At 41.6% G+C, this 144,179-nt stretch overlaps 5 protein-coding genes and 1 long non-coding RNA gene across 25 annotated transcripts in view; 3 read left to right on the top strand and 3 right to left on the bottom strand.

Moving 5' to 3' along the window:
* The window catches only part of apbb2b (amyloid beta (A4) precursor protein-binding, family B, member 2b), a 49,563-nt gene extending 36,742 nt beyond the window's left edge, over positions 1–12,821 (bottom strand). For 7 of the 12 annotated variants that reach the window (XM_031285718.2, XM_031285722.2, XM_035999942.1 and 4 more), the window contains exon 1: positions 12,695–12,820. The gene's annotated coding sequence lies outside the window, so the exon portion shown is untranslated. The other 5 variants (XM_031285717.2, XM_031285721.2, XM_031285719.2 and 2 more) reach the window with 2 other exon arrangements.
* Positions 12,822–16,606: 3,785 nt separating this feature from the next.
* Positions 16,607–32,447, top strand: haspin (histone H3 associated protein kinase). Of its 2 annotated transcripts, XM_035999940.1 has the most exons (17): positions 16,607–16,872; positions 16,914–17,114; positions 18,274–18,426; positions 18,860–19,003; positions 19,827–21,355; positions 21,389–21,795; positions 24,634–24,778; positions 25,674–25,822; positions 25,962–26,150; positions 26,794–26,879; positions 27,027–27,089; positions 27,177–27,268; positions 27,405–27,484; positions 28,360–28,448; positions 30,500–30,642; positions 30,751–30,853; positions 32,085–32,447. In XM_035999940.1, exons 2-17 carry the CDS (start codon positions 16,954–16,956, stop codon positions 32,284–32,286), a joined length of 3,735 nt encoding a protein of 1,244 aa, XP_035855833.1. In that variant the 5' UTR covers positions 16,607–16,872; positions 16,914–16,953; the 3' UTR covers positions 32,287–32,447. The 2 variants fall into 2 exon arrangements, with proteins under 2 accessions (XP_035855833.1, XP_031141727.1); XM_031285867.2 differs by having other exon boundaries at positions 16,607–17,114.
* Positions 32,448–34,108: 1,661 nt separating this feature from the next.
* Positions 34,109–60,458, bottom strand: fam184b (family with sequence similarity 184 member B). 3 transcript variants are annotated; one of them, XM_035999939.1, is made up of 18 exons: positions 59,879–60,458; positions 54,088–54,276; positions 51,318–51,989; positions 50,519–50,654; positions 49,947–50,098; positions 49,281–49,814; positions 47,629–47,736; positions 47,212–47,510; positions 46,124–46,277; positions 42,503–42,616; positions 42,183–42,315; positions 41,729–41,859; positions 41,462–41,577; positions 39,836–40,195; positions 39,620–39,746; positions 38,294–38,401; positions 36,307–36,704; positions 34,109–34,755 (listed from the first exon to the last, which is right to left on the bottom strand). In XM_035999939.1, the coding sequence occupies exons 1-18, from the start codon at positions 60,026–60,028 to the stop codon at positions 34,683–34,685; spliced, it is 3,954 nt and encodes a 1,317-aa protein (XP_035855832.1). In that variant the 5' UTR covers positions 60,029–60,458; the 3' UTR covers positions 34,109–34,682. The 3 variants fall into 3 exon arrangements, with proteins under 3 accessions (XP_035855832.1, XP_031141724.1, XP_031141725.1); XM_031285864.2 differs by having other exon boundaries at positions 42,503–42,619; positions 46,127–46,277; XM_031285865.2 differs by having other exon boundaries at positions 39,620–39,734; positions 42,503–42,619; positions 46,127–46,277.
* Positions 60,459–66,463: 6,005 nt separating this feature from the next.
* On the top strand, positions 66,464–79,333 carry ncapg (non-SMC condensin I complex, subunit G). 4 transcript variants are annotated; one of them, XR_004102707.1, is made up of 23 exons: positions 66,464–66,562; positions 66,875–66,987; positions 67,409–67,636; positions 68,059–68,287; positions 68,680–68,825; positions 68,987–69,071; positions 69,366–69,558; positions 69,650–69,799; positions 71,768–71,908; positions 72,421–72,544; positions 72,779–72,868; positions 74,463–74,651; positions 74,790–74,900; positions 75,674–75,793; positions 76,122–76,358; positions 76,473–76,654; positions 76,820–76,985; positions 77,304–77,471; positions 78,152–78,275; positions 78,529–78,576; positions 78,712–78,781; positions 78,931–79,111; positions 79,145–79,333. XR_004102707.1 is itself a non-coding variant. In XM_031285999.1 (22 exons), the coding sequence occupies exons 2-22, from the start codon at positions 66,880–66,882 to the stop codon at positions 79,055–79,057; spliced, it is 3,036 nt and encodes a 1,011-aa protein (XP_031141859.1). In that variant the 5' UTR covers positions 66,464–66,562; positions 66,875–66,879; the 3' UTR covers positions 79,058–79,333. The 4 variants fall into 4 exon arrangements, 3 of the variants coding, with proteins under 3 accessions (XP_031141859.1, XP_031141860.1, XP_035855831.1); XM_031285999.1 differs by having other exon boundaries at positions 78,931–79,333; XM_031286000.2 differs by having other exon boundaries at positions 66,486–66,562; positions 66,880–66,987; positions 78,931–79,333.
* A 636-nt stretch (positions 79,334–79,969) lies between these two features.
* Positions 79,970–100,314, bottom strand: lcorl (ligand dependent nuclear receptor corepressor-like). 3 transcript variants are annotated; one of them, XM_035999937.1, is made up of 9 exons: positions 100,015–100,314; positions 98,951–99,016; positions 96,335–96,426; positions 96,008–96,134; positions 94,452–94,676; positions 94,239–94,317; positions 84,665–87,529; positions 81,912–84,562; positions 79,970–81,814 (listed from the first exon to the last, which is right to left on the bottom strand). In XM_035999937.1, the coding sequence occupies exons 1-9, from the start codon at positions 100,106–100,108 to the stop codon at positions 81,807–81,809; spliced, it is 6,207 nt and encodes a 2,068-aa protein (XP_035855830.1). In that variant the 5' UTR covers positions 100,109–100,314; the 3' UTR covers positions 79,970–81,806. The 3 variants fall into 3 exon arrangements, with proteins under 3 accessions (XP_035855830.1, XP_031141626.1, XP_031141627.1); XM_031285766.2 differs by having other exon boundaries at positions 81,912–87,529; XM_031285767.2 differs by lacking the exons at positions 79,970–81,814; positions 81,912–84,562; positions 84,665–87,529 and adding an exon at positions 89,667–92,555 and having other exon boundaries at positions 100,015–100,292.
* Positions 100,315–106,469: 6,155 nt separating this feature from the next.
* On the top strand, positions 106,470–125,148 carry LOC116040527. The gene is made up of 3 exons (XR_004102704.2): positions 106,470–106,623; positions 119,353–119,356; positions 125,138–125,148. It is a non-coding gene; the product is annotated as an uncharacterized LOC116040527 (long non-coding RNA).
* The last annotated feature ends 19,031 nt before the right edge of the window (positions 125,149–144,179 follow it).

Raw genomic sequence — 144,179 nt, 5'->3', positions numbered from 1 at the left:
CTGATTGGCTGGTAGTTTTGACTTATTAACCAAATGGCAATGTCAAAGAGAGGAAGACAGTTAGAAGAAGAGACACTCCGAAAATGAGAGGGGAGGGGAAAAGGGGAGCATAAGAGATCTGAGGAAAGAAAACATATCAGAAAGAGAGAGTGACTCATCAGAAAAGGAATGTCCCGTCTCTGCCAAAGGAACCACAGACACCACTGCAATGATCGCTCCCTCTCCAATACTTTAAGTCATCCCCTCCCTCGCTCTTGTCGTCTCTTCCCCTCATGCAATGTCTCTTTCTCCCTCCGTCTCTCTCTTTCAACCAATGGAAGTTATCGTTGTTGTTTCCCAACATTAGCAGAGCATTCTTCTCTGACAGGGCATTGGTCTTGGACAGGGATGATACAGCTAGCTGACCACGGCTGCGGTACCAGCACTGTACCGCCAAAATGTTTGGGGCAAACACACACCGGGCCAAGACGGCCTCTCCACTTGTGTTGCCAAGGGAGTGCAAAGCCAAGAGGCAAATTCCTGCACTGTGTGGATTATCAAAGTTACACTGTTGAATCAATTCCAGTTCTTGTCTACAAAACTAATGTTACTAAATAACATTCTGATGTTGTTGCAGTTGTATGAATCACTGCATCACATCCTCACCACAGACGTTAGCTTATTATTACTCCCAACACAGGATATGATGTAAATGCAAGGCACGCATCTGGTCGTGGACCCTAATCACCACAATGACTGGGAACGTGATTCAACATTCCTATCACCTGTCATCCTGTGCATTCATCACACAGGACTGACTTTCATACAATTCACAGACTCTCACCTACAAAGGTTAATTGTTACAACAGAAGGGAGAGTGGGGAAGTTGTTAGTCTGTGTAAGCTAAGAATAGTGAGCAAGGCTTGCTGTAGTGTTTTATAGAGGATGGCTACCCCACCAGAATAAAAGACTATTTAACACAGCATATGCCATATATGTCATGGCTGTCTCTATTGCTTAGGTCGTGATCTACGGGCTTAATTGATCACAAGACGAGATGCGTCAAGATCTGGGGGGTTTAGCACCTCTGTTGGGGGAAACCCTGGTCAGTTTTACCATGCCGGGAAATGTTAACGCAGCGCTTGAACATACTGTATGTATATAGTGCTGCAACTAACAATTACTTTCATTCAATGAATCTGCCGATTATATTCTAGATTAATCACTTTATCCTTAAATGTACACAATGTCAAAATGTTGGGGAAAAAAAAAAAAATCGGCCACCAAAATTAAAACCACAGATAACAAATATCAAGTTTGTTTTGTCTGACCAACAGTTCAAACCCAAAGATTTCAGATATTCAGTATACAATGATAAAAAACAGAGAGGTTTTCTGAAAAATTAAAAGTTGTACTAAAACGATTAATCAATTATCAAAGTAGTTGCAGATTCATTTTCTGTCAAACGGTTAATAGTAGAGTTGTGATGAGACACTCGGCTCATGAGACGAGGCCATACAGGATATTGGACAGCACTCCAATTGATACTTTTTTATTGCCACATGGACGTTTCAGGCAGCGCCCTTCCACAGCGTGTTACACAGGTAATGACAAACAAACAATACTCCACAGGTGGGGTTAATTATACACAACCTACACTATTTTAAAAAGGTCCCATGGCATGAAAATGTCACTTTATGAGTTTTTTTAACATTAATATGTGTTCCCCCAGCCTGCCTATGGTCCCCCAGTGGTTAGAAATGGCGATAGGTGTAAACCGAGCCCTGGGTTTCCTGCTCTGCCTTTGAGAAAATGAAAGCTCAGATGGGCCGATCTGGAATCTCCTCCTTATGAGCTCATAAGGAACAAGGTTACCTCCCCTTTCTCTGCTTTTCCCGCCCAGAGAATTTGGCCCACCCATGAGAGAGAGAGAGACATCATGGCTTTCAAAGAGCAAAGTGGCAGTTGGTCAAGGCCACACCCCCACCCTCCACCTTGCCCCCCCCCTCGCCTCCTCAATAGCATTTAAAGCTACAGACACAGAAATGGCACATACTAAGGAAAGCTCATTGTGGGACTGGCTCTAGTGGCTGTAATTCTGCACCAAAGCTGAATTTCGGGAAAGAGACTTCAGATACAGTATTAGGGGACCACTAAGGCCTATATAAAAGCATCCAAAGAGCACCATGTCATGGGACCTTTAAAGGAAACTTCAATGACAAAATATGACTGGAAATGTCTGGTCTTTTATTCAATCAAAAGTCACAAAATGAAAAACAAGCACTGTGAAAGGTTTTGCCGCAAACTCAAATTGCTTCTCTCCTGTATAACTAACTCTTCAGAGCCCATAACTGCGGCGTTTCCACCAGGGAATCCAAAATGCTGCCACACAAACAATTTAAAAGTGGCGGGTAGGGTTGGGTACCGTTCACATTTCTACCGGTGCCGGTACCCAACTGTATCTTTTTCCGGCACTTTCCCTCTGTAAAAACTAAAAAAATATTTCAGTTGTAAAAAATTATTCCAAACCTATTTATCCTTTTTTACTTAGAACATTTTTTTATTTATTTAGAACGTTTTACACACCACACAAAATAAAAATGTATTTCATACACTGCACTCTTAACTTTCATTCTTGTATTTGTATCTTATTCTATTTTAGCCTGTTTTATTTTCATGACCGTTTTTAACTGCTCTTTAATGTTTAATGTAAAGCACTTTAAATTGCCTTGTTGCTGAAATGTGCTATAGAAATAAAGTTGACTTGCCCTACAACATCCGCCTGTCAGTCTGTCACCAGGGCATAGAGAGAGCTGTGGTGCCTGTCTGTCTCGGAAGTAAAACGTTAACTGCACCGCGATCTCGCCATTATATTATATTGCAGCAAACGCTGTCTGCGTGAAGTTTTCAAAACTGTAACCACACTTTCGACCACTTTACCGGCATTGCCATGATTCACTGTGACTTGAACAAGCTGCAGAGGCGACGTAGTCTCGCTCCGTCTGCACCGCAGCTCCACTCTCTGTGAAACATGCTGAGAGGACAAAGAAGCTTGCACTTATGCGCTCTCAGGTAACGACATTTGGCACCGATTGATTTAACGTGAATCGGTCCTCGGTGGTACCAATGTAATTCTGCGCTTGTGTACTGATATCACAAGACTTTTTACCTTGATGAGAAATATCGCAACGTTTTAAAGTGCTCATATTATGCTCATTTTCAGGTTCATAATTGTATTTTGAGGTTGTACCAGAATAGGTTTACATGGTTTAATTTTCAAAAAACACCATATTTGTGTTGTACTGCACATTGCTGCAGCTCCTCTTTTCACCCTGTGTGTTAAGCTCTCTGTTTTAGCTACAGAGTGAGGCATCACGCTTCTATCCCATCTTTGTTGGGAGTCGCACATGCGCAGTAGCTAGGTAAGGACTACTAGCTAGAAGCTAGCTACTAGCTAGCTAGTAGCGGTTAGCCACCTCGTTCTCAATGGCAAAACACTACTACAACACACACAAGTTCACCCTAATCTACAAAATAAATTGTACAGAACTACTTACATGTCCCTCGTCTGCAGGTATTCCACGCAAAGTTGGAAGTGCGCCCTCGTTTAGAAGAAGTCTCCCGGCTAATCCTGCCTTGTACTGACCGAAGTTGGAGAAACAGCTAGCTGATGTGTATTAGCTAAAGTGGTTAGCACACACCAAATGTTTCGGCCGATGACGTAGATGGCCCTGCCGATTTTGACCAGTTCACCCAGAGACTGAAGGCAGGATACATTCAGAAACCCGTATCTAACTCAAAACAGCATGGATGTTCATTTCTTCCAAGTTTATATGCATGTGGAAGCACCAGAGACACAAAATAACACCCCAAATCCCAGAAAGTGATTTTTTCATAATATGGGCACTTTAATATCGCGAGATCTCTTCTCACCTCAAGTTAATAGATCTAATGTAATAGATCTAAGTAAGTAGTAATCTAAACCAGGGCTCCAGACTGACTTTTTTTGTACTGGGTGCACTGTAGCCCCTAACTAAAAAAATGTTAGGGCCAGAAAATTTAGGGGCGCACGCCTTAAATCGACCTGCAACGCAATTTTTCACATTTCCCCGTATTGTAACTGTTTTACTGATAAATACTTTTGGAATAAATACAGAAACTACAACGTGCTGTTTTAAGTTATTTCACAGTCACATTTTAATTGAATGGTGCGTAACAAATGCATATTCAGAAAAAGTATTATTACTGTCAATATACTGTATTATTGCCTCTGCCTCATACAGGCTCTCCCTCCCTCCTCTCTGTCTCTTTTTTGTTTACACTGAAACAACGATCATATCAAAGGTGATTTTTCCTTCCATGGAAAGGGAAGTATCTAAGTATCTAACACCCTGTGTGGAAAAGATGGAGTGATGAGGGAGCCAGAGAGAGAGGAGTCATGACACTCACACAAACACTATTTGTTTTCATGAGGTAAACAGTTATATATTTAGCAGCCTAAATATGGATTTTTTTTTTTTTATTTATTTCAAAAAAAGCGGTCTCCGCTCTCTGCCGTCTCTACCTCTCTCACCCAGGGAGCGGTACCGCAGCATGTGACAAATGTCGGAGCTGACATTAGTGAATTAGTGAATAAATCAGTGAAAGCACGGGAGTTTAAGTGATATCCCACAGTTGTGGTGTTGAAATAAAATCTCGTCCTTTTGGTCTGAGACCGAGACAACACGGAGTAAAAATGCGGTCGATTTTGTGACGAGATCGAATACAACACTGTCGAGGTCTATCAACACAGCTCCGCCGACCGGACCAAAGCGCACACAAGCCGGGTTAAGACCATAGACTATAACGGTCTATAAGACCGTGAGCAAAGTGGGATGAAGAGAGGATGGCTAACGTTAGGCTAAGGCTAACTCCTTATTGGCTATTACTTCGCAGCATTTTCCTCGCCAATTTACGGTCTTTAGCAAACAAAAAGTATGATCTTCGGCTGCGGATCACCACTCGTAAATGTATTATGGACTGCAACATCATGATTTTCACGGAAACATGGTAACAACAGCGCTGTGCAACCGCACGTGCGGACGATGAGTGGGACCAGAGAATGTCTAATAAAGAGGAGAACTTCCACTCTCTAGAAACTTCCGGCTTCTGAACGTGTTGCAGTTCCACTCTGATTCCATATGAGGGCGCTCAGGGGCGATTGCAGAATGAATGGTGGTCTATGGAGCTATACCCCTCAAAATCCACTTTTCTCAGGATATAATTTTTTGTCTAGTAATTTGAATGTTGCATTCGAAAGGGGAGGCAAAGAAAATACACACTGCTGGGTGTTAGTTTTTTTGTTTTTTTTTAGCTTTTTTGTCCTAAAAAGCCTTTTAAATACACATACACATACTGCTATACGGCAAGCTCTGAGTCACTTCCTTTTTTCTCTCGAGGCATCGACAACACAGCTGACAGGTTAGGCTCTCACTGTCAGTACATGTGCTAGAAAGAGTTTTGGTTTGCTAATGTTTTAAAGACCATGCCGAAATATTCACACACACACACACACACACACACACACACACACACACACACACACACACACACACACACACACACACACACACACACACACACACACACACACACACACACACACGGGATGCTATCAAGCGGGATCTCTGGTTGTAATCAGCCCTTCACTGACCATTTAGCATTCATTAGCAGAATGCTAGCGTGTTATGGGCAACAACGACTCCACCTGTAAGAAATCAAAAGGACATAAGTACTCGTTCATTCAACTTTTGACCTATAATCCATGTTGAACTTGCAAAAACTACAATCAAATCTGAGATTTCTCAACGACAATCAGGTAAAAGAGACACATTTAGCCGTCTAGCTCCATAGACTGCCATTCATTTTGCACTGGACCGTGATCACCCCCAGTGGAGCTCTGGTGGAACTGCAACCAATGTCAGTACAATGGGGCTGAATAGGGAGTGAACGGGCTCTCCGTAGACGGGCTCTGGTGTGACACTACGAAGGCGATTTATTGTTATTCATCAGCAGAATACGCAAAAAACATTACATCGTATCGCATCACACCGGTCATTAAACCTTGACAGCATTACAGTAATGTGAGGTGTTTTGAATAGCATATGACATGCTTTCTAGTTGCTGCAAATGTTTCACTTGCATACCCTGCTATTGTTAGCGTTTCCTCTAGAATTTTTTTCAGCAGCGGCGGGGGGGATAAGTACGGGCTTATCTGCTAACAGCCTCTTTCCGACCAAGTAGTTACAGGAACGAACGTAGTTATAGGAACAGTCCACTTCTAAACAGTTCTACTAACTACTCTCCCCCAAAACCAGTTTTGCCATTTGCATTCGTACTGGCCAAATGGCTATAGGAACCGGTAGGAGGAGTAAGGGAGTGACGCAATCACGGCAACGGTCTTTATAGCGTCGTCACTTGACATTAGTGCCACATAGAACAACAAACCAGCATGGACGAGGCCATCGGAATGTTCCTGTTGTGCCTTGCCAGGATCCTCATAACGGAGTTCGAACAGTGGTGTTTAAATACTGGGCTGGAGTACAGAGAAACACAGAAGATGAAGGCTCCAGCGTAATATGATCCTAATTAATATGATGGAAGAAGATAGAAGAGCAAACGAAACAACGGGTAAGTTTAACTAGCAATAACAATTAGCTGGTTGAATGCGTGATGTTTGTCTTATGAGTTAGCATACGTAGGCGAATTGCAACAGACAGTGAAGAATATGTACTGTTTGTGTTTCAGACGTTGCTAGGTCTCTAACACGTAATGTATATTAGCCGCATCGAAGGTGGCGCGCGCCATTGTGACGTCAAAATGACGTAATATCCCACCGGCGCGCCGGATTTATGGCGCACGAGCAGAGGTCGTGCACGGCTCTTTTTTTTTCAGCGGCACGCGACAAAGCGGAAACGGGAGGCCTGAACGAGTTCGCCGACAATCGGATGCCAGGACTCTCACAGTGACTGCAAGTCTCTCTTGTAAACTTACTAGGTTAAGATGAGTTCTTTTATGGTGAATGAAAGGCTTGATCCGACGAAGTAGGTCATCGAATTGAAGCATTGACGGCAATGCTGCTGCCAGTTTTGCCGTTGTTGACCTTTTTCTTCTTCTTCTAGTACGTAGAAAGAGCAACGTCGGTAGCCTTTGCTCATTAGCGCCACCTCTGTTCAGGAGAAGACTGCAACTAGTGTCGCGAGCACCAGCGCGGGTATAAATAGTCACGGCGATCCCATGACGTCACATTCGCACGCGCCAGCTGGGCTGCGTCTAGTATATAAGAGCCTTAAGGGTTCCTATGCGGAAAAGGGAAAAGGAAAAAGACCCTGCCCTGAAGTAGGAGCTGAAAGAGTTACAGGAACTGCAGTCAGAGGAACTTAATAATCCCCAAATTGGTCCAGTCGGAACACGAGAAAAAAAGGGTTCTAGGAACTGCAAAAATTCCTCCAGTTGGAAAGGGACTTGTGTTAGCTACCGACCATTACCTTGAAACCATCCAGCAAATAGACGGTACCGTAGGGTGATTTAACGTCACCGCTCATTTTACACACAGTTTAACAACAAAACACTGAGTTAACATTACTAGCTACATTTTTCATGTTGGTTTTGAGCGGTATGCACCCCCACTAACCTGGAAAACGGTTTTAAAACAGTAACATTACTACAGCGTGTCGGAGGAATACAGCGTCTCCTGCAGCGGGGAGTCAGAGGCAGAGGGACCGTCACCGCAGCGTTCGCTAACGTTAGCTTCTTGTTTCATCTGGGGTCTGATAAACCGTAAATTCATCAAATTCAGTGTCCACAATGTTATTTTCCAGTAAACTGTAGCTGTCATATTTCACGGGACCCGCGTGAGTGCGGATTTCATGTTGTGGCTTTCGTCGCTGTTTGTCACTTTGCCTGAGATTGAGTGACAAGTGTACTCGCCCTGTTGTTTATTTGGTTGCCATGACTTCGCAAGTGATGACGTCCTGTCACTGTTCCAGTTGCTCACCCTAAAGGGGAGAGAGAGCGGATGACAGTTTGCTTGAGTTCAGTAGAGCACACGGCTCTGCAGAGTCGTGTAATTACGACTTTTCATAAACAGCTGAAGGAGCGGCAGACGCAGGAGAGTACAGTACAGGAGAAGCTCACAGACAGTTTCGACTTATATTAGCTGTTTAAGTTTAATTACTAATGTTAACTAGCATTTTAGTTAGCAATAATTAGCCTGTGTCCATGTTATCTCCTTACATATACCTACGCTCTCCTTCTCTGCAAGATTGGGAATGATTGAGATTTCTCTTGGCACAGCTACCAGAAGACTTCCAACTTTCAGACAGGTTGCTCACGTCACATTTACGATGTCTCTCTCAGTTGGAGGCTGCTCAGTAACGCTCAGCCATCACCGGAAAAGTGCTTCTAATGTCCTTCACTGGTCTCCGTCCAGAGCAACAGGATCTGTTGGTCCATTCTATATACTGTCTATGGTATCAACATAGAGGAAACACTGTACTGTAGCTTCTTGTTCCTGCATATTCCTTATGCATTAGAGTTGCCTGCTAAGAGTTGAACATCTGTCTATGAACTTAAGTGTTCCTGTTGAATGCAGCAAATATGGAAGCAATCCTTGGTTTGAGACAGCGCAGCAGAAATTGTTTAACTCAATTTACAGAGGCTCCTGGGGCTCTGGCCTAGTGTGGTGAGGTGTTTGAAAGTCAGAGAGAGTAAGAGAGGTCGGTCAGAGAGAGAGAGAGAGAGAGAGAGAGAGAGAGAGAGAGAGAGAGAGAGAGAGAGAGAGAGAGAGAGAGAGAGAGAGAGAGAACCCTTATAGAGCTGAACTGGGAGTGATGGGGGTATACTGTGAAAAGTGCAGCGATGTGGGAAAGACAACATCAGAAACAGAAACATGAAAACAAAAGAGTGGGAAAGTGTGTGTATGTGGGAGCGTGTGTAGTTCCCTTTAAAAGTGTAAAACTTGTCTGTCCTCGCCTGCTTACACAGGTAATTTGTAGGCAGAATAACATGCATACTGAAGATCCAATCACAAGGCAGACTTGACAGCGAGAAGACAGCCAATCAGTGAGGGCTGCCAGGAGCTGACACATTACACGGCAACACACACACACACACACACACGCAAAGAAAGAAAACAATGTAAAACTGAGCGAAAGGAAGGCGATAAGCAGCGAGCATGTGGGTGAAAACTGTCAAAAAAGGGAGAGAAGAGAGTGAGACAGACAGATAGACAGAGCGACAGATGGAAAAAGAGAAAGGGGGCCCAGTCATTCAGTTTTACACCCTACAGGATGAACAGGGCCTCTGTGCTCCTTCTCTGTTCAAACACACCTCATGGCTGTCTGCTCCCTGCAACAACAATACACACACACACACACACACACACACACAAAGACACAGACACACACACAGCAGCCAGCCTGACAGTGGGCGCAATAATCCTATTGAGAGGCATCGATAGGGGGCTGAAAGTAAAGAGAGTGAGAGAGAGAAAAAGATTGGCAAAACACACATACACCGCAAAATACATACAAACAGCAGTCTGGCTATCTTGCCAACTTGACAGCCTGGGATGAGTCTACTCTCTTCTGTCCTTAATTCATCATTCATCTGTCCAATCTGGTCAGACTCTACACTCAAATATGCACATGCCTACACACACAAACACACTAGTTTGGTCAAGGGCGGACCAGTGGTATTGTTTCACAGGGGAAGCAGGGTGGTGATAACGGATCTCCATGCTTATCTGATTGCTCACACACACCCACGCAGAAACACACAGTCAAACAAGCATGTACGCACATGCACACTTTCACCATCCTTTCCCATCAGCTGTTACGCATGACCTCGACCACACACAGACTAACAGGTTGGTGTTGCAAGGCAAGGAAGTCCCAACACCACACAAACACATTTATAATCTGGCCAACATAATTACATCCAATCTGCAGAGCACTTTGGGGCTAGCTGAGATATCATGGGGTATTTTTGGGTGTGTGACATGCTCACAGCTTCACAAGGTGACAGCTTACATTACTGAATTGATATTTCTGTCCATGTGCACTGTGTACAGTATGGGTAAATGCGTATGTGTATACTTTATTTTGCCTCTGTGGTAGGAGCTACCTCATAAGAGGGGCCATCTTGAAACTGAGGCGCTTTTATAACACCAAAGCTAAACAAACACACACACACACACACACACACGCATACTAGAACAGTCTGCAGTGCTTGGCCAAAAACTGGGCCCATAAATGTCCAAGTCACTTTTTCCATACTCAGCAACTCCTGTATAGAAATGCTACAGAGGGAGGGCGAGTAAATAACCATGGAAAGAGTATTGATGTGAAAAAAGAGCAGAAAGGAAGAAAAGGGACAGAATATAAACCTTAACTTAAAAGCCCAGGAGCCTTAAGCAATTAGCAATGACATCATGTTTACACGCGCGCGCACACACACACACACACACACACACACACACACACACACACCAGAGCGATGCTAGGTCTGGATGAAGAGCAAGTCAGCAGGGCGAGGGAGGGATGCAGGCAGTGACAGAGAAGGAGAGGATGACTGTGCACCATTTCAACTCTGGTGGGTACAATCAGTGACATGTTCATTCTTGTGGTTCACACTTATACTATTAACAAACCAATGCCACAGTGTAAACCACAGCCAACGCTTAAAATATTGAGCACTGAATGGCTGTTTACCATCAGAGTTTGTACACAAAATAGTAAAATGACAAGACCCTAGGTTTCGTTCATTATGCTATATTTTTTGACAAGTATGCTTTATGAACACACCTCCTAATTGTACACATAAGAAAGCACATGTGTCAGTGCAAATGTGATGCAAAAACAAATGCACGATATCTAGCGTCACCAGGAGGGAAAGGCAGAGAGACAGGGAGGGAGAGAAGCCTCAGTGGTGCACTCCAAAAACAGCAGACAGGTCCTTTGCTAATTCATGTTATTGTCAACAACTTCGGTGTTCCTTCTCCCTCCACAGAAACCCACGTAGTATACTACATAAACTGTTTCACAACTTCTTATACTCCTACTACACAACAGCATATCCAGTCCTTGTGAAAGTTAATCAGTTAATCACCAAAAGTGAATGGTTTTGAAAGGAAAAGTCAACAATAATTCTTCCTTTACCTCTTCATGCACAATCAGAACATATCTGAACATGATCTCTGCCCTCCCTACCTCCAACAGGAAAGTTATTCACATCATTCTCTCGATTCCTTAAATCACATCACATAAACAAGCCATTAAGTGGCTCCATGTTTTTATAAGACAAACAAGTGTATTATTTCAAGGGCCTGGCAGAAACTACCCGAGCAAGGCATGGAAACGATTAGCTAGCCGCGTCCAGCCAGCACTATGCACCAACACAAGCCCCGGGAGGGTGGGGGGGGGGGGGTGGGGGGCTGCACGGCCTATAGCCCCGGACGATTCCACGAAATGTACGCAAGTCAATACGCAAGTCAAGAGAATACCCTCCTTTATGGTTGTTTGTGCTACAATGAACCTCTTTATTACTTAAATTGTTGCTCAGCAGAGACCTACATGGGACAAGACACAGGATACAGCCATGAGTCGGGACAGAGCATCTCTGAATGGGAACCAAAGGATAGGATCAACTGACCTGTCAGGCCTCTGGTGCTGAAACAATTAGTCAACTTATCAGTGAAGACAGCGAATGAACGGAAAACTATTTTGTTAATTGATTAAAGGTTGAAGTTATTGATGAAGCAAAGCAGCCAAACATTTTCTTATTCTAGCTTGTCATATTTTAAGGGATTTGGAGTTTTTTTTTACTGTTTTATATACGTACAATTGAAGTATCTTTGAGTGTTGGTCTGTTAACCAATTTTACTATTTTCTGACACTAAATTTCAACTTACTGCTGGAGATGGAATGGTAAGGTCATATCAGTTTATCTTTTTAGAAATGTAGACATATATTAATTCTTATATTTCTTCACCTTATAGCCTTGTAAGAAGTACCAAACTAATGAGTTACTGTTTGTGAAGGTGTTTAGGATTGTGAGGCATAGCTAGCTAATTAAACGCTTTCTTTTTTTGTCTGGTGATTGGTTAACTTCTGATAAATGGCCGATTAGTTAGTCGGTTTACCAACCACTTACCTGCTGATAGGCCCTCTAGCTATACAATGAGAGCACAAGTTTAAGAATCGTGATGTTTCACAACTCTACAGCTCTGTTGTACATGTTCAAGCGTTTCCCCCATTAAAGCCCCAACATAGCAGTCGAGTTGTAGTAAGCTAACCTTGTACTAGCGGTGGTCAACGGCTGGTTGCTCGCAACAACGTTCTGTCTGTTCTCATAAACAAACGTTCTATTCCCTGTACTGACGCTACGTGAGAACTCATTCAACGGGCATCACAGCCACATAAACCCAAAGGAACACACGCGGGGTCCCATAAATGCCCCCATCTGACGCCGCAGCCTCCCGGGTCTCCTCTCCCCCACCATCCCGACTTGTTCGCAGCACAGCAGCGGGCCCCTCAGATGCCAAAGCAATGTGTCGCATCGAAGAATTATGGAAAGTTAACTTACGTTACCACTCAAATTCACGGCTGAAGAAAACTGAAACGGCTACAACTCCCCGTATTCAAGCGAAAAATCACGGCGTACAACAATCACTCACCTCCTCTCCAGTGTGTTCGCGTCCTCCTCGCTGGGCTCCTGTCTATTTTCTCCTCCCCTCTGTTTTCTCTCAGCTTGTTCCTTTCCTCCTCCCTCCCAGATGCCGCTGTTCTCCAACAGGGGGAACCGGGGGACGCTGCTCCGGAAGCAAACGCTCCTCTTTACTGCCTGCTGCCTAACCATGCTAGTAGCCTATCCTAGTGTAGTGGCGCTGCTAGTATGACTACTTTAATATAACTAACTAAAGAAAAGCTCATTGTAGCCTACTGAAGGACATTTGAAAACTTGAATGTGTTTTATATGCTTTGGGAAGTTTTTTCCCCCAAGAAAATTAAGACCATAGTCTAGAACAATGATTCTAAAAGTGGGGTCCAGGAAAGTTAATAAAAACATTGTTAAAAAAGAAAAAGTGGGTAGTAGGCAACAATAAGACATAATCAAGTAGAAACGTAGTAGGCCTGTGTGCTATTACACATGAGGGTATGGTAGTAATTGCGCAGTTACTATCAGCTGCCATAAGATGAGCTGGATAATGTCGTTGTAGTATATTGTAGTGTTAACAAAATATGGTTCACTCAATAACTGCATTATTTGAAAAATCAAAAACAATCAACATATCATCTGTTCTGTGCACTGCCTGACATTACCTGGCACGTATTGTGGAATGTATTCTGTATGCATGTATGATAAATGGTGCTAAAAAATAATAAAAAAATTGATCCCAAAAAAAACAATCAACATAGTCAAATGGCTGAATTGAAATGTCTTCCAAAACATTTTTTTTATTTAAATTTTACCCTGGGTGTTTATAAAAACAACATCACACCATCAATATAATAATGCCATCACTTTAAACTCAGTGCTTCTATCAAATAGCAAAATATCAGCCTACAAATAAACATTATCAGTTTGTAATTATTGTTATGAACCAATGTCCTACCTATTAATACAAATGTAAAGAGCAGTCAGCATTGGTAATACATTTACAGATAATAAAGCAACATTCATATTAGATTTTTCCAGATAACCACAAAATGAACAATACGAAGCCACCACACTGGCAGCATTGGGTAGAATTCAATAGCTTCAGAAATGTACTGACTAGGAACAACTCAAATAGCTTTTAGTCTGAAATGGATTTTCCTTAAAAAAAAAAAAGACGTGTAGGGCCTAAAGGAATTACTGTGTATATTGTATCTCCCTTGCATAAAGAGGCACCTAGAACCATCTTAAACTTTCTAAACTTTACACTTGTTTTGGTCTAACTTGGCAGTAGGTCTCAAGGTTCGTTGTGTGCATGTATGGTAAATATTGTTTGTGAAAGAAGAAAAATGCATTTGTCCTGTCCTCTCCTTGCTGAAAACAGACTTGCATCAAATATCATCAGGCCACAGTCCCAGAACACTTTAGTGGTGAATAGCATTTTATTATTGTCCATTCTGGAGTTGTATATGAGGTAAGTAATTTGATTACCTTTGAGCTACTTTCAAGTCAGAATGGATGGGAGGCAATTTGGCCTGGCAGGTAGGAAAGGGATTAAACAAATTGTAAGCCACTTTGCTTAGAAAAAAATAATTGGCAATGTGGTATACATGATTTGTAGTTTATGGTCTAGAAGTGCAAAACCCCTACAGTTTAATTTGTTGAAATCTGAATTAGCAGAGGACTTCGGGCAGTGAGATCTAGTTGGGTGTATGTGCAAGGTGGAGCATTAACAAGACACAAGCAGCCACCATGTGCATAAAAAACACATGACAGATTACATGTTTTAGTCAAAACATTAAGTGAAATATCATAGAATTGGGTAGAGACGTGTGCCTTCCTTACGATGAATCCTATTGACTTTGGTGACCTCCTGACTGTTCCTATAGCACTATCAAGCGGTTCAAATTGACACTTGTCGATCATTTCAGCTTATGACATGGATACCTCTGAAACGACCACATTTCTCTGAGCTGTACTTTAATTATTGCTTAACCATGCCAATTGCCAATATAGTTTTACATTACAGCCCCATGGGGCCAATAACATTCATGAAGACTGTGTTAGACTTATTTTATTTCTGATGCAAATAGTTGCTCACTGACCATGAATACCGATTTATACTCACACAGTATAGGGTAGTACAGTACAGTCTAATAAAATGATTACACCTAGTTAGACTTATTATTACTGATGTCTATAAACAAGTCAAGTGTTCTAGGTTGTAAACTATACAAATAGTGCAAATAAATAAAGAATGTGGATATACATGGACGACTTTGTACAGTTTGTGCATGTATACATGTCTATATACTGTATATACAGCATATGTACATAGAAAAACATTGGTCCATTAAAAACTATAATTATAATCTAAAATGGGAGCAGTGGATGTTACAGGGGTATTGACAGTGTATGACCGATTTAACTGTTCATCAGAGTGAGGGAAAAAAACTGTTCTTGTGTCTGTGTTTTGGCATACAGTGCTCTGTAGCGCCTACCAGAGGGGAGACGTTTGAACAGGTTTTGTCCCAGGGTGTGAAGGGTCTGCAGTGATGTTACCTGCTCATTTCCTGACTCTGGAGATGTATAAGTCCTGAATGGAGGGCAGGCTCTGCAGTCCTGACCTGTCTGTTCCTGTCCTGTTTGGTGGCTGATCCAAACCACACAATGATGGACATGCAGAGAACAGACGGGGTTATTGCAGTGTAGAAGAATCAGCAGCTCATGAGGCAGGTTGAACTTCCTGAGCTGGCGCAGGAAGTACATTCTCTTAGAGCTGCAAAGATAAATCGATTAGTTTAACTATTAAATTAATCGCCAACTATTTTGATAATCAGAGTGAATCATTTTTTTAATGACAAAAGTAAAAAATTATCTGATTCCAGCTTCTTAAATGGGAATATTTTATAGTTTCTTCACTCCTCCGTGACAGTAAACGGAATATCTTTGAGTTTTGGACAAAACAAGACATTTGAGGACGTCATCTTGGGCTTTGGAAAACACTGATCGACATTTTTCACCATTCCTGACATTTTATAGACCAAACAACTAATCGATTAATTGAGAAAATAATCAACTGATTAATGGACTATGAAAATAACCGTTAGTTGCAGATCTACAATCACTGCTGGGCCTTTTTCCTGATGGTGTCAATATTTGTACGTTAGGTCCTGGGAGATTGAGGATCCCAGAAACCTCAAGGAATCCACAGTGTTGTCCACTGTCATCTCCACAGTTTCAGCTTTTAAATGTGTAGCTTTTCTTTACTACTAAAATCTCCTTTGTCAGTGTGAGTAGTATAGAGGCCTATGTGCAAGCCTATAAGTTTAATTATCAAAATGTTTAACTTCACAACGAATACCTACATCTCCATAAATATATTATGTAATACTGAATATTGCAACTTTATACACGTGGTGGAAATGTGTGTACATTCATGTACAGTGTAGGCCACTGTTTCGCAAATGGGGGTACGTGTACCCCTATGGGTACTTTGGAGGACTGCAGGGCGTACGTGAGATATTTAACAAAATGCTTAATAGTTACAAGGCTGTTGTTTTTCATCTTTTTCCAAGTTTTTGTCTTTTTTACAGTTTTTGTCTCAATTTCTCATTAGCCTTTAAATGTTTTTTTTTCAGTTGCAAGGCTGTTGTTTAGTAAATCTATCGCTGACAGCGCTGTACTGTTCCTGTTTATTCACACTTTTTTTTCTACCGAAAATGATTAGCGCTGGTCAGGGGGTACTTGGCTTAAAGAAACAATTCAAAAGGGGTACATTACTGAAAAAAGTTTGAGAACCACTTGTGTAGGGTACACATAAAAAGAGATGCCGTTTCCTCCTCTCTCCTTCATCTCAAAGTTGTAACTACTCCAATCCGCCAGGCGGCGCTGTGCTGCCATCGTCACCGGTTGTTAACCAATCATCGACCAGTAACCAGCAGTTTGAAAAGGAAGCGGGTCCAGCCATCAGCGGAGCGGGTTCATTCGGGAAAATAATCAACGAGATACAAACAAGATAATAGACCATCATGGAAATGGGCTAAAACAGCTAATTAAATGGAGTTACAATAAGTTTCGTGGATCACTGTTGATGAGCTGTAAGGGCGTTAATATAATTAGCACAGTTTGCAAAAGGTCGAGCTAGGCTAACTTGACTGGCGGATGTTAATGCTGGTGGTGTATTTAATTTGTAACGTTAACGTTAGATGCTTTTAAACAAGCCTTTACCCGTTGCTATAAAATCCGTTTGGCACGGTTATATCTGTGATTTTAAACATGAAGCCATTAAAGCCGTTATTTTTGAAGACCTACGGTAAGGAGAGGCGAAAGCTGTCCGCCTGGATCTCACCGGAAAACCGCAAGCAGGCCTTCGACAGCACACCCTCAACAGACGGTGATATGTCTGTCTTTGAACCCGCAAAACCTCCGATGATAAGGTATGTCAAGGCGAGAGTCACTTTAGTCGTCTGGCTCAACGGATGCACATTGCTGGGATGAAGCCTGACATAATGGAGCCTGGCGCCCAGGGGCGATTCTAGGATGAGACCTTTAGGGGGGCTCAGCCCCTAATGAGACTGTGACACGGATACAGTGCCTTGCAAAAGTGTTAACCCCCCCAGCTAAATCATTAATTTCACTGGATAACAATGAATATATGTATTTCTAACAGAGAATACATGCAAAATATTGAACATATGAAAAAACTACAAAAGTCCCTTTATGGACTACCAGAATCAAATGAAATGATAATGAGGTGTAAACAATAACAAAATAAAAAATAAAACTTTCCTTGACTGGGTTACAGGTGCATAGCATCGGCGACTGCGACACAGGATATTAAACCTGTTTCTTTGAGCCTGTAACTGTTTGCCCTCTGTCACTAATGGACAAGTTCGCAAACTCTAACTTGAAGCACTAAAATTGATTTAAGTTTTTTATTATTATAATTTTTAGGGGGGCTGAGATTAAGTTTAAGGGGGCTTGAATCTAAAATCGCCACTGCGTGGCTCCTATCTAAGAGTGTATGGCTGCAGCCCCGCCCCATACGGTTGTGATTGTTGGGAAGACACTCTAGGTGATAAGGGAAATATTAGAACTAATAGATCTCACCATGAAACTTCCCCACTTGATTACTTACATTAAAAGAAGTGTTATATCTTTATGTTTAAATAATGTCATGCAAATGAGGCGTTATCTAATGCTAGCTGTTGGTGAATTTAGGAGAAATCTACAGGCACAAAGTGTAGTAAAATAAAAACCTGAATGTGTATTTTGGATGTTTTTTTTTTCTCCCACTAGTCTGAATGAAGACATGTTATGGAAGCAAAATAGGCCAAAATTATTTTTTGAAAAATTATTTCCATTATTGGTCTGGCTCTTCTTCAAGTACACAAAGCCCTGGCAGTGTAAAGCTATCTGAATTAGGCTACCCTGTAGAATTGGCATACAAAAATACTCAAGATTACCCATTCTAGGCCAATTATCGTTTAAATCTTTTCCCTACCTATGCCTACTTGCTCTCACATTCAATATTGTATCCTTGCTGCCCCTAATGTGTTTTTTTTTTTTTTTCTTTTCATTTTTCATTTTGTGCAGAGAGAGGAAGACTAGTGTTGCTAGTCGTAGAGCAGGCCGTCCTGCCAAGAAAAAGGCCATGCTATGTCTGGCTGAGAAGAGCAGCAGCAGTGATGAGGAGACTCCCCCTCCTCCTTCCTGTCCTCGGCCTGCCCAGCAGAGCAAGACAACCAGGTCTGTGAATAAAAATGCAGCTGGCAAATTTGATGAGATGTTATTATTTCATTAATATGCCTTTTGTAATAAGTAAACCGTTAATAACGTTAACCAATTAAATATTATTAACATTTATGGATTGCATTCCCAGTCAGATTACATTACACTACAAGGTTTTATAATATTGTGTGATAAACCTTTTGTCCTCCACAGCAGAGACCAAATATCCTTGAGGGTCTTTATTTTTCATTTAATGTCTTAACATTTTTTCCCCTAACCTACTTGCTAATGCCCCATGTTCTACCTTGCTCATTGGTTGGTTTTATTTATTTTCTTGATCATAATAGCGAAGAAGACAAGTGATAAAGCAGTCCACCGTGCCAAGAGAAAAGCCATGTTGATATTGTATCCTTACTGCCCTTAACATGTTCATCCGTTTTTCATGTTGCAGAGAGAGGAGGACTGGTGTTGCTAGGCGTAGAGCGGGGCATCCTGCCAAGAAAAAGGCCATCTTATGTCTGACAGACACCAGCATTGATGAGGAGAACATCTCTCCCTTCTGTCCTCAGCCTGCTCAGCAGAGCAAGACATCCAGGTCTGTGCACAAATGGGCATGAGCAGAACACACTGTGAATGATTGTCAGCATGTACAGACTTTTATGGTTCTTTTTTTGTTGTTGTTAGGACAGCAGTGTCTGCAAGGATACATTTGACAATACTGGCATTAACAGAGGACTTGTGCATTCAAGCAGATCCAACTGTTTTCAACAGTTCCTAAAATACCCACCACTCATTGTGAACGCTGCACTTTGAAATCTCAGATCTACGGCTGCTTGTTAAAGCAACACTATGTAACTTTTAGCTGCAGCTGTAGTTCCAATGAGACAACCTGTAGGGGGACTGAAGCGTTGCTTTAAAATTAATATCAAAAGTCAAAAATAACAAATACCCGTCAGCGGTTACCAGAGCCCAACATGATATCTTCAAATCCATTTTGTCACCTTATTAATAAGCTGAAGTCTGTCTGAGGAAGTGTTCAGACCGACTTTGGCTCTACATACATGCAACACAGCCTTCCTATTCATTTGAGCCAGTCTGGCAGCACAGCAGGGGTTGCCGACGCAGAGCTCAGATGCAAAAAAACGCAGGCTCGACCTGCGAAAAGATTTAACTGTCTAACAATGCAACATCATCAGGCAGGGTGCTGCAATGGCCAATTAGGTATGTGTAAGTGCACATTCCTGGTGGATTGCTTTGGAACTTGAACCATATTTCTACTGTTTACCTTGCAGTCATTGCAACAAAAGATAAAACTGTTGCCGCTGTGATAACTTTCCAGTTTTCCTTTCAGTCTGAACACCCACTAGATGTCCTCAGTGATAGCTGTATTCGTTAGCTTTCTTTCTTCTCTTTCTCAGTGATCATCTTCCTTCTGCGGGCCGTTTTGTAACCCGCCGCAGACATGCTGCTGCCACCAAACCCCAACTCCCTAAATCAACGTTCAGTATGCTGGACTCTTCAGATGACTTTACTTCTGGATCCTTGGCTTCCAGGAGGATTCTTCGGGCAAGGAGGGTCCCCCCAACATATGTGATATCGAGTGCAGAGAACTCAATGAATGCTGCAGGGACTGCCGGCTTTGCCAGCAACCCCTTCCAAGAGATATCCCTCAATGAGTTGACGGATCACAGCCTCGGACCCTGCCCCAGGAAACCCATCTTTTGCTCCACGCCCTCAGCAGGCTCCTTCAGCAAACGGCCACGCCTTAAACCCTTATCTATAAATGATCAATCTTCCAACCCGCCATCCGTGTCAGTGAGTTGTATAGGCGTCTTGAGCACATTCCAAGAAGACGTGGATTCACCAGGGCAGCGCGTCTCCGCACCACGTTTTGCACCACCCAATTCTGGGGAGAAGCTGCAGTCGAGCCTTGGTGAGCAAGAACCAGACCTGCATCACAACGAAGAACCTTCTGGTGTTTTGGAGCCCAGGAGCACTAACAAGAGAAGAAGCTGTAGTGTGGAAGCCAAAAGCTATAGTGAAGACACAAAAACCAAGAATGCTGGGGAATTACAAAGTCTGAATCTGCTCTCTACTGATGACAGCGAAAGCAGAAGTCATTTTGTGTCAGCAGCCGGTGGATCAGGGTGGCTGATAGAGGCTCTAAAGGAGAAATGTTTGACCAAGCACTGCTCCGTGCAGCTAGGAAGATTGGACAGCATCACTGTTTCTCAGCTATGCAGTCAAACAACCTACTCATCCTGTTTGGGATATTCAAGCTCAGCCCACAGCCGGCAAACAAGTGAACATCCAGTGTCTGTGGACAGCCGTCAAACTTTTGACCTTTTACATTCTTTAGGATCATCATTTGATCTTAATTTATCTGTGACAAACGTTAAAACCAGTGATTATATACAGTCAGTAAATAGTTTTGAATCTTCTGAACATGCAGCTTCAGTGACTGGCAGTCAAAGCGTTAACAATTCACTGTCAGCTGAACACTCATCCACACAGGAATCCATGGCGCAGCCAGAATCATTACTCTATGCTGAATCTACCTACCACAAAGACAGCCGCGTTGAGTTTATCATGGGCACACAACTACCAGCCAACAGCTCTGTGCAAACACCGTTTGCTGTTGCATTAAAGGACAAAAGTCTAACTAAGAAATGCACAGTTCAGCTCAAAAAGATGTCTTTGTCACCACAGAATTCAGACCCAAACAAGTCTGACAATGACCACACACATATCATTGAGGACCCAGAAAATCTCACATCTCACAGTCCGGTAGCTCAGACGCAGTCTAAAGACCCAGAAACGGAAGAAAAGGCAGCGTTGCTCACGACGACGCTAAAGGAAAAATGTATAACTTACAAAGTCATTGTTGGGGTAAAGAGAGTAACATTGTCACAAGTAAAAGAAATTCTGCAGCTCAAAGACACAACATTTGAATTACCCACAGATGTGTCAGACTCGGCCAGTGATAACCAGACAAAGACTAACCATCAGTGTGAGAGGTCCACCTATCCCTGTAATGAAGAAACTTCTGCCATGAAAGTCAACATGAAAAAGAGAGGCTCAACTAGCTCTAAAGACAAGATTGCTTCAGACAAAGAAGAAGTTGTGAAGAACTCTTCCAACACTTCCCAGAAAGGAAAAAAGACATATCTGGCTCCTAAAGAAAAGAAAAGGAAGAGCGCGTCCACGGACCGGCCTGGGACAACCAGGAAGGCATGCATAAGTGGTCTGAGCGTGAGTCGCTGGAAAAACAAAGGCAGTGCCAGCACACAAGTGTTCAGGAGCAGGACTGCACAGACTGGCGGTAACAAGGCTGTGGACTGCAGCATCGACGAGCTGATCTCCACACAACACAAACCACAGCCACGGGTGAGAACAATATGCACACACACACACAGCACAGTACTGCTGAAACATTGTTTATTCGCTGAATGTCTATCGACTGATATCGTAATTGACAGTATTGATTATTGGTTAGCCCTTGTCAGACAAAACAAGCAGTGTAAAGACCTTATTTTGGGCTGTCAGAACTAGCGATGAACCTTTCAACTAAATTATTAGTTAAAAAGTGAAAAGTATTGGTCAGCTGTAGCCCTTTTCAATCAATTCAGGTCAATTCAATTTTATTTATAGTATCAAATCATTCATCATTATCTCAAGACACTTTACAGATAGAGTAGGTAGGTCTAGACCACACTATAATTTACAAAGACCCAACAATTCCAGTAATTCACCCAAGAGCAAGCATTTAGTGCGACAGTGGCGAGGAAAAACTCCCTTTTAGGGAGAAACCTCGGACAGACCCAGGCTCTTGTTAGGCGGTGTCTGACGGTGCCGGTTGGGGGTGTGATGAACAGTGGCAATTATAGTCACAATAAAGATAATGGAACTATTACTAGAAATAGTAGTCGTAGTAGTTCATGGCTAGCAGGGCGTTACAGGGCATAGCAGGACGTAGCAGGGCATGGCGCGGCGCAGGACCACGGCGACAGCTGCAACCATGATTAAGGTGCCACCCCAATCCAAGGAAAACTGCGGGGCGAAAAACATAAGGGCTCTGGGGAATAAAGTTTCCCAGAACTAAGTTAGTAAGAAGCATTTCTGGGACATGGATGCACACAGATAGAAAGAGAAAGAGAGAGAGAAGAGAGGAGATCAGTGTGTCAAAGGAAGTCCCCCGGCAGTCTAAAACTATAACAGCATAACTAAGAGCTGGTCCAAGGAAAACCTGAGCCAGCTCTATAAGGTTGGTAGATGAATCTGACGACTATGAAGAGAAGCAAAGAAGGGGTGCCGTGTCTGAAGCTATATACATCCTCCCCCGCCGGTCTAGGTGAACGCTGCAACTCCTCACTCTCTAACTATAAGCTTTATCAAAGAGGGGCGTTTTAAGTTTACTCTTAAATGTGGTGACGATGTCTGCCAGATGCTGTTCACCTGCAGTATTTAAAGTAATAATCTCCAAAATTTTAATATAAATGTCTGTTAAGTCACTGTTGAGGTAACAGAATGGTGATTGAGCCTATAGGCCACTGACGAAAGCCCTTGCATTTGCAGTATTACGAACTGGGTGTCAGGCGGCATTCCCGGGAAAACTCACAAGCGGTTTGGATCTGAGATCCCAAAACAAACCTGCAACAATTACTGCTTATCGTCAAAGAGAACGAACGAAGATTGTAACTTTGATAGTGTGCTTGTCAAGAAAAAAATCAAGTCGGGCAGGTGGCACTTAAGTCTTTCAGTACCTGAATGCATGTTCATCAGCAGGGTCCCTATTACTGTTTTCATGTGGTGGTATTTTTTATATTTTCCTGGCAAAGATGACATTTAGCATCACTTTAATGTGGCTTCCTGTAGGTTTTATGATACAAGAACATATTAAACATCACCTGATTTGTCAAATATGTATTATCTGAGACAATGCTTGTGTCAGTCTATCCATTATGTGTGTCAAAAAATAGTTTCAAGTCAACTGAAAAGTTTTTTTTTTTCTGTTTTTCTGTTCATGTAGAGAGCCTGGGAGGTTGAATTAATATTTGAGCTGGTCACAAAATATCAGTGATTTAACATACCAGCATTTCATGTGATGCTACTTGATGCCATATTCAAGGTTCTAAATGAAGGCTTTGTTCATTCAAATGACAAAAGAGAAGAAAAACAACTTCCAATTAGGGCTGGTCGATTGGGAGAAAATCAGATATCACGATATTCTTGACCAAATACCTCGATATCGAGGCGATATTCTAGGGTTGACAGTTGGTGCTGTAACAAAATATCTTCACACTTAGATTTTAGATGAATAATCATCAGTAATGTGGACATAATGTTTAAGTGGGGAAAAGGCAAATAACAGAACAGCTAGAACAGTCTGGTAAGTTCAGAAAAGTACATCACTTTACTGTAACGCAGCCTTTAAAACCAGTAAGAGACCACACTTATGCCATATTATGATATTACGCTATCCAAAATCTAAGACGATATCTAGTCTCATATCACGATATCGATAAAATATTGATATATTGTCCAGCTCTACTTCCAATTTATCTTCAGTGCTATCCACCCTTGTGAACAGTTTTGGTTCATTTGACTAAAGTTTGGGATATCTGTGTCTAAGATTCATGTCGCTTCCCTAATATACAGTAATGGTGGTGAATGCGATTTTGTTTGTTACGTTCAAAGTTCATTTTAGGAACTACTGCAGCAACAAGGGCACTTTCCAGATAAAGTGCCCTGGCTACTCCACAGAATGTTTTTGTTACCTTCAGTGGAAATTAGTTCCTGAATGAAAACTCTTTGACATAAAGTCTATGGATTGTTCTCATTAACAATGAGCTAACTGGGACAGACAACAAAGTACATTTTGTTGGGTCTTTCAAAAGTTTTTTTTTTTTTTTTTCCCATTGGTGTGAATGCCACAAACAAAATTTCTCAACCTGGGCAAACAAAACGCCAACTTATCTGCATGGCAAGGTATTACAAGAAGTTAAAGGTAAAATATTCTGTGTTTTTGTGTGGTGTTTAGGTTGGTCCAAAACATACCAACCTAAACACCACACACAAACCGATTTTGGTTTAAAGTATGTATTGTTTTCGCTTCTACTACAATCCACCCAACTGTACTTAAATGTTAATAGTTTAGGAGGATTTAAAATGACGACATGTGGAGCTGTGGCATCATTGACATTGTGAAATCCTTCCTGTGTTTAGGAGCTGTTGGGAACCACCATCAATTTCTCCACCCCGGTGAAAGCGAGTCGCCTCAACCTCTCGTCTCTGTTGGCTGACTTCACACCTAACACACACACCTGGAGTCGACTCAAAGCGGCCCTCTCTGTTCATCGCAAGGGCATGGGTAATACACACAGGCAATACTAAGTTGTGGGGCTGCCGTCTGCAGGTCGGTTGGTTGGTCGACTGCGTGTCCACCAAAGCATTTTTTCGCAGCTGAAAAAGCCAGGCACTCTTCTGAAAACGTCCAGCTGGGAGCGCTAGAGCGCATTGGAGGCGCTGAGGTTTTTTCAGCTGAGATGCTTTGGTTGAGTCTGGTTACTATGATCCGGAATATCTGCGGAAGTAAAAATGTTGGCACAAAGTAGAGTACTTTTCTGGCCCTTGCTTTGGATGAAGGGAGAGCTGAAGCACGTAGGGAGAGAGGACAGATATATACGCTCCAGCAGTATTCATTTCTCCGTTGTTGTTGTTGTTCAGCACTTGTACATGTAGGATGTGATGATGGTTGGTCTTTGTGATTTTGTCCCGCCCCTCCTCCACTATGATTGGACAGCTGGGTAAAAAGGGACAGTGACGAGTGTAGCGTTTTCAACTCTCAGCAACCAGAAAAAAACTCCAGACGTGCAGCGCTCAGCACAGAGTAGACGCTCAGCCCCTCATCACGCTGCTGGTGTTTGTAGCATAGTGTAAATACGAGGCACTCCCATTGCAAAGCATTAAAAACCTACACTGGCCTCAGGGAATAACGCTTTGGTGGACACACACCGCTACCAGGTAGAGTGCACTCAGTGCACTGTGGCCGATTTAGGTAATTTAGAGATGAAGTGCAGATTGTTGTGTAGGTAGAAATTCAGTTGACTAAGATTTTCTTTGGTTGACTACAGCCCTACTAAATTGTAATCTGTCTCTCGATTCTTTGGGACTATTGACATTTTAAAATTGAATTTAAAGCCACCTTTGTCCTTTTTTTTTTTTTTAATTTTCCTTGTCTCTCATCCCTCATTCCCTCTCTTAAGTGATATGCACTCCGAGCAGTTTACGTCTGTCAGTGTCGGGGTCACCTAGAAGAGTGAAGTTGGATATCAGCCAGGACCTTTTTGCCACACCCTCGCGGACACCGCTCCCCAAACACCTCCGGTCACAGCTGCTGAGCCGCAATTCTACAGTACAGTACACCTATGCCGTCAAGATTTTTTTAAAAGTTTTTGCTACGTATTTTCTACATGCTTGGTGTTTGACTGTGAATGGGTTGTTACACTTGATGCGAATGTCTGCCACCTGCTCCCTCCTGTCTTTTGTCACAGATTGTGTGTGAGGATGCAGATCTGTCGGATGCAGAGAAGGTGTATGCTGAGTGTGGCCAACAGCGCCCTCTGCCCTGGGAGGAGTGTATACTCCCTCGCCGTATGAAACAGTGTGTGAAGATAGGGGAAGGGACCTTCGGTGAGGTCTTCTCCACCACCAACGCCTCAGGAGACACTGTTGCACTCAAAGTATGTGTTTGTGTATATACAGTATTTTTATTCTGTGTGTGCATTACTTTGTGTGTTAGGCATTGTATTGTGTAAGATCAATGTGCAATGTGATTTAAAACATATTACATCTTAAGTGTTAGAATTTAAAGTGGGCTATATGTTTTAAAGACGGGGAACTTCCTTGTTGGACAGAAATGTTTTGACATAATATTCTAAACTCAAGGTTCACTTACTAGCTTTTTTCCAGAGCTTTTGACCATGGACAAAACTGACGCGTTCAATTCATTAAAGAAAGTTGATTTAATAATAAAAGTTGATTTCATAAAAAAAAAAAACTCATTTAATCTGATGCATCACTTTAGTCAAATTGAGGATTTTGTTCATAAAATCAAATCACAAAATACGACACACATTCGCTTTGAATGTATATTAAAAAAAAAAGAATAAAAAATTACAGTTGGTCCAGCCCTAGTCAAGGTGAATCTCCATAGTCATTTTATGTTAAATTGAAAATAGCATTATAGAAAAACAATGCAAAGCGTTTGGTCTAGGCATGACAAATGCCAAGAAACCACATAGTTCCACGATAAAGATTTGTTATAACCGTTTGATGAAAATGTGTGTGTATTCTGCAGTAAAACGGTGACTTTTGTCTTGACAGATCATTCCAGTAGAGGGCAGTGAGAAGGTGAATGGAGAGGATCAGAAGACTTTAGGAGAGATTCTCCATGAGATTATTATCTCAAAGTAAGTAGTACATGAAGTACAAACTGCACTTCACACTACTCCATTTGCTGTGATACAATAATTAGGGGGGACACCTAATGATGAGCCTTGGAAACCACATGAGAGTTCAGCTAAACAGCATTGTGTGTTTGTTTGTTTTTCTGCCAGGGAGCTGAGCAGCCTGAAAGAGAAGCTGCAGAACAAGACTCACGGCTTTATTGGACTCAACGAGTAAGCAACTCTCTTTGGTCTTTTTGTCCGCTAGCGTCTCGGTCGTTTGGATTTTTAATTAATGTGACTCGACTTGTTCCCTCGCAGTCTCCACTGCGTTCAGGGCTGCTACCCTCCAGATTTCCTGAATGCTTGGGACGCCTTCGACCAGCAGAGAGGCTCTGAGAACGACCGACCAGGTCAGTGAGAGAAACGCCTGTTCACGTTTGTCAACGTGTCCGTCAGGTTGCAGTAGCTGACCAAAATCTATCCATGTAAGACCAGGCTATGTGTTTTGTCTATTTCACTGGGTCTTTCTTTTTCCTCTCTGCTTAGATTTCTTTGAAAAGGATCAGTTATTCATAATCCTGGAGTTTGAGTTTGGAGGCATGGACCTAGAGAACAGCAATGGAACGGTAGGCTGCCTAATAACCTCCCCTCTGTGCTGTACAGTGTTTTGCAGTGATGTTGAGCATTCATCAATCATGTCAGTGACTGCTCAGTGTGTCTCTTGCTCTCTGAAGCTGAAGCTAGCACACTCTGTTTACGACTTCAAGTCCCGCTTTCTTTTGTATGCTGAGACGAGTGTGTCTCCTCCTTAACTTCTTTACTTTTAAGTTAAAATGCTTGCCAGTTATACTACTGTAGTCGGAGTTTCAAGTACTCTGTCCTCAAACCGAAGCATTACTACACTACACAACACTACACTCTACTCTCATTACACTAGATGTAGCTCAGTACACTTGCACACTGTAAGAATGTTGTTTTGTTAGTTTAGGATCCTCATTAACTCCTGCAATGCAATAATCGGACAATGCAGTAAAATGACAATGCATCATCAACAATACAAAATAGGATATCATAAGACAAAAAAAACACACAAAAGCATAATTTCATAACACAACACATGATAATGACAAATACACAGACAAGACAAAGACAGACACATAGACGGGACAGCTCCACCAGTGCAGTCAAAGAGCAACCATTATGTATGTCTGTTTGACTCTGTCTACATTGAAAATGTGCTCAAACATTAATGAAGAGACTGCATGCATAAAAATAAGTCCCTTGAATAGAGACATTAGAACTTAATGAAGACCTTTAAATATGTACGCTGAAGATAATGCTGAAACATTGAAGAAGAAGCTGAGCATCTAAAAGAAAAGATAAGCTTCTGCAAATGCAGTGTATTGATTCGAAAAACAGTATTTTTTCCCAAACTATTAGCCCATTGTGGGGTGAGAGTACAAATGCAGTCTTTAATTCAAGCCTTTATTGTGTTGTCAAGCTGGCGTCTTTGGGGGTGGCGAAGAGCATCCTTCATCAGGTCACGGCTGCCTTGGCTGTTGCTGAGCAGGAGCTACACTTTGAACACAGGTGATGTCCTCCGACCTTTTGATGTTATGAACAGCTGGTAAAATAAACAAAGTGGTAATATACATACATTGATTGCTAGAGGTATGACGAGATCTCGTGAGATTAAAATGTGACGAGACTTCTCGTCAATGTAAAAAATTGTCTCTTGTTTACTGCTGCAATGAAACGCTTGGTTACATTGTAACCTTGGTTCTCTGAGTAAAGACTATTTTTCCAGTCATATTTCTTAATTTAAGTTTTCTTTAGAATAGTGTTAAAATCTTGTCTCGTTCTCGTGAACCCAGTCTCGTGGCTCGTCTCGTGAGCTGAGTGGCTCGTCACACCCCTATTGATTGCTGTCAGTATGAAGGCATTCTGTAATTTTTATTAATTGCATTTAAAGCAAGGCATAAAAAAAAAAATTGTTTGGTTGTGGTTGGTTGTCAGTTGAGGTCATGGGTCGATAGGGAATTTATTTTATTTTTTTCCCAGTGGCAGCAAGGGATAGGTAGGAATTGTATTTATTTTTTTTCTTTACAGTAGCGAGGGATACTCTATTTTTTTCATAACATAGCCTACCTGTTACCTACAGTTGTTGCTTAGTAAATTGAAAACATGGTGAGGCGTCATTCACGTGCATATTAAGTAGCCATGTATCTGTTTTGGTCTTATACATCCACAGGTTTACCGCTCCAGTGGAGAGGATGGTTCGTTTAGACAGCAGCTAAGTTTACAAGAGTTTGTCCAAAATTCAAGATTAGTTGCAGACTAAGATAAACAGACTACAAACTGACATCTTTTATTTTAGCTTGTTTGTAAAAAGTCGCTACTTGCAGAGTAGAGCTGTGTTTGCACAGCGCGGTGGACAATAGTGGACAGCGCAGACAGAGCAGACTGAAATATCGGTTTCTACATGTTTATGCCTGTAGAACAGGTAGGTGGGTATTGATAAGATTATTAATCATGGAGGGTTTATTGTACAGTAACGAGTGTAGCGTTAGTTCATCTGCACCAGCGGCAGTAAATGATGTATAATCTGTATCGTGTGTGTGTGTGTGTGTGTGTGTGTGTGTGTGTGTGTGTGGGTGGCTGTTCAGAATCCCGTCTATCTTCCATAATGCAACGCTTGTATCCAAATGAATTGTGTTGTGAAGTTGTCATTAGCTTCACTGCTGTTAGCCACCTCCATTGAGCCACAGGGACTTGCTGTAACGTTAGAGCACTTTAGGGTGTTTACCTTTTCATTTGATCGTGTTTGCTTGCTACGTTGCCATCCTCTTGAACGACATTAAACACAACATATAGTTCATGAGTGGTTTCATCTGCCCTGTTTAACGTGTTTAAGCTGCCCGGCGGCGCAGTAGCGCTGTAGCTGGCCGGTGAGGGCTGCTTGAAGGCGCCGTCCTCACGCTGCTGCTGCCGTAAAACTGGACATAGCAACGTTAAGTGCCGCTGCGGCGATGGGTCCTCTTGCATCGCAAGAGTGCTGTACAAAAATGTAATTTTAGTTTGCCTCAAACTTTTTATTTTGATATTTATTTAATTTGTATAATTTCTTCCCCAAGTTCATAAAATAAATTTGGGTCGGACATAAATTGACAGGGTCGGTTGGAAACCGGAACCAAACAATTATTTTTGTTAGGCCTGACCATTTAGATGTGAATGTTAAAGACTTTGAGAGTCTGGAAATTTTTGGTTTAGGTACCTTAAAAGTGCTCTCAAAGTGCTTTAATTTTACTCTTAAAAAGCTGCACGAACCCTACGTTTGTAAAGTCTATGAAATGCCCATCACAATTTCCCAAACCCCCAAGTAATGTACTCAAATGTCTTATTTTTCCCAAATGTTCAAAAAGCATATCATCATTCATTTACTGTCATCAAAGGACTTAGAAAAAACAGCAAATATACGCATTTGAGAAGCTAGAACCAGATGGGAGATGTGGCACTCGGTATCAAACTTGTGTTGTAAGTCAATACAGGGCACAGTTGGGTGTGTATGTGGTGTCAATGTGATGGAGGATTTATTGGTGGCTCGTAACAGCAACTTTATCCCCCTGTGTTGTTTACTGCAGGGACCTCCACTGGGGCAACGTGCTGGTCAAAACAACCAAGCAGAAGACGGGGAGCTTCCTCCTGAATGGGGCAGCCCACTCTCTGGAAACTAAAGGGGTGTTGGTTCGCATCATTGACTATTCTCTCTCCAGACTCGAAATCGGTCAGATATTTAGTTTTTACCTCCCTCGTCGTATTTTTTGCACCTAAAAATGTAGCCCTGTTAAAATCATGACGCGTAATTAACAACCATATGTTTTGTTTTCTCCAGATGATCTGACGGTGTCCTGTGATATCTCCGAGGATGAGGAGCTTTTCATGGGCCAGGGAGATTACCAGTTTGATATCTACAGACAAATGAGACAGGAGAATGGGTCAGTGCATTAATGTGTCTGAGCCATATTTAAAAACGGCCATTGTGCCGTGTAAAGCCGTAAAGGAGTCACATGGAGCAGTGTAACTATGCATAAGAAGATCTTATTCTACACATTTAATAGAGATTATGTGTAGAGGATAACCGAGCCAACATTGGATTTCTTATTGATTTGAATTGAATTAATGTCCAGAAATATTAGTCAGATGATTAGTTCAGAAATTCCAAACACACATGGATCTCACCAAACATCTATGGTTTGTATGATGGCATATGCGTTTTTTTATTAGTCACCCATAAAAAACGCAATTTGCCAGTCTGACACTGATCTTTCTTTTGAGTGTTCATTGTGATTTGTCTTAAAGGAGTAGTTTGACATTTTGGGAAATATGCTTATTTGTGTTCTTGATGAGAGTTGGATGAGAAGATCGATACCACTCTCATATTTGTTAAATGAAGCTACAGCCGGTTAGCTTAGCTTAGCATAAAGACCGGAAAGGGGGAATCAGCCAACCTGGCTCTGTTTAAAGGTAAAAATCAAAATCCATCCATCAGCACCTCCTGAAGCTCAAAAACCAAAGTGCAAAAATGACATTTTTACAGATTAAACGAAGATATAACTTGACAATTACTAATCTTTTTAGAGTTCCTTATGGATGCATCTAAGCTAAGCTAACTGTCTGAGGGAACACAGCAAATTTGACTGGAATATTGGATTGCATGAGTTCGAAAATCGACTAGTGTGGACTTGACCGGAAAACAGGAAATAAACAGAGGTATGTGCACTGGCTGGATCAACACAATTTTCATGCCTTTCTGTCACATCTACTGCAGTCAGATTCGCTGTGTTCCCTTGGAAGTAATCACTGCACATGGGTAGGCACTTGTAATGACATTTCGAGTATGTTTAGAGGCTTAAAACACGTTTAAAACTTGCCCTGTTTAAGCCTGTTGGGTGCTAACGCTAGCAGGGGATAACACGGTGTAGGCAGCACCGATTGTTTTCAGGGTTTTTTTTCTACTGACAGCACTCCAAATTTCCAAACAACAGAGCTACGTGTTGAAATTGACCGGAATTCTCCTTTTTAATAAGCCCATTACCAAAACTGTATTGCTTGAAACATACATCATCAGTCTTTTGTGCATAATCCTGCTCATTTACAGAATTAAACTTAACTATCTCAGAGTTATGTTACTGATGTATTAATGCTATGCTGCTCTTTTTGTCTCAGAAACAACTGGTGTACCTACCACCCCCATACCAACGTGCTGTGGCTCCACTACCTGTGCTCCAAGCTGCTTTCCATGAAGTACCGGGGCTCAGGAGGGAGGGGGGCCAAGGGCATGCGAGAGGAGCTCACTCATTTCCATGGCAACATCCTCCAGTACAGTTCTGCCACTGAGGCGCTACAAAACTGCCCCATGTTTCACTAGTACTGAACGCATGAAGTGTGAGGATGCTCACACACACATACAGACATACATAGTATGAAGAAGGTACAACGTATCTACATCCTGAATACATAAATATTCGGTTACACTTTACTTGAAGGTATCTACATAAGAGTGACATGACACTGTCATAAACGTGTCATGAACATCATAAACAAGTCATAAACGTTAATGACATAACGCTTCTGTCATTAAGTGTCATTCGGTTTTTGTCATGACAAGTTAGGGATCATGTGTCATGACAGTGTCATGTCACTCTTATGTAGATACCTTCAAGTAAAGTGTTACCAAATATTGTATATGCAGAAACAAGTTCTTAATCAATAAATGTTTAAATGACACCACCTGAAACTGGTATTGTGATCACAATTTTTGCAATCTAGAATAGTGCTGAAGTGATTTGTTGATTTATTAATAAATCAATAGGCAGAAAAGTAGTTTCCAACTGTTTGATAATAAATGCATTTATCAACCACAAATTCTGCATTCTCTCTGGTTCCACCTTCTCAGGTGTGAGAAGTTGCTGATTGATACAGTAGCTTTGTAAACTGAGTTTGGGGTGTTTCTGCTGTTGGTTGAACAAGCAATGTCAAGACACTTAATAGACTTGAGTAATAAAAGTAAAACAATTCAACAGATTACTAATGAATGGTAATGAAAATAATCGCCAGTTGCAGCCCTAAAGAAGATACCAGCCAGACTCCAGGTAATCTGTAGAATTGTAGCCTAGTACACAGTTCAAATCATTCATTCAGTTTCCAAGCAAACCTGTTATGGTGAGCATAACTAAAATTCATGAAATACAGTGGTCTGCAAAAATGTGGTCTCCCTCCAGACCTTAATATTATTAAAAATCTGTGGAGCGATATCAAATATGGCGTGCACGCAAGAAGGCCAAGGAATATTTCTGAGCTAGATGAATTTTTGCCAGGAAGCAAGAATTGAAAGACTTTTTTTTTTTTTTGGCTACAGGGAGCGTGACAGTGGCCTTGAGGAGGCATTACAAAGTACTAACTGACAGGGTTCCCAAACTGTTGCACAGGCACTTTTTCCTGTTTTAAAATTTGAAGAAATGTGTCAGCTTTAATGTTGTGACACTTAGAAGTCAGGTTAGCTACTGTTCAGTTATATACTCAATGTGAAAGGCATTTAGGATAGGGGTGCCCACATTTTTTGCACACCACTGTACCCCAAATAAGGGTTCTGAATGTGTCGCTATCTTGCAAACAACTTAAATCATGAAACATTTCAGTTGCCTGAGATCAATAAAGTTTATCTTATCTCAGGGTTAAGCGATATGACAACATATACATCGTGAGGACATTCTTTTTATACTGTTGTGTATTAGGCCATTATAGGCAATGTTGCAAATCAATGCACAGGACTGCTTTATGGAAATTTGAGCATGAACAATACATCAGCAGATATTAGCTTATTGCTGGTCAATATTGGTGTATACAGTATGTTGGCCAATAAGACAAATATGACTTGTGGTTAATATATTGCAATTTCTCTCAAAATACCTATCAATATGCGCATCAGTCAGGCTATAACTGGATTTTTGCATCAATGTGGTAAGGGAGTTTAATTGGTCACGTATTTCATTTGATGATTTAACGAAAAACGGACATTCCCAACTGGTTATTTCATCGATTTTTGTAAGAAAATGTGATATAAAATGACACATGCTTTGATTGATCACCCACATTTAATCCAGGCAGGCACAGGTGCCACCTTTAGTTTCATACCTATGTTAAAATATGCATGTAATCCTTTGTTAAACCAGTGTACAAAGAAGAAGCACTTACAAAAACAAAATATTTTATTCAATTTGTTCATTAAGATTATCATACATTTTTGCATTCATTTTGGTATGGTGAGTCGTGTGTGTCCGTTTTGACGAGGATCTTGATTGAATACGTCGAATGCTTCCATACTCAAAGAGACACTTGGTTGTTGATCAAGAAATGTACGTTTGCCTGGAATAATTGTGTGAAGAGATTAGAGCAAAGGTTGCATTATTTAAAAAGGAAGACTGCTTTAAAAAAATAAAATAAATAAAGATACGGAGACATTCCAAACTATACAAACAAGATCCGGCAGGCCTATGTTCTGAGAAGAGGTCAGGCATGTGTTTGAGAAGCACTTTTTGGTTGAGCTTTGAGGCAATGTTTGAGATGGCCTTGCTTGTGTGTGTGTGTGTGTGTGTGTGTGTGTGTGTGTGTGTGTGTGTGTGTGTGTGTGTGTGTGTGTGTGTGTGTGTGTGTGTGTGTGTATAAAACAGATGTGTATAAGAAGCAATGAGTTGTATTTGAGGAAATGTACTTGCAGCTGCTGTGTGTGTGTGTGTGTGTGTGTGTGTGTGTGTGTTTTTGTGCTCAGAAGGAGAAGTATTTGGTGAACCACTCCTGTTTCAGCCCTTCTGTCCCCCTCTGCTCCAGATATGGGCCTCTACAAAACACAGAAGGAAAATGCATAAATTGACTATTTAAATTAATATACATTATCATTATGCTAAGGTTCAGAGCATTGTGCTTATTTTGAAACTAGTGAAAAACTGAGGAGAAAACACACCTATTCTAGTGAGGTGCTATCTTGCAGGTAGATGATAAAGATAAGGGGAAAGCTGCGCACTCATAACTGATGCATTTATGATTTAAATTTGTTTTTTTCAGGATAAGACACTAAAAGACAGGTGTTTCAAATCAGGGCAGTCAACTTGAGAGGCCAATCACAGGAAAGGCTGAAACCATTCAAATGTACATGTCCATGTGTTTGTATGTGTATATATACACACCCATATATATGTCAGAAAAGACAATAATACTTCCCAGTCCCAAAAAGGTTTTTTAGAAACCTGTATAGGTTCTGTTTAGGGCTGTCAATCGATTAAAAAATGTAATCTTATTAATTACATACTCTGTGATTAATTAATCAAAATTAATCGCATTCATTATTAACGGCGCCTGAACCGATACTTTTTAAGAAAGTAAAAAAAGAAAAGAAAAAAAAGGGTACTAAACAACAGTCGGTGACATTAAAGAAGGCTTGTTCATTGCTGAGGCCATATGATCAAAATTAAATGATTTAATAATAATGTATAACAATAACTTATTTCACTAGTAAATTGCTGTTGAACGACAAAAACAACCACCAGATGGGAAAAGGACATTTACAATAACTTCAAATGCACCACGAGGCTGTAGTTTACCAGTTTCATTGAACGCACCGTCTGGGTTGTTTCTCCGACGGTAGCTGCAGATTGTTACATCCCGCTGTTGAACATAGACCGGTGTTGAATCCTCTACAATAAAACACAGTCAAACTTTACACCGTTCAGCGTTAGCTGTCAGCATTGTAACCGTGTTTAATCCAGCTACTAGCTAGCGGTAGGCTAACGTTAGCTGCTGTCTAGTATAGTGTTAACTAGCGTCACATGCAGCGGTGTTTGTGTTGCCTGTATCGTCTTCAGAGCACCAGAGAGAAGTTCAGACATATCAGTGGCACCAGATTTCGGTAGCCAGGGTTGGCAGGAAGAAGATTTTTACAAGTAAATGTTCCAGTTAATGATCCAGGCAGCACATTCTCGTCTCCCTCCTTCATTTTACAGTCCAATGGTGGCTAGAACGGCTCCGGATCAAACGTCAATACGGAATGGATTAATCTGCGTTATTTTTTTTAACGCGTTATTTTGACAGCCCTAGTTCTGTTTTATTATTTCTATTTTGCTGACATTTTTTGTAGATTTATTTTTCACACAGTGACTTGAAAGATATTCAGAATTACAGTGTAGTTTTCTTAATTTGGCCTTTAATATTGAATTGAGGCATTGCCTGTGAGGATATATTGTTTTTTTTTTGTTTTTTCTCTCTTTTTTTCGTTTGTGCTCGTTGATTTCTTGATTATATGCATGTTTTGGGTTTGAGGACTGGGGTATCTTATTCTGAAGGACGTTTGCCGAAATGTCGATATTTCATTGGAGTTATATTAAAATGTTCCTACCTGATTGATTGGGCCTGCAGATGTGCATGTGGTTCCTGGCAGGAGGGCGACACGTAGCGGATGCCCGTCTGCGATGAGGGGCAGACGGGGAGCGGGGCGGTGGGCGCCGGGGTGGGAGGGATGCAGGAAGTCCGGGATCTGGTGGAGCGAGGGATGGAGGGGGAGGAATGTTGGCTAAGGGAGAGGGAGGTGTGCTTGTGTGGAAGAGAGGAGGTGGAGTAGTGGAAGGAGGTCTGAGGTTGGGAGGTGGACTGGTGGGGGAGAGTTGAGGAGGAGTGCTGATGGACGGAGGAAGAGGAGGAGGAAGATGATGAGGAGGAGGGGGGTACGAAGGTGCTCCTGTCGTAAGTACCAGCACTGGGGATGCTGGTGGCACGAGGACACTCCACATGCTTCCGCTGTTGGGAGGACAAATTCACATATAGTCGATGTTAAAAACCAGCATAGTTTATGTTGCTATAATAATACTCAAAATGGTTTGTCCATTCAAGTTTTGTAAATGAGCTGCATCAAAGTGCTTTACACACTACAAGCTCCATATATTTACAGTCAAGTTATTAGTTTATAATTTCCTATTATTAGTGGTAATTAAAACCATGGGCACATTACACAGAGAGGGTGCACCTTTATGACAGACTGACAGTATTGGGCAAGTTACTTTTAAAAAGTAATTAGTTACAGTTACTAGTTACTTCTTCCAAAAAAGTAACTGAATTAGTTATTCAAATTATATAATAACAAATTATGAAAGTAACTAGTTACTTCAGAAAGTAACTATTGCGTTACTTTCAAGTAAATTTTTAAATGCTCAAATATGACCCCACCTCCACCCCTCTTTAATGGAACTTAAAATACACGTACATGTTCAATTATTTATGATAAATCTGAATATTATAATGAAATGGACACTTAATACAATACATTAACAGAAACAATGTACACAAATCTAAACTATTTTAATGTTGCTGTGAGACTAGCCTCCAATCAAATGCCATGTATGTAGATATTATGTTTATATAGTGGATCGATACAAATAACACAACACCTCAACAGGCCACAACTGGGCAAAATTAAATTATGCTTATTAAGCACTATACCAAAAATAAATAACAAATGTATACACTCTTTGTAGTGCAAATAACGTAAGTGGCCTAATGTTTATACTTGTGCGCTGGTGTGTGCGTCGAGCCGGCGTGTGTGTGTGTGTGTGTGTGTGTGTGTGTGTGTGTGTGTGTGTGTGTGTGTGTGTGTGTGGGGGGAGTAGGTGATAGAGAGCGAGGGAGAAGTGAGAGAGTGATGGCGATTAGCTTTCGAGCGAGTACCGACTCTAGAGTCATATAGTGAGAGAAACAAAGTGTCTCCCCTGTTCTTTCTGACCAAGGTGGGAAATCTGTAGCAGGAAAAGTTAACCCTCTCCTTGATTTCATAACGCCATACCTGTCTCTCTCTCTCTTGGACTGACTCGCTTGTGTTGTTCGTTGTGTGTCCGACTATGCGTGCTTTCGAACACCCGCCCAACTCTACCTCTGATTGGCTTACCATGACATTTTACTCAACCTCAGCCAATCGTCAGCATTTATGTGCTTGCGTCGTGCACTGCCCACTAACCAAGGAAGAAGAGTAAAAAAAGTCTTTGCCTCTCGGCTCAGACTCAGAAATCTAGTTGGTCTGATGAAAAAAACAGCTTCAGATATAGTAACGCGCCGCATTTTTTGGCAGTAACGGTAACAGCGTTATTAAGATGGGAAGAGTAATCAATTAGATTACTCGTTACTGAAAAAAAGTAACGCCGTTAGTAACACCGTTATTTATAACGCTGTTATTCCCATCACTGCAGACTGGCGATCTGTGGATTGGGAAGTGTGTCAGGGAGAAGTTGGCTCTGGCCCAGTGAGCACTTCTGGCTGGAAGGAGGCTCATTATGACGAATACATTTTGTGCACGCAAACATTCTTATATACTGTCTATGGCAAACACACAAACTCACCCTCATGGTTGGCGTGACGCTCCCGGGGCGGGACTTGCTGTCACGAAGCCTGAGGGTGCTGTTGTCCCCGGCAACAGGAGGGTGGAGCTGCAGCTGATGCCTCTCTTCCTGGAGGGAAGGAGGATGAGGAAGGACTTTCATTGGCCTCATTCACAGTTGGTGTGTTGTTTTATAAGAGTTGTGTCTGGAGGGTGTACTTGTTTGCTACTCTGCCTCATGCCACACAGATGGTAGATACAGTACTCTCCTTCGCATATATGACCACTGATGTTTAATGAAGACAATGTTTCAATTGAATTTGTTTTGAGTGGCAAAAATGCCCCATTTCACTTTAACTCTTGGTCACTACACTGTTAAATGGCTCCAGAAATGTCTTAATTCCGCCTGTCCGGTCATTTTGCACCATTTTTCCTAGCTTATTTTACCAGTTAAGCAGGGTTCAATATTTGATCTCAACTCAAGGTTCACCTACTTGCCAGTTCTGGAGCTTTTCACACAGTCCTGAACGAACTCAAACTTTTTTCAAACGTAGTTTTTTTTGTTGTTGCCTCGTGCCTTTATTGGATAGCAACAGTTAAGAGACAGACAGACAACATGGAGGCAAGAAAGAGGGGTTCAACAACAACATTCCCTGGAGGGAATCAAACCGGCGACATTGCTGTTGCATGTTATGCATCCTGTATGCTTTCTATCCACTATGTCACCATGTCACCCCCACATGCTCCACATGCATGAGAAGAATCCTAGAAGTGCTCAGATGAGTGGAAACTGAGCAAACTAAATCTGCTAATGAGGACTGTGTGATGTGATCAAAGCTGCAGAAAAAGCGAGAAGTGGACTTTGAGTTGAGATCAATAAAGATACTGAATCCTGCTTAAAGATGTAGTAAGTGATGTTAATCCAATAAACCTTTTGTCAAATTCAGTGAATATCTCTTCACGGTCACCTAGGTCTCTATTTTCTGTGTGCGCTGAAAAAAAATGGTGTTAAAGGGGAAATATTATGCTTTTCCGTGTTTTCTATCATATCTACAATGTTATAATGTTGGATATCATGTTAAACGTGTAAACAAATAATGAGGTAAATGTACAGTATTTTAGTTACTTACTGTACCTTTAACTGTGAAAACAAGCTTTTCCAACACAAATCAGGAAAAACATATTTTTCCAAGGTCAAGGTTGGTACATTGCACAAACAAGTTTCTATTAGCTGCCTGTTCATAGTGTGATTGAAAGAGTGTGTGTGTGTGTGTGTGTGTGTGTGTGTGTGTGTGTGTGTGTGTGTGTGTGTGTGTGTGTGTGTGTGTGTGTGTGTGTGCGCCCTCACCACTAATCGTTTAATGAGCTGGTCTCTCTCGGTCAGTCTCTCCTGAAGTCTCCCCAGATGCAGGTCATCACTTCGAGGCTCCCTCCTCCTGCACCGTTCCTCCCGCTCACGCAGTCTGCAGTTAAATCATATACACAAACACACACTTTTCTCACATACCCGCCCTTTACTTTAAACTGTGTGTACTGTATCTCCACGCGTTTGTCCTCTACTCACTCGTTCTCCAAGGCCACTATGCGAGACTGCAGGTGCGTCTGGGCGCTGCTGTATTCAGACACCAAACTCTGCATCTCCTTCTTGTGCTCCCTCCTGATCTCCTCCACCTCGTCTCTTCTCTTGTCTTCTTCCCGTTCCTTCTTCTTCTCCTCGTCCACTTCCTCTTCTTTTACGTCCTCCTCTTTCCTCTCCTCCCAGTGTTTCTGCGACTCCTCCAGTTTCTCCATCTCCACCCTCAGTTTCTCCACTTCCTCCTTCAGACGTTGTGCTTCTTCTTCCAGCTGGGCATCTCTCTTCTTCCGCAAATCTACGACTTCCTCTTCTTTTTTCTCTTCAGCTTCAGGATTCTCCTGTACTGACCTGATAAGGGACAGCAGATCAAAGAAAAAGGATGGAAATAATGGAAGTGGCCCGTTTAGTACAATAAAAACAATTGTGATAAAAAAAGGGATCTTGAAAATGGCTGAATCATCAATGATGGGAATACTGCTGCCAATTTGGCCCACTTTTCACTGTACTATATATAATTTACTGTGAACTAGTTTTCATATAGACCAGTAAATAATAAAGCTCAACAATCAAACTATACACAAAAGAAGGGCATGTGTGCAATACATTGTCATATACTCCAGTGAACCCTTTAAACTAATTTTAACCCAGATATGTACAACCTTTTAGTGAGAAATTATCCTAAATCTTTTGTCATCTAGTAAGCAGGGATAACAATACAAGAGTGCTGAAATTAAATCAAATGTAGCCAATTCACACCGTTTTTAAAAGCTTGGATTGTCTTTTTTCTGTACTTAAGGGATTGTTCTACATTTTAGGAAATTTGTTTTCTTGCTGAGAGTTACATGACAAATAGATTCCACCCTTGTGTCTGTATGACAAATATGAAGCTGTGGATGGCAGTCATTTATGTTAGCTAGGTTATGCTCAAAGTTAAAAAAAAAAAAAAAAGAAGATACACCTACAAGCAGCTCTAAAGCTCACCATGGCTGGGCTTTGCTATAATGTGTTAATTTGTGAGCTTTAGAGGTGTTAGTAGGCCTATGTGTATTTAGTTACCTCTGGATGTAGTCAGGTTTCCCCCTGTTTCCAGTCTTTGTGCTAAGCTAAAGGGATCCTGGCTGCAGGGTATTGATCTTCTCACCTAACTATTGGCAAAGAGGCAATAAGCATATTTCCAAAAAGATCATACTATTCATTTAAGTTCAGTATCCAACTTGGTAGTTGGTCATTAGTTTTTGTCCCGACTGCAAGAATATTAGAGCTGATTGACAATTGGCAATTGGCAATTTTGCTAATCGTTTATTAATTTTAGCCATTTTTCAAGCAGAAATGCCAAACATTTACCATATCTGGCTTCTGAAGGATTTTATGCTTTTCTTTGTCATCTATGATAGTACACAGAAAATCATTGGTTTAGGACTGCAGATTGGATGAAACAATCAATATAAGTATGTCCCCTTGGTTCAAGGGAAACTGATGATTTTTTTTCACTATTTTCTGACATTAATCCAAAAACATATCCGCAGATAACCCGATAATGAAAATAATCGTTAGTTGCAGCCCTGAATAATAATAACATTAATGTTGAAATAACCACACCACTTCTTTCCTTACCTTTCCTTTAATTGTTTCTTTAGTGCTGCATTTTCTCTCTGCAGCTCCAGCATGGCACAGCGGCTCTCATCCAGCTGTCGCTCAAACACCTGATACTGGTTCTGCTGCTTCAGATCCTACACACACACACACACACAATTAGATTAGATACACATTGTCCATATCTGCCTAAATTCTAAGATTCAGGCGGTAATGTGCTGTGTTGACTTTAATCCTCTCATTCATGTGAACAAAAAAGATATCAATTATGAAATGGCTGTGTGTTACCTGTTGCAGAGCCATCATCTGTGTGTGTGCCTGTAGTTGAGCCTGCAGGTCTTCTATCTGCTGCATGTGTCTCTGGGTCATCTGTCTGCTCCACTCTGTGTGCTGCTGGGTCAACTCTGCACGTTGCTTATCTGATATCACACACACACACACACACACACACACACACACACACACACACACACACACAAAACATACAGAATCAAAATCCATTTGGTCCACTGTAACAGGTACCCTTCTGCTGTTGCCATGGTGAAGTGTATCCATGGCAATAGCAACTTCACTGTTGAATTTATAATCTCAATGTGTATATCTGTGTGTGTGTGTGTGTGTGTGTGTGTGTGTGTGTTTTCATTCATTTGTCCATGCAGCTGTGTATGTGCTATACAGAATGTGTGACTGTCTGCATTTGCTAATGCTAATGCCTGAATGTGTTAGTGTGTGTGTTTGTTACCTAGCTCCAGGTGGTGCATTGTCTGTAGTCTGTTCCTCTCCAACAGCACATCTTCTTTCGCCTGTCTCTCTAACGCCTGTAGAGCCTTGGCGTGACTGTGTCTCTCCTCTCCTATAGACTGGGTTTGGGGTTCCTCCAACACAACACACATGCTGTCCTTTTACAATAGCACTTCACTGTGTATTATGTGACACAGATACATGCACACACTCATAGGATAACATTATGATGCCTCTTTGCTGCAGCGCTATCATCAAAGCTGCTCAATTATTCATCACAGAGAAAACCTATGAAAGAGAGTACATATGATTTTAGTGTACCTGCAACAAATCCCTCAGTTTCTTGTTTATCTCCTTGGTGTCTTGGACCTCTTTCCTCAGCCTTTCAATTTCAGGGTTGCCGTGGCAATCATCTTCTGGGGACTCCTTTTTCTCAGCCTACATTGGTGAGAAAATTGTGAGCAAAGGATTTTTTAAGGCTCTGTGTATAGTAATTCTCCTGAGATGATGAATTTGAATTAAATGTGAGATGCCACTTTTGTTTAAGAATTTGCAGACTCAGATGAGATTTCCTAAAATAAATAAATAAAACACAGACTTCATTGTGCACTCAAAACAGGCTTATGGAACTAATTAAAAGAGTACTCCAGTGATTTATTATTGAACTTCCATTAAAGCGTAACTCTCGCCAAAATGCAACCTAGGGTCCTTTTGTGTATGTACAGGAGTCAAACTTTCGTTTAAAAGCATATTTAGGATGAAACCTTTCTTTTTAGTAAACTCTGTGTACACAAACAATGTTGTCAATGCTTTCGTTAAGGTGTAGAGACCTTGGCGATACTTCGAGCAGTTTCATGTTGTGTCGAGCCTTCTTAGTGTTTTAAAAATAGCAATTTTGAGATAGCATAAAAGTGCCCCTAGCACTCCCATTTGACCGAAAAAATGGAAATACGGTAAATCTTAAAAGTGGCGATTCCGTCCTAAATATGCTTTTAAACGAAAGTTTGACTCCTGTACATACACAAAAAGACCCTAGGTTGCATTTTGGCGAGAGTTACGCTTTAAGTTGGGTAACGGTCAAATCGATGCAACTGAAATATCCAGACTTTTAGTATCTAGTATGACTCAAGCTCAAAAACACTGGATCCTACATAATGCAGCTAAAATGTAAGTATTACACCCTGCCTGCCTGGTTCTGTTCAACTATATAGTCTCCGAGCCAACGCTCAGACACCCAGGTGACATCATCGGGGTTATTTTCTCAGACTCAGAGCCACAGAGGTCATTATTAGGGCTGTCAAACGATTATTATTTTTTTAATCGCGATTAATCGCTGAATTTCTATAGTTAATCGCATATTTTATCACATGATTAAAATTCTATTATTTTGCATTTCAGAACAGTTTTAAGTACATATTAACAATCGAAAGCAATTCTTACCAGTGTATCTTGATTGGGAATCAAATGAATGCAAAGAAAGTTACTTTATGAACTTGATTTTAAGATTTGTAATTATTTACTTACTGTGTAAACAAAAGAAAAATGTGTGAATCTGTCATTATTGCACAATACCTCCAAGTACCTAACTAAAAAACTAAAAATACCTATCCTTACCAGAGTCAATATAGTGTTTAGTAACTCCTAAATAATTTTGATTACTCACTGACGTCCAGTGATCACCGGTTAATGAGACAGCGTTTGCAGCACCTTGCAGCAGTTCCAGTGTGGCTGCTTTCTCCGTGTTGTACAGGCTGTGTATCCGTGAAAACTACGGTCTCCCTCGACGGCAATGCGACGGGTCAGAACATGCCAACCGTAGTACGTCTTGGGACCCAAGTCTTCTACGATGCTGACAGGTCTGCAGTTAGTTGCCACCCGTTTCGCAAGAGCTGTAGTATTTTTTTGGGATTTGGTTTCATCAACAGGTCGGCAAGTAGCACTCTCCAAAATACTGCTTTGCCTGAGTGGGTAGCATGCTAGCGGGTAGCATCACGTTAACTGAACTATATGCTTAGCTCCGTAGGTGGTAGCTCAAGCTTGACGTGCTTCGGTGATATTTTAATTCGGCTTTACACAATGTGCATATGGCTTTTGACTTGTCTACGAGCCGTCCGGGAGTTTTGGAAAATAAAAAGCTCCATTCAGAGTTATTGCTGCTGTCTTTCTCCATCATGCCTGCAGCCTGCAGCAGCAGGATGTGTTATGAGGAAGTGGCAGCTTAATGTTAAGTAACGGTGCTCTGCCCTACAAAGCAAAAAGGCAGTAACTACGCAGAGTGCAGAACTGAGAAAAATGACTTTAAAGTTATCCTGTCATCCAGCTAAGTAGTTGTAGGTAGATTATTGGACATGTGGCTGTTTTTGTTACTTTATATTAGCTTATTCTTTGTACATATCAATCCTCATATTTAATTTGATATTTTACCCCTATTTTGCAGTTACTGTATTCTTGCTTTGTATTACTTACCAAAAACATGGCACCATACCAAGGAAAAAGGCAGTAACTACAGATTCTTCAAAAACTATTTTGCCACAACTTGGGCTCTGGGTGTGTTAGATACACTGTATTTGAAATAATTGGAACCATTTGTTTTCCTGAACATGGATATACCAAAACCAATACTAATTTGACCATTTTAGGTCAATATTTTCCACCCGGAAGCTGTTCTGGTGCTGAAACGGCTGCTTAAAGTCTCACATTGCTAAGCTGTTATCAAGTTATCCTGTCATCCAGCTATGTAGTTGTAGGTAGATTATTGGACATGTGGCTGTTTTTGTTACTTTATATTAGCTTATTCTTTGTACATATCAATCCTCATATTTAATTTGATATTTTACCCCTATTTTGCAGTTACTGTATTCTTGCTTTGTTTCACTAGGGCTTTTTGCAGTTACTGTACAAACGACTACCATTTTTCTCCAAAACGACACACATTTGAGATAAGATGTTTTGTCACATAACAAAGGATGCCTTGAATGTCATGAAAATGATAATAACTCATTTTTGACCAAAAATGCAGTTACTGCCTTTTTGTTTTGTAGGGCAGTGCTGCAAAGGGTCAAAATAGTAGCCTGTTAGGCACGACACAAAGCCGAGTGAAGTGTAAAATAAATTAATGAATGCCGGCATGCGATTAACGCGATTAAAAAAAACTCAATGCGTTATGCTCGGCCCTTAATCGCATCACGATTAACACGTTAATGCTGACAGCCCTAGTCATTATACAACTGCCTTCACAGGCTGACAAGTATTTATCAAGATAAGTAAACTTATCTTAATGTGTGGAGTTTGACAATCAGATATAACCTCATAGCCCAAATGGAATTAAGGTCATTTTGAAGGCAGCTGAAGGTGAAGAATCATCTCTGTCTGAACCTCAACATGTTTTGAAAATGGTCGTCAGAAAAGCAATTGGTAACAATTTGTGACAATCTATTAATCGTTTCAGTCAAAAATGCCAAATATTTGCTTTTTCCAGCTTCTTAAATTTGAGGATTTGCTGCTTTACTTCGTCATATATGACAGTAAACTGAATATCAGTTGGTTTTGGGCTGTTGGTCGGTCAAAACGAGCATTTCAAAGACATAATTTTGGGCTTTGATTAAATATAATGGGTATATTTAACTATATTCTGACATTTTCAGAAACAAATGATTAATTAAGAAAACCAATCGATGCTGCAGTCTACAACTAACCAACAAAAGTAACTTCTAAGTAAATGTCTTTCAATGCTAATCTGAACTAGTTTTAGACCTCAGGTTCACTGCTAACATCTCCATCTCTCTTTTTCAGAAATTCAAGAAAGTTATAAACAACACAGTAAACAGCAATTCAGTCTGATTATGAAGCTACAATTAGATGCTTTTGATAGAGAAAATCAGCATGCCTGAAGGTACGGAGAACAAAATCACGGCTGGTTACAAGTAGTTTGTGAAGTAGACTCACCTGTGACTGCAACTCGCTCAGTTGACTTTGCAGTTCAGATATCTGGGTCTGCATCTCCTGCTCTCTATTCTGCCATCTCTGTTCGCTCTCAGCAACGGCGGCATTCATTTCTATCCTGAACTCTGCTCTGAGACGATCCTCACACTCTGCCCTGGAGGCATGCGCCAGAACAAGAAGTGAGGTGGTGAGTTAACCTACATGCAAATGTACTATTCATTTCTTCTTGCTACACTGTATACTCATTATAGTGTCTTGTGCTTCTAAGGATTAATTTAAGAGGACGATTATTTTAAGTTTCAGGTTTTGTAGATGTGGTAGTAACCTGATTATTTCTCACTTTTCTTAATAACTTTATTTCATAAACATCCATGTAAGCGCGAATGTGTTTTTTTTTGTCATATTATGAGATTTGGAATGCCCTGGTTGTATTTCTGGAACAGAAACCTGCATATCTCCAGCTAACAGGTGTTGTAAATGTGTTCCTTTGCACAGAAAAGACCCCAGAACAGAAAAGTCATGTTGAGGGGTACTATTGTTAGAAGAATGCATTTATTGTTGTCTATTCAACAATAATAATGTCTTAATTATAGGAGCGGAAACCTGCATGTAAAGTGGTGTTTTAGCGTAGCGCTTGAAATAAAAATAATGGCTGTTTTCAGTGATGAAAAAGAAGATATGTACAATCACGATATGAGACAGGACAGGATTAATTGGTTTTCTGAAAACCATTATGGCTAATGTTTATTTGGATTGTGATATTGATTTGATTTTCATTGATGTACTGACACTGTTGTTTGTATCACTATGTATCATTTTTATTGCTGCAGCTAATTTCTTGGCATGTTCTGTTCTGGTAAAACACATTACCCGTCAATAAAGCTCATTCAAATTAAACGGATGATTAGAATGTAAGAGAGGAAAAGATGCTGCAGGTTGTTCGGAGCCACAATTTGAATGATTTGCGTTTCAGCTTTGATCTTCTGTAGTGATCTTTTAACAGGAAGCAGGGGGAGATCACAAGCAGAGTGGAGGCTTTGTAATGTAAGCCTAAGCAGTTCTGGCAGGTTGGGTTTTTATTCTGCTACCTGATCCGGTCCTCAGTGTGCCGCTGGCTCTGGTCTAGAAGACTCCTCTCCGTGTTCAGTCGGCTCTGTTCCAGGACTTTCTCCTCCAGCCGGTGTTTGTCAGCTCGCAGGGACGCTATCTCTCTCTGCTGCCTCTCCCGCTGCCTCTCTGCCTCCTCCTGCATCCGAGCCAGTCGACTCCGAGTCTGATGGAGCTCTTTCTCCAGACGAGAGCCCTGCGGTTCACATGAGGCTGCAGCTTCAGGGGCTACCTTTTCTTTCTTGTCTTGCTGTTGGATCGCCGACTGCAGCCTACAGATCTGAGAGCACAGGAACTTCTCACTTTCACTTCACATATTACAATCGATATTATGAATAATCTGATATATTTCATCTGGCAAAAAACACACATTCAACGAGTGTAGTTTGACCTCTGACCTCATTGGTGGCATCTTTCAGTTGTGTCCTCAGCTCCTCTCTTTCCCTCTCCAGCTGGCTGCGTAGCTCCTCAGCAGTCCTCCTCTCTTCATCCAAACGCGCACACACCTTCCAAGAAAATCCATCCTCGTCAACACCATTATTACATTAACAATTGATCTTCTTTTTAGCACATTAACCCAACCATACTATCATCTCCTTATTCCTAAGCCTAATTAATAATTAGTCACAATGAAGTGCACATTACAAACAGGCTCAAAGGGCAGGCAATTATGTGATTAAAATCTCATTATGTTTTTACATTTAGTAGTTTAAAAAATGTTCATGAAACATGCTCTTTAAGACCAGCACTTCCCAACCAGGGGGTGGGGACCCCGAAAGGAGTCGCGAGATGATTAACGGGAGAGTAGATCAGACAAAAAACATTTATGCTACACAAATTGCTTTGATTTTTTCAGAAATGTTTCTGATCTTTGATTTTTGTTTTAAATTATAAATGACTTCATAATTATACCTCTTTGGCCCCTCTAACAAACAAAAATCACTTTTTTGTTGACACAGTCGTAAGCCTATGACCAGTGGTGGAAAGTACATTTACTCAAGTACTGTACTTAAGTACAAATTTGAGGTACTTGTACTTTACTTGAGTCTTTTCTTTTCATGCCACTTCCTACTTCTACTCCGCTACATTTCAGAGAGAAATATTGTCCTTTTTACTCCACTACATGAATCTGACAGCTTTAGTTACTAGTTACTTCACAAGTTAAGATTTTTGAACACAAAACACATGTAGTTAATAAAATACGATGTTTTATTATAAATTAAACTACCCAACAATATAACGGCCTAGAAGTCCAGCTGAAATAATTAGCCAATTAAACATTTAGTTGATTGACAGAACTGTTTGGATCGTTTCAAGTTTCTAAAATGGCATTGAGTCATTTTATTTTTAATACTTTAAGTACATTTTCCTGATGTTACTTACATACTTTTACTTAAGTAATATTTTCAATACAGGACTTACTTTTAATCCCTAACGGAGTATTTTTACAGTGTGGTATTAGTACTTTTATGTAAGTAAAGGATCTGAAAACTTCTTCCACCACTGTGGCTGTGCCTATGACATATACACTATATACAAAATATTGGGCTAAGTGACTCCTGATAAGGGCTGACTGTGTAAAAGAGCGAAACCTAGTTATTGCAATATCTTGATTTCTGAAATGTCATGTAAACAAGAACAACCTTCATCAGGTTCACAGATTAAGCTGGCTGGAGAATCCTGATTTCTGTGTTCGCGAAACAGAGTTTCTAAGGTTTTTTTCAAGCGCACATGTGCATCACACAGATCCAGGGATTGTAGTATTACTATTGCAGCTTTGTGACACGATGAAAGGAAAAACTATTTCTCACAGCGGTTCGTCCTTGTATCCGAAATAATTAAACCCAAAGTCTGACTGATAATATAATTGCTAAGCTAAGGAGCTGGCTGCCACAGCTGAACAGCAGGCTATTTTTTTAAATTCTGATATAAGTGCACATTATGGAAAAACTGTGTCCTCCTTTACTACGGAGCCTGTCCTCTTACTGCACTGTCAGTCCAAATGCTCTGATGAAAAAAAGATAGAATAATCCCTTCGTGGTGTGCTTACCTCTTGATTGGTCTTCCTCTCTGAACTCAGAGCTTCTTGGACGCTGTGAAGTTCGGCCGCATGCCTCCTCATCACCTCCTCTATCGCCTTACGCACCTGCTCCTTCAACCGTTTCCTGTCCTCCTCAGCCTTCTCCACCAATCTTTTCTTCTCCTCTTCCAGCTTGTGCTCCACATTGGCTCTCTCCACCTCAACCTGTTCAATGTTCTTGTCCAACTGCGAGTGAACGCGAACCCTTTCGACCTCCAGTTCCTTCCTCTGCCGGTCGACCTCTTCCTCCTTTTCTCTCCTCAGACGTTCTTTCATCCCTTCCACTTCCTCCCTCTCCTCCTCTCTCTCTCTGCGCAGTCTGTTTCTGTCCTTCTCAAACCTTTCCTTTTCTTGTTCTCTTTCCTTCTGTAGGTTTTCTCTCTCTTTTTCTATCTCCTTCTGCAGTTTCTCCCTCTCATCATCTGCATGTTTTTGGATGCGACGCAGCTCCTCTGTCTGGGCTCTTACCATCTCAGAACGCAGGCTGGACAGGGCCTCAGCATGCTATGAACACACACACAATATATGTTTACTTATTAGGTACACCTGTACAATCTAATGAAATTCAATAGCTCTTTATTGTGTGTGTGTGTGTGTGTGTGTGTGTGTGTGTGTGTGTGTGTGTGTGTGTTTTACCTGGCGTATCTGCCGGGCGTGGTCGCTGTTTCTGCCACTGCTCTGCAGCTCCAGCTCTCTGTTCCTGCTCTGCAGGCGGCTCACCTGGCTCCTCAGTTCCTCCACTTCAGCACAGACACACACCTCACAGCCTCCGCGGTTCAGCAGCTCCTCTGATACACGCACACACACAGAGAACACATACCAAGTAAACCCCAACAAACACAAGTGAACACAAGCGCACACACGCACAAGCATGTATTGATTGATTATGCATTATAGAAGCAGAATGGACTTGCAATACTGAATGAGGAAGCCCCTGAAACAGAAATCATTCTCGTGCAATGAATAAAATTCAGGGCATTTTTGCTGACTGGGTATGATGACACTTTGATGAAACTGTTTGCCTTTATGGAGGATGAATAATGTGCTTTTGTTGGATTTTCTGTATTATAAATGGCGTGAGCTGAAAACTTAATTAATGCTGAGTCAGAATGAATAATGGAAATGCACTGAGCTCAGCTGATTTTTGCCGATGTGAGCTTTCTCTGGCAGACAGGTAAGAAGACAGGTGGACACAGACTGCAGACTACCTGCTCTGCTCTGCAGCTCGTCTTCCTGCAGCAGTAGCCTCTCCTTAGCGACCGCAAGCTCCTCCTCCGCCCGTTTAGCCACGCCCTCTGCCTCGGACACACGCCTCCGATCCAGCTCCAGCTCCTCCTCCAGGTCCTGGAGGGAGGCATGAAGGTCCGGGGGGTGTGGGGGTTGGCGCGAGGGAAAGTAAGGAGGGCGATGCAGAGGAGTATTGTGGGTTGACAAAGAGCACAGGGGAATATACAAGAAAAAAAGAAGACAGATAAGGGAGAGAGAGAAGCCGACAGCAACTTTGACACAGATAAGAAGGAAGGAGAGAAAGAACGCAAGTCAGAGAGGCGGGAATGGGGGGTTTATAGGGGAAAAAAATGGAGGATGAAATGTGGTGAGTCAGGGAGCTATCTTGCCCAGCTGAGCCTTTAATGGTCTGCTGTGGGGGCTTATGTCAGCTCTGTGCCAGCTCTTGCAGGGCTTCTTAATGCTCATCCATGAGGTGGTAATGGTGGTGGTGCTGCAGCGAATCTATCCTGCTCAAACTACTCATTAGCAGATAGTTGGCAGTGGGAATAGCACTCAGGGAGAGCAGCCAGTGGTTAGACAAGCAACACCCCCCTCCCCTCTCCCCTCTCTCTCTCTGCCTCCACCTCGCTCCCTTTCCCAACACAATCATTAGCTGGGGGCATCAGAGACAGGAAGCTGCAACATTTCAATTTCCTTTCACTTCCATTTTCACAACATTCTAGTTTGTGTGTGTGTGTGTGTGTGTGTGTGTGTGTGTGTGTGTGTATGTATGTGTACCTGTATTCGCTCTTGCAGTTTGACTGTGTTTCTCTTGCTCTCAGCCAACCTCTCCAGGTGACTTTCCACCTCCGCTTCAGCCCTCTTCACTCTCTCTCGTAGGGCGCTGTGCATTCCCTTCTTCTCCTCTTCTTCCCTCTCTTCCCACCTCTGCCGCTCCTCCCTCCATTCTGCCTCCATCTTCTTCCTCGTTTCCTCTTGCTCCTCGTTTAGGCCATTAATCTTTTGCTCCCATTGCTCCCTCTCCTCTTTCACTGCTCGCCTCTTCTCCTCCTCTGCTTGATCCACCTCCTCTTTCAGTGCCTTAACCTCCTCCAAGAGTGATTTCACTCTTTCCGAGTCCTCCCGCTCCTCTGTTTGTCTCTCCTCCTCTTTCTTGTTCTCCTCGTCTTCTCTCTGTCTCCGCTCGTCTTTCCTCTGTCGCTCCTCGTCAGCTGCTATCTGTAGCTCCTCACATTTGGCATCCAGCTCCTGGATCTGCTCCCCGGCCTTCTCCAGTTCTTTGCTCAACCGCAGGCTCTCCTCCTTGGCATCACTGATCTGGGCCTTGGCCTCCTGGAGCTCTTCTTCTGCAGCCTGGAGCCTCTCCTCGAACTCTTTTCTCAGCTCCGCCTCAGTTTCACGCTCCCTCTCCTCCGCCTGGATGCGGAAGCACTCAAAGTCTGCCTGCACCTGGAGGCAGAGAGGATAACGTGTTACACACTGCACTTGCCTTTAAAGTCACTGACCACCCACTGAGCGGTGCATCCATAAACTGCCCAAATTAATCAAAGCATTGATTCAAACAAATTGTGTTTTTACTCCCAACAACACTCCGGAAACCTTTCAGACACACATAACAGTTCAATTATTTTTGTGGTGGCATATTCACATTGCAAATATGCCGTACCAATACATCTCAAAGGTGATCTAGGAACTTTTCAGAGCACTGAAGTGAACAGTGTATATACAAAACATTTGAAAAGGGCAAGACTGTGGCCATAAAGGCTAATTAGCTACAGTGTTGTGACATTTAAACAATAATCTCAGTATGGGGCAAAACATCATTACCAGCCTGCACTGTTGAGATTGGGCAGGTTGGATTCTAAACGCTTATTCAGCTTGTCACATAACCAGGATTCATTGGTAAGGTATAATGTGCAGTTAGGAGTCCTGAAAAGACATGATTGTTTAGTAGGAGATGCTTTATTTTGCAGTTATGTAATCACCTAATAACATAGGAACTATGTACATATTACAACATTTTCTCCAACAAGTCTATTACTTTCTTGAGTTTATTACTGTGATTAAACCATGGTCACTTGCTGCAGAATAAAGACTGCATTTAAATGTAATAGTTGCATGTTATATGATGTTATGTTATAATATTAATCCAGACAGAATGGTGATGAAACGGTTCACTGTCACGTCATAATCGTTTCCTACTGGCTGCCAGGTTGAGGTGGGTGTGGCTTACCTGCATCACGGAGCTTACAAAGTGGAAGTGAAGCAGACTCAGACTGACTGACTGGGAGACGAGAGTCAGTGAGAAGTGGATGTGTTTCTGATTTGTCGTGACGTTTCCCCATCAAGTTGTGTTAAGGTTTTGTCCACGTCTTGAATGTCTACAAATGAACTATCAACCAGGCTGATTGACACCGCACTGAGGAACGCGCTGGTCCGAAGAGAAGACCGGAACAGTGCCGGCTACGACAAAGATTGGCCTCTCATCCTTACCTTCAGTCAAATGCACGTCTAAACCCAAACCCTCTTAAAGCTTCTAGACATAACATTTACCCAGGGTTGTGGACATGTCGTGACAACTGTAACTGTGTTTGATGTTTGTTAATTTATGATTTCTTTTTTTTGGGGGGGGGTTTTCCACCTTTAATTTTTGACAGGACAGCTAGGTGAGAAAGGGGAGGAAGACGTGCAGGAAATTGTCACAGGTCAGATTCGAACCCTGGACCTCTGCGTCGAGGCATAAACCTCTCAGTATATGTGCACCTGCTCTACCACTGAGCCAACCAGGCCACACGTTGATTTATGATTTTAACAGATCTGCTATGAAGAAACAATACTTTCTGTGAACACAGCATAAGTCTAATTCCACAGTCTAGTTTTCTTTGGTCATGATATTTGCATCAGTGGCACTATGGCACTTGTCGGCTCCAACTGCATTCCTCCTACTAACAGTGTATAATCTTGTTCACAGCCATTTTCAAGACTGCCCTGCACTAGGATTGTGCGTGTACCTCTGGTCACCAAATTCACAAAAACAGAGCCTATAGGGTAAAGTTGTCAAATGGTTTTCATGTAGTGCTGATTTGCCGTCAGATGTTTACACTTGTGCGATAACATGCTCCTGAATTGGCAGCAAAAATGTCCATTAACTAAAACTGGAAAACAAAAGGAAAGACGACAAACAAACTGTGGCTACACATTTCAAAATAAAGGTTTATGGTCCATGCAGATTTTCTCGCTTAAGCTGCTTACTGTTTCCAAAGAGCTCATAAGAAAATCATGTGCGTATTTATGATTCATGTTGATGTTTTATTGTGGTGCACAGCATGTGTTCAGCATGTGTTCACAGCATGAAGTCTTGTGGCTGGGTCAGGTCACAGGCTATCTGAACTTGGTTGATTATTGTAGGTCACGTAAGGGGCGGGTTTGATTTGCTGCTCCTGAGAGTTTACACATTCAATTACAGCAATTCAACGTGCCCTTGAATGAGCTCAGTTTATCTCATGATCAGGAGAGTAAGAGTACACGCACACACACACACACACACCTGGGCTCCAACTCTCTGCTGCATATCCAGGGAGTCCTGCAGCTCGAGGAGGCGTGTTCTCAGCGGGGCTCCCTCCCCTTCATGACACGTCTCCACCAGGATGCGGTGCAGCTCTTCGTGGTGGGCGTGGCTCAAGGCCTGCAGGGCCGCCTCCTGCTCCTCATTCTTCATGTTCAGAGAATAAATCACCTGGAGAACATCAACAACAGGCAAGGAAAGATTTAACAATTGTTGCACATTTCTGCCTTAAATTTATGTTTTGAACTGTATCTTTTCTTCATCTCTTTTAGAGATAGGTCGTGCTTTTTCTTTGCACTGATCACCACCACTCTGCTCCCAGTCTATATCCATGACGTTCCACTTCAGGGATTGTTCAGGTGCCGTTGGAAATAAGGACTATGGTTAACTGCTTCTCAGATCTCTGCAGGGTAAAACAAGACAGCTAGCTAGACTGTCTGCCCAATCTGAGTTTTCTGTTGCACGACTAAAACAACCTTTGAATGTACCTATGTTCCACCCAAACCAAACACGTTATTTTGCAGAGGCGCCGTTTCTCTGTGTGGTGCTTAACTCCGCCCAAGATGGTTGTGATTGGTTTAAAAAATGCCAATAAACCAGAGCATGTTTTTCTCCCATCCCGGATTGCTGTGCGGACTCGCCAGAACCTCCTCCGCAGTGCTGTGGAGGAAGGTCTGGCAATGTGAGACTACTCCGCTTCTGATGTGCCTTCTACAGTGTATGTAATGTCTATAAACCTACTCCATAATCTGTATGCAACAGGACAAGATTTTGGTATCAGAAGCGTTCTGGTTGCCATTTGACGTCCATTTGTAGTCTGAGTAGTTTTGACCAATCACGTTTGAGCAGGCTTTGGTTTTATGCAGGTAAACAGTCCGTGTGGAGAGCAAAAGAGGCGGAACGCGATGGCGTCTGTGTGAAGATATCCACTGGCTACACCGGAACCCCAGAAATATTGGCCGTTGCCCGTAGAGGCTAACCCCTCTTCTCATTTCTCAGTTTGTACAACCTTGATTCCTTTCCTCACCTCCTCTCCTCCTGTCTTAGTCTCACCCAACTGAGACGCGAGCGGAGGAGGCAACGAAGAGACACAGCAAGAGAGGATTCAAGGCAACAGGTATTTAACTAAATGAGACATCCGTGTGTCACGGGTGCAAAGGATACACTTGTCCATCCTTGCTCATAGCTCCTTTTGCAAGCCTCCTCTTTCCTCTAGATGCATTTAAAAAACTTGCGACATTCCAAGATGGCACGCAGAGATCGATTTTCAGGTCACAGGCATGAGGACGGAGGAGAGGAAACGAGGAGGCACAAAATAGAGAAATGAGAAGAGACCGATATCCGATGGGTTCCAAGATTGCAGTCTACTGTATGTGCCCCAGAAATTCCAGATCAGATTTTCTATGTTTATTTATTACTCTAGTTTATCATTGTGTTTTGAATTCTTGGTTAATTAGTATATTTTTATGAAGCCATTCTTCATTTTAGGGTTTTCTGTCCCTCAGGTCAAGAGATTGAGGAAAGTGCTTTTATGTAGCATATACCGTATTTTTGGACTGCAGAATAATTTAAAGCTGAAACAGTTAGTCATTGTTACGTTAAGGCTGACATTGGAAAATGTATTTGCAGACTGAGTAATATGTTTCCTCTTTGATAAGAAACGATTCAAATTGGCCGCCTTATTTGATTTGTAAGCAACATATTGAGTTCTTTCTTCACAGTTTTATTTTCCTTTTTTCTTTTTATGTGACAGGCAGGATTTAAATGTATATATTATAGTTTGGTGATAATTTTCAATGTTGCTTTCTTGACCAAATCTTCCTTGGAAAACAATCCTCAGTTTAATTTGACCTGATTGGTTTACATCCTCATGGATTCAGATGATTCACTCTGCGGGGTTGTTTCCTCTGTATTCATTTAATGCGAGTACGTTGCAAACAGCAGGAAAACTGACACCAACACTAGTCCACAAACAGACATTATGGAGCCAATATTTTCAGCTGCCAGCTTTATGATAAGAAATATTAAACTGACACTTGCTGACATGGAAACACAAAATTCACCAAACACAAATAACAGAAGTTAAACAGCAACACTGACAAACAGTCTGCACTACTGTAACCAAAGTATTGTGAGTTCAAATAGTCCCAGCACTGCAGCTTCATGAAGTGATTTCCCTGCCTGCCAACATGAGAGGAGTCTCTCCCCCTCCTCCCAATATAGTCTGTGACTAACACCTGAAATATGGCCCGTTTCTCCCCACTATTCACTTTACCCTCTACGCCATGTCTACAGTGTCATCATATGCTCCTGCTGAACCTGATGGCTCACTTACCCACCCACAGAGATGTGTGTTTGTGTGTGTGCATGTGCATGGGTGTGTGCAGGGGACACATAGGCTCATATTTTATCCAGACGCCTCACTGTCTGCAGTACACAGCTGGCACAGCACTGCCGGACATTCCCTGTGTGTGTGTGTGTGTGTGTGTGTGTGTGTGTGTGTGTGTGTGTGTGTGTGTGTGTGTGTGTGTGTGTGTCACAACTTCTCTCTTGCACACGCACTTGTCAATCTCCATTGATCTATGATGCATTTCTAATAATTCAGTGACAGATATCGATGATGGATGTGACATCTGGCCAAATCCTAATCACAAACCCGCCTCTCTCTGTACTGCCAGTCAAACACTGAATCGAGGGCAAGCTCTAAGGGGAGTGTGTGTGCTGTTCTTGGCTGTCCTCTTTGGACAGTTTGAGAGTGAGAGCAAGAAGGGTAAGAGGAAAATATAGCAGGAGAAAGGAAGAAAGAGGACAATTTAGAAAGCATTCCCATGCACACCTGGAGGTATGTTACATTTCCAAAATAATGTGAACACCCAAATGTTACACCCATATGTCATTGTTGAAAATCTACCTCCCGTGTTGTCCTTTCTCAGCGGTGACGTAAAACGCACCACTCGGGCTGCTATGCACGAATGTTGCCGGACTAAACCATTTTGTAAACATAGCCATACTGAGAAATACAGAAGGGAGTTTTGTGGAGCGGATAGGATTAATTAGTACTACTTACTTTGAATCAACGAATTTGGCAATGGCTTGAAAAAAATAAAAAATAAACTTAAATAGTCACACTTTAATTTAGCTTTTTGGGTATAAATTCTCAAGATGCTTGGCATGGCAGCTCGGTCAGAGAGTGGCAATGAGAGCCTCTTGCTACTGTAAATCTCATATTGATCATGCCAGTCGATAATGTTTTTCATGTAGCCTCACAAGCCTGTGCCCGTGCTTATTGACAATAACTTCATAGTCAGCAAAGCATGAAATTAGTATTCCGTCTACAGTGTAAAAGAGAGTCAGGATGAGGCTTTTTGAAACTGGAGTGAGATTTAGAGTGAATGGTTGGTGCACAGAGGAGAGGTTAGGCAAAGAGACAAGCAAGCATGCACAATCTTTCTCTTACATCAGCCCCCCATTCACCCACACACACACACACACACACACACACACACACACACACACACACACACACACACACACACATATCAAAGAGGGTACCGGGTGTACTGGATTACAAAGCAGGGAACATTGTGACAGTGTAAGCTAGATAAGTACAGGAAATCACACACAGAATTAGAGCTGCCAAACAAAAGTGTTGGCGAATATGTGCACACAAAGACACACTTTAATATGCTACTGTTGATCTCTGTGAATCACGTAACGAGACTACTCTCTTCTGTGTATTCATGTGGGTGTGTGCATGTCTGTTCACACACAAGCTTATGTGAACATTCACAACAGCTGGCCTGACAGGGTCAGCTCTCGCTTTCTTCCCATTGGCTTGTTCTTTCATGTAAACACACTCCGACGTGCTACTGGTTTATCTTTAGCAGCACCCATTCAACCAGGGCAGACCAGAGAGAGGGAGGAAGGTTGATGTGAGGGAGGGGGGAAGGGAGCTGTGTAAGTCAAACATAAGTGTGGATGGGTGAGTGGAGGAGTGAGGGACAGGCTGATGTGAGGAGGTGTGTTAAGTAGCCTACAAGTCCATGACTGAATGTGTGTGTGCCAGCATCCTCCATGCACACAGAGAGCAGAGGTTAATAAATATATAATGTTACCACAGCTGACCCATTTCCTGCTTCCTCTCCACTCCACACCCGGCCCCAAAACACTCAAATAAACCATGTGTCACATGCCCAGCATCCCAAAGCTCAGAGAAAATGCTTACACCAAATATCGAATTTGATGATTCTTATATTTCATCAGCGCTCTGGGTTTCGGATGTATTTCCTGCGGTCATCAAAGACCTAAGGCGGACTGGCAGGGCTTGCATAAAGTTTCAAGAGAGAGAAACAAGTCCAGGCTTCTTTTTCATTGGTGTGGAAGGAGTGGAGAGCCAAGAGAGGTTGAAGGACTAGGCTGGCAAATTCCCCTAACAAGCACAGACACAAGTGCTGACCCCTCATCTGTGTCATCTTAGTGTGTGTGTGTGTGTGTGTGTGTGTGTGTGTGTGTGTGTGTGTGTGTGTGTGTGTGTGTGTCTGTGCGTCTGAGAAAAAGCTTTCTGAACAACACACGGCAAATAGCTTGTCATGCATTAGCCTACACACATGCTCCTGCACACACACACACACACACACACACACACACACACACACACACACACACACACACACACACACACACACACACACACACACACACATACACACACACCTTGCAGGCTACACAGAGGTGAACCCATAAAGGAAGATGGGAACTGCACAGTCATCAGTAATTGTCATAGCTCAACAAGCGATGGGTCATGCCCTGCTTCTGTAAGCATTATTGTGCACCAGAGAGAGGGAGAATCCTCATATAGCAAAAAAGCCAATCCATATACTGCTGCTGCAACCCCTGCCTGCACACTGATGTACACATCATGTCTGTGTTAATAAAGAAATGGTTATAATCATGTCATAAAAGGTTATTGATTACTCAATTAATTCATTTTTATTACAAATATTTGGTGGTTCCAGCTTCTTCAATGTTGGCTTTTGCTGCTTGTTTAAAATCACTGTTAATTGATACAGTTGGATACCTTTTTTATCTGTTGGTCAGACAGAGAAACATTATTTTGGGATAAATAACATCCATGCACTCTTTGAGATGTGCAATTGTCTTTAAATTGTTTGACATTTAACCGTCTAAACTATAAGTGATGCATGGCGAAGATAATCCATAAATTGACTGATAATTGCATTACTCCTTTGCTGCCCTGAAAGGTTTATCTCTCAAATCGCTCAAGATCTGCAGCATACACCTAAAGCTCTCAGTGATCGCTAATGTCTGATTAGTGTCAGGCATGAAGACGAATCAACCCTGATCCAAGTTTTCCAATCATTAGCCTATCCCAAGAGATACGAATTTGTAACATAGAGCACATCTATAATGGTGTTTAAGCACGAATGAGTTTATAGTGTCTATTATTTTAATATTTTGTTTTACGAAATACTTCTCTTATTGGGCTATTTATTAGCTATTTTAATCTCCTTTGGGTCAATTTTTAGGCTATTTATAATTCCAATTATATAATAATTTACATTTTTGCTGTGATATCTGTTGGTGTCCCAATATGTCATAGCCTAGGATAATTGCAGATCGCCTTCTCAATATGTAGCCTAATTATGTTTGGGTGTGATGGCAGATAGTGAGGCAGCCATCAGATCATCCAATCAGCCTGACAGCGCTTCTGCCGGCGCGCCTCTCTCCTCTCGGTGTCACATGCAGGTTTTACCTTGGTGAGCTGAGCGATCTTCTTGCACATCTTGCTGTGCATCTGGTAGTCGTACAGCTCCTGTTCGATGTTCGGGAACTCTGCCGCAGTCCCGTTAACGGTGGAGCCCGGCCCGGGGGGCTGTGCAGCCTTACCGGCGCCTGAAGCCATAATAAACCCCCCAGGGAACTTCCCAGACCGGTGGATAGTCAGAAATGATCCTGCCGCCTCTCAGATGAAAATTCCCACCTAAATCGTGTCAACTTTTTACTCGTGCATCTCATTCCTCTGTCGGTAGACCACCTCCCGTGAACAGCAGCTCGCTGGAAAACATTTGGTTCTAGATCGGCGGGGGTCTCCTCGTGCGTTCCGGTAGTTGCCCCCCTCTCCCTCTGTCCGCCCGGTGATCGCGGAGGTCACACGCTGGAAGTCCATCGGGGACGCGCTCGCGCCAACCGACCCTTTCCTGCTGTCAACAGATAGGCTATTTTGTTTATTCTAAGAGGGAGCGCTCGAGGATGAAGGCATATCGTCCAACCACCTGTCTCGCGGCAGGGGCGGAGAGGGGCGTGTGTATCCTATGGAACATACCGGAGACAGCTCGAGAGGCGCACTGCTGCAGTGCTGCCCCGCCCCTACCGGCGCTGCTGTATCAATCACCGTGTGGAGGGGAGGAGGGGGTCCCCGGGGTCTAGTCGTGTGATTTTACTATTAATCAGATAAACATAGGCTATAACTGCTGCTTATTTCTTTTATTTAAAGAACGGTCATTAGGCTATACATCTTGTATTATTAGCAGACTACCACTAGGCTAGGCTATTGGCTGAACTGCCATAGAAAAAAAAAGGTTTCAAAACGATTTATCTCTGAAGTGAACACATTTGTGAAAATGTAGGCTACCTCTTTGATAGTCTATAGACTATCAATTATTTTTCTCTTGAAATGGCCTACAGATAGCCTAGAGAAAGTCACAAGAACACATTCTCATACACAAGTTGGCACCATTGACTAACTTTAAAGGGCTTCAGCAATTTAGTTTTGCAGTTCCATAAAATTGGAACTGAAAATTGACTTGCAAGACACACATTAAAGAATGACCAAAATCGATAAAGCTAAAAAAACACTTCCCATAATGCAACTCATGTAGCATATTTCCATTAGTCCCTCATTACCTGGTAGCCTACATTTTCAAAGTTCAAGCCCTCTTTCTGCTGGAGACAAATAGGTTGTCTCTTTCAAAATCAAGCTGAGATAAAAAAAATATATATTTTTCTCGAACTTGATAAAGATCATTCAGAGCCATAAAAGACCTGTCCTGTAAAATCGATGCACAGCCCTCACAGCCACATGGTTGTATTAACCTGTCATGAGGCCTCTGGGGGAAAAATAGCTATGGGTCCCTATGGGTCCCTACCATAGACTGTAGGCTACTGTAAAAACCATACCCATTCACCCACCACCCCTGTAATTGTGTTCCCTCCTCATCAGGTACAGTGTACACAGCGGACTACACTAGAGAACAAGTTCTTTATGCTACAATAATATCTGGGCACACATTTTCTGTGTCAATTAGGGTAATTTCAATAAACACAACTTCATTCAGAATTATGCCTTGAGGCATACAACAGTTTGTATCCAGCTTGTATCCAACAAACTTTTCAAAACCAACAATTTGACAATCATGCCCACACAGCAATTGGCTCTCAAGCTCTCTTTTTTCGTTCTTTCATCAGTTCATATATCCATCCAAGGCCATGAATGCCTTTGAGGAGAGACTGTCCGAAAAGTATGTGTTCTTAGCACGATTTATTGCATTTGAGAGAAGAAGAAATGCAAAAGACACAGAGTTCTTGAACAGAGATCGGGGAGGCAGAGGGATGCACTCAGGAGGAGGCTGATGGCAGAGGTTTCACCCCGCCTTTGAGTGTGGCCATTTGAAGCAGCTATAAACAGTTTTATTCTTAGAAGTGGTATTGTTTGTTTGTTTGAAACATATTGAGGCCTTGAGACGTGCCACAAAATTAGATAATAACACAGCACCAGTCTTATTGTGTGTTCTTCAGTTGGGCATATCCTCAAACTAATTTGCAATTAATCTAATTATTACAAACCATTTGGCACATATGGTGAACCTGGAGCTGCAGGGGACCGTAGGGGTCTGGGGCCCCTGGGCATTTCGTCTGCTTCGACCAGTTTGTAATCCAGCCTGGGTCACAATGAGATATTGTCCTACATATGTTATATCTGTGTTTAATGGAGTGATTCAGACTATAAATATCACAAGGTAATGAGAAATGGTAGCCTGATGATTGAATGGTTAAGCAGTTTTACACACGGAGTGTATCTCTCTGGAAAGCATTTGGATGTGTTAAGTTACATTACATGTCATTTAGCTGACGCTTTTATCCAAAGCAACTTACAATTGCTATATATGTCAAAGGTCGCACGCCTCGGGAGCAATTAGGTCAGGGACACATTTATTGATGTATCACAGTGGGAATCGAACCCAGGTCTCCCACACCAAAGGCATGTGTCATATGCACTGCACCATCACCACTCCGTTCACCCACTGTATGTGCAAGAGATCTACAGAAGCACTAGAAGCCGTTTTTTTCACATCTGTTTGGCTCATGACATAGCATATGTATGGACTAATGGAGAGACTTCTGGCCCCTGCATCCACCTGCATAAATATTTAATATAATAATACACCTCTCAGATAACCCTACGCCCACATGCACGCAGGTCTAAAGCAGAAGCCTGACAGAGTAGGCTATCATCTATATTAAATTGATTTCCAGAGATAGATGGCTGTTGTTGCCATACGAGGCATCCTATCAGCCTGTGGAGATGCCCTTCCTACGGGTGATCTGTTTGCTGTGCCCCCTCCACAGCTGCCCGGCAGCTGCAGCCTTGGATATCATAACACTAACAGAGGGGTTGCAGACTAATATGGCTCAAATGTGGGATATGAAATTAGCAGATTAGTGATTGCTGATTTCTTTCATCCAACAAAAATTAAGCCACATGATTATCTGGTTCAGTATATCTAATGTAAGTGTTGTAAACTAAATGTGGTCACACAATTCTGTGTCCCTTCTGTCGGAGTGCACAGCTGGGGTTTTTTATAGGCTACATTCATGTGTACAGCAAGCCAACTGTTACTTTTTTCAAAAAATATTTTTAGAATATAGGCTATTTTAGCACTATTAATGACTTGAACGCTTAAAAAATAAGATGACTGTCATTTATTATCTCAATAAATCAAATAATTATTTGATATGTAAAATGTCAGAAAAGGACGCCCGGATTGCTCAGTTGGTAGAGCAGGCGCCCATATATAGAGGTTTAAAACGTGCGGTATATTAGCTGCAGCCGAGGTGGCACGCACCAATGTGACGTAAAAATGACATAGATCTCGCTGGCACACCCGGATTTATAGCGAGCGACCAGAGGTCGTGCACCATTTAATTTTTTTCAGCGACGCATGACAAAACGAAAATAGGAAGCCTGAACGAGCTTGAGGGTAACCGGATGCCAGGACTCTCAGAGCGACTGCAAGTCTCTCTTGTAAACTTACTGGGTTAAGATGAGTTCTTTTATGGTGAATGAAAGGCTTGATCCGACGAAGTAAGTCATCGAAACAAATCGAAGCATTGACGGCAATAGAGCTCAACAGTCCCGCCCCTCCTCTGAGAGACCTTGGGTTCCTGAAGTAAATTTCCCATTCATTTCTCCCATTGACGTCTGGAAAAATCCGTATATAAAAGAGTTTTAGACCATGCCTTAGGCTAACCAGACGGTACGTGACTCATAAGCATACAACGTATCATTTTGAGTAAAAAAAAAAGGAACAAAAAATCCAAAAAAAGACAAAGGTACAAGACTGTGTACATATTTTCATTTCAGAGCGAAGGAACTACTCATCCCATAAACCACGCGCACCACTGAATAAAGGAAGCTACGTTAGTTTAGCTAACAGCTAATTCGGCTAACCGCTAGCTGAGACAGCATGTGATGACTTTAAAAGACCCTCAAAATAAAACCTGAAAATAACCATTAAAATATATATAACAGCTGTTACGTCAGCTATAGCCTGCTTTTCCTAGTGTTTAGTTTGAGTTAACGTTATTTTAGACTGAATCAAGCTGTCAGCTAGCGGTTAGCCGAATTAACATTAGTTTCCCGGCGGAGGCTAACGGCAAAAGCATGGAACAGATCGTGATTCATGCAGTGTTGTAAATCCTCGTTAAACAGGATTATCATCTTGCGCATGACGGATCATGCAGGCAGCACAGATCTGGTACTGACACCCCCCCTCCTCACCAGCATGAGTTCCACCAATTAGAGGCATCACTGTGGGATTGTGGGATTGTTCAGGATTGTGGGTAATGAAGTACTTTTCCAAGACATCGCGAATAAAAGACATTTATCTCAAAACAAGGTTGGTGCCCCATGAACGTTTGGCATCTATATGAGCATATACAATCGCTTAGTCATGTCGGCATGCTGGTTTTAAGTCTACCAACGACAGTTACGATTTTATGGCTTATACTCCAATTGTCAATGAAGAAATTGCATTGTATTTTTACTTCCGGAACCCGCTGTGTGCGGGACTGTTGAGCAAGGGGGTAAGCCTCTCCTCGGACCACGAACCTCCTATGGCGCCATTTTAATGCTACAAAGCGATCACCCCCCGTTAGCATTCCATTGACTCCCATTCATTTTGGCGCCACTTTGACAGCGAATAACTTTACATCTGAAGCGTTTAAAGACTCTATTTGACCATTGTTTATTTCTAAAGAAACACGACAATGTATAAAATGCTCCATTACCTTGTACTTCACGTTGTGGCTCCGTAGCAGACGTTTTTATAAAAATAGGCTAACGATTGTGTCATAACCACGCGACTTACTGTCGCATAGTAGAGAAATTACCGTATAGTACAGGAGAAGCGCGCAGGCAGTTTCGTCTCACATTAGCTGTTTAAGTGCAATTACTAATGTTAACTAGCATTTTAGTTAGCAATGATTAGCCTGTGCCTATGTTATCTCCTCACATATACCTACGCTCTCCGTCTCTGCAAGATTGGGAATGATTGAGATTTCTCTTGGCACAGCTACCAGAAGACTTCCAACTTTCAGACACGTTGCTCATGTCACATTTACGTCGTTTCTCTCAGTTGGAGGCTGCGCAGTAACGCTCAGCGCTCACCGGAAAAGTGCTTCTAATGGCCTTCACTGGTCTCCGTCCAGAGCAACGGGATCTGTGGGTCCATTCTTATATACAGTCTATGCTGTTGAGCTCTATGCTGCTGCCAGTTCTGCCGTTGTTTTCCTTTTTCTTCTTCTTCTAGTCCGTAGAAATAGCAAAATCGGTAGCCTTTCGTCATTAGCGCCACCTCTGTTCAGGAGAAGACTGCAACTAGTGTCGCGACCACCACACGTGAGTATAAACAGTTACGGCGCTCCCATGACGTCACACTGGCGCGACAGCTCGGCTGCGGCGAGTATACCCCACGTTTTACTCCTCGACGCAGCGGGCCCGGGTTCGACTCCGACCTACGGCCCTTTGCTGCATGTCATTCCCCCTCTCTCACCCCTTTCATTTCTTCAGCTGTCTTGTCAATAAAGGCCTAAAAATGCCCAAAAAATAATCTTTAAAAATGTTTTTTTCAGAAAAAATGAAAAATGTTCACTGTTGTTTGGCATGTTTTCTGATTTTGTCCAAAATCCCTAAGATGTCCAGTTTACAAGAAAACAGAAAAGGTAGCAAATATTCACAATTGGTTGCTGTTACAAGGGAATGTTTTCAATTTTTGCTTTTAAAAAAAATACTAAAACGATTCATCAATTATCAAAAAAGTTGCCGATTAATTTTCGACTAATAGACCTTTTACACGGCAGACATGTTGACATGTCATAGTAGGAAAAGCACAGGTGTATTCAAAACCATTAATGATGGCTGAATTCCACTTATACCCCGTTTACACGAAGGGAAGACGCAGATATTTTCCTGCGGTTTGGCCTCTCATTTACACGAAAACCCCGTTTTTATCACAGAAAACGATTATTTCTAAAAACTCCGGCCAAAGTGGAGATTTTGGAAAACTTCGTTTGCATTTAACTGAGACAAACGGAGGTTTAGGCAGCCGAGACAGAGAAAGAGGAAGTGATTCGTTGCTGTTGTTGCTATTTTCGGGATTGTGATTAGCTAACATGGGCTTGAGCTTCTCGTTACAATGCCACCTACAGGTGTGGCATGCTCTTAACGACATTGACAGCATATATATACACGGGTACATGTAAACGAACACTTTTCTGAAAACGTAGAGGTTCTAAATGTCCGTTTATGAAAATAGCCGGCCACGTGTTTATGTAGTCTTCGGAGAGGCCCTGGTATTGTGCATGCTGACTCACTGAAATAGCTTACTGGGACACTGGGCCATCGTTAAAGTTATCAATTTCAGCTGTGCTTTTCCTACTATGACAAGTCAAAATGTCTGCTGTGAAAAAGGTCCATTGATTAATCAATTAATTGGTGTGTTTTACCTCTGCTACTTTTGTAGTTCCTGCCAGGCTAAATTCAGGGCAAATGAATCAAGGCTTTGAACGTCATTATGTGATAATCAATCTCAGTTCTCGCGATAACACACGACTGTTTGAAAACAGGCGGCAGTGTTGCGAGAAGAAAACGGAAGAGAAGGTACCTTTCTAGTCACGATAAGTTTAATTATTCAGTAAAATATAATGTCTGCTTTGATGTGCTAATAAAGGATGTTGTAAAGTGTCTCTAGGGAATTGTATCCCATACGACGTAGCTATGGTATGCTGTTTTTCTGCTCTTCTTTCAGTGGGAGTTGGATCGAGGAGGGGCTTTTAGCTAATAAGACACCAGAGACAAACAGGCTGCTGCCGTTAGCATTCAGTTAAATGTTACTGGAGGTGTTAGTTACTGTGAAGAAAGCTCTTGCGGCTGATTGACTGATTCTGTCTTTTAATTTGGTTTTCTGTGAAGGAAAGATGACTGCAGACAATGAAATAGAGATTAAAGAGGCGTTTCAGCGCGCTCAGAAGGGCCACAATAACAAGGCAAAGCTGGTGGCAAGCCTGAACAGCCGCTACAACAAGGTACGTACTGTGTGCTATGTGAAGCTATTATTATATGTACTCTCGTCTCTACACTGTTTTATTAGATAGCCCCAAATGCAACTTGAAAAGGTAATGGCAAACAAAAGTTTAAATCCACTACTTAAAAGTATTTAAGTTGGAGCAGACCTTAAGTTTTCTAAAGGTTTGTTCTGAATATGTGGTGCAAAGAAACTGAAAGCTGCTTCTCTGTGTTTTGTTTTGACCCTGGGGACAGTAAGCTAGCCTGTCGACCTGAGAGGTCCGGAATGTATGTGGTTTGTTGTGAATGAATATTGCCAAAACTCATGACTTGGTTTCACATATTGCCCATTTCCACCATAGTTTTTTCAAAGTATTGTTTCTCCTGGTTTGCATCCTCTGTCACCTGGGATTGATGACATCCTCTCATCTCCTCAACCAGCTTGAGGACAAGACACTGTTCCATGAGGAGTTTGTCCACTACCTGAAGTACGCCATGATTGTCTACAAGCGTGAACCTGCAGTTGAAAATGTCATAGAGTTTGTCGTGAGGTTTGCCACGAGTTTCCAGTCTCCACCTAAAACAGAGGAGGAAGAGGAAGAAGAAGAAGAAGAAGATGCTGAGGATGATCATCCATTTTTGAGTTTCATCTTCAATTTCCTGTTGGAGGTAAACATTATTACATAAGTGTATGTTTGTTCTATGTATACTAAATGATTACAAGAGATCAACTTTGTGATAGATACATGTTTATCATTTGCAGCAAACTTTAAAAATGAATCTTTTAATCCCCAATACTTTTCCTACATTGATAACAAAAACCTCTCTGACTTTGTTGTGAGAATTTGCTGTACAGTGAAGCCCTGGTGTGATTGATGTGTCTGCTGCCTTAATCTGATTTTGTCCTGTCCCATCTGTCTCCTCTTTCTTCCTGTTGGACTCCATCTGTTTCTCACTCCTACACTTTCCTTTGGTATGCAACTCCCTTTTTCTCTGTCCCGCTTGTCCTTTTTCCTTTGATCCATGTCCATGTTTCTCCCCAATCCCGTCTCGCTCCTCTTTTTTCCACTTCTGCCTTCCTTTCTTCTCAGTCTCATAAAGCCAATAGCCATGCGGTGCGTTTTCGTGTGTGCCAGCTGATCAACAAGTTGCTAGGCAGTATGGCAGAGAATGCCCAGATAGACGACGACCTCTTTGATCGCATCCACCAAGCCATGCTGGTCCGTGTCACTGACAAGTTCCCCAATGTAAGGATTCAGGCTGCTTTGGCCATGACGCGTTTACAACAGCCAAAGGATCCTGACTGTCCAACCATCAACGGTTTGTGTTTGTTTTTCTATCCCTGCATACACTGTGTTTCAATTGACAGAACACACTCGAGCAAATGCAGAAAAATATTATGCTTTCGTCTTTTTAGAATAATATGTTCAACTTTAAAATATGCAGCTTATAGTGCATTTCTTTGATGACCAAATTTGAGACCTCATTGTTTAAACGTATCTATTGTACTAAGATTACAAGGCCATGAAGAGAGTGGAAACGCCCATTCCCACTGGTCAAGTGTCACTTTTAATCTTAGTATAGTCTTTAATCACCACTCTTTGGAGTAGCCTTTTTGTGTGTGATTTGTATATGTACAGTATATTTTTATATCTTTCTCCTTGTCATTGGCCCTCTAATTGTCTAATACTCTTTTTCTTTCCACTGTTCAGCGTACATGTTGATTCTGGATAATGATACTAATGCTGAGGTGCGACGTGCCGTTCTTTCCTGCATTGCGATGTCCCCTCGGACCCTCCCTAAAGTACTCACACGCACCCGGGACATCAAAGAGAACGTCCGCAAGCTAGCTTACCAGGTAGCTACAAATGCAGTCAAATGTTCCGGTATAAATTCGTGCACACACAAGTACATCAACAAATAACAACATAATAAAGTTGTTGTCTTGATCTGACTGAACACTCCTTCTTGTTAAACGTTGTGTTTTAAACATTCTATCTTTTTGTTATCCGTTTTAAGGTTCTGGCTGACAAAGTTCACATTAAAGCTTTGACCATCGCACAGAGAGTTAGTCTACTGCAGCAGGGTCTCCATGACACCTCGGGTAATAATGATTTCCTTTTTCCTGTGTGCGTGCAACATTACATTTACACAGACACATTGTTCAATTATGTACTTGCACTTTCAGTAAGCAAAAAATCCATTAAAGCTGCAAGAAACAAAACATTTTTATTAGCAGTTAATCTGTTCACTTATTAAAAAAACCCAGTAACGGCTGGCTAAAACAGCTATTCATTTTTGAGTATTTTTTTGTTGATCATGAATTGATTGATGATTGTTTCAGTTCTAAATTCCATTGTGGCTATTTAATATGTCTGATTGTCTGTGTGTGTTGTAGAAGCGGTGAGGGAGGTGGTTTGTTCTCGCGTACTGCCGTCCTGGATGCTTCGGCTGGAAGGTAACGTCATAGAGCTGCTCCACAGGCTGGATGTAGAGAACTGTGCCCAAACAGCTCTGGACACACTGAAAGCCATCTTCAAAGGCACACCTACTGAAGAACTGCTGCAGAACAGAGCACAGCTCGACAACAGGTATACTTTAAACTCTGTCTCTCTGGCTCTCGCATGTTGTCACATAATTAATGAATCGTCTGAAGTTAGAGATTATGTGTGTTTTCAACAGGAAGCTGATCCCAGTGGACTCTCTGTCCTGTGAGAATGTGCTTTACTGGAGAGCTCTGTATGAGTTCATCAAGGCTAAAGGAGAAGATGGTGAAGAAATACTGGAGCAAGTGTTACCAGACGCTGCCACTTATGCAGACTACCTCTGCGGGTAAGAGAAGAGACAGTTCACTGGATTGCATTGATAGTTTTCTTGTTGTCTGCTGTATATTTTAGCCCTACTGTGGGGTAAATTCTGGACCAGAGAATTGATTAGTAGCAACAGGCTCTACAGTGATTTATTCTTGTAGTTAAAGGATGGTTTCACAATTTTAAAATAAGTATGTCTTAAAAGTCAGGTGCCCATATGAACACTGAAACGGTTTGGTCTTGCTGTAAACATTCCTCCTGTTCATATTTGGGACAAACATCCAGTTCTTCCATGTAAAAACACATGCAAAACTTTATCCAAAGTTAATGTTTCATTAGTAGACTAAGTTACACAAATCAAGTAGGTATCTTTTAAAGTTTAAACTTTTTTTGTTCCTTCACTGCAGCTCAGAATGTAAACAGTATGGGACACTTTAAAGAGAGAATTATCTACTAAAAAGGGCTGTAACTTTGGAATGTATTTACCTTTTTGTTTAATGGTACGTGTCCATATAGGTGTTTTCACAGAAGATATCTCCCCGCTTCCCAGCATTGCACGCTAGTGGGCTTTCCACCAGCACTGATCAGTTTCTCTTCACTGACCACTAACAAGCAAAGAAAACAGGCTACAGCCTCATACAACAAGCCTGATGGCTGCGCCTGATTGGGCGAAAGTGTCACGTGGGGCTATATATATATATATATATATATTTTATTTTTTTTTTATTTTTTATTTTTTTTGCAAAGAATGAGGACTGTGAATTTTGTCCCCCATCACTTATATTGAAAGCACATTAGAAAGGGATCTTTTAATGTCCCACATGAACAGGAGGAAAGACTAGCAAAACTGTTCCTGTTGTTCATATGGGCCTGACTACTGTTTTAGGGAGGATCGGATATCGGGCCGATCTCTTCAATTCTTCATCATTATTATTTCTTATTTTAATAATAAATAACAGTTCATTAGATTTATAACTATGTATTAATTTGTTACATTTCATTTTACAAAGTTAGAAAAGCAGTGTTTAAGTCGATCCTGATGTTGTGTTACACGTAAATAAATGATCCCAGTCATTTCCACACAGTGAGACATAGAGCTTATTATCTAAACACTGGTATCAGATCGGAACTTGTTATTGGCCGGTGCCCAAATCCAGGTATGATATCGGGACCGAGAAAGTCGGATCGGTGCATCCCTAATTTTTAACACAGACTTCAAAAAATTGTAAACCTAACCTTCAAAATCGTATTATGTAGTTAATGTTACTCAGAACAGAACACCTAACCGAGTAGCCATAATGCTCATGTTGTTATTCAGGTATCTGAATGCAGCTCTGGTGTTCTCAGAGGAGCTCTTTCTGTATGCAACGGTGTGGCTAACTCATTGCTTAAAAAAATATTATTATAAAAGTTTTTTATTTTTTATGTTTTTATTTACGTAATCAAAGCCAGATGCTTGAAAAACAGCAGTCAAGTTAACAAACCTCAGGGACCCAACGGATAATGTACTATAACTACTTTGATATGTAGCTGCAGACCGGCACTTAATATACTACAACACTACTAACACTTCTGAATTTGCCGTTTCTTTGCGCCAATAATGTTTTATTCTTATAGATCTAGTTTTGCTTTTGATGGCTAGACCACAACATTCATCTGGAGACATTGTGATTGAGATTAAGAAACTTCTACAAAGCCTTCTTTCATCTTCAAGTTAGCTTTAACCAAACTGCATACTACACACTGAATATACTCTGAATTGGTTGCTTATAATCTTATATTGACATGAATCACAGAATGCCTTCTTCCACACTCATACTTTCCTTTCTATGCATCAATGTAGGAGCATTCTGCTGTTTTACCACCTGCCTAATGCATGTGATGCTGTAGTGTGAAATGCTCCTTAGTGGCCCTGTTAACATTCATCTAATCTGAGCGTGCTCTGAGAGCTGTTGTAATCCCTGAGTTGTATGACTCTTGACCCTTGCAGGTATCTGAAGGCAGTGCCTTTGCTGTCAGAGGAACAGAGGGCTGACTTTGCCCAGCTGGAGCTCGTCATGACCAAGGAGTTCATCTCCCAACAGCTCATCCATCTCATCGGATGTCTGGACACCAATGAGGAGGGCGGCAGGTAAGAGAGAGAGATATAGAGAGATAGATATATATATGAGGGAGAGAGAATAAATGTAATGCTACACTGTTTCTTAGATATGTCAATGCAATTGGTTTCCTTTATGGTGTTGACTCACTTCTGGCCTCATTTTTATCCTGATTAGTTACAAAATGACCAGTGTAGGAGTTAGACCAGTCTAATTTAAAGTTATGGACTGGATTCATTTTGGGGCTTTTTGACCTTTTATTGGATAGGACAGCTGAAGACAGGAACGTGGCAAGGGCTGAGCCTTGGTATATGGGGCGCAGCAGCTATTTGCTGTTTAAATACAAAAAAATTCCGACAATATATTGAAATCTGCAATATGTGTACATTTAGTTGGGTAAGAAATCTATAGTGTCAGTAATGTGTGTCCAGCCCTTTTTTGTTTTGCCTGGCAAAATCCTTAATTTTGTCCAGTTTGCCAGATATTATCATCAGCTTGTTGAGGTGTTTATAGTCAGACTTGTAATGTTGTAATGCTTTTGTAGGAAGCGTGTGGTGGCTGTCCTGCAGGAGATGTTGGCTCTTCCACAGACTCCCTCCTCCCTGGTCTCCCTTCTCATGGAAAAACTCCTCACCCTCATTCCTGATGACCACAGACGCATACAGACTGTAAGTTACATTTTACACTTAAATGTGCCCTTCATAGATTTAGTTGACAGACCAATTAGGCAAAAATGAAGATACAAAAGCTGAAATTTTGTTATCAATGTTGAATGCGTGAATTAAACTGTCCTATGCTACTAAAGGTTTGAGGTGTCACATAATTAAACAGATTTTCTATTCAGTGGGGGTATCGTTACCACGGAGATTGATGTCCAAATGAGCTGGCTTTGTGTTCCACAGGTGGCAGAACTCATCTCAGATCTGAGGGAGCCCATCAATGAGGCCAGTCAGCCAGTGGATGAGAACATGAGCCGCAGGCAGCAGGTCCAGGTGGGCAACACTCTGCCAACTGAAAGCACCCAGAAGCAATTAGATTCAGTAATCCCGTCCAAATACCCTACTGTTTTTTTTTTTTTTTTGGATGGATGAAAACACCACATATTGGCACATTGCTAACTTGTATTTGGTAAAAAAGTTAGAATCATTACAAAGCTACAGAAAGATTGAATCCCACAAACAGATATTCAGGTTTCCTTTATTCTGAATGAACCGAATAACTAAATATATGAAAGGTTTACGCATTTTAAAATTGAGATAACTAACAAACTATCTTATCTTATCTTTCCTAAGTCTTCTCTGCCCTGTGCTCTATTTACATTCCATCTGTTTCTATTTGTCCATCCCTCTGTACCTCCAGCTAGCAGATGGTTTGTGTTTTGAGGCAAAGCATGTTTTCAGTGAGGTGGAAGGTGCATATCATGTGTGCCAATCTGGTCCTTGCCTGGTTTATTCAGGTCCAGTAGTTTTCCCTTTTTAATATTGAAACATTGTTTCCCTTCTTTAACCTCCGTGAGAGTCCGTGTTTACACAGTAGAGTTTAGATACTCTGCCCGAACCCAAACCGGACCCGACCCATGGGCCGGGCTGATATTTTACGCCGCTATGATCGGGCCGGGCCCTTGATCAAGCATTTGTGTTTTTTTTTAATCATTACTTAGCCTTATTCAGTGGGCAGAAAGATATGCCTCTCCAGCTTCTCCCGTAGCTCTGGGTGTCCTGCACTGACTTGAGTGTGAGGTAAACTGTGCTACATCGTGTCTCCCCCATCTGCAGCACTGTTGTCGGCCAGTGTGTCAGCATGCAGACCGTGGCGAAGGACACTATTAATTAGGTGACAGAGACATGAAAGTCTCCTATATGGTTCCAGGGCTTTGATTATGTTGCTGCCTTGATTTGTTACCCACACTATTCGGCTGAGGGAGCTAGGGTCGAGTTTCTTCATTCAGATCCATTTGCGATCCGTTCCATTCTGAATAAACAAACAGCGCAGTTTACTTGCTTCGTCCTTGTTGCATTATTCATTAAGATAATTCTAAACAGATTTCTGTAGTTGAAACAACTCTGAATTGTAGTTGAGAACGTGAGTTATAACGGCCCACATATTAAGAAATTGTCGGGTTTAAATCGGCCTCGGGCTCATAATTACAGTTAATGTGTCGGGCCGGGCTCGGACACAACGTGCACGGGCTCGGGTAGGGTCGGGCTTGATTTTTTTGGGCCCGATCTAAGCTCTATTACACAGTAGGAACACAATAAGGCACAGAGGGATTGCTCACAACTTTGTCAATACTCACTTCCCCATCTTTCAACACTAAAAGTATTTAATATCGTGGAGGCCAAACAGCTGCTGAGGAAGTTAATCCTTGCCCAGGTGTATGACTTCCATCCCCTCTGTGCACCTGCTCGCTCGCCAGCTCTACCTTTTTTCAGTCCGTAAAGGCAAAGTAGGCCCTGGAGGTTTGTCACCTGGCCCAGTGCCCTGGGTGGTGGTGGTGGTGTTTTTCCTGTAAATAGAGGTGTAGTTGCCCGTCTCAACAGGTAAGAATCCTCTGGAGTGTATTTCAGCTGTTTATTTCCCCTCCAGCTAGCAGAGGTGAAGGTGAGTATCTTGGAGGCTAAACAAACCCTGGAGGACTGTATCACTACCCAGGACTTCAGCCGTGCTGCAGAGCTGAAGGACTCCATCACCGAGCTGGAGAACCACAGGAACCAGATCATCCAGGAAATCGCAGAGAGCAGCCAGCCGGCCGACAAGGAGACCCGCACCGAGAAGGCACGTAGCCATACAGGAAGCACCACCTCATTTAATAATTTACCCTATATAGTTTAAGAGATTTTCCTCCTGGAATAAAAATGAAGATAGTTCTTAACACCTTTTTAGTTTACTTTCTTTTTTCTTTCCTTTTTTCAGAATGACCCGGAGACTCTTCTAAGGTGTCTAACAATGTGTGTAGAACTGCTGAAGAAAATGAGCATCAAGACACAAATTGGTCCAACTATAAGTGCCTTAATGTCCTCACTGGTAAAGCCACACTGCACACATGATCATATTTTTCACTTCAATGTTCCTGTAGATGGACAGATACATTGAGTATCAGAACCAAATTATCTGCCATAGTTTTGGTTAGCTTTATTTTTATTTAGTTAGTCTTATTTACTCTACGACAGTAAACTGAATATCTTGGAGTTGTGGACAAAACGAGACATTTGAGGATTGATGACACTGATTGACATTTTTCACCATTTTCTGACATTTCATAGACCAAACAACTAGAGCTGGGCAATATATCAATATTATATCGATATCGTGATATGAGACTAGATATCGTCTTAGATTTTGGATATCGTAATATCATAATATGGCATAAGTGGTGTCTTTTCCTGGTTTTAAAGGCTGCATTACAGTAAAGTTATGTCATTTCTGAACTTACCAGACTGTTGTAACTGTTCTATTATTTGCCTTTACCCACTTAGTCATTATATCCACATTACTGATGATTTATCAAAAATCTCATTGTGTAAATATTTTGTGAAAGCACCAATAGTCAACACTACAATATCGTTGCGGTATTGATATCGAGGTATTTGGTCAAAAATATCGTGATATTTGATTTCCTCCATATTGCCCAGCCCTACAAACAACTAACTAAATAATCCAGAAAATGAAAATAAGCGTTAGTTGCAGCCCCATATTAAAACATAGGGATTAATGCAGATTATACATTTGTGGAGGTATGGAGTAAAGTAAAGTCAGTAAAAGTTGGTGGATGTCACTATTTTCTCCATCTCTGCCAGGTCCTGCCCAGTATAGCAAATGCTCACCCTGCTGTCCGTAACATGGCCGTGCTGTGTCTGGGAACATGCACCTTGCACAGCAAAGAGCTGGCCAAAACCCACATGGTCCTGCTGCTGCAGGTAATGTAATACACGTGTGTTTTATCCACCAAACATTAAAATACATTTATAAATATTGTACATGTTAAACAGTCCACCCAAATTACAACAAAACAAAATAAGCCAAGTGGAAAAATATATCTTTTTGTAATTTTGGTTCAGTGATCCAAAAATGCAGACCTGAACCACGTACTGCCAGTACTTAAAGGTGTGTGTCTGTCTGTCTGTCTGTCTGTCTCTTTCTTTTTCTCTCTCTCTCTTTTTCTCTCTTTTTTTCTCTCTCTCTCTCTCTCTCTCTCTCTCTCTCTCTCTCTCTCTCTCTCTCTCTCTCTCTCTCTCTCTCTCTCAGATTGCCCAGCTGGATGAGGTAAAGATCCGTATCAGTGCTCTGCGGGCCATCATCGACCTGCTGCTGCTGTTTGGCTTCCAGCTGCTCTCTGATCCAGCTGCCACTCAGACAGTCCTGCACTCCCAATCACCAGACAGACAGGAGCAGGATGCACCCGTGGCCGAGGAGAAGGGAGATGTACCAGAGGACACCGCACAGAGTATACTTGTGATGCTTTCAGAGTTCCTGGACAGTGAGGTGAGGTTGAGGGTGAAATATTTACTCAACAAACTAAAGTATGTATCAAGTTCTCCTGGGTGTAAAGTAGCCAGAGACAGTTTTATTGTATTAATCTGTGTTCAACATTTTCAGGTGTCTGACTTGCGTACAGAGACAGCGGAGGGCCTGGCCAAATTAATGTACAACGGCCGTATCTCCAGCGCCAAGATGTTCTCCCGTCTGGTGCTGCTGTGGTACAATCCTGTCACCGAGGACGACACCCGGCTACGCCACTGCCTCGGCGTCTTCTTCCAGCTCTACGCCCGCGAGAGCAGGTCACACATGCACACATACGCAGGCAAACCATGAGCTATGTGGTTATTTAATTTATTATACCCGTGCTTTTCCCGTCCTCTTGTTATTAGTTTGATTACTGGCCTGGGCGAAGTTATTAGTTATGTGATATAAACTAATATGGAGAGTGTCTTTGTGTTTATTAGGGTCCACCAGGAGGTGGTGGAGGAGGGCTTCCTGCCGACTGTTCGAACTCTGATGAATGCTCCAGCCACCTCTCCGCTAGCTGAGGTGGATATTAACAATGTGGTCGAGCTACTTGTCGAGCTGACTCGTCCGAGTGCCCTTATTAAGGCCTCCGCTAACACAGAGGTAAGAAAAATACCCGGAACTACTGTGAACTCCCCAAACCCTCAGTGATTATTAGCGTTTGTTTTTACTGGTGCTCTGTGGGTAGAAAGCAATATAATGAAAAGCTCAAATGCATAAACATTTCTTCATCACAGATGAAGTCTGCAGATTGTTCTTTTGAATGCTTCAGTTCATGTTAGAACATGCAGAGCTTTCACAACAAACTCTTTACAATTGTTTAAGTCAACGTTTTAAAAAAAAAAAAAAAAAAAAAGGCTTAATATGATAACATCCCAATGAGGCAAAAACAAATTGAATGTATTGAGTTAATGTCTTTAGGAGGTGTGTGTCCATGACTACTTGGCGGTGCGTATGTGTGGGGAGATGTTGAAGGACCCCACAGCCCCTGAGGTGCGTCTCTATGCCAAGACTCTAAGCAACCTGGAGCTCAGCAGAGATGAGACTGTCAGGAAAGACCTGCAGATGCTGCTGCAGCAGCTTGTACAGGTACAGACACCACAACACTAAAGAGTCTAGTCATGCTAGCAACTCTGTGAGGCTGTACTTGGGAACAGCGATGCCCTAAGCTAAACGCTTACAAACACAATGACAATGCTAACATGCTGTTGTTAAGTAGGTTTAGTGTTTACAATGTTAACCATTAATTCTGCGTGTTAGCATGCTAATTGGCACCAAACACAAAGAACAGCTGAGGCTAGTGGGACTATAATTAGTTTAATTTAATCATAAAACAAAGCATTGCACACATTGAAATTTTGATCTGATGATGGTGCTAGATGAAAAGTTATGGGATTGCCAAACTTATTACATTTCCTCCTGGGGGGGGGGTACATGAATGCATGACCTAGTCTCATGGCATTCCATCCAAGAGATGCTGAGATATTTCACTCAAAAGCACAAATGTGAACGTCATGGTGGCGCTAAAAGGAAAAGTCAGGGGACTACCACAGTCAGTAGGATTCATGAATGTCTTTACAAGATGTCGTGGCAATCCATCGAAATCAATGTTGAGATATTTCAGTCTGGACCAAAAGAACGACATACATTGGCGTCCCTAGTACCACGTCCATCCCAAGAACACACAGCCTCTCATACTATTTGATGTATTTATAGATCTGCCTCTTGAAAGGCCTGATGTTTAATTTCTCCTCTTTCCTTTTCTTCAGGTGGTGAAGGATCGTGTCTGTCTTCGTGCTCTGGAGAAAATGATTTATCAGCTAGTGGACTCAAAAGAACAGGCTGAGCTCCTCAGCGCCAGCGCACTACAACCAGTGGATGTCAATGCAGATGGTACACATGCAAACACTGACAGTCTGTATAAGACAACCCAACATCTCACCGAGCATCCGCAACAAATGTTGCTTTCTCTGTGTCTAACTAGATTTACACCCCACATGTTTGTGTCAACTGTTCCTGTAAAAGGATTACGTCTTATTACCAGAATTTTGGATTGAAAATGCCTCTACATCCCATTTGGTGTCTGTCAAGACGGGAATACAGCTAGCACAGAAAATTTGAATTTTCTGTCTTTATCTTTCCACAGAGGTGGCAACAGATGATCCATCTAAATCTGCCAAGAGAGCCAAAAGAGGTAATGCAGGTTCTGTATACTCATCTAAAACCACAGTTGTTCATAGGGCCAGTATATTTTTAGAGCTCTTCTTGTCTACTGGAGTCTAGGAGTTGACTCAGCACTGCAAGGTAACCTGAGTGTTTGTGTGCACAGGTCAGAGAAAAGTCTGCACAGCCAAAGGGGGCAGAAAGCCGAGCAGGAGGGCAGAGTCATCAGAGGAGAGGTGCGTGTTTTCAGTTAACTCTTGATAGCACATAAGGAAACTAATGTCCTCCCTTTAGAAATATGTATACCTCTGATGAATTAACAATTGGATACCATCACTTTATATCCACATTCTCATATTCATCTGCTCCCTTTTGTTTTGGCCAGTGATGGAGAAAATGTTCCAGAGTCAGTTCCTGTGGTGCGTCCCTCACGGAGGGCCAAGACTGCAGCTCTAGAGAAGACAAAGCTGGACCTCAACACCCTCATCAACCAGGAGGCCAATGTGTCATAGGAGTCAGGTTATTAATAGTTCACGCAAAAATGGAAATAAGTTACTTTTTAGTTGATACTTGTCTAATAATTCACAAATACTTTTGTAATGTGGCGCTATTCACTTACTCTTTTATAGTGAAAATTGACATCAGTAAATGTAACCAAACCTTCTGACTGAAAGCCCTTACCATGGGGTCACCTCTTTATAAGTTGTCATATTTCCCCTTTTATTTCTGTATGCTTCCCAGTTTCGGATTGTCATTCTAATCATTAAAGTGAAATGTATGTCAATAAAGCGTGTCCTCTTTTCATTTTCACAAAACCAGATCAGTGGTCCCCAACCTTCAGTATGGACATTAGTTGTGAGCAGTTCGACAGAAGTGAGTGTTTCTTCTCAGACATTTTTTTTAAAGATTTTTTAGGGGGGCTTTTTTCACTTTATTTCAGAGTGACAGTGGATAGACAGGAAAGGTGGGAGAGAGATGGGGGATGACATACAGCAAAGGGCCGCAGGTCAGATTCAAACCCCGGGCTGCGGTGAGCTAGAGGTCGCCCCTCTTCTCAGACATTTAATTGTTGGATTGACTGAGTGGTGAAAATCCAGTATTTCACAAAATAAAAAACAAAAGCCTTAGCTAATAACTTATTTTTCTAACCCTGTCAGATTAATTTTGTCCAACTTCAGGTTGGTAACCTGGCAGTTGTAGCGTTATGCCAAAGAAGAGAGAGCAAAGTAAAATGCAAAGTCATCAGATAATCCTGAATGTCTTCAGTACAGCAGGATCTTACTGTACATTGGAAATCATGTATTTTTTACTATCTTTATTGCTTGCTGGTTATTTCAAGACTTTCTTCTGTCAACTACAGACACCTCTTTTTGCATCATGTTTTTTTTTTTTTTTTACCACCTATAAATCATATTGCTCGCTGGTTATTTCAAAAGACTTTATTGTTTCAATTACAGACACCTCTTTTTGCATCTGTAATGGACAGTATAAAAACATGATAAAGAAAAAAAATATACAACAGGTTGGTTTAGCACCAGGTTTTTCAACAGAGCGCTGATCACAAGACTGGGCCACCCCACAACACTTGTGTTGAAACAGCAACCACAGTGACATACATACAAGGGTAAAGACACATAATACACACTACAGGTTTAGGTTTTGACCTACAGCCATACATCTTGGATCTACCTGCCCCTTTTAACATGATACTGATCCAAGGTTAGTGTTAACCGATCATCTTTGTCCTTTATCACACGCCTGATAAGCAAAAGAGCAGTAGGCCTAGCTGAGCCCCCGTGGAGGTAGGCGTCTCTGGCTGCAAAAAAAAAACCCAAACTCTTTAACAGCAACACATTTCCCACCTGCATTTCAACTGCAAATAATGCTAGTACATTTGTGAAAAAAAACTAATGCTATCATAACTAGGATCTGTTTTTCTGCTTCATTGAGGGAAATGAAGCAGATTGGGGGGGGGTTCTATAGCGATATCCTTTAAAATCACTTTACATGGCTATGGAAACAACTTCCCAGGCCATTGGTACTTGTGTACATCCATTCGTCTGTCAGCAATAAAATATTTATTACATACTGAAATCATCTGGGTTTGTATTGCACCAAATAGATTCTCTAGTTTACAGTAAGGGTTGGTAGTGGGACACAGAATGTGCAAAATATGGGGGAGGAATCTGTGTAGTGGGAATAATAATCTCAGATGGGATAGTGCAAGAAGTAGATCCAACACCAACAGAGTATCTGTTTTGGGTGAAAAAATTAAATAAAATCAAAGATTAAACAAGACAGAGCCCACAAACCAACAAATGAATCAGAATCTACTTTCTATCACTGCATAATGTCATTTTCTTCATCACTTCACACACACTCATTTAGAACATGTGGGTTAATTGTAGTTTAGTGCCAAGACAATAGATATCATTAATACTAAGAAATAATGACAAAATATTTGGTTTAAGTACAGGTGGATGGCCAATTACTGTAGTTCAATACACAATTTTATAGGTGGGGCCCATACACAGATAGTGTTCGGGGTAAAAATGGGGCTTGGTGGATATATAAGCGTCCTTCATTCACACCACGTTTTTGGCTACTGGCTTGCAATACAACAGTGACTAAAGCATCAAAGAAAAATATTGCAAACAAGGCTCGGATTGAGAGTGTCATTCAATTTCAATATACTTTTGACAATTCTAAAAAACTTAAATTAGCAATTTATATATATATATATATATATATATATATATATAGTGACTATACATTTAAATTAATTTGGGGGGATTTTAGGGCTGTACGTTCTTATGGTTTCAGGTTAAGATTCACAATAAAAGGTCATTGTCTGAAATATGTGGTGGCCTTGATAATGAGGTATGTTAAGGGGGAGATGGCACTGTCTTTATGCAGTCACACTTTGCCTTTCCTTCCAATACAGCCACACTGACAGGGCTCGCTGTATAAGTACTTATCCCGATAAAACTCTGTTTAATGTAATGATTTGATCTACTATACGCGTTCAGAAAGACAAAGGCAATAAAATAAAAAAAAAACAAAAAAAACATTTCTGTACATACATATCCATGGATAAAAATAGTGCAACATCAAGCTTTTGTTAAGTTAGACTGCTACATAATTGCTGAGTGTAAGACTGAACCATAGTGAGATGGTCAGTCCACGTGGTCAGCTCAATGTCCAAAGGCACCACGTTAAACCACAGTCCCTTTCCCAGGTAGGAGGAGGCTTCATGCTCATTTAGTTTTCTGAAAGAAAAGAACGAGAGCACAAATTCATTTTGTGGTGATTTGAAATTGAAGTTTAATAAAAGTTGATATTCACTAAAAGAAGCGAGGTAGTTACCCAACACAAAGTCGCACCATCTTGGCCCGGTTAGGCCCCTCATTCGCGATTGTCTCAACATCTTTGCTGGTGGTGGTTGTGGTGGTTCAGTAGACACAACCCCAGGACTTTTGTATTTGCCTTTCTGCCTCCCCACTGACATCTCATCCTGCTCCTGGACTGATTTAGGTGCAGAACCTGCTAGCTCTCTTGAGGTTGTGCTCATTTTTCTTTCAGTTTTCACAGCTTTAACAACTCCTACCAGTTCTCTCTCCCTTCCTGCAAAGAGGTATGCAGAAGGTGACCCATCATCCAGTGTCACAGTACAGGAGTCCCACTCTTCCTCAGTTGATTCATTGTCTGGAGAGTTGATCTTTCTCAGAAACACCCGACATTCCTTGAGTGTCTCAGGACTCCAGGCTTTACAGCAGAGGTTCTGCTCTTTTTGTACATCCATAGGCTCCTGAGTTTGGTCAACAGAACTGGTGGCAGAACTGTTCTCCATACGGTCAGTTAACTGATCTTTTGCTGATCTGCGTAATGCTTTACGTTTTGGTTGTAGTCCAGTCACTACATGTTCCTTTGAACAAGTTGTAGCTACTTTTATGTTTTTCTTATTCCTCTGCCTCTTTCGCAACCTCTCCCTTTCTTTCCGGGTTAGGAACCTTGTCCTTGCTCTAAATAGAGTGGTCCGGTATTTGTCAAATGCTCTGCTTCTCCACCATTGGGCTCCTTGATTGAGTCTGCTTGTTGCAAACCTGGGAGTGAAAAGTTGACGCCTAATCTTATGTACTGATAAAAGTGCCTCAGTTCTTTTCCTCAACCTTCTTTGAGCCTGTTGATGTTGCAAAGGACTTTTTGGCACCGTTTTGGCAAATTTCTTGATGTGTTTGCGGAGTCGCTCTGCCTGAGGACTGTGGCAAACACTTGTTTTAATGGCAGAACGAGGGAAGTGCATAAATTCGTAAGGATTACGGGAGCTCGCCTTCTTGACAATAGCCAGAGACTGTGTCTCTGTGGTCTGCATAAACCAGGAGCAGAGCTGCGGCATGCTACAGGACCTTGGTTTGTTAAGAGGACAGTCGAACAGCGTTCGTACCACAGAGGATTGTTTTGAATTCCTGGTAAATGAACTGTTGCCTTTAGTGCCTATTTTTGAATTGAAGGCAGTTTCTTTTTCTTGGTTCTCCACAGTGTTTGAGACCCAAGTGTCAGAGATAAGTCGTATTCGCCTGGCAAGCTCCTGGTTCATCGTATTTTCCTCAGCTGATGCTGCCCACCACCTTAGCGTGTCTTTTGGGGTAAAGATTGAGTCTATAGACACCTCTGCCACTCTGCTCAGGTCCTGAGAGATTTTCTTACTCTCTTGTCCACAGAGCAGTCTTTTCTCCCTTGAAGTCTCTAAACTACTCTTTTGCTCCCCCTGTCTCCTTTCATTGCTAGCCTTGTTCAGCAGAAGTTGTTTGGAGCGCCGTAGCAGGGCATTACTGTGGCTGTATGATCTAGAGGTGGAGGTGGCAACAGCGTGCAGTAAGTGGATCGATGGCTTTCTCACTCTCATTGAGTGACGCACTGCTACAGGCTGGTTTGGCAGTTTGCCTTTACTTTCACCCTCCGTTTCTATGCCTTCTTCTGTTTGACTGCTTTTGCTTGTTGACTGACAACTGATTGTCCAGGGCTCTTTGGCAGATTTGAATTCTGGTAGGACTACTTTCTTATGAATTAGTGTTTCAGGAGATCGTCTAATATCCTTATTTATCTGAATTCTACGCTGCCTAGGTGACACTGTGGTTACTGTGACTGAGATTCCAGAGATTTTAACTTTTGCAGGTCTACCTGGTTTCCTTGAGGGTGCAGAATCATCCCTCTTCTGACATTTGATGTTACTGCTAGATTGAGGGGCAGCCTCTTTTACAGGACTGACAAAATGTAATTCTTCAGACAATTCTGTTGAGGCTGTTTTGATACTACCTGAGCTGGTCTTAGGGTTGTGCATTAAAATGCCCAAGTCACTTTTAAGGCCCACTGCTTGACAAGCATGGAACTCTGTTTGCAGCTGGTCAAAGCCCTCAGACACCATTCGTTTGTTTCTCCTAGAACGGCCATACACTACTGTTATTTTAAGGTTCCTGTTTACATTATCCTTAACGTCAGATGCTATAACAGATTTTCCATTTACAGTTTTTGCCCCCATTACTGAATCCAAAGCCTTCTCCTTGCGTGGTCGACCAATTGGCCTCTTTGCCTTTTGCTCAAGCTGTGGTCCCAGCTTCTTTGGCCGGCCCGGACGCCTTTTTGGAGTGGTTTCTTGGAAAGATATTGAGTCACCTAATGATTTCTGGCTCTCAGCTCCAGCTCCACGCTTAGTTGGAGTACCATCACCTGATCTTCTGGAACCTATTTTAGGTGATGTTGAAGCTGACTTGGGTGAAGAAGCAGACTTGGCTGGTGAAGAGGCTGACTTAGGTGAAGATGAAGCAGACTTGGCTGGGGAAGAGGCTGACTTAGGTGAAGATGAAGGAGACTTGGCTGGGGAAGAGGCTGACTTAGGTGAAGATGAAGGAGACTTGGCTGGGGAAGAGGCTGACTTAGGTGAAGATGAAGGAGACTTGGCTGGGGAAGAGGCTGACTTAGGTGAAGATGAAGCAGACTTGGCTGGGGAAGAGGCTGACTTAGGTGAAGATGAAGGAGACTTGGCTGGTGAAGAGGCTGACTTAGGTGAAGATGAAGCAGACTTGGCTGGTGAAGAGGCTGACTTAGGTGAAGATGGAGACTTGGCTGGGGAAGAGGCTGACTTGGTTGGTGAAGAAGCAGACTTGGCTGGTGAAGAGGCTGACTTGGGTGATGACGAAACAGACTTGGGTGATGAAGAAGCAGACTTGATTGATGAAGGTGCTGACTTGGCTGGTGAAGAAGTAGATCTTGCAGGTGAGGTAGCAGACTTTAGTGGTGAAGAAAAGGATTTTACTTGTGAAGTAGCAGACTTAGTTCTCTGGCTTTTGGGTTTCTTAAGTGTCCCTGACCATGAAGACTCTACACATGGGTCAAAAGGTTCCTGTGCACTCGAACCAGAAGATGCTGATTTGAGACTATATCTGACCCCTTCCTTATCCTTTACTGGTGATACAAACATGAGCTTTATAGGACTAATATACTGGACTTGGGAGTTGGGAGGGCTCTCAACACAGGTAGCAGACTTCATGGTGACATCCATATTTGATGGGTTTTGGGGATTTCTTGAAGTGGTCTTTGAGTCCAGTAGTCTTTTTGGAGATGACCGTAGCCTTCCAAAAGGCTTGGCAGCACAGTCGCTGACATCTGTCCTATTGTCAGGGCTCTGTTTTGTAGGACTCTTCTCTTTGTCAGCCAAAGTTTGCGGAAAGACCTGGTTTGTAGAAAGACCTTTTGACTCTGTGTAGGATGGTCCATATTGTTCTTTATGGGTTGATTCAAAGGGAAACTTCAATGTGTGCTCAGGTGAAGACCTTGATTCAAGCTTGGTGTCCTCAGCATCTGGATCTTTGGATAAGGCATCTAGGGTGCTAGATGTCAAAACCTTGTGCTTTTGCATTCCCTGGTTAAAGATGCTTTCAGAGAAACATCCAACGTAGAACCTGGGCTCTGTCACATATGAGGAGAACCACTGTGGAGGTACTATATTTCTCCTGGATCTCCTTGCATCCTTGGAGTGGTGTGATTGACATTTCTGCCTATCTCTAATAGGACTATAGCAATTTTTACCTTTACCTGGTCTATTGTCAGAGCTTTGACCTGATGGGGCTTCTTCCAGGTTCCTATCACTTCCAGCACCACCACCATCTTCTTTACGGGGACTGCTACACCGTTTTGCTGAGGTTGCAGTCACGGTCATCACCTGTGTTTGTACACTGTTACCCTTTGAGCCTTGTTTGCCATACTTGCTCTGCAGCTCAGGGGTCAGTTTTTGAGTGCTTGCAAGGGTAAGATCCTTTTCCTCACTGGATATTTCCCTTTCCTTCTCCTCTGCTTTAATGATCTGAACTTCTTCTGTTACTATAACTGTCTGTATCTCCTCTTTTACTTCATCCCTGTTACTTTCTGCAGTGAGAATGTTCAGTGGTCCCTCGCTAACTCTATGATTCTCTACAGGGTCAACACCTACCTCCATTTCTCTTTTAGACTCCTCTTTAACTAGGTTTGAATCTGATGAAGTGGGTGATGTAGAAACAGTAATATTTCCATCTTTCAATCTTGCCCTCTTTGCTAGTGGTACCTTTCTCCTACTGTAGGACTGGTCAAACATGGCAAGCTCCCGTTTAATTTGTAAGGTTTGCCTTCTGGTTGAAGCATCATCAGCAGGTGTTGCTATAGCAGTAAGGACTTCTTGGCGACGTCGGGAGCGGGTATTAGGTGACTTGGGCTCTTTGCTATCATGGCGATTGAACAGCTCACTGAGATTGTAGTCACTAGCACTGCCTGTGTGAAGCACTGTGGTGATGATTTCAGTCAAATGGGCATCAACCTGAAACTGCAGGTTCTGACTGGTTGAGGGACACTGTGGCTGATCCTTTTCAGAGACATTAACAGCTGTGGAAACAGCGGGAGGTGGGTCCTTCTCTATAGGTCTAATTGTCTCCAGTTTCTCACTGAAGCGATTCACAACATCTTGCAATGAAGTCCCACTTGGGTTCTGCTCAGCCGGACTACTTTTTGGGGTCCTACATTCTCGCTCCACTTCTGTAGTTGTATCCACATCTGCTTCCTGGTGGCTTGCATTCACGAGACCATCTTTAACCATTTGGTCAGCTTCCACCTCTTGTCTATGGTGAAGGAGGGAGGGTGGCTTTTCATCAGTTTTCTTATTGATGTCTGAGGTTATAGGGGACAGAGGAGGAGGAGAGGGGCTCTGCTCTCTAGTTAGTACAGGACAAGGAGGATCCCCATCTCCAACCCCTCTTTCTTTTGTATTCCTGACCTGTGTCAGACAGGCATGGTTTAGATAACAGGGACAAGAAAGGGGGTTGTGTTGGTTATAGCAGATCGATGAGGAAGGGCATAAACTAGAGGAGGGAGTGCATCGTGAAGGGGATTTGGATAATGAAGGAGAGGATGCAAATGAACACACTCTGTTGTTGATATGACCTACAGCCAGGCTTTGGCAGGAAATGCAGTGCAGCCTCTTGGGACACATAACGGTGTAGGTTTCCATCCTGCACCTCTGCACGCAGCAGTAGCTTGAGCCCAGAGGAGCGTCACTTTTACAGTCTGTTAAAGGATAGTGATGGATGCTACAATTGGATTTGGGGTCTCCTGGATGATACATTATGCTGCCATGACCTTGATGATCACAATCGATTAAAGGGTAGTATGGGCTGCTGTTATTGGCTTTACATTCACTAAATGAGACTGCATTAGGGGTAACGATATCCTGTGGGTTTACACCACAATGACAGCAGTGAGATTCAGTTTGATCTACAGGTCTGTGATTTAGGAACAACAGCAATTTTTCCTGGCGTGCCAGCTTCAGAATCTGGTAGAGTAAGGAATGGTGTGCTGAGCAGAGCGAGCTGAGAACAACACCCAATGCAGAACTCTGGCGACACTTAGTCCCTCGCTGTTCCAGGTCCCCCGATTCTTCCATAGATGACAGCAGCTGGGAGCTAGAGGCAAAAATAAAGATTGGAGTTTTACTCATAGCTGAGCCCATCTTAAAAAAACGTACTCACACAAACTACCAGGTCCGATTATGTTTAAAGCAACACTATTATGAACATTATATTGTATTACTCAGTCATAGTATGGTATATGGTTTCCACCTTATCCGCATGTAAATATTCTGTAAACCTCTGGTCTGTTTAATCAGGCAATCATTTTTGGATTTTAGCAGCAGAGCCAAATTTTTTCAGGCAAGTTCTTATTTACAATGGCGGTCTGACAAAAAGACACCATGGAAGACAGCTATTCACAGCACTCCAAATTTCTTCATGCACACAAGTAAACAATTACTACCATTCCATCAATTAATTTTGCCATGTTTTTATTACTGCTTTATTATAAGAGTTGTTTGTGGCCAATTGCAGCCCACTGCATTGTTTGGAATTGCTAACATCATTGGAATAACATCTTAATTAAAAATCCACGTTTGACAAAATACAAGAGAAACATTTTGAAACCCACACATTGGGATTGCCTTTTGCTGCATACACAGCCACTTTTATGAAAGTGTGATTCAAACTGGATTAGAAAGTTTTGGGGTGAGGTGCATTGCCAGGTTTTGTCAAGTCAGCTTTTGTCAAATCAGCATGAAAAAGCAGTTCCCTGAAAACAGTAATATGGTCCTAGTAAACTGTTAATCTGCAAGACCCTGAAACAAACTATTATGTTAGTAATTATGACAGGCAGATGATTAGAGAAGTGTTTTATTGATGAGTTGCTGAAGGCAAACGATAACATTCTGCTAAAAGCGGAAGGAACGATTGTAGAACGCTTAAACCAAAATGTTTTTTTAAACAGCACTTCCACCAACAAACAGCTCAAAAAAACATGTTATTGTTCAAATCAACGAACAGTTAAATCAGGTCATGTGAGTGATTTATTTCACTATAAAACAAGCAATTGATTTTAATATCATTACATCTGCTTAAGTGTTTTGATAATGGATAGTATTTCCAGCCCTTGTCAGGGTTCAACTGGACACGATGCAGTGTAAGTGTTCCATTCTGTAGTGTTGAGTTTGTTTAAACCACATTTTTTTTTAAAATCACTTAAATAATTTCATCTTAACGTAAGCACTAAACAACCACAATAGTCAAGGGTGTCATTGTAGGACTAAATAAATTATATGGGCTAACATTTAAAAGCGTTCATGCAGCAATACATATTTCACATTGCATCAAAGTGCTCAATTACAAATTAAGAACTACAACAACCAAACTAGTAAAATTCTGAAGCACAATCAATAAATAAGTATGCAGCAACAACACAAACTGTTTCTACAATAAAAAAGCTTATAAATTATAGTGCAATAATTTATGCATAAATAGCAGATTTCTGTTAAGTCATTTCAAAGATTTGCCAGCAGTTCACAAACAAAAGCCTTAAGCTTGAAGTATTCTAGAATATACTGCAATTCAACTTATGCAATGAAATAATTTTCTATTTCTCAAGAGGTGTTTAGGCATGTTTACAAACTGGTTCTTTGATATAAATAGCAGATAATTCCCAGAGTAGAGACATCATGCTGCACTATGCTGTGGCCCCAGACACAGGCACTGTGTACTGATAGGAGTGGAGACATTCAGGAGCAGAGACATCAGTAAATTTGTATAATTTCCAAAGTTTCAAAGGTTGCCAAAGCCAAACAATCTTTTTTTTTTTACAATTAGCCTTAAAATTACAAATAACAGATAAAATAAACCAACAAGGACAAATACTTACACCAAGAATCTCTGACTTGTAGTGCAAGCTAAGAACATGGCAGATATTCTGTAAAGAAATCTTTCACAACAAAACGGCTGAACGACGAAAGAAGTTTAAGTGTTGTTGTTGATGGCAATACATTTACACCTATGTGTTCCTTGAGAGACAAACAACTCACAAGTGTTCCTTAGCTAATACCCCAGCAGATTCAGTATCATAACACAGAGGCCTCGATGTGAAACCCGACACTATAGGCAGATAAAGTTCAGAGGTATATGTGGCAACAAGGTTGGAGAGAGAGAGAGAGAGAGAGAGAGAGAGAGAGAGAGAGAGAGAGAGAGAGAGAGAGAGAGAGAGAGAGAGAGAGAGAGAGAGAGAGAGAGAGAGAGAGAGAGAGAGAGAGAGAGAGAGAGAGAGAGAGAGAGAGAGAGATATCGCGATCACAGCAAAACAAATTGAAGCAGCTTTGTGTGGGTAACCCTGAACTGCTGCTTTGGTAGTAGCACTGTTAATGGAAATAGGCCCATCTCAGAGGCAGATGCAACATTTAGCATTTCCCCAGACACAAACAAAAAAGCCTGTAAGCCTTGCACTGAATCAAGTCAAACCAAAAACTACCTGTAACCTCCAGGAGCCTACACAATCAACCATCAATAACATTTAACCCCATCCATGCACTAAATCCTAACCTGTCATGTAGGCTTCAGACATTACAATACATAGTCATCTTGGAATTAGTTGAAATAGGCTTCTTTGTTGTAGCTACACCTCTTTGTGCCAGGGAAAAGTAAAGATTTAAGCAGCAGTCATGTATGAGGTTTACAGTAATACAGCTACAGTAGCAGAATTAGTAAATATATGTGATAATAAAAGAACATCTTTCACAAACAGTACACATATGAAATAACGTACATTTCCCAAGCTTATCAGTGCACACTTTAAAACATGCTGCAGAGATGCATTCCAACTACACTCAATACAATGTTCAGACTAGCTTGCACAAATAGAGAGGAGAACTATGTGGACACAAAATCGCTTTCTTAAGCTAATCTCTTCAACAAAAACTCATAGTAAAGACGTAGCCACCACAGCAGTTTATACTGTACAATCTCCCTGTTTGTAGAGGTGTCTAAATAGCAATGAGTTTTAAATCTGTTAAAATGGCTCTAAGTCACTTCAGTAGCCTAGGTAAAATACCCAGAGAGAGATAGAAAACTGCAAATGACAATCAACGCTCCCTTAAGGAGGAGCTTTATGAACTGAATCAAACCTGAATAACCTAACATCTAGCAAACATGAGAGTCACACTTTATTTCTTAGTTTTAAGAGGTCTCATACTTAATCCTGGGCATCTAGTGGGTACCAATCAAAGTCAGGTTTTCTCTTTGAAAAAACCCAAATCATATAGACATGAAAACAAAGTTAAGAACTTCCTGAAGGTTATTTTTGTATCCTGTTATTACCAACAAATCCCCTTAAGAGACCAAAACCAACAACTGATTTATCCTTAAAAGCATGTTCGTTGTAGCCACAGACTGATACAGCGTATACCTTTATGCCATAGAACTCCATTGTCATCCAAAAATTACTGTATGTACAATCTATTGCACACCTGCAAAACAGAGGCACAAGAATACTTTCAATTTAAAAAGTAGTGGACAAAAGCAGTAACGTTTCAGTCATACCTGATGAAAGTTTAAGACAAAAACAATATGTAACTTTAAAAAAAAAAAAAATAGTTAAAAAACACATGGCCCCTGATAATTTCAATATATCAGGCTTTGGCCACACAGACAATACATGTTAGTAGGATACAATTCTGTTTTAGTCTTTCTGTTGGGATTTGTTGATAACCCTAAACAGATAATATGCCACAAGACATTTCCTTTAAGATCTTTTAGGTTTAGTGATAAAAAAAATTAAGCTATGAGGTGTTTGTTGAGTTTCGCAGTTTTGCCACTGTGAACAAAAGCTGCAATGAGCACCACTGCCTCCTGAAAAAATGCTGTACCCTGTAGCTGCTTTAAGGAAGCCCAGGAATAAGCTAGAGAAATACAGCTAAAAGTATGACTATCACATTACAGACCTGAATATCAATATCCATATATTTTGTAAAGGCATTTGTTGTGTTTAAACAAGTGTCTCCAGAAAACATGTATCTTGTCAGAGGTGATGAGTTCAAGTTTTGAGGAGTTCTAGAGGCGTTTTGTTGTCTAGAACATCTTTGCGTCAGCAGCTGAGGCAAGAGTCCCTGAGTTAATGGAACCGGTCATGGTACCAGAACAAGACGAGTTGGAATTGGATGAACAAAAGTTGGCAGACTTCTTCTTGGGTGGGTTCTTCAGTGTTCCAGTACGCTCTTTGACTTTGTATTCCAGTGTGCTGTGGGGCACCCCATAAACCCCCTGGGCCTTGGACACACTCATGCGCCCTGCCATCACCATAGTGATGGCCTCCTCCAACAGTTCGTGGTCATACTGGCGGTATCTCCCACGTTTCTTTCTTGGTTGCTTGTCTTTATCCCGGCCACCGTCTTCTGAATCATCCAGTGAGGAACCGCGTGGTCCCAGGCGATGAGGAGACTGGTTGGCACTGCCTGGACAGCCATGTTGTAAGAAAGGAGGTCTGAGTTTGAAGAGAGACGAAGGTCTCCCAGTAGCTGTCGATGAACTGGCGGCACCCTCCATTGATGAGGTACGTTGAAGTAGGTTTTCAGCCATGCTGCCATTCTCTGCTGGGATCGACCTGTTATGGTCAGACATGGAACGGACCTGAGGAATACGCAGGGACGTGAGTGGCTCCAGACTAGAAGTGGGGCTTGGTGGGGGCTGGAGAGCATCCCTGAGCTGGAAAAAAGACTGGGGGAGGGTTTTCTGTAGACCACTCGGCTGATAAATGGTAGGAGAGCTTGAAGGGAAACTCAAGTCTCCATTCTCGTCTGCAGTTCCCCCAATTTCTGCCCTCTCTGCCCACGCCGCCACCTTCTGCAGAACAAGACGGGCTTCACCGCCCAACATTGATGACATCACATTGTATGATGTAACTTCATCCCTGATTCCTGGTGCAAGTTGATGCAGCATCCCCCGCCTTCCCTCAGCCCAGCCGTCCAGACCTTGTTGCAGGGTGTGAATGGGAATTCCATAAAGCAATGCGGCCCGCTGCTCCTGCAGCCTCCCTGAACGTATATCCTTCAAGGCCTTGGACAGCAACCCCTCAGACAGCTCCAAGCTCCTCTCAATGTACTCCTCCTTCTGCCTGCGCTGCCTCCTAGGGATGGGAGGACCAAACAGCAGGGTCAGGATGGAGGGTGTTTGATTTTGGCATAGGGGACAGGGGGGGTGGGGTAGGGGGGTGGGGGGGGCAGAGCGAGGGGTCCACTCCTTTATGCCTTGTGTTGGTAACATCACTGCGACTGTTATGTTTCATGTCTGTCTGTTCTCACACACTGCTGCTGTGTGTCTCTCACACACACACATTCTTTGTGTGTGTGGCAAAGCCTCTTCACGTCCAGGTGGGACAGTCTGTGAATGGCTGGGGTTACTTTGGCGCTCACACACAACCCTTGTAGTTTTGTGATATCCTTCAGTGAGAGTCCTACATGCTTGAAGGTTGAATAATCAAACTCATCATAACTGGATCAGTAAAAAAAAAGGAGGTAAATCGTTATGAGGTACTGCAATGTTCTCCTCATTGTACAATCCTGAACTCTGGCAAATGTTATAATACGGTGCCATTGCTGTGACGTTACCGCTCAAGAGATAAAAGAGTCAACCCCCAAGAACCAAAACACCAAACACAAGCTAGCTCTTCATAATGACTAACAAACTGACTTGACGCACTGCCAAACAAAGAAGTGTGCATATCATTTAGGCCAGAGGTGTTAATTAGCCGACTTAAATTAAGCAGCGCTGGTAAAAACGACAGTAATACAACACAGTATTGATGCTAACCTTCCAATTTTAGCCATGCTATATACCTACAAGAAAATGCAGTAGACTGCTGAACTCAGTTAGAATTAAGGATTTAAGCCTGGTTCACACGGCAGGATAATTAGGCCGATTTTAGCCCTGATTCACCCCTTCCGACAATCTTAAGGATGCTCCGATTATCGTAAAATAATCTGATCAGATATTCCTGCCGTGTGTGGTGTGTTAAGACTGCTCTCGTCTGCTCGGAAGGACGTCAGGACCGCTCCGATCTCAAATCGGGGATATCCAACATGTTGGATTGTTTTGGCCCGATTTCTCCTCGTGTGTGGTGTCCCCCGGGGACAAACGGTCACGCAGCCTGTGGACTGTGGCGTGTAGCCAACACCGGGAAACAAAATCAAAACAGCCGGTGGCATGGCGCACCAGAAAGTCCGGTGGACGTCGGAGATAAGTATAGCAAGTATAGTCCATGCTCGCGTTGTCTCCACTTCTTTGACCATCGCCTTTTCTTTTGATAACGTTTTTTTTCGGTTAAAAACAAACTACAAATTATCGCCACTGCATCCTCTTCGTCCGCCATGATTGTTTACTCTGAAGTCACGTTTGATCTCGAGGGATTTTGCGAGATTTCCCATCTGACCTGGGAATGCTCGGGAGTCAAATCGGTTTGTGTGTGATGTGTTGATTTTGCCGTGTGCTGCGCACCACACACTGTACGACCAAAACTGTTAGACCCGTGATTTTTTATTGCCGTGTGTGGGGTCTCTCAGGATTGGAAAATCGGCCGACAATTTTAAAATCGTCCCGTGTGAACCAGGCTTAACTCACATGCAAAGTAATGTTTTAGACAAACTGGGTTTGGACAAAAAGGCCTAGGTCATGTAAATGTATTATTGTATTGAAGAAGAACCCTCAGTTTTAACTAATTGTAATGACAGGGCTAATCTTGTGCATTTTGCCACAAGGCTGAATACCACTAACATTTATAGCCAGAGGCAATCCAAGAAAAAATAACTCTTACCCTGAGGCCTTGTGATTAGATGATGTTGATGAAGTTGCTAAGCAGGCCGAGTTCCTGTTGGAGAGGTCGAGCACGCCATCTGTTACAAAAAACAATTAATTTAAACTGGTTAGGGTTTGAGTTACAGTGGTTTGGTACCTTCAGTGGGCATCAATGTTACAGTCTTAAAACATTTATTTATTGACTTAAAATTCAGTTTGATGCCCTCCCTACCTGGGTCACTTTCACTCTCTTTTTCCTCCCCAGTTCGGCTCACTGTGAGGTCCAGAGGGGCATCTGATGTTTCTGACAACGGTGATGAGGTCCTTGTTGTAACACCATTTGTACTAGTGTGGAGTAGGCACTTGGACGCGTACTCCAAGGCAAACTGATGTATCATCTTCTTCATTAGCTCCTGGGCAACCCGAGGGATGTTGGAATCACAGCCTGGGGACACATCTAATGAAGACGGCACAGGTGCAATAGAAGTTAGAAAACGACTGGATTTGACTTAACAAGCAGGATTTCCAATTTTATGCTATAATGAGTTACTTAGAGAAATTGTCCCATGATAAACTGTTAAACACAAGGTCTGGATTATCCAGAGGAATAGGACATTGCGTGTGAAAAGATAAATCAAACGTAATGTTTACACAAATGAAATTCAATTCACCTCCAAGGTATTAGTGTGGCAGCAGCAACATCAGAGAAGGCTATCTCAAACCTCATCACATAAAACAAACTATCTGCATTGCAAATACTTGGCTATGTGCGAAAATGGGATTTAACATTTTGGTGACAGCACACAAAAGAGCTAGTGTCAAGTAGGAATGTTACCGACAACTAATTTGCCTGACGCTTAAACAGAAGTTTAAATTAAGACTAGTCCACTAGTCTAAAAGTAGTCTCGCATTGCCAGACCTTCCTCCACAGCGCTGCGGGAGTAAGTTTGGCTAGTCCACACAGGTGCTCTGGTTTATTGGCATTTCTTAAAACCAATCACAATCGTCATGGGTGGCGCTAAGCGCCGGACGGAGCAACGGTGCCTCTGCAAAATAGCCTCGGGAAGGAAATTGTTTTGGTGGAACATTCAAAGGTTGTTTTAGCAAGAGAAAACTCAGACAGATAGTCTAGCTAGCTGTCTGGATTTACCCTGCAGAGATCTGAGGAGCAGTTAACCATAGTCCTCATACATCGACCGGAGTTTAGAATGCCAACACAAAGAAAGCGGAAGGTGAGGGACATCTGGCCGAAAATGGGGGACATCCTGCGGAACCTCTGGCAGCACCGGAATGATCCCGTAAATGAGACATTGTCGACATATACTAGTCTAAAAGCAATAACACTCAGAGAACAGTCTTAATTAGAGCACGGTTTTATCTATAAAGTTAAACATTGTTCAAACTAATTTTGTGATTGTTATAAGAGCCATTTTGAAATTTTAATGCGTGTATATTGATAAAATAATATGTTTAACCGACTAGTATTTCTGGGGCTGACTACCAAGGGTAGCAACATTTAATCAACTAGTCGTGCACACCTCTAGTAGCAAGTCCTTATGCCAGAATACAAAAGCAAACTGGGGCCTTTCAAAGCAGACAAGTCAAAGTGTTTCCAATCACACAGATTTAGAATGTTATTATTGTTCCTGCTAATTCTTCTATTTAGATAGAAACTGAATAACTACGAGGCAAAAGCTGATAGCAGTGCGCCTTTGACAGGAGCTTTAGTGTATCGTAAGTTGACACGTTTGAGCCATGCGCCACAAGGCAGAAAGACACCTGACTCACCTTTCTTGTTAAACACAGCTTGGAGGAACCTGTGCGCTGATTGGCTGCTCTCAGAGAGGGCTGGAGCCTGACAGGGAGAGTAGTCAGAGGGGGAGGAGAGGGGCGACGTGGCTGCAGGTACTTGATCCTACAAGAAAAAAATAGAAGTTACTTTACTGACTGTTTTTATTATCATCAGTACAGTATATCCTATGATATTCTATATCTTATATCAAACAATATAGTTATTACAGCTGTAAACAGCTACGGATAACTTAAATGTGCTTGTTTAAAGGCAAAATACAAACACAACACAGTACAGTACAAACAGACTAGAACAATCCTTACACTGCTGAGTTTGTCCAGGGGAAGGTTGCAGAATGAACATTGAGAGCAACTTGTTTCTGGAGACCAGTCATCCACCTCTTCAGGTTCACAGTCTGACAGGCACAATAACACAGTACCAGGTATTAATAAACACAGGTACATTAAGTATCAAACAGCCCCCTACTGTAGTCACAATACAGGAATGGACAAGGAACAGTAGTGGTTTCCAAACATCATCATACCAATTTTATGCCAAGAGAACACTTAACATACTGCTGGCAAAATTCTATCAACATATGGTCTGACTCTATATTGTCATATCGTCCAACCCTAATATGACAATATATACCGCAAGACAACAGACACGCTTCAGGCAAGATTTTGCTGTATGATTTACAGCAGGTAACACTTACTACAAAACTCTTACACTCGAGAAAATCCTATAGACGGATGTTGTCGGATCATAAACTCTGAGCTTGAGAGAACCAAAGTGTACTGGATTTTTTGATTCTTTTACTATATGACTTGACTAATGTCAACTATTCTTAATATCTCTGGTTGTAGTCGATGATTGTGGGCAATGTTGCAAATCAAAGAGCAGATTGGTGGGAGTGGTTATAATATCTATAAATAGTTTCTCAATTAAATTTCCAGAAAATGTATGATGATAGTATATACACATATTGATTGAATTATAAAAATAATTAAACAATGATGAATACATATTTTATCTATATTGCCCACGCCTAGCTGCCATCAATAAATGCTATTACAATCACACGAGGGAAACTTTGGCCCATATTTATAAAACATGACTAGATCATCCATCCATCCATCCATCCATCTTCTTCCGCTTATCCGGTAACGGGTCGCGGGGGTAGCAGCTCCAGCAGGGGACCCCAAACTTCCCTTTCCCGAGCCACATTAACCAGATCAGTACTCTTAAAATTCGACAATCAGAAAATAAACGTCACTCAAACATTGTGTTTGAGTTTCCATCAGGCAATTCATCATGGCTGCCAGGTCTCTATTACACATCATCTGATTATGTTCCTGTCTAGCCTCACTCAAACTCCAGATGGCACTGCTGACTGCATTGAGACAACAGATTGTGTCAAGCAAGCTTTGTCTTTTGGCTGCTAGTGCTACTGGCCTGTGATAGCAAGCTGCAAGCTAATGGAGATAGTAGATCTAAAGAGTAGTGAATATTTAAGGTGTATATCTATACCTGTCAGATGTAACGGACAGAGTTAAAATGAACAGATACACTACATTTCAAAGCAGACTTGATAGGAATCAAATTAGCTGTGATTCGATTGCAATTAATATCAGATTTTATATTACAATTAATTTACATTATCTGTATCTACTATGCATTTAGACTGAGATGCGTTTTTCACTATGGTCAGTTGCATCCATCTAAATTAATCAAATTCATCAATTCTATGTATAGTAGGCTTATGCCCTTACAAATAAATAAAAAAGTTGAATTCATAATCTTTAACCAGGAGCAATCAAGGACCAGTGTGCAATGTACTGGCAGTGTTGTTTTGTTTGTTTTGGTTTAAGTTTAATACCATGCTGTCTTCTTAAATGAGTAGCAAGATTGGGGGTGCCCCTGGTATTTTTTATTTAAAACTGAGCTTTTTGTATACTGTGAATGTTTTATAAAGGTTTCCTTTGTTGTTGTTTAACTTTTGAGTCCAAAGTGCTTCCAAAGTTTGGACATCAAGTTGGCTAGCTGCACACTGTACAGAGTGGAGTCTGACAAGTGGGTGACGTGAAGTTGGTATGTGATTACAAGACTTAGCAGGTGAGAAGGTGAGTAGTGGGTCACACAGAGACAGATGCACTGGAGACATATCTAAAAATCTTAAATAAATGTTCAGTTACATGCCAGAAAACCACTTTTTTTAACCACTAGTGTCTGTGTTATTACCATAAGGTCAGATGGACTGTGAGGTCATTATCTATGTAAAAATGGCTGTCATCTAATAATCCAAGTTATTTGTTTTTTGCTCTGAGAGGCACACAAGGGATGGAAGTATGAGTATATATCATAAATGTATAGACTTTATAGATTAAAGATTAAATGAATCACTAGGTATATATCACCATGCTGTAGTTGTGAGTCAACTTCAAAAAGAACAACGGTAATAATAAATACCTGTTAAACAAAAAACCTGAATGTCACACACACACACACACACACACACACACACAATACTATATACATATTTCCAGTGACTCAATCCCACACTGCCCTAGTGCCATAAATACTCACTAGGGAACCAAATGTGTATCAATCCATGTCTGAAAATATAGCAAAATGTGTATCAATCCATGTCTGAAAATATAACACACAATTTCCTCCTGTCTGAATAATGTTCACTAAAAACTATAGTGCCCAGCTGTTTGGGGAAAATTAATTAGCCTTTAAAAATAAATATCTATGGCACATTTTGGGGAGAAAATGTGCTTGGGTCTGAGTGCTACAGATGATTGAGAAGTCAGAAGGTATTGAGAGAGACTAATGCATTGTTGGTTTTGGTCAGTTCAATTTTTTGTTGAAAAATAACTACAAACTACACCTCTGATTACACAAAGTGATCACAACTTGTACACACAAAAACCCACCATCAAATAAATTGAGGTCCCTCAGCAGCAGTGTGCCATAGATTCCCTCCAGAATGCTTTCAAATCCTGCAAGACAAAATAAACAGAAACAATCCTTCAGAGCTGATTTAAACAATGATATTGATTGATATGCATGTTGGAAGTAATGTTACTTGACATTTGGATGATGTAGGGTCTATCCATTGTTTATGCTTGTTACCAAACTACAACACAGATTCTGTGTCAACACAGATTCTAACAGCAAAGTGCACTGCTATAGCCAGCTGTCACCAACACCTGCAATGTTTAATACAGAGTCCATATAATCACTTGGTAAACAACACAAGTAATAAATATGATTCGTGAAAAGCAGTTACATGAATACTTTAATTCGTCTTTTTGCATTCTGAGTTTAATGTCACTGTAACGTTACTTAAAAACTACAAATCAGAGGAAACACAGCTAGCTTCGAGTGAGCTAACGTTGGCCTAAGTTTCCCGGCTTCTGTAGCATAAAAACTGTGTTCAAAATAGCATCGACGCGAGGAAAACCGTTACCCGAGACCTCTTAACTGTATGCTTTTCTCATATTGCACTGACATTAGCAGCCCAAACGTAGCAACAATCCCCTCCCCCAAAATACATCAACAGCGTTATGTTAGCATAGCATGTTAGCAGGGCATTAGCATAGCCAACATATATGTCAATAAACAAATTTAGCAAACGTTGCAATCAGTTACCTACTAAATATATGATACGCATTAATGCTACATGAACAATATCGCATAAGTCTTATAACACAATCTGATAGAGCTAGCACCGGCGAGTAGCAAGCTAGCTCAGAGGGACAAAGAAAATGAGCCAACTCGAAGGGCTAGCCAGCTGGTAAATATTAGCCTGCCAGCTTAACTTAACCGCTAACACTGGCCACCTATGGTTCCAGGCTACTAGCTAGCTATTAGTTAGCTAGCGTTAGCTAGCAATCTCACATAGCTAGGGGGAGCGATCCCTCAGCTACCGGGCGAAATCACTTTGAAGCTCGTTGATTTTCTTTTACAAAATATGAGGCTGCAAGTCTTATCATACCAACGCAGTGTATCAGTTTGTGTCGCCAAGAATCAAGTTCCCGCCGAAACCCTTTCCTTTCGGCCGTGCAATTGGGGCACTGCACGGTCGCCATTGTGCGTCCTTCCCCCCTCTCTCTCCCTCTGTCTGAACGACAGGAAGAAGCGGCTGAACGGTTCACCGCTGCAGCACTAAGCTGTCACACTCTCAGCCCACCGCTAGAGGGACAGGCTTTAGATTATGGAACATTTGTGCCCTGAATTTGGTCTCACGGATACAACTGATTCGCTCTGTTAAAAGCCTCCCAAATACATGTTTGTGGGCTATAGATACAGAGATAAATAATAGTCTTATAAGGGTCCTATAGCCTAATGTCAATTAACTTATAATGATGATGATGTGGATGATCATCTCCTGTTGGTCACCCATGGGACCTGCAGTTGCTTCATAGGCCTATATGGTCACGTCACGTGTCAACACCCCATTGGCTGCTATCTGTGTGTGTGGGTGCATATATATCTATATATATATATATATATATATATATATATATATATATATATATATATATATATATATATATATATATATATATATGTGACTTTAAGAATAATTTTGCTGTTTAAATATTATTTATGTAGGTTTATTTTATGTCCTTGATGAAAGCCATAGCCATATAGTTGCAAATTATCAGCTTTATGGTTTTTGATGTAGTTAAAGGGAAACAGATGGACAAAATGTCTGTTTTATTTGTCTTGTGGGTGAAGTCATTACATAAACCCAAACCAAAGTTCGGGGAATTTAAAATACCATAGCTTGGTGCATACTCTGTTTTAAGGTTGCTGAATACTAAGCAATTATACTGTATAATACAGTGCTGTTTGTAACGTGGTGGTGTCCCTGTGAGTGTTAAATGTTACACTGGTAAAATGAAAGGACACATTAGACTATAAATAATGCATAAGGTTTACTAGACCTCATATATCCCTGGGCTGTACAGAATGAAGGTTTTATATATAGATTTAGCGACCCAATGATAAACAGTTTATTAAAACCATCTGGGGCACTGATGTAGAATAAAACCAAACTTGACTGTTACCACTCTGTCTACCTAAATCTAAATAATTTCTAAGCAGATACTGACATTTTTTGTACTGCCACGCCTCCTCAGTGCAACCACATGAGGGCAGCAGAGAACTTTAGATTTGTCAGAATACATCTTCATCTACTTAGGTCCTGTGTGCACTATAAGATGTTAGCATGAACAAAGGGTCAAACGGGAAGTAACTTGATGATACGGTCTTCAGAATCATTCATTCCATTCTCCAAAACCTTATAAATATAGTTTCTTTGTTTACATCCAGTCAACAGGGCAGCCAAGCTCCAGACCTTTTACCCACATGCTCCGGTTTTATTGTGTGCCAATATATCTGTAAAAATTGTAATTAATTGCAGATTTAACAGGATTATGCACCACCAAATGACATTGTCATCTTAGATAATGTAATTTAAGGTGGGTCTTGCATTATCTGGGGGGGTCCTTTCTTGAAAAGGGGCCACAATATAGCTTTATAAAAACCAGATTTTTTTAATTTATTGTTTATTATTTCAGTTGACAGTATGTTTAAATTGCAAATTAAGTTGTGTTTGATGAAATTACACAAATTGACACACAGCAAACCTGGGGCCTGATCCACCGAATAGGAGTACTCGTTGGTTTCTGGGGCTATAAGCAAAAATATAATTAAATTAAAATATGTGTATTCTTCTGTCTGCACTGTACTTGGTGGGTACTTGGTGTACACTAATACACAGAGAGTTGGCAGAACAGGGTTTCAACAGGGGGTCCCAGCTCATTGCTGCCCCAGGGCTCTCTTACAGGTCAATCTGGCTATCCATCCCTTAATGCAAAACATCAGAACGGTATGAGAACAACCAACAGAAAGGGGTTCATGGAGAGTGTGTGAGTGATTGAGTGAGGGACGGAGGCAGGGAGGCCGATTAAACAACATAGGACGTTAAGTGATGAAGAGCTATGGAGTGCTGTAGAGCAGATAGGGAGATGTGATTGAAAGTTGAACTTGGAGGAGGCAAGTGTCACAGGCCCAGGTGGAATTCATTTTCACGGTGACTTAGAGCATGGAGGCTGTGGAGATGGTGATGAAATACAGGGGCCTGGTAAACAGCACTTCTGGGGCAGAGCGTGACCAACAGCATACAGCCCAATGTGCTCCGGGGACAGAGATGATTACGAGCAGGGTCACCACGTGTGTGTGTGTGTGTGTGCACATTGTGTTTATGCACATATGGTTCTAAGTATGTGCGTGTGTGTGTGTGTGTTTGAATGCACGTGTGTTTTCAAGTAGTGTAACAATGCAGTCTACCTCCAGTGCGATGACATACTGTATGTATTGAGTGATCAGAAAATGAGCGGCAGCTTAGCACCAAGGTGGTGGTCCCTCTGCTGCCTCTGCAGCAGCCCAGAGGAACTTTTAACACCTCAGCCACCAACATATCTCATTACTGCAACACCACACAGTCCTGACGGCAGTGTGTCTGTGTGTGCGTGAGAAAGCCTGAGATTGACTGTATAAAAGCGCACCTGGATCTTATTATGTTGTTCAGAAAAGGTGGGGCACAGTAGCTACACATTTTGAGTTCCCTCAGTTTCACTGCCTCAAGAAGTCCAAACACAACAGCCAGAAATAGACTGCGTTGACAAACTACCAGGTATTTAATATAGCCACAGGATGAAGAAATCATGAGAACTCATTACACCCACGTATAAGTCATGTCCTCAAAATAACCAAGGCACGATGAGGACCAAATCATCCATTTGATTTTAATCTAACTCATTCCTCCTTTACACTTTTTTTCACCTCTATCGCATCACGTGTCATCTCTTCAGTTTCCCTCTGTTCCCTGAAGAGGGCAGTGTCGACGATGCTTGTTAAGAGGCTTTCAGTCAATTAAATTTACAGGTGCATTCCATAGACCCAAAGTTGTTTTTTAAGATGATTAGAACCAGTTCTCCATATGCCATAAAAGAAACACCTCACATATTTAATATAAACAGGATTTAGCTGGTATTAGTACGGTTTTATTGTTCACACTAACAATTAAAGTGGCTCGGCGTGCTGGCTCGGTATGAACTCCTCGCCCTGTGTGCCCTCGAACTGACTGTGACGCATATTCCCCGTTGTTTTTTTCTGGTTTCATCTCATCCTAAATTCAAGATGTCTTGCTGAGTTTACTGCACTGTAAGCAAAGGTAGAAGGTAGAAGGTAGAAATGTCAGTCTTTTGCACATTTGTGTATGTGGCGTTTAATTCCTCCCCCCCCCCAAAGTCTCAGATAGATTTTACTTAACTGCCCTGTGGTGTACACAAACCAGTAGGGATCATGTTTAATTTGATGGGGCTTTATAAATTAGAAAAAGACTCCAACAAGGCTTAATGTCTAAAAGCTAGGCTTACGTCCATGGGCTGTCCACCTCTTTTTAAGGTGGTGATTTGTGACCGCTGATGGATTGAGTATGTTATTTGTGCTAATACTTGGATCCAATATGTTTAATCAATTGTACATCGAATGAATCAAAATGAGCCTTTACTGGGGTGAAACTACAGTCACACCAGATTGGGAGAGTCCAGGGTCTCATTGAGTTTTTGGCAGCAACTTCCCGTATAGTCCTTGACATGGCATAGACGCCTACCACACTTTGAGTAGGGCCCTTCAAATGGGATTTCCAAAAATCACTTATTTAACCTGCTTTCAGAGGCTTGGCATTGTTTTAATGAAAACATACTGTATGAAGGGGAGAGGAATATGAATGCAAAGAAAATAAATATGGAAATGATTACCTGGGTGATTTTTGAGAGTGTGTGCTTGAGTGTCTGCGCATGTACAGTAGATATGCATGTGTGTTTGTGAGGTTAGAGTCCTGGGGATCAGTATTATGGTTGGACCGTGGCCATTGTGATTACTACAGAGGTGCAGTATATTCGTCCCTACAGAATCCATTGTGAACCCTCACATCAGCTTCCCATGTCCAAACACACGGCTACACTCGCTGTTGTGCAAGCAAATGCATGAAGACATCTGTTTAGAATTCCTGGCATTAAATGAGAGATAATTATCTGATAATAATAAATATATCCTACATTTTTTAAGCTGTGCTCCGCATTATGTGATAAGCTGCAAAATTGGAGGAAGAGATGGGGAAGGTAAATAGAAAGGAGAAAGGAAGGGCAGTAAAGTGAGAAAAGTAGTGTTTAATCTGAGCAGGAGTGTGTGTGGACATGCATGCAGAGACCTGGAAAGCTGCACTGCTGTGCAGGGAGACACCAAGCCGCTGCCGATTTGAACACGTCTTTCATTACTTCTGTTTTGTCCAGCTGGTTCCAACTGACCCCCCTCACTCTCCCTGTCTGTCTGAGCTGTCTGTCTTATCTGCATCTGGGCAGGTCTTTAGGACGGGGCTCAGTGAGACGTGTGTTGTTGTGGAGGTAAAAGGGTCTCTAAGGGCTTATGCAGCACAGGAGCAATACGGAGGATTATCATTAATTCTGCACAAAATAATGCACTTTGATTTTGACACACATACACACACACACACACACACACACACACACACACACACACACGCCATTTGGGGAGGGTGAAGGTACACTGTGGAGGGGGGCTGGAAGGTGGAGGGTCATTTTAAGTGGAGGTGCACGGACCAGACCTCGCCCCAGGGATGATGAGGGGAGGGAGAGGAAATAGCCAAACTAAAAACACATGCAAGGTCAAGTGTACTCCTTCATCTTGCATAAAATGGAGGAAAAAGCCAAGAAAGAACTATGTTGCTGTGAGACTTATCAGTCTGGATATTTCTGTCTGCTTCTACTTTTATGTATTATTTCTGTTTATCTAACTGTCTGTCTGTCTTACTGTTTTTTGTGGCCCAGACAGCTTTGTCCTAAAGGTGAAGGGAAGCTTTTATTGTCGGTTAATGGTAACCTCAGAGATTTATTCTCATTAGAGGAATATTGTCAAAATCAGGGCCATTGTTTCTCAAACCAAGATGTTGACATTTATCCATGCAATGATTTTGTCCCATTTGGATCACTGTAACTCATTTTTCAATTGCCTTAGCAAGACACCTACTGCTTTTGAAAAGTCCTGTAAACATGCTCTCCTACCAACCATCTTGATTTCTTTACACTGCCTCCCCACCAAAGTCCAATTTACAATCCTTGTGATAAAAGAGCTCTGTTTGGTCTGGCACCATCTATAGTGATTTGTACAGCCATATATCTCTGGATGCACATCTGATTCCAAACCAAACTAACATGATAAATGTCATTTTGACCTGACGAAGATCAAACTGGGATTGCAACATTGTCTATTTAAATATAGTAGATGTGAAAGGGATCGCTAGTAGTGATAAACCTATCAGCTGAATCATATCAACTTAAAAGGTGATTTCAATGTTGTGTTTGCAACTTGTTGCAGGCATTACTCTTTTCATCAATGCTGATTTCCAACATACTTTCACCTACATGCAATATTCAATTCAATTCAATTTTTTTTTTATAGTATTAAATCATAACAAGAGTTACCTCAAGACACTTTACATATAGAGTAGGTCTAGACCACACTCTATAATTTACAAAGACCCAACAATTCCAGTAATTCCCCCAAGAGCAAGCATTTAGTGCGACAGTGGCGAGGAAAAACTCCCTTTTAGGCAGAAACCTCGGACAGACCCAGGCTCTTGGTCTGACGGTGCCGGTTGGGGGTGTGATGAACAGTGGAACCATGCAACCATGATTTAGGTGCCACCCTAATCCAAGGAAAACTGCAGGGTGAGAAAAGGGCTCTGGGGAATAAGCTTCCCAGAGCAAAATTAGTAACAAGCATTTCTAGGACATGAATGCACACAGATAGAAAGAGAGAGGAGCTCAGTGTGTCAAAGGATATGCGTATAACTATGCTCGTTCTAATCGAAAATGACAGGACTCAATTTTATTTGTCACATGAAAAATCATACGAGGTACAATTTCCGTGAAATGTAATCCCATTAGCTCCTTACACTTTTGCATGATTCAATGATTAGATGACTATACAACATTTTACATTCATTCAAATGTTGTTGACCATCTTTTTTCTCACAAAACACCTATAGATGTAACTGCTGGCTCTGGGAGGAGGGACTAAGCTCTGTTATTCAGACTTGCTCCTGCTCCTCCCACTACACCATTGGAAAGGCAATTTGATTGGCTGCAATTGTCACGATTGACGTGTTGATAGCCAATAACATGGCTGCGCAGAGACGTCTGGGAGCGCTTGCTGGATATTGGGGGCAGAAAACTAAACACAAACAGGACGGGATACTGTGGGTACACGATCCGTGCTGCCTGCACGATCCGTTCTGCGCATGCGCAAGATGTTTGCGCATGCGCAGATGATAATCCTGTTGTACAAGGATTTATGACACTGCACGATCTGTTCCATGCTTCCGGTCATAGTTGTAGCGGTCTGCCATTAGCCTCCACCGGAAAGCCAACGTTAGTTTAGCTAACAGCTAATTCGGCTAACCGCTAGCTGAGACAGCATGTTAAGGACCCTCAAACCTGAAAATAACTGTGTGCTAAATTAAATCATAATAAAACAGAGGGTGCTTGGATCAGAGCGGAAAGTAACAAACGTGACATCAACATTAAAGTAAAGGATGAAATTAAAATCTTGGGCTTGACCATTTGTAATAAAAACGGTAGTGAAAAAAACTGGGAGACTAAACTATGTGAAGTTAAAGAAGAAGTAAAAAAATGGGAGAACAAAAACACTAATTATAAATCAAGAGTCAACATTGTCAAAACTTTCGTTTTATCCAAACTCCTGTTTTTAGCAAACATCTTCCCTCCATCTCACAAAATGATAATTAAATTAAATAAACAGTGTGTAAATTTGGTTTGGGGTACAACTAGAGAAGTAACAAAAAGAGAAATCATGTATAAAAGCAAAGGATATGGGGGGTTAGGGGCAGTAAAAATGGGAATAGGATTGTATATTGCTTTTGTTAAAAATGTGTCAGCAGCCATCTCCAGGAATGCTCTCTGGGTCGGTGACCGCTCCAAGTGGAGAAAAAGGAGAGGGAGAGCCAGACAAGGTCCAGAATATAACCTCATTTATAGTGATTTTATGTATGAATATGAAAAATTTCAAATAGACTGGAATGGCCTCCCGAGTAAAATTATTATTTTTTTAAATTAATGATTATAAATATGGTGGGTATATAAATTATAAACACCTAACCTACAACGAAGAAACCCAGTTCCTGAAATTTTGAAAAAATAAGAACCTTTCTGAGAGCATTCGTGATGTGAGATGGCTGATGTCCTTAAACAGACTTGCTGTCAGAGCTGTTGTGTCTTGGAGTTGCTATGTAACAACAAAAAAATGTCCAATGATTTACTGCAACGAAGATGAGACACAGCAGCATCTCTTAATGGACTGTTACAGAGCAAAAGAAGTCTGGGACAAGTTAAAAGTGTATGGTGTAAATTTTGACCTTTCATATAAATCTGTAATGTATTGTATTATTGATGAGATTCTACCAGTGAAACACAAGGAACTGATACAAATAATAATATGTATTGTATGCTTCAAGTTATGGAAGACAAGATGCTATATGGTCATTCAACAGACTGTTATAAACAGTGATGATGTGTGCAAACAAGTGCTCAGTGAGCTAAGGAGAAGAAGAACTCTAGACAAAAAACAGCTTATTTATTGGAACATTCTGACCTTGTGATATACTGCACTTTACGATATGCACTTTACAAAGGACTCTTGTGGATGCACTTTAAAGTGGCCATATTATGCTCATTTTCAGGTTCATAATTGTAATTTGGGATTGTATCAGAACAGGTTTACATGGTTTAATTTTCAAAAAACACCATATTTTTGTTGTACTGCCCATTGCTGCAGATCCTCTTATCACCCTGTGTCAGGTCTCTGTTTTAGCTACAGAGTGAGACCTCTCAACTTCTATAACATCTTTGTTGGCAGTCGCATATGCGCAGTAGCTAGGTAAACTCACAATTGCTAGCTAGCTGTTTCTCCAACTTCGGCCTGTACAAGGCAGGATTAGCCGGGAGACTTCTTCTAAACGAGGGTGCACTTCCAACTTTGCGTGGAATACCTGCAGAACAGGGACATGTAAGTAGTTCTATACAATTTATTTTGTAGATTAGGGTGAATTTGTGTGTGTTGTAGCAGTATTTTGCCATTGAGAACGAGCTAGCATGCTAACGGTTAGTCCCCTAACCCCCTTGTTTCACCCGGAGACTGAAGGCAGGACACGTTCAGAAACCCGTATCTCACTCAAAACAGCATGGATGTTTTTTTTTCAAAGTTTGTATGCGTGTGGAAGCACCAGAGACACAAATAACACCCCAAAAAATTTAGCTTGTTATTGTTATTAATTATGTTTGCTTTGTTTTTGTTTTTCTTTGATATGCTATGTAGCTTACTGTTCATAACTTGTATTTTGTAAAAAAAATAAAGCTCTTTCCAAAAAAAAAAGATACAGACGGAACAAGTTTGGCTAACAAAGTTAACAGACAGTTAGCAATGGGCTCCACAGGAATATATTACACGTACAGACTAGAGGAATATAAATAAGCCAGGAATGGACCCAGATTCAGCATTTGGACCAGCTCACAGGTAGGGAATCGTCATGATCTTAACGATTAAATTGCAGATAATAACCAATCTAACGATGTGTAGCTATCCATATTGACGCAAGTTTTGAACTTTTGTGTTTTAATGCTTACTACCACGTCTACCATAAATTGCCAGCGACCTGGTTTGTTGAATGAAGTGTCAAGTGAATGGGTGCCACCAGTGATATACAGCAGTTTGACAGCTGTCTTCATAGATCGTCTACCATTCTGATAACTCTTTGCAGCTCACACACATTTTAACACACATAAACACTAGCAGTAAATATAACTGTGTTCTAAATACCTGCATTTGTATTTGTGCGCTAATATGTGCATATGTGGGCGTAAGCATTATGCATGTATGTGTGTTAATGCTCTGTCTCCGAGGTGTTGTTCTTTTAAAACAAAGAAGTGAGTTTCCACTGCTGCACTTTCATTGATGCCTGTCTGTCTCTTGTGTCTTTAGTGGAAACTTACCCTTGCTCCTGTCTCTCAATTATGTTCCTTTCTGCTAAATATATTAGAAAGGACCCCCACCCCCTCTCTGTCTCTCTGTCTGGGTAATAGAACAAGGTTTATAAGGCTCGGCAGGCCTGGCTAATCTAACCCACATGCCAATAGTGCTGTGCCCATTCTCTCCCCTGCTCTAATGAAGCCAACACAGACTCTGAAATCTACGCTAGTGAGTGTGTGTGGGAACACCAGACCTGGCAAAAGAAAGTCCACCTCAGTCTTGGCCAACAATGAGACGTAGGAAAGTAGAGTTTCTCTCTTCAAATCAGTTATGATTCACACACACACACACACACACACACACACACACACACACACACACACACACACACACACAAATCAATATAAGCTCATCCAACACACAGATGTTTCAGCTAATTGATTGCGAGTGTGCGGTGCGTAGACCCATTGCTCGTGATTGGCTTTTAGTGTGTGGTGTGTTTCTGGCTGACACTTAACAGACCACACAGCAGTGCTTCCCTCCTTCCCCACCCACACAGACATCATTTAATCAAGAATTGAATCTAATGCAACTGTGGTGCACTGCTTTATATGGTTATATAAAAAATCCTTTTTATTTGTGTGTGTGTGTGCATACAGTACATACTGCCATACGAGTGTGTGTGTGTGTGTGTGTGTGTGTGTGTGTGTGTGTGTGTGTGTGTGTGTTCTTGTTTAACTATGTTCATGGGGTCCAAAAACTGGGAATACAGTATACTTGAGGGGTCCGGACAGCTTTGTGGGGTCAAAATGCTGGACCACACAACTTTAAAGGGCTGTTTGAGGGTTAAGACTTGGTTTTAGGATTAGGGTTAGAATTAGGTTATGGTTAGGGTGAGGGTAAGGGTAAGGGTTAAGGTTAGGTATTTAGTTGTGATGGTTAAGGTTAGGGTAAGGGGCTAGGGTAGTGAAACGCACTGTGTGTGTGTGTGTGTGTGTGTGTGTGTGTGTGTGTGTGTGTGTGTGTGTGTGAAACTGTGTGTGTGTGAAACTGTGTGCCTACAATACACCAGAGAACACATACCATGGTATAATGCTGGAAATGTCTGTCAGTGACTGTGCAGATAAGTGTGGTGAATGATGGAGTTGTGTTAGAGTGACTAATGTTGGACATGTCATCTCACACATTGACGATACTCAGCTCGCCACCATGACATCCAGGAAGGACGGCAGGAAACTAGGATGGGATGTCTTTGTGTAGATGAATTTAAGACAGAGGATTTTATAAGTTTGACTGGAGGAACTGGAGGAGATTATTTGTGTGTGTGTGTGTGTGTGTGTGTGTGTGTGTGTGTGTCACAACTGCTGCATGTGTTCTTACCACACAGTTGGTAGACATCCTGTAGGGCTTGGCAAAACAGCAGGAGGCAGCGTAACCTTTTGACTCCACTGCATGTGTTTGTGTGAGTATATATCTGTGTGTGTGTGCATTGTGCACATGTGTGTGCTGACAGGATTTACTATTCGTCAGCCCATCCTGTCATTGCCTCGTAACTCCCAGACGGGCTGCGATTCTGAAAAGAGACAGACAACCAACAAAAATATTAGTCTTATGTTCAGTACCACATGTGCATATTTGCTTCATACTATTAAGGTGAGCCATCAAAATCCATCATCTTATAATGTCTGGAGGAAATAATCCTCCTGACTAAATGGCATACATGAACTATTAGTATCTAGGGCTGCCAATCAATTAAAATATGTTATCATGATTAATCACAAATTAATCACAAATTTTGTATCTGTTTTAAATATACTTTAAAAGGGATATTCTTCAAGTGTTTAATGCTCTTATCATGGCCTGCCTTTGGCGAGGGGGAGGAGGGTTCTCTGCATCAGCCGTATGCTTGGCCAGCAAGTGGTATTTGAGACTTCGGTGGTAACTCAATTCACATTGGCAGTACATGCAAATAACTTTAGTCTTGTCGAGAGAACCATCTAGAAGGGCTTTGAAACTGAACTTGCCATTCAGAAGTGTGTGCGTTCATTTCTGACCTGGGAAATAATCTCATGCTGCATTCATGTAATGTCGGCAGAATGGGAAGAATAGGAAACCTCCTGTATTCCACACATTATTGCCCCTAGCCTTGTTGCCACACCATTTATATACCCTAAATTAGCTACTTTTATGTATTTGGACAGGTTTGGTTAACACTTATAAATAGACACAAGCAATCAATGTATATTTCTATTTGAATTAGCTGAATTAATGTATTTGTGTTACATTGAAATTGTAATATTGGATTTTATTTTGATGTAACTGCCAGAGGTGGTGGCTTTGCAGCAATGTTGCAATTGGTTTGTTGAAGCTTCTGCAGTTCTTTTCAAGAAGTGGGAGATAACATAGCTGTCTCTGGGGGCTGACGTGAATATTTTTCTTTACTTGTGTGCTCATATGGTCTAAACGATATGACGTGAACATGGCATCACCACAGGGTTAATTACTAGCTGTTTCAATCATATTACACAATGTTTCTCTGCAGATGGATTTGGCCCTGTTGTCATGGTATTGTTATTGTTTCTAAAGTTTTCTAGACTTACTGTATGTTTCATGCTGGCTTAAAAGTTGATGTTGAAAGTTCATTCTTGATGTTGGAAATGGCAATGATAATGAAGAAGTTTAAAGGTTGAAGGAATAGCTCAACTCTGTTCTTCTCGTCGCCAGTCAAAGCTCCATGAAAAGTGTAACAGACTGAACAACCCATTCCCTCTCCCAAACAAGTGAGGTACACAGCTCTGGTTCTTTAGAGTAGGTCTATCGACAGAAAGGCAGAAAACTACCATTACAATTGTCTAAACAACTCTTGCAGCATAATCCAAGAGTCTTGAAGCCAAATTATTGCAATGTGAGTCCAACTGGCCAAAGTTACTCCAATATGTAATATTAAAGGACAATTCCGGCGCAAAATGAACCTAGGGGTTAATAACATATGTGTACCGAGTAGAACGTTCTTTGGGATCTGTTTTCATGCTAATCGAATGCGTCTCTAGCTTTACACAAGCTAACGCAAACCGGTGGTTAGCTGCTAACTTTCGGGGCAGATGGTAAAATCGCTATTTCATACCACTAACAAGGCTCAAAATAGCACCACCAAAGCATTGAGAACTTTGTAAGTATACAGACAGTACACAGTATACAGTTTATTAAAAAGATAGATTATAAAGACAGTAGTGTTCATGTTTACATGAGGGCGCCATCTTGGAAAACAGTCAGACGACGAACGCCGTGCAACCACTAACCAGTAACATAGCTCAAACACAGCGTTCGTGATTCAACTGCTCATGACTGTTTTCCAAGATGGCGCCCTCATGTAAACATGAATGCTACTGTCTTTATAATCTATCTTTTCCACTAACATCTAAGTGACTATATAGACTTGACAATTAGTAGATCATACATTCTAATTTCATCTGTTCTTTTAAGATATTTGATACAAACTACAAGACTTTTTTTTTTTTTTAAATCTTTTAGCTGGCGTGACTTTTCTCTTGCTAAATATATTAGATGCAGGGATGAGAGGGTGATCATGACATGTGCATACATTGTGTTCCCATACATTGATTTATTTGGAGAGCTGGCGCTGTGAAAGATACTGACGTTCTCTCCAGATTACATGTAAATCACGCTCTCTCCTCCTGTCCTCCTCCCCCCCTCGCCTTGCTTTCGAATGCAGACAACAAATCTATGCAGTGTTGAACACATTCAGTATGAAAATGTTGGTATGTTGGAAGTCTTTGGCTTGTAGGGAGCCTTTTCTTTAAACCACGCCCCTAGTGTAACCTACAAATGTCAGTCGTGAAGTGGAGCGATTTCGTTGTTTGGTTAGGGTTATGTGAGTGTATTTGCCTGTATGCATGCTCGTGAACTTTTATGAGTGCAGGCTTTACCGATCAGAGTGACTTTCCCATCTCCTTCTCTGTCTGTTCACGCAGCCATGATGTGAATACGGCATCAGGCTGACAACAGAGAGAGACAGAGTGAGGGAGAGACAGGAGTGTCTAGGGCCTGTCAGTCAGATGGATGGATGCACTGACTGACAGATGAGTCAGAGGCATCAGGGGCTGTGATTGGTCGGTTCCCCCAGAGAGGTGATGTGGTATTCTGTGGTCATTTTGGCCTAAGCTGCAGTTGATCCCCTGAATGTCACTACTGGATCCATTACACAAGGACAGAATTTTAGCTATTTATCATTTACATATGTATTACTTTACAGTGAATTTGCTCTATTTAAAGTGGCTGTAATAGATATTTTTACAGGAACAATGAATCGCATGACTACTTGTATGTACTGTAAAATAGGTCGATCATGAAAAATAATCATTGATGCAGTTCTACTCAGTTTAGCATCAGCTCATAATGTTTGGTTTTCAAGCCCAAAACTTTACTGTTTGGTTTACTCATTTTCAGATACAGAAGGCAGCTGTTTTATGCAAAAAAGCTCTAAAAATCTAACTGTATGCATCCTGCTCCTCATCAAACAGCAGACCAACAAAGCAGCCTTTTTTGCTTTTCGCATGTCATTTCATGTCTGCAACCTCAAGTGTTTACATCAAAGATACCCAATTGAAATCTTCACTTCTTATGTGTATATGTGCATGCATATGTGGGTGTGTATATGTGTATGCCTTTGTGTATTTAACACAAACACTGACACACCAACCTGATAATCGGCCGTCGGACAGTCTGGCGAGGTCAGTGACTCAAGTCTGTTTGGTGTGTTCCGTGCCGTCGTCTGTTGGAGGGGCCGTCTGCCTTCATTTTGGCCGATTTGACATGTTGAATCGGATGGCGGGCATTCGGACTCAATGACCAATCTGATTGGTGGAGTGCTAACCCGGAAATGACGAGCAGGATGAGCGGGACGAATGCCTCTCAAAATCTGACGAAAATCTTTTAAACTGACCTTTGTTGATCTGAAATGAAGACAGATTCACGTACGTATTCAAGTGTACTCAAGTCGGCGTCGCTTCAGTGTTTTCCGAGGCACTTTTTTGACCATTTCGGGGAGACTGATCAGTCCGACTGCCTTTTCTGCTGGTTGGTGTGTCAAAGCCATAAGTGCTGGCAGAGGGGTTGTTGATACGTTGACTACTTAACTTAGGTAACTTAAATAACGTAACAAATATACTTATTTTAACACAAACCATTATCTTATTATTTTCTTAAGTAGTTTTTCCTGCCTTAACATAACCAAGTAGTTTAATTTGAATTCACAACATTAACCATGTGTTTAAAACTGACGAGCTGGGAATGAGAACAGGGTGAAAAGCATAAAATGCTCTGACATGACACGCAGAATGTCCTTTTAAAGTGGCGTGCTATTTATATGCATTCCCATGAGATTACGTTGGACAAAGCTATTGACTTACTGGTGAATGTAGTGGACTGTTTAGCAGCTAAAGAGACAGATATTTCCCTTAGAAATTGGTGGAGATAAAAAACCTCATCTTAAATGAGAGGGAATATTGAACTTATATTTAACAGGTGACCAAAAAGCAAATGTGGCTCTGCATCTCCTGGATGTGTAAACAGACAACTGTTTGCTAAAAAGTTTACCATTTGAACTTTAAATGTTCCATGTTGTGTTTACAGCTTGTCTCCACTGCCCTCTGGTGGCCAAGAAATCAGCTAATGCAGCTTTAAGATGATTTTCATGGCATTTGGTGTTGTTGGAAAGTTTATGGTAAAGAGAGACAGAAAAAGTAGTCTTTCATTGCTAATTAGATTTTTTGTTTACTCATTCTTTATTTGTTACAAGTTTTGTGCGTATACAGACAAGGTCATAGGAAGGGGGGTGCTGAGGGTGCTGCAGCACCCCCTGCTGGCAGGAGCTGTATTTTATATTTTTAATTTTTTTAATAATTACTAATTCGCTGTCGTCTACTAAAAATTATTAAAGTTATAGCTGCTATAGAGGTCAAAGTGAAAGTGAGTCAAGTGGCTAGTTGACTGGAACGTTAGTTGTAGAGAAGAAGAATATGTCGCAGAAAAGGATACAAGATTTTTAATTCTGGCATAGCAATTAGCAAGATTTCATCTGTAGATGTTACAGTTGATGTTTCCTTGTCCACCGCCGAGGCAAACTCTGTTGGGGCAGTTGGAAGAGCCTGAGTCTGAAATAACGTTAGCAAGCAACTTGGCTAACGTTAGTAGCACCATCATAGCATCTAACGATAACTTTACAGAAGGATTAAAAAAGCCCTGTCAGCCAAGCAACTTCAGTTATCCTGGAAGGAGGTTCGGGACAGAAACTTTTCAACGGTCTTTTCAGCTGAGATGAGAATGAATGATAAGCCATTTCTTGTGTCATTTGTTGTGTTAGAGGGCCATCTACTGGGCACAATTGGTAATTATCCTGAAATATGGGAATATGTTCAGCTTACTTCCTCTTCATGTGTGGAAAAGAACTACGGTTTACACGCTGGTTCAGTGTCTCCTGAAACTTTGGTTATTCTGCAAAAATAAGTTGCTTTAAAGATAATTCCCTTCCCCGTGAGGGCAATGCCTGTAAGAACAATTGTTTTCATTGCATATGTTTTGTGTAACAGAAACCGCTGTGACGTGGTTAGGACACATTTGCTGTGGAGAAGGCACAAGTTAGGAAATTGTTGGCGAGGTCATTGCAGCTTGATTATTAGCATATATTTTCAAACCAAACATCTCTGATGTGGTTCTGACGATCAGAAAAGTAATTTACCTTAGCTATATACTGAAACAGGCTAATGATGTCAAGTATGCTTCTGTGATGTTAGGGTGCGCGCAGTGGAGTCGGAGTGGTGAGTGCTGTCGCATAATTGTGGAACAGTGGAATTTGTGGCTGCTCAGGACTTTTCTAAAACTTCTCACTCTCACCCATTCACTGTGCTAAAATTACGTATTTAGCTGTCAAAATCCGAAACATTTCCTGGGGGGAGAAATCGTCAGACATCCATTATTTTGGTATTCAGCACCCCTGGTCAAAAATAGATTTGCGTGCCTGTATACAGAGCCAAAAACATTTCAAACAGCAGAATAAGAACTGATGTAAAGCTATCATGGACCCAGAAGATTATTTCCAGTCTTTCCTATCACTCATCATCCCATTTCATCTCATCCCTTCTCTCCCTCACAACACTGAGATCAAATGCCCTCCAGAGGCTCAGAGATGGAGGGCTTCTTTGTCCTAAAGGGGAAGCGATAACTGGAGAACCTGAATATGTTCTGATGGTGGAATCGATAGAGCTTGGAGGGCTGATTCGAACACATGGTTCTACTAACGTCCATCTGGAACTCATCAGAGATTCTGAGACTGAAAAACTGGAAGGTGAAAAAAATGAATCCAAACTGTTGACATTCTGCATTGATATGTTTCGAAATCACGTCTGCAACCTCAGGTGTTTATATCGAAATTTCCCATTGAAATCTTCCACAGTTTCTGTGTATGTGTGTATGCATACAGGGATGTCCATATAAAAGACATATGTGTATGTCTTTGCGTATGTAAGTGCTGGCAGAGGGGTTATTGATTTGCAAGGGTGAATGTGTGTTGAAATTCAAGGTGGGCTTTCTGTCTCGTCCGTTCCTCTTGGCTGACAGAGCTCCCTGTAGATCTGCATGCACTATACACACCCTCAGTTCACTAATTCATTAGTTTCACTCTCATACAACTATCAGCGCCATCATCTGGCATGGAAGTAGCTGCTGAAGCAAGTCTGCAATTTCACCTTTGGGGAGGAAATGTACAATACAGCATACTAAATGCCATACAGATGTAGAAAGGATAGAGCTTCCAGTTTTTTCCTCTGTTAAACTGCAAAATAACAGTATAGTTGTTCATGTATTGGATTGTATTTTACAACTTAATTTATTTTAGTCATGTTTTATTTGGACTAAGTAAGTGGTATAAGTGATTTAAAATGAATTACAAAAAACATCTAGTGAGTTTTAAGTTGTGCAATAGAATGGAAAGAGTCTGAGTATATGGCATTGTATTTTAAGGAGTTAAACTGGGATTAATGGGGGGGAGGCCTGTTAGCTACCAAAGATCGGAGGCAACCTGCCGCAAACTAACTTGTGTTAAAGTTATAGTATCATTTTGTAAAAGCAAAACATTGTTTAAGCAGAATATCGGAGAAACTTTCATAATAAACCTGTCAGTTTCTGACCTATTTTTCTTCCTACCTTGGCATCCACCTATCACTCATAAACACATAGACAGTAAAAGAATGGACACAGCGACGCCATATACTTCGACGGAGACCAGTGAAGTCACTTTTCCGGTGATGGCTGAGCGTTACTGCGCTGACTCAAACTGAGCTTGACGACGTAGATGTGACGTGAGCAACATGTCTGAAAGTTGTAAGTCTTCTGGTAGCTGTGCCAAGAGAAATCTCAATCATTCCGAATCGTGCAGAGAAGGAGAGCGTAGGTATATGTAAGGAGATAACATAGGCACAGGCTAATTATTGCTAACTAAAATGCTAGTTAACATTAGTAATTAAACTTAAACAGCTAATGTAAGTCGAAACTGCCTGTGAGCTTCTCCTGTACTGTACGGTAATTCCTCTACTATGTGACAGTAAGTCGCGTGGTTATGACACAATCGTTAGCCTATTTTTACAAAAACATCTGCTACGGGGCCATAACGTGAGATACAAGGTAATGGAGCCTTTTCTACATTGTCGTGTTTCTTTAGAAATAAACGATGGACAAATAGAGTCTTTAAACGCTTCAGATGTAAAGTTATTTGCTGTCAAAGTGACGCCAAAATGAATGGGAGTCAATGGAATGCTAACGGAAGGTGATGGCTTGTTAGCCTAATCTCCCCATAGGAGGTACGCTTTCCGGATGCTTGCTTACCCCCTTGATCTGACTGCACTGAGGTCTTCTTCTTTGGTGGGTGGCACCCAGTGTTAAGGTGCATTACCGCCACCTAGACTGAGGTTGCTGATCTGCTAAGTAGCTTTTAAGGAAACCCACTGACAGAAAAAAGAAGCCCTGTTCTTATATTGCCTCATTTAAGACTACAGTATGTTCTCTACAGCTTGTTTGAATGACTAAGACCGAGAAAAGTATAAAATACATGATTGAAGATGTGTTAAGTTAAGCGTCCCATGATGCCATAAGACGACGTAGGCCTATGTGCTGGGGCTGAGCCTCGACAGCCCTACCCTGTTTTGTACCTGGTTATTACACATAATTGGTTAATCTATGTAGTGTTCTTGAAAAATCCTTCAGTCTCTCTTGAAAATATTGTCTCTTAATACCTAAATGGGCTGAGTCAAGGAGAGCTTTGGCTCTAAAACTCTCTCTCTCTCTTTCTCTTTCTCTCTCTCTCAGCTTAGGAACGGTAGCATCTCCACCAATATAGTGTTAAAAGTGACCTTTTGAATGCTGACCTCTTTTTGGACCTCCGGCCAGGTTCAAGAGTCACCACAGCAACATAGCAGGCCTGTCATCTCATCCTCAGGGTTTGCCTGGTTAACCACTGCCCAACAAGCAGGATGGGTGTGTGTGTGCGTGTATGTGTCTGTGTGTGTGCTTGTTCAAAGTGTATGACTGTAACAGAAGAGCTTTCTAAGTGTGACCCAAATAAAAGGTCTCCATGAGCCTCAGGACAGCCAACTTACATGCTGCACAAGTACACAAGTACACACACACACACACACACACACACACACACACACACACACACACACACACACACACACACACACACACACACAATGGCTGATGGTTCCCATGGTGACTGTGTTCCAGTGAGTGGGATTTTCCAGGCGGCGTCCGGAACAGTGGACACTCCAGAGTTTGTCCTGGAAGTGCTCTTTGATCTAAGTGGATAGACCAGCCCAAAGGGAGAACAATTCCTGAACCCGCACGCACGCACACACATTGGTATTTCTACACTTGTGAGGTTGATCGTTTGGATAATGCATTTCCTAACTCTAACCTTAAAGCATCAGTATTTGATTTTTTTTGGTCACTTGGGGACAGCAGCTGTAAACTGAATACTGGCACAGTGTAAGCAAAAAGTTGCCTATTCACACATCCAGCAGACACAAGTCTGAGTTGTTGTTTCTGTCAACCTGATGAATATAAGTCCAATACTCACTGCCTGATGCTACCAAGTAAGAGGAGTGAGACTGAACCAAAACAGTAAAGTTGCAGGCCACCAAAAAAACAAGACAAAATGTCCCCACTCTACATAAATGTCCTGTCCTTCAAGGTCAAAAACTCCAATTGGTCCGCACAAATAGCATTCATGCACACAAAGCAGTGCGAATTGCAGTTGTCTTTATGATATCTGTGGAGAAAGGGAGGACTAGACACCAGTTATAAACTGTCTGTCTCTCAGGCTGACTCAGACAGCAGATTTTATAGTACTGGCACTGCTTTGTGTGCCTGTGTGCGTGTGTGTGTGTGTGTGTGTGTGTGTGTGTGTGTGTGTGTGTGTGTGTGTGTGTGTGTGTGTGTGTGTGTGTGTGTGTGTGTGTGTGCGTGCGTGCGTGCGTGCGAGAGACTGACTGCACAAAGTTAGTATGTTTCTACCTCGTCCTACTGACACATTTATTTTCTGTCTAAAATCTGTGCTGGAAACTCAAACACACAAATCCTGCTGAAGTTCTCACCATACAAAGATTTGAAAATGGGAGGAGGAGGGATAGTAGAGCGTGCTCACACACACTAGATAAAAAAAAAAAAAGAGTCTCAGTCGTGACCGCATGACCACTGAGCAAATCCACCTGTTGATGAATTCATTAATAATGTATTTTTGTATATATTATACTTTAAGGTTCTGGCTATCATGCACAACATTTTCATTATAATTAATAATGTTTTACTGCACTCCACCCAGATAGAACCTCGTTATTCAAACCCCGTGACTTTTCCAATGTTTTTTGGGATCCTGGACATTTTCATCGTTTCAGGGTTAACACCAGTTGAGTCCTGTGTAGCTTTAGGCAACAAAAGTACTTTGGCTGATGTTTGGGAAAGATTGAGATTTCTGTTAAATGTTAATAAAGGAAACATGACCCGTCTATGGCTTCAAGTCACTGTTGACTTTTTCAATATTAAAAAAAGAACATAATCTTTACCTAACCTTAACCAAGTGCTTTGTCTGCCTAAACACAATCATACAATAACATGAATCATGCTTTAGTTGCTACGAGTGGATATGGTGGATATGGTAGGGAAATAAAACACTACATTTATTTCAAAACTTATTTACTGTTGCAAATCAACATTATTTCGAGGTATTTTTTGTTATTTCCATTTCCCAATTTTTATTTTTAAATAATTGAATTAAATTATTAAATATTTTGTTGTACTTACAGGAAAGCTGATGATCAACTGATCTGGGTAGGGCAAATTACTTCATGTTCCTGTCTGGAACTACACTGAGTTTCATATGGAGTTACAACATATCTGCACACAATGATGAAAACTATTATTATTATCATGACTATTATAATTATTTGGGGATAGTTGCAAGCATTTTGTCAGTCAGATAATTTTGTTTCCTGTTTCCTTTTATCAATATAACTTAATAAATACATTAATACTTACCTAACTTCCACTTACTTTATATCATAATTCATCTGTCATCTGCCAGCTGTAAAAATGAAAGCCTTTATTTGTGATTGGCGAGAGAAGAGGTGCATTTAAATTACAGTATTGCACTGGCACTGATCTCTTGTGTGTCATAACCTCACTTTCTGTGCGAGGGGAAATTTCCTGTAACATTATCCTGAAATACACGCTTCTCTGGGAAATGTTTTCAGAATGTCACAATTTTGGCTTTCTTCAAAAACAGATTTAAAGCTATAGTGCATAGTTTCTGTCGCCCCGATGAGGAATTCTAAGTAAGGAGGATTAAAAAAACATGGACTCTTCAAAAGAGGTAATTATCTTCATTCGAGTTTCTGCGCGGGAAAGTCACCGGACGCCACAATCTTCTTAACATAGCCATACTAAGAAATACAGAGAGATTTGTGTGGGGCTGATAGTATTAATTAGCTTTGTTGCAACTCATTTGGCATCGAATATAATGGTTATTCAGAAATATCAAAAAGTTACACACTAAAGCTTTAACATCCAAAAACAAAAATGTTAACTGATCAAAATGAAAGAGCTGAAAATATGAATGATAGGTCATGTCTATCTTTGTCTGTCTGCCTCAACCTCTTTTTCTAGCTCTCTGTCTCAAAGAGACCACAGATTCCTTTCATTCCCCAAGTGGTAATTTCCTCTCTATTGATTGACGTGTCCTGTTAAAGTTATGACAAAAGAGTCTGTTAACAAACACTCACCTGGGGGGGATTGGGTGACACATACACATACACACACTAAGGTCAGTGCAGAGTTTATGGAGAGCTTCCCCGTGTATGTTAGAAAGTAGAACCTAGAAGAGTACATATTAGAGGATAAGAGAGATTTGATTTCAACAGAAACTTTTTGACCATCCAACAACCAGTTCTGAGGAAGCATGCTCTGACACATGACATTACATCGTATTGTGTTGTCCATTTTTCCTCCTGTTAATTTGTATTTACAGTTACATTTTGTTTTCCACGTTTGTAACGGTTGATAAAAAGCATGAAAATAGCCGGAAGACAGGCAAACATGAGCATGTTTTTCATTTAATTAGGCTACAAATTGTTGCTCAACTTTTCCATGCATTTAAAAAAGAAAAAAGTGCTGCCTCAACTGGCGGTTTGATCCTGTCTGTCTGTATTCACGCTATTTAATCCACATGGGAACACAAATGTTTCACTTGAGACACTTCTCATAAAATTATTTTCCTATTAGCCAACAATCCTCAAAGTCCCTCAGAGTAGAAGGAATTTTTGCACATAAATCAAACGACAACTTGATGAACGTGTAATTACAGTTGTTCAGTGTTCTGATCATGTTGTGGCCGTGTTCTGGTAAATTTGTATCCAACCTGCTGATGTTATGGATGTAATAGGAGACAGAGCCCCGAAGGCTTCTTATCAGGGCCATCAGCAGGTGGGCTTTTACTTTATAGACGCAAACACACACACACACACACACACACACACACACACACACACACACACGCACGCACACGCACGCACACACGCGCACACACGCGCACACACACACACACACACACACACACACACACACACACACACACACACACACACACACACACACACACACACATATACATACCGAAACTTGTACACAAACGGCTCCAGGTTAAATACCTGAGAGCCAAGAGTTGCAATTCCAGCCCCCTACTCCACACGCACGCACGCACACACACACACACACACACACACACACACACACACACACACACACTCTCTCTCTCTCTCTCTCTCTCTCTCTCTCTCTCTCTTGCATACCTCAGAGTAAAGCGAGCGTAGCAGAGAGCACTTGCAGCTTACCCCACTCTCCCTGAGTTTAATCTGTTTTCACATTCAGAAATACAGGAACATACGCATACTACGTATACTCCAAGCACACAAACACACACACACACACACACACACACACACACACACACACACACACAGAGGAGGGAGGGAAGAGCGTGTAGAGTTTCTGCGTTGAAGCCTTGTGTAAACACCTGCCAGTAATCTACCAGCTGAGATGAATCCAGATGAAACAGAACCTGTTCTTATAGTTCCTCTTATACAGTCTGTTTCAGTCTGCTTCACATCTCAGTGTGAACTCTGTGAGGCCACACTCGACTCTGCGGTGCGCTGATAGAAGCCAAGCAGCTCGGATGTGATTCTGCATATAAATGCTAGCCTTCATCGCTCCACATGATGGTTACATGATTGCTGCACTTCTCCTGCACTGCTACCCGACACCTCAAAAGAATCGTGTGGAGGATCCAGCGGCAGCACCGCACAGGATGCCGGGTGGGGATTTTCTGTAGTGGCTACCACAAAAGACTGGAGGCCATGATTATGATAAAAGCCTATTTCATGCTCTTTGTGGCCTGATTCTAAGTCGCCGGTTCACCAAAAGTATCTCAAGGATCATAGTGCAGGGGCCAGCTTGTGGGTCAACAGACCAGGGTGCATTTTCTTAAGAGTTCAAGTCTGTTTCATGTCTTTTTCACCGTTTTGATTTGTCCTTCTTGTCCTTTTATCTACTTTGTCGCCCTCTCGAAAGAGCACAAACTTCCCCAAAAGTAATCAAAAAAGATCACTGTTAAAAGCTATTTTTTATGGCTTTTGATGAACCACCAAAGGCTGTGATGGGGCTAATATATCTTGATTTTTTTTCATAATTATGCATAGTTACCTTGTCAAAACATCATTAGTGTGGGTGTGTTGCTACAAGTATTAGTGATAAGAGTCACCAGTGACTAAATTATTAATCCATGGCTTTTGAGTTCTATTAGATGCCAAAACAGAGAAATGGAAATGCAATCCTCAGTACATCAATTCAATACATCACTTAAAAATTGAGCCACTTTTAGCATTTTTGCCGAACTACTGTAGATTATTTTGCTGGTGCTCTCAGCATCGGGATCTGTTTCAACAAAGTGCTCTCACTGAATTTTTGACGCAATCTTAATGTCTATCTAATTCTATCTGATCTGTGATTTCCTATAATGCTGACAGCTGAATTTTGTATTTACTAAGAAAACAGAGAGAGAGATACAAGAGAGAAATGGGCGGAGGATTTTAACTGCACACATTTTATGGTAACTCTGCTTATATTTTTTTGGAGAGACATTTACAATTTTAAAACCTTAATGAAATTGGAAACAGCTATAGAATTTAGACTGAAAACTTGGTCAATACAGTAAGGAGACTTTAAGAATTGAGCCACTTTCCACACTCTTGGCGGATGGCCCTGCATTGTTTTGCTGAAGCCTCTGCATTGTAATCCTGCTGTGCCAATGCAGTGCTCTCACTGAAATAAATGAGGAGGCTGCACTTTTTGACGCATTGCTAATGTCAGTCTGAATACAGTCCTACATCTGTGATTAACTGTAGGTAATGCTGATTGCAGACTGAGATTTTACCAGACAGACGCGTTTCATAGCTCTTTTGTCAAATGTACAGTATGATACAAGATATCATACGTGAGAAAAACAATCCCTAATCAAAGATTTCCTCAAAATCAGTGACAATAGGTAGTGTAATTTCCCCCTGATTCTCCACACTCTGAACATAATAACCTTTCTTGATAGCTATGACCGCGGTCAGAGCACAGCACTTAGTGCTGCTTAGTGAAGGGACCTTCTTCCAGCTTCACACCCTGTGAGAAAAATCATGTTTTCCTTTCTGTTTTGAATGGAAAGAGATTTGACATTCTTTCCTCAGGCAAGAGGATAGAGGGGGAAACCGCAAAGGGGAAAAGATACTCTAATGGCAGTATCAGAGCACAGTAATGATAGATGCAGGTTTAAGGCCTAATCCATGGGGATGCATATGCGGGGCATGATGGGATGGGATTGATAGAACCATTAAGGAATGCTTTGCTGCTATCGCTCCCGTGCTGCTGCTGATTGACGGGCCGGTGTGGACCAGCCTGTTGAGGTCAGGTTTCTGGGATGAGATTCATTTGCCCTCATTTACATATCAATCTACCAAACTGGAGACTGGGATTATGCAGGAATTGTCATTTCATTGCTATTCAGAGTGTCATGTGAGTGTATTGCTGGTTATGTCCTCTACATGAAGATTGTTAATATCTGCTGTGTACTTGGACTGTAAATACAGTCCAAGTGTGTGTGTGTGTGTGTGTGTGTGTAAATAAATAGATAAGGGAATTTAAAACCATCTCCAAATCTCATCATTTCCTAAGCGAGGACTTTTTCCCCAGCTTTGGACAGCGTTTTCAGACACACACACACAGACACACAGACACACACACACACACACACACACACACACACACACACACACACACACACACACACACACACACACACACACACACTGAAGATATATAACAGATCTGTGCGGTGGTGCGGATTCCTTCACTTAAGTTATGTTTGTCATATATTTGAGTGGCGCAATCTAACAACAACCACTGCCAACATGAACGTGCCAGTTTCCAGGGCTGTTCCCGGATCAGGATTTTCAGAGTCGACTCAGTGTCTGAACCTAAAACCGATGCATTGACTCGAAGGGCAGATCGTCATTTTGCTACGAGTTGCTCATCAGGATCAGGGAATCAACTTGCCAGTCTCCTGCAGATTCTGCTCACCTGGGATAGCTATCCAGCTGGCTTAAAGTGCTCACATTATGCTCATTTTCAGGTTCATAATTGTATTTAGAGGTTGTACCAGATTAGGTTTATGTGGTTTCATTTTCAGAAAACACCATATATTTGTTGTACTTCACCCTGTGTGTTGAGCTCTCTGTTTTAGCTACAGAGTGAGGCATCTCACTTCTGTACCATCTTTGTTGGGAGTTGCACATGTGCAGTAAGTACTGCTAGCTTGTCAGTTGCAGAGCATGAGGGAGTGCCATGCTAGCAGCTAGGCGAGCATTATAACGTGTGTTACAAAGTGACGCACGTTCGTCACGGAAGTAAAGGCTGGACTACAATTGAGCTGTTTGGAGCAGTTTGTGAACAGTGTTTTCTCTGGAAGTCCTTTTGGGATGGACTTTGGGCTTTTTCACTTTGTAAACCAACCCGGTCTCACGCCAGTTCGTAAATAGTCACGTTATTTTTATTTATTGATTCGTGTACAGGTCACGATTTTCTCGTTTATTTTGTGTACAGGACACGATTTTCGAATGTTACCATTTTACGAACTGCCATGACACTGGGCTGCTCTGGGGGACGCAACAACGGGGAAATTAAACGCCACATGCCGGCGACAACAACAGGACGGACCGCCACACGGGGATGCGATCCCCAGGCGCAGGGACATGATCTGCGGTCTCTGTGGCACGCAACAACAGGGACATGAAACGCCACAACAACGGGACGGTTGTGGTTAGGAAGAGAATAACACGGAAAGGAACAGCAACACGCCGGACGCGAACCCTAGTCTCCGGGGTGAAAGTCCTTTGTTGTTTGACACATCCACCACCCTGACCAACCTCCTTGCGCGGATTTTCTGCTTTTCATACTGCTCCCTACCGTTGTTGTGCTGTGATCACGAAATATGCTTCCCGTTTAAATAATTAAATTAAAATTTGTAATCACCACACGAAAGAAACGACATAGTTGTGTCCTGTTCACGAATCAATAGATTCAATAATGTAACCATTTCACGAACTGCCATGAGACTGGGCTGTTGTAAACCTATAACGTGCACAAAAAATATATATAACACAATAAAGGAAAGGGAAAAAGCCAAAAAGCATAATATGAGCACTTGAAGTTTTTAAATCTAAACATCAGAGTAAACACAGAGGAAAAGGTGTCTGTGGCCATCCTATGTCTATGAATCGCTCATCAGGATAGGGAAATGAACTCACCAGTCTCCTGCTGACTCTGCAAGCCTGTCCGGTCGAAGATTTCAAATGTAAACAAGAGTATACACAGAGGAAAATGTGAAGATAGCTATCAGCTATGACCTATGCCTACAATCCCGACTATGTGGACAAGCAAGATCATCTCTGTGTCCATCTTCTTCTCTTCAGAGGGGGCACCAAGGCAAGCGTGGAGGAATTGAACACAGACTGCGACTTCTCTGCCCAGGGTGTCCGTGGGGTCTTAAAAAGTCTTAAGCATTGTATCTAGGTCTTAAATAATTTTAAACGGGTCTTAATTATCCTACATCCATGTAACGCTACCTCTAATTCTCATTGAAATGCTCCTGCAGTGCGAAAGTTTTTTAACACATTTTTATTTAATTTAGTTCTTTCTTTTGCTAGTTCGAATATAATTCGCTGTATTACGACTACAAATGAGACCAACATGCAACATAAATTGCACCCAATCAGCTTTAGTGTTAATGGTGCGAGTCTCTTTCGGATTGTAGGCTACCACAGACATAAAACGGATTTTATTCTTTAGGTATGTGGAAGTGCAAGTTTAGCAATGCTTGGCTTGAAAAACTGAATTCAGTGCAAAAATCAAGTTGCTTACAACGTATTTGAAGCCTACTGCTTCTTATGGGAGCGAGAAAGCAATTAAATTGGGAATGTTGGGTGTACGGGCGCTCGAGTCTCATGCAATAAGTGAAAAACATCTAACTGTGAAGGGTCTCTAGCAAACTACAGCCATCAGCCAGTTCTGCCGAGTGTGCATCTGGCGGCGGCTCCAGCCCCGGCCCCAGCACTACCTTTACACTGCTTAGGTGATACCCACAGCAGCTCCGCAACTCTGCATGTCGCTTTTGGATCAGAGCCAACCGAGTGGAGGTGCTCTGGGTTGGGTACTGAAACCCGGTGCCAATATGTATCTACCGGGCTGAATAGTTACGCGGATTTCGGTGCCCTTTAAATGCCTGCCCTGCTCTCTGATGCTCTGAAACAGACATCATTGGCAACAGAAGCATCGCTGCATGTGACGCTAGTTAACACACTTCGCAGCAGATGACGTTAGCCCACCGTTAGCCAGTAGCTGCTTACTGTAAATACCCTTAAATGCTGAAAGCTAAACGGTGTAAAGTGTGGCAGTATTTCACTGGAAATGATTCCAACACTAGGAGTCTGCAGTTGAAGACAGAATAGCTGCACCATAGACACAGGTGATGATCACACAGTTGTCGTAGATGTGGGTACGCAATCTGTGCTGCCTGCACAATCAGAGGCGCACATGAGCAGATGATAATCCTGTTGTACGACGATTTACGACACTGCACGATCTGTTCCACGCTTGCGCACCTTTGCACCGCGGGAGTGTGGTGGAAACTGAAGATTTGCAGTGACAGAAAGACTCAGACTTCATTCCACATGTAACGAAATTGTGTGTATGTTCATGTAACATGTAACAACTCCTTTATTATTTTGGATTGGCAACCATGTAAACACCTCGTAATGCATAGCGTAAGCTACATTTAAAAACATCACAACATCACAACATCTCCACACTACATGTCACAAAAATAACAATGTTGCCAAGGCATAGTACACGGACGCCGATATGCGGTTTTGGATCAGTGACAATTAGTACTTAATTTAAATATCTTTATAAAACAGACCCGTCATGAACTGCATAATGAATAACATAAAATGTATGCCGCCAGTTGTGCCGCCTGGCTGTCAAGTGTACAAAGAGTGTAGGGAAACCGTCACCTTTTCTATGTATACTACGTATTTATGCGCATGCGCATATCGGATCGTGCAGGCAGCACAGATTGCGTACTGACAGTAGAAACAACACAGACAGACAGGACGTAATGGTACGTTCAATTACAGTTGGTAAGCTGGTGGTGCATTCAATGTTTTTATAAAATACCCTTTTGTCATAGTGGTTCTTCTTTTTGTTGTTAAGTGCAATTGACTGGTAAAATAAGTTTTGTTATAAGTGTTACATTTTAAATAAATAATTTTAATTTGACCATATGGCCTTAGCAATACACAAGCTGTGCTCTTTATTTTAAAGTATCGATTCAGGCACCGTTTAGGCACAATTTCAAAAGTATTGTTTAGAACCGGTATCGAAAAAAAAAATGATACCCAACACTACTCTGTCCTCTACAGGGTCAGACACCAGTCTTATAATGGGAATGAGGAAATCGGAGAATTGTTTCAGATGATGTTTCCTGACATCTGACGTTTTTTGTTTTGTTTTTGATGTTGTGATATAGGTCTTAAATTTCATTCATAATTGTCTTAAAAAAGTCTTAAAAAGTCTTAAATTTGACTTGGTAAACCCTACAGAAACCCTGCTGCTGGGCATCCTGCTAGCCAGTGTGCAGGCATTGGATGGTGAGCTGTGTGGCCTCTGTGCCTGCGTCAGTTTCCAGTGGGATGTCGGGAGTTGAGGTGTCCTTTCGCCAAGACTTGGCTGGATCCTGGATTGCCAGCGCCATTCAACCGGGTGGCTTTTTTTCTGTGTGCCGATCTAACTGCCGCATTCTGCTTTATGATTAAGCATGCACAAGATAAGAAGCTGATGGGATAACATTTCACTGGACCTCGTACGCTTTCATGTGACAAATAAGATTGATAAGATTGATTAAAAAAATGTATTATTCACTCCCCTGAACAGTTTGTGTCAGTTCAGTGCCCTTGCAGATCTGCCGCCCCCACACTCAACTCCTATATCAGCTGACTTAGACTAGACTAGTCTTTACCTGTTAGAATCACATTTTAATGCCTTTGTTCATCATCTGTGATGTGAAAACATCAGATTTCCACACAGTCAAAAAAGGTAAAAGCGACACCTCCATGTCATGGTTCAAAACCATAGATTGTTTCTCCTGTCAGGCTGCTGACAGCACTGTCAGCCGAAGAGTCATCACACTGTATGGCAATAGAGGAGGTTGTACCAGCATCTGGTTTGATAGTAGTTTAGCCGATTTAAAATAATGCCGCTCTTCCACTGCATGGTACGGCTTGACTCAACTCTACTCAACTTGCTCTTTTTTGGGTTTCCATTAGCAAAAGTTGTGGCTAGCACCTGGTACTTTTCTGGTACCACCTAAATTGAGATTCCAAGCGAGCTGTGCCGATACTAGAAGGTGGAGTTAAAGCACTGCAGATCACTGATCGGTCAGAGAGAACCGTCACTAGCGTGACACGGGACATCCTTCACAAACCTTGACTCAGATTGTTTTTAAATGGCAGCCTGCAAAACTATGGCATGGTGAATTGACGTGGCGCCTCTGTTTGGTTGGGGACAGAGGCGACGTCAGCCGATTTTGCCGGGGCTTTAGCCCTGAATGTTTTGAGTGTAGTCCCGAATGTATTTTGAAAGGTTGACTGACAAATATGAAACCGGACAATAGCCTATGTAAACCCCCAAAATCATAAGTTGCCTTATTTCATTGTGCTTTGGCTTTGCACATACTGCATACATCAGTCTAATACCATTGCCATTAACACAAAGTTTAGGAGTGCAATACTAATGATTTAGTTTGAAGTTCCTGTGACGTGACATTTACAGTCTATGGTTCAGACTCAAACACACAGAGCTCTGAAGCAGACCTGTGCGTTGCTTAGTGTCCACTCTCGCTGTATAAAGCTGTGCAGCTTCAGGTTTATAAAGGACGCGCTCTGCTGTGGAGATGCTGCGGCAGATGTTTCGCGTTTGTGCGCCGTGTATTTCTGAGAAAGAGGAGGGAAGAGTAAAGTATGCCTAGGCTACATGTGCTGACTCATATAATTAGAAAAGTCAATCCAAAGGAGACTAAATAGTTGAAAGCCATACAGAATGCCTAAGAGCCTTATTGCAATATATTCCATTATGTTTTTATATTTGGATTGTAATCTATGTTCCCCTTTTTTAAGATATTTCCAGCATATTGATTCAGAAAAAGGTAAAAATAAGTGCATACAAATTCACCAGAATGCAGGAAATGAAGTGTTTAATGCTCAAAATTTTCAAAATTGTCCACCCCAGACCCCCTGCATCGTAAGTCACCAGACAAACAAAACAAACAACAAAACCTTGGCCTTTGGGATGCCAGGCCAGTTATGATTAGGCCAAACGTTGGTGCCATCTAACTTACATCTACAAACTGGAAGCTAAAATGAACATACACTGGCTATTAACAAGCTGTGCAAGCCAATCGCAGTTTTGCATTGCATTCAGTTTATTTTAATGGGTCCGGGCATGATGTCACAGCAGTTTCATGCAGCGTCGCTATGGCGATCCGCTGAGAATCCTGCCTAAACTGAGGCGGTACTATCCACGGTGGAAAACGAAAAGAGAAAAGTACAAATACCAAAAAAGTGAGTCGAGCAGAGCCATACTATACAGTGGAAACACACACACACGCGCAAACTCATGTGAGCAGTGTGCAGGGTCAGTATAAACGGGAGGGAGGATTTCTTGTTGTTACAGTGTAATAAGGGTGACGATCAACAGGTGGTGATAATGGAGCTGAGTCTCATCGAGCCAAGATAAACACGCACGCACACACACGCACACGCACACACACACACACACACACACACACACACACACACACACACACACACACACACACACATACACACACAGAACCCTTCATACTACTTCTGAACACATGCTTCAATAAATGACATAATTTGTATAGATTACTTTTTTTTACAAATCCTTTCCTTTATATCAAAAACTGTATGTCTACAGCTTGTGGACTAATATCTGTTTTATCAGCATCCAAAAAATGCACTTTAAGCATATGAGTGTGGAAAATGAGAAAGTGAAGTGGGAGATGGTGGTTGGAGCTTGGGGACCCTCATGGTTTGGGAGAGGAATGGGAGACGATCGGTGGTTTAGATTGAAGAGGTTGCAGGTGCAGTGTGTAGCCTGTGTGTGTGCTAAATCCTGCTTGTGTACTAGACTGTACTGGTTTAAATGGACATGTGCCTGTGTGTGTGTGTGTGTGTGTGTGTGTGTGTGTGTGTGTGGAGGGCTTTACAGGCATTACATTTCAACCTCAAATAAAAAGCTGGTTCGGGAACAACTGGACCTGAAGGAGAGAGTGATAGAAGAAGGGTAATGGTTAAAGAGAGAAATTAGTCAATCAAAACCACATTATTTTAAATGGGAAAGTGGGAAACAAGATGGGAGAAGGGTAATGATCGTGTTTTCCATAAATGGAATGTGCAGTCCACTGAGTATTAATGTTTTTTTATTTACTAAGAAAGCGAAGGAGACATGGGAGAGAAACTTCTTGAGGGGTTTTGACGGCCGACCGGGGAAACAAACAACTCAACTATTACACACACTTTTATACACTAATGTGTATTGAATACTACAGTTTGTTAAAGTCTGACTTTACTTGATTGAAGAAATTCAGGGTTTAAGACTTTATTGAGCACTGCATTGTTGCAATTTTTTAAACTGCAAAACTTAACTTGGTCTACTTGGTCATTAGAGTGAGACTTTGAGGCGCTGACGTGACGAGGATTCAGTATTTCATTGAGTTTTGAATATTTGTCATTTGTTTTAAACCGATCTGTACTTTGTTTATTATTGCTATTTGGGGCTCAATAACTTCTCTGTTATATGAACATCATGCATCTTTCTTCAGGCAAGATTCATTCAGTAACAATTCATCAACTTAATAAAATGACATGAAGTTAAGATTAAGCATATTCTTATATTCAACATGAAACTTTCTGTGTCCAAATGATGTGATATTTCGAGCATGCTGCACTTCTGCTTAGAGCTAAATGCTAATGTTAGCATGCTAATTGAAGTGCTGACATGAATATGTTAAGCAAGTATAATGTTTACCATGTTCACCATCTTAATTTAGCGTGTTAGCATGCTTACATTTGGTAATTAGCACTAAACCCAAAGTACAGCTGAGCCGGATGGGAATGCCATTAATTTAGCAGGTTATTTAGTCTTAAACCAAAGTATTGGTAAAGAAAAGTCTTTGCCACTAACATAAAATAAACCTAATATCTTAGACACATAAATAGGTCTGTTGAGATGGACGCTCTTTCACCACTGACTTGGTTGAAATTTTGTTTGAAGTGTTGGGGGGCACGTTGACTTCTTCTATTGATGGAGGCCTGTTTTATCCGCTGAGGCAGAGCAACAGATACCCATGTAATCAAATCTGCTACGCTAGGGGCGCATTTGAGAGCCAAACCCTCAACAAGCCAAATTTTTAATCAAGTGGGCCTCTTTTGTTCACAGGATACAATACAGCTGCTCAATTTACTGCTGCACTGCGAACGGATGCAGAAGCACAAATGCACTGAAGTGAAAGTGAGCGAACACACACACACACACACACACACACACACACACACACACACACACACACAAAAATCATTGTCCTTCGTTTTTCATTAACTACACGCACGCACCGCCAGTGCAAATTTTTATCTAACTTGTGCTGATCAAACCTCAGGGTGATAGTAGTGATAGCGAGGGTGGAGGAAGTAAATCGATAGCTGTGTTCCCTATTAAAGAAAAGGCTGACGCATGCATTGGGCTTCGTCTGCTAACTGACAGCTGTAAAGATGAACAATGACTATCCTGCTTCATAACCTGGAAAGAGAGACCTTTTCTGGAGCCTGTAAACACCACATTTGTTCTTACTGGCACCAAATTGTGTGTGTTTTATAGGAGTTTGCCCTTAGAGGTGAATCCAACCCAGAGCTCTTTATTAGGACAGTAAACGGATGGTGTTTCATAGGGACTTCATCAAGGAGGCACAAGAGACAGACGGATTCGCCTGTTTGCAACATCAGAGAAAAGGGTTGCAGGTGCTCACATGCACATAAACACAACCTAAAATGAAGCACATGCATATAAAACTGGGGCAAAGGTTAAATGAATCCATATTTTTTCCTTTGAATTGCAGCTCAAAAGTAGAGCGACATTGAATTTTAAGCCAGGCAGTGAGCTGTTTTAAGATTAATGGAGTGCCCATTCTGTGCGTTTGCATTGTCAGAGCCTCTTGCTCAAAGCGCTTTGTGATGCCATGAAGTCAGGCCCACGGCTGCTATCTACAAGTGTCCTACCCTTTCCTTCCTTTCTCCTCTCCCTCTCCTTGTCACTAGTTATCACTGTCAAAGTCCAGCTTCGGTGTTTACGCTGGGAGCTGTCACAGAGAACTGTCACCACGATGTGATGCTTCACACGCTTGGTGACAAAACCGCCAGCCGTTATTCAGACGTGGAATAAGTCTTTTTACACACACACACACACACACACACACACACACACAACCATATGCACTTCACTTATCAGCTACTACCTGTGGACACATTATTTCTTTCTCAGGTTAATTTATATTTGACCAGACACTGCAGAAATCAATTCAAGTTTAGCTTTTTCTTGCTTTCCAGGAACAGTTTTGACAGGCTAAAGGAAAAAGAAACACAGTTTTACAGCTTCACTAGATTGCTCATGTCTGTTCGTACTTAGTGAAAACTTGCTGTTTGCTAATGACTCTTTGGCAAGCTTGCTAATAGGTTCTTGTAGTCGCAGCTTTGTCATAAGCTGTCGCCTGTGGCATTTCCACAAGCTTTGCTTTATGTGCTATTTCTAGCAGTTGCAGCATTATGAAGAAAGAGAGAGAATGAATGTGACCAGAAAGGACAGTGCAGTGCAGGCAGCGAATGAGACTCGCCATTAATGCCAGTGTTAACATTCAGATTTTCTTGTTAATGAAGCAGTCATAACCTTTTTTTACATAAAAAAAAATAGGTCACATCCTCTGTCATATTGTGTTCTTTTCATTTTTTTTTTTAAAGATCAATTTTTTGTTATTTTTATATTTTTTTGAACATACAACATACAGAACAAACATACAATTGAACAAGAACAAAAACCCTCTCCCACCCCCCACCCTCTGCGGTCTTGAGGAAAACAAAACAAACCAATAAACAAGAAAACAAAAATCACACCTTGCCTAGTCGCTCTCTAATTCTTGTGGTGTTGAGGTCAGTAAGGCAAGGCAAGGCAAGGCAAGGCAAGGCAAGGCAAGGCAAGGCAAGGCAAGGCAAGGCAGCTTTATTTGTATAGCACATTTCAGCAACAGGGCAATTCAATGTGCTTTACATAAAACATTAAAGAACATTTAAAAATACCACTAGATAAAAGACAAGAATAAAATTGAAAGTGCAGTATAAGAAATTAACAATTATTTAAAGAAAGGCAACATCAAAAAGAAAGGTCTTCAGCCTTAATTTGAAAGAACTGAGAGTTGCGGCGGACCTGCAGTTTTCTGGTAGTTTGTTCCAGATATGTGGAGCATAAAAACTGAACGCTGCTTCCCCCTGTTTAGTTCTGACTCTGGGGACAACAAGCAGACCTGTCCCAGACAACCTGAGAGGTCTTGGTGGTTCATAGTGTAGTAGCAGATCAAAAATGTATTTTGGCCCTAAACCGTTTAGTGATTTATAAACCAGTAGAAGTATTTTGAAATCTATTCTTTGAGGCACTGGAAGCCAGTGTAAAGACTTCAGAACTGGTGTGATGTGATCCACTTTCTCAGTGTTAGTGAGGACTCGAGCAGCAGCGTTCTGAATCAGCTGCAGCTGTCTGATTGATTTTTTAGGGAGACCTGTAAAGACACCATTACAGTAGTCAAGTCTACTGAAGATAAAAGCATTGACAAGTTTTTCCAAGTCCTGCTGAGACATAAGTCCTTTAACCCTTGATATATTTTTAAGGTGGTAATAGGCTGACTTTGTAATTGTCTTAATGTGGCTGTTAAAATTCAGGTCTGAGTCCATGACTACACCAAGATTTCTGGCTTTGTCTGTTGTTTTTAACATTTTCGTTTTAAGCTGAGCGCTGACTTTTAATCGTTCCTCTTTTGCTCCAAAAACCACCACCTCAGGTTTTTCTTCATTTAATTTAAGAAAGTTCTGGAACATCCAGTCGTTAATTTGTTCAATGCACTTAGTCAGTTTTTGTATTGGACTATAGTCCCCTGGCGATAAGGTTATGTAAATTTGTGTGTCGTCTGCATATACTTATTTTATAAATATCTTAAATAACACAAAACAACTAAATGGTGGTAGGTAATACATCTGATTTCATATACTGCTTTAGTAAAAAAAAGGTTGCCGTGCCAACCTTGCAATAAAGGTTTCAATTTCATGCAATGTATATAAATGTGATGTCAGCTTACTAATTGATTGCGGGTTTTGTGTAGATTTGGACTTGTATACGTTTATTCCACTTTGTTTAAACGGCGAAGTGGAGAGGCCTCGTTCACCTGTTCGGTGCTGGCTGGTGAATGTGACGCTCGTATCGGCCTTGCTGGATACACCGTGACCCTTTTTGTGGATCTACTGATCACTGTGGATTACTTTTTTTCCGTGTCATTGGATTACGGCAAAATACGGATCTTTTTTCTTAACGTGTCTTAACGTTTTATGGTGAGTTTGGAGAGGCATCTCAACAGACTGTAGGTCGAACACTGATTGTTCACCGTTACATTTTAGTTGAATTTAAGCGTCTGTCTATTGAGTTCCAAAACAGCCGTGCCGCGATTGGATTTCATAAGGGCGAATTGTTAAATTGTTACAATGTAATTTAAAATCTGCTTTTCGGCACCTTTCCCTATGTGCTAAAATATACAATGACGAAGCCTAGTGACAAGTCCATAGCAACCAGTGTTGAATTGTTACTTCCCATTGTCCTTTGCTGAATGGTCTCAATGTTTTATTGTTTTATTTCATGTGAATACTAGTTTACTAGAGGAGTAACTTAGTATTTGAAGTAATGCAGTAATGCATGAAGTGTGCATTTAGTTTCCATGCTTATTGTGTTTCCACAACAATGTTAGTGAGTAAATCTACTGAAATGGCCACCACACCATAACAGAGGAGTGTGATGTGTAAGATGAGAATGCAGAGATTAACTCCTGTATGTCATGGCTGTAAAAATCAAATGGCATCTGTACTTCTTTGTTAAGTGCAAACTTGCACGCGAGGGGAGGGTCATGCCTCTTTTTCAAACCATTTTGGAGGGTCATAGGAAAATTATTACTGATGAGGGGAGGGTCAAGTCTTTTTAGGTTAGAGGCCACAAAACTCCTCCGGTGGCCCCTTAATTAAATAACGAACAGTCCCTAACATTTGTAATTTTACAATTGAAATTGTCTATAAACTCAGTGACTGAGACCCCTGAGAAAGCGGGTGTGGAGGAGAAAAGCTAAATGAATGTTTCACTGGTGTTGTCAGTGATATACCGTTTTCTTATTAACTTTGTTTGGACACTTTTGTGCACAGAGATAGTGCCATTAAAGGAAACACAGGAATGATCAGAGAGAGCAGCATCAGTCACCACAACCTTGGAAATGGTCAGACCCTTCGAAATAATCAAGTCCAGAGTGTGCCCCTTATTGTGTGTGGGCTCTGTCACATGCTGAGTCAGTCCATAGTTCTCAAAAACACAACACAGTTCTTTGGTCCCTCTGTCCTGGGGGTTGTCAACATGAATGTTAAAATCACCAGCAATAATTACACAGTCAAAGTTAATACAGATTATAGACAGCAGATTAAAGTCGTCAAAAAAGGTTGCACAGTATTTAGGTGGCCTGTAGATATTTAGAAATGTAGCTCGAGGGGAGGACCTTAGCTGAAGAGCCACATATTCAAAAGAAGCAAAATTTCCATAAGATATTTGCGTACATTGGAATGAGTCATTAAACAAAATGGCGACTCCACCTCCTTTCTTATTCACTCTATTCTCACTCATAAAACTGAAGTTAGGGGGAGCTGACTCTATAAGAACAGCATCACTGTTATTATGGTCTAACCAGGTTTCAGTTAAAAACATAAAATCAAGATTGTGCTTAATAATAAAATCATTGATTAAAAATGATTTTTCTGCCAAAGACCTGACGTTTAGTAAGGCTAGTGTTAGTGTGTTAGTATTAGTAAAGCTAATAGAACTAGATGTTTCAATCCCTTTAGTAGGAAACTCTTGTGAGTAGCAGTCGGTGTGGAGTGGTGAAAAGGAGGGTGAGGTATGTCATTGGGGTCATCAGGTGGGTCAATGGATGCTAAATTTGCTAAGTTGGCAGTTAAGTGCTTCTTTTTCTTACTTAGCGGATTCACCATTCTTTTTCTATTACCTATCACAACATAGATTGAAGAAGAATTTAATACGATGGCCCACGCTTCTCCTGGAAATAGTCATGAGTGCCACTAGGCGTGCAGCCTGGACCCAGCACATATCAGTTAAAGCTTGTTGCCTTTTGTACACAAGCATACTTATCAGTCTGGGGAGAAGGAGTTAGCTGCCGTTCTTGGGGGGGCAGAGGTGCCTGGCATTTTACTTTCAGTGGTTGAGTCAAAACAGGGTCAGTTTGATGGTGGGGGCGAATGATGGGAGAAGGAAGTGGAGCAAACTTGATTCCAGCATCTACCAGCTGCTCCATCCGGTCAGTTAACCCCAACATGTAGCAGGGGGAAACAGTGGAAAAGGTGAGTGGGGAGAGCGATGGATCCTCAAAGGTGTCAGGGTTGGTAAGGGGGTTTGAGGAGTGTTGGACGGATGAAAAGGGGGGTTGAGATTTCTCGTCTCCGCTCTGTGGTCTCCCATGGCATTTTCCCTTTCTTAGCTGCTTTTAACACTGATTTAGTTCCTTTAACATTATAGGTTGACCCAGTTCTTCTGCCTCCTCTGGGTCAAGAAGAGGCAGGTTTAGCTCTTTCAGGAACTTTTGGCACTGTGTTGGATCTGGATTGCAGAAGGATTCATACAACTTTTGGTAGGATTGGAAAGTGGCGGTGATATCTTTAGGATTCGTTGAGATACCTCGGTCCGTGTGGATGCTGTTGACAGCAGCTCTGGACTCGCTTTGTTTTAATTTCAGAGCCAGCAATTTGCTTGGCTTGCAACCATTAAAATAGTAATTTTGCCTCACTCTGTGCATTATGAATTCAGCTCTCCTTCTTAGCAAATCATTTAGCTCTGCTCGATTTGTGACTAAAAGAGTATGTGTAGATTTAGAAAAACACATCTTTAGAGACTGCTCTAACGATTTACAACGTTCTTCCAACTCTGCAATCCTTGGCTCTCTCTTTTTCTTCAAATTGACTGCAAAGGAAGATGTGAAATCTCTAATAAATCCTTTAGTGGCTTGCCAAATGTACGCCAGGTCCGAAACTGAGTCAGTATTGATTGATATAAACTCCGCCAGCTTGGCTCTAAACTCTGTATCAAAAGCTGTGTTTTGGAGAAGGGAATTATTAAATTGCCACCTTCTAGATCTTTCTCCTAAAATATCACAATGGAATGTGGTTATCAGTGCATTGTGATCAGACAGGATTGCTGGTTCTATTGCTATAGTGTGGAACATTGCCTTAAGCTCACTGGAGCACAACACATAATCAATGCGGGAGTGAGTGAGGTGATTTGTGGTTTTGGTGTCGTCACTAGATGAAGCATCAACTTTGAAGTATCTAGTGTCTATGTTCTTCCTTCTTAAATAGAAATTTAGCTCGGTTGATCGGTCCGTTTAGTCCCCTGATGTTAACTGAAAGGATTGAAAGTTCAGCCATCTTCAAAATGTACCCGTATACGTGTCTCGAGTACTCTACCGGAATTCACTGATAAATTTGTAGCAAAGGGTGAGCTGTTAGATCTAAGCAAAGTGTGGTGAAAACATAAAAAATAAAATAAATCCCCTAGCCCTCCGAGACTGCAAACCCCCTTCCCTCTCTGTAAGATACGTGGCCACATCAAACGCAGCTTGCACAAAAACTCCAACTCAAAACTGCCCCTCCTGTCTAAAGTCACAGGTTAACTGAAACAGGTCTAATGCTTCCTATGTTAAACATGAACAATGTTACAAAAACCTTAAAACTAAGTCCCAACCATCAATTAAGTTCTGAAATAAGCTGTGTGAAAAACAAACCAACCATGTAGAAGTAGTAAACATAGATTATAAGATGCAGTCTAATCAAATGTTCCTTATAACTCAGTTCCCAAACTCATATATTATGTTTCAACCAGCTATTAAGCTCTGAAATAGGCTGTGTGAGAAACAAACCAGCCATGTAAGAGTAGTAAATATAGATAATATAAGTGTTCATCATGTTCTTTCAGTCTAATCAAATATTTCTTTACAGCTTGGCTCCCAAACTCACATACTATGTTCCAACCAGCTATTAGTTTCTGAAATAGGCTATGTAAAGTGAGCAGTCTGTGTCCATCATGTTTTCAGCCTAATTAAATGTTCCTTTAAAGCTAGGCTGCCAAACTTACATGCAGTGTCCTCGAGTTAAACTTGCACAGTGTTCCAGATACGCTAATCCACTAATCCACAGTTGCCGGGTCCGCCAGCCCAGGCTTCAGCACCGGACAAGAGGTCCCCACGCCGCCCTCTGGGTCCGATGACAGCGCCCGGTCCGGTCGCAAAGTGGCTCGCGCGGACGTCATGTCCTCCTCCTCCATATCCAGATCCCGACAGAGCCTGTCCGCCTCCTCGGGTGTAGTGAATGTGAGTGTTCTCCCTCCATGGGTTACTCTCAGAGTTGCTGGATAAATAAGAAAGTTTGGGATGCCTTTAGTTGTGAAGTTGTTTTTGCGTTGGAATCACGAATCGGGCCTTCCTGCTGTACTTGTCTCGCCCCCTGAATAATTGCTTGGTGGTCCTGGTATCTCAAACACCTGAAAATCAGCGTGCACGTCGTTGCACCCTTGCCATAGATTCTGTGCGCCCTGTCAATTTCGATGGTAGCCCTGTTCTGTAAGGAGGGGATCCATTTTGGCAACTGATTTTGCAGAAATCCAACTGGGTCAGTCCAATGATACGCACATTGTTTCTTCTCGATCTGTCCTCCATTTCAGTTAACTTAAACTCAAATTTCTTCTGGTCATCAATGCAGGATTTCACCGTGTTCATCTGTCTGTTGTCTCTGTGCGCCTCGTCTAGTTGTTGCACTAGGTCTCGTACTGTAGTTCCCTGCCTCTCAAGCTCTGTCCTGATGTGTTGTAGCGAGGTGTCAATTTCTGCTAATGCTTCCTTCACTGCGATGCGGACCGCTGATTGAAGCACACTTTGTTGTTTTTCCAGGACCGCTAGGATGCGTAGGTCCGCGTTAGCATCAGGATCCTTGCTAGCTACAGTTCTGTGCTCGGGTAAACAGCAGCGAGACCTGTTTTTTTTTCGCTCCTGCAGGCATTCCACTAAGTCACCGTGGTAACAAATGAAATGGTTGACGTTGAATAAAAAAGAACAGACCTGGTTTTTAATGAAAATGCGGAGGTGGGCGAGGAGCCTCAGCTGCGATGGTCGGACACGTGATCTCCCTTGTTCTTTTCATTTTTGAAAAAACAAATACATGGTCATTAAAGTGGACATAAAGTAATTTTAAAATTTGGTTGAAACTACCAGAACACAACCTGTCAAACTGGATAAGATGTACGTATGTGATTCATAGAGCAGGTTGAGATTTGTAAGCCACCCTGGTTGCCTGAACTATTTGCATAAAGGAGATGCAGGGTGCTAACGTCAGCTTGTTGGCTACTTATTTCACATCACAATTATGCAACATAGAGCCTGTGAGAATTTTGTGATAGAGTTTTGCTTTTAAGCCAGGGAAATATTTGACAACAGAAACAGGGAGATGTTCCAGTGACAAGATTTGTTTTACATTATACACTTCACTGCAGCTCTCAGTGATGACACACTGAGACCGAGGTGATGGAAAGTGGGCTTCTTAACATCCTCTTCTCTTCAACTGGCTGCCAAGGCTCTTCAGTCTGTGTTCATCTTCCAGATGTTGTAGCGCTTAGAGGAAAGCTTAACGCCTCATGGCATTGCTTAGATAAAGTTAACAATTTTTACATTATATTAAAAAAAAATTAATTAGGGAATTTATCTAATTAAACACTTCTTACTTTTAGACTTTGGTACACTTTCTCTAACATGAAAATGACCTTGTTTACTGAAAAGTATCTGTTCCTTTTATGAAATAGTGGTATTTTTTGGTGAAAATCTGAAAATAATTAGCCTTATTAGTGTATTTATGCCACCAACATAAGCTCTCCTCCCTGTGTCAGTTAGGACTTATAGCCTAAGTTATAACAACCTGTCTTTATTTTTAGACGTAATCCTGCACGTGGGAAGAAAAGACACATTTACTCATTGGCTGCAAGAAAACAGAGAAGAAGCCAGCGGCAACAGAAACTCACACTCATGCACGCAAACATACACACAAGCAAACCTTGAAATGGACTGAATGAATTGAGGTAATACTTGAGATGAATTGATGTGGTTGAGGCCTGATGGGGATTTCATGTGTGTGTATAAACTCAGATAATGAGCCAGCTGTTAAACTGTTACAATGACCAGATTCAAACGCACACGGACACACAGTCTGCCAAAAGTCAAGCTTAACAAAGACAATATGTGCAATAATGCACCATTAAATAAAGAATGCAGCTTTAAAAGAACATTAAAAGAATACCTTGTCTGTTGTATTTCAGTCCCACCATGTCATGTGTCAGACTGACATGTGTGTCTGTGTATTTGTGCGTGATGTATGAGTGGTTGTCAGGAGTATGAACGTTGGTGCCGTGTTTGATTTCTGATAACGTCACACACTCTTTAAAGCAAGAACACTAAAATAATATCAGTATTGTGTGTTTTTGGCCACTATTCTCAGCTACAACTGATTCCAGCCAGATGCCTCTGAACTTGTTGGGTGTTCTCAGTGTGTGTGTGCACATATTTTTATCTGTTTCACTTTGTGCACACCCATGCTTATATTTCATCAGGCTGAACATTAACCTCAAACCAAACAACAACAACACCAGCCACCACGCCACCACAAGTCCTCTGTCTCCAGCCACACACACTTCACACACCCCTTTAAAATGTCAGCTTGATCAAAGACAGACATTTAAAAAAAAGTTTGTGAGTTTTTAAGGGCACTGGTGGGCTGCAGATGCAAACATGTCTCCTAGAAATTGTGTTTATATACCACTAATTTGCAACAGCAAATACATTTTGAGAGAAACTAAATGCCTAATGCTTAACTGGATTAAAATTATTACTTCGTTAAGGATAGGGGACCTTCGTCGCCATGGTTATACAAATAAAAATATAGTTAGGGTTATGGAACGATCATGGTCATGGTTAAAAAAACAACATTGACTGTTGGTTCAAAACTGGAAATGAACACCGGTCTTCTGTGTTCAGGTCCGGCATTTTGTGACATCCATTTAAACCGACCTTCCTACAGTACATGGACTTTGCCGCTATAATGTCACCTGACTTCCTCCTTGCTTCCGACGGACAAAAGCCATAATTACTACGGTCAAACAAATTTAAGTCGCTGTTGACTTTTTCCAAAGTCATGTTTGTGCTTAGACTTAACCAAACCAATATAACGTCACAACATAAAAGTGATTCATTCTTTCAACAGTGATTTGTAACTTTACAAGAACTCAACACTTCATTCACTGGAAAAAAATGTTTCCCATGTAAAAAAAAACGTTTCCCATGTAAACTAGTGGCAAAGCAAATAAAAGTAGTATATGAACGTAATTTCATGGAGACAGGGCTGGCATATGTGTCTGATGAGTCAGTCCTGTGGCTGCATAATCATTTTTAGGATGTAGGAAACAAGGGTGTAGAAGGCTGTATCGTCCTCACACACCCTCCCAAAAAGCAAATCCTGTGAGCCATCACACAAGTATTCTGATATCACTTCCTTACCTAAACAAGGTTTAATTCGTTTATTAAGGGTCAGCGCATGCCAAGTTGCAATTATCACTACGTGGTGCAGCCATAACTCTGGAATACCCCTGCTCTTATTTTCCAAGCCCGTTGCTGGCAAACAGCTCGTCCAAAACAGGCTCATCAGTGAGTCATGAGCAAGAGAAGACTCCCGTCACCCGCAGCCAGCAAGCAGTCACAAAAATCACCAAGAGGCGATGGAGAAATTCAGATCTTATATTCTTTATACTGTTAATTATGGATGCAGTGCAATGTTTTGGAGTCTGTTATAGATGGTCAAATAATGAATGAAGCCATGCAATCATCTCACATACACACTCTCTCCTGGCAGAAGTTGTATGAAGTATCTCACTGGGTGTTGTCATCCGGCCAGTCCTAATCCCCGATGTCTTCCGTCACCAAATTGACCACTGACCTGGGCGACGGCGCGTGTGTGTGTGTGGGTGCCAGGTGGCCTGTTGTCATGTAACACACAATGTCTGCAGGTCAGTGTGTGTGTTTGTGAGTGTGTGTGTATGTGTACAAGGGTTGACTCATATTCACTTTTGGTTTCCATAGTCTCCAGCCCATCCTCACCCTTGTGTCTCTCACAACAGCCTCACCTCTCCTCCCTCCTGTCTACAGTGACTCACTGTGGTCTGTTAGCACTCATACCCCTCAGACCTGGGCTGGAGGGTGAGATTGGATGGGTAGTGGTGGGTGGGGGTGATGGGGTGTGGTGCGGGGTCAGTGGGTGGTTAGTGGGTGTTTCCTCT

The sequence above is a fragment of the Sander lucioperca genome, chromosome 4 (assembly GCF_008315115.2).
Source record: "Sander lucioperca isolate FBNREF2018 chromosome 4, SLUC_FBN_1.2, whole genome shotgun sequence".
NCBI classification, from domain to species: domain Eukaryota; kingdom Metazoa; phylum Chordata; class Actinopteri; order Perciformes; family Percidae; genus Sander; species Sander lucioperca.
Note: the sequence above shows the minus strand (reverse complement) of the source record. Positions and strands in the feature narration are given on the sequence as shown.

What these genes read in the sequence shown, in the direction of transcription:
- haspin (XM_035999940.1), top strand. Translation starts at nt 16,954, where the DNA reads ATGAAGCCATTAAAGCCGTTATTTTTGAAGACCTACGGTAAGGAGAGG. An exon ending in GCAGCTCAAAGACACAACAT is followed by an intron (nt 21,356 to 21,388) that starts TTGAATTACCCA and finishes CAGACTCGGCCA; the next exon opens with GTGATAACCAGACAAAGACT. An exon ending in TGCTGAGCCGCAATTCTACA is followed by an intron (nt 25,823 to 25,961) that starts GTACAGTACACC and finishes CTTTTGTCACAG; the next exon opens with ATTGTGTGTGAGGATGCAGA.
- fam184b (XM_035999939.1), bottom strand. Translation starts at nt 60,028, where the DNA reads ATGGCTTCAGGCGCCGGTAAGGCTGCACAGCCCCCCGGGCCGGGCTCC. An exon ending in CGAGCTGCAGAGCAGAGCAG is followed by an intron (nt 50,099 to 50,518) that starts GTAGTCTGCAGT and finishes TGCGTGTATCAG; the next exon opens with AGGAGCTGCTGAACCGCGGA. An exon ending in AGATGATGGCTCTGCAACAG is followed by an intron (nt 41,578 to 41,728) that starts GTAACACACAGC and finishes GTGTGTGTGTAG; the next exon opens with GATCTGAAGCAGCAGAACCA.
- ncapg (XM_031285999.1), top strand. Translation starts at nt 66,880, where the DNA reads ATGACTGCAGACAATGAAATAGAGATTAAAGAGGCGTTTCAGCGCGCT. An exon ending in TCCGCAAGCTAGCTTACCAG is followed by an intron (nt 68,826 to 68,986) that starts GTAGCTACAAAT and finishes ATCCGTTTTAAG; the next exon opens with GTTCTGGCTGACAAAGTTCA. An exon ending in CAGAGTTCCTGGACAGTGAG is followed by an intron (nt 76,359 to 76,472) that starts GTGAGGTTGAGG and finishes CAACATTTTCAG; the next exon opens with GTGTCTGACTTGCGTACAGA.
- lcorl (XM_031285766.2), bottom strand. Translation starts at nt 100,108, where the DNA reads ATGGCGACCGTGCAGTGCCCCAATTGCACGGCCGAAAGGAAAGGGTTT. An exon ending in CAAACTGATACACTGCGTTG is followed by an intron (nt 99,017 to 100,014) that starts GTATGATAAGAC and finishes TTTGTCTTGCAG; the next exon opens with GATTTGAAAGCATTCTGGAG. An exon ending in AGCTGTGTTTAACAAGAAAG is followed by an intron (nt 94,677 to 96,007) that starts GTGAGTCAGGTG and finishes CGTCTTCATTAG; the next exon opens with ATGTGTCCCCAGGCTGTGAT.